At 42.2% G+C, this 144,179-nt stretch overlaps 2 protein-coding genes and 2 long non-coding RNA genes across 5 annotated transcripts; 2 read left to right on the forward strand and 2 right to left on the reverse strand.

Annotated features, from left to right (window-relative positions):
- Positions 1-1,308: 1,308 nt before the first annotated feature.
- On the reverse strand, positions 1,309-28,079 carry DHX36 (DEAH-box helicase 36). 2 transcript variants are annotated; one of them, XM_083739295.1, is made up of 25 exons: positions 27,536-28,079; positions 25,584-25,702; positions 24,464-24,680; positions 23,649-23,687; positions 23,197-23,367; positions 23,033-23,112; positions 21,995-22,069; positions 21,653-21,819; positions 20,647-20,728; positions 20,327-20,467; positions 19,784-19,886; positions 17,610-17,697; positions 16,339-16,394; positions 15,319-15,383; positions 13,627-13,770; positions 10,799-10,916; positions 10,578-10,676; positions 9,219-9,392; positions 8,897-8,983; positions 7,652-7,735; positions 7,450-7,549; positions 7,271-7,361; positions 4,189-4,309; positions 3,285-3,437; positions 1,309-2,013 (listed from the first exon to the last, which is right to left on the reverse strand). In XM_083739295.1, exons 1-25 carry the CDS (start codon positions 27,752-27,754, stop codon positions 1,828-1,830), a joined length of 2,979 nt encoding a protein of 992 aa, XP_083595421.1. In that variant the 5' UTR covers positions 27,755-28,079; the 3' UTR covers positions 1,309-1,827. The 2 variants fall into 2 exon arrangements, with proteins under 2 accessions (XP_083595421.1, XP_083595422.1); XM_083739296.1 differs by having other exon boundaries at positions 23,033-23,108; positions 23,193-23,367.
- Positions 28,080-28,191: 112 nt separating this feature from the next.
- LOC310845111 lies at positions 28,192-59,406 on the forward strand. The gene is made up of 2 exons (XR_014564467.1): positions 28,192-28,265; positions 58,768-59,406. It is a non-coding gene; the product is annotated as an uncharacterized lncRNA (long non-coding RNA).
- On the reverse strand, positions 53,135-88,406 carry GPR149 (G protein-coupled receptor 149). Its single transcript, XM_083739464.1, has 4 exons — positions 86,663-88,406; positions 81,298-81,490; positions 76,514-76,968; positions 53,135-54,562 (listed from the first exon to the last, which is right to left on the reverse strand). Exons 1-4 carry the CDS (start codon positions 87,620-87,622, stop codon positions 53,990-53,992), a joined length of 2,181 nt encoding a protein of 726 aa, XP_083595590.1. The 5' UTR covers positions 87,623-88,406; the 3' UTR covers positions 53,135-53,989.
- On the forward strand, positions 59,868-61,164 carry LOC310845121. The gene is made up of 3 exons (XR_014564481.1): positions 59,868-60,434; positions 60,474-60,744; positions 61,108-61,164. It is a non-coding gene; the product is annotated as an uncharacterized lncRNA (long non-coding RNA).
- Positions 88,407-144,179: the final 55,773 nt, after the last annotated feature.

The raw sequence follows: 144,179 nt of genomic DNA on the forward strand, positions 1-144,179 counted from the left end.
ACCACTTACGGACAGATAATATTTATTAAAGAAGTTCAAGCAACTGAGTGCAAGCATTACTTGCCCACAGAAACTGGCTAGTTCATGTACCTAAGTTAATTAGTGGCACTTCAGCAGCCTGTGGGGGAAACTACCAGCGATTTACAGAGGTTTCCATACATGCCCCTTGGAGACAAATAGTCCATTTGGCTAATTAGAAGCCTGCACAAGCTTTTGCATAATTGGTCTGAAGAAAAGCCTCACACTGTACTTTCTGATTATTGGCTCATTTCTCTTTCATTAGCAAGATCTTAACAAAAAAGATTTAATTACATTAGCTACACTTAATACTTATGTGTTCATTAATCAAGATACATCAATTTTATCAGAATTTTTAAACGGTAGAAAAATCAGTAATTGGGGGTGGGGACAAGCCAGCAGTTCCAGAGGAGAAACACATATACTATACAGAGAATAGTCCAAACTGGGTGAATGAACTGCAATGGGAGTTCTTAATCGCTCACTAAACGGATTTCTAAATTAGGGTATTTAGTAAAATGGGGTTCCCAAGATTTTGCCATTGCTTTTAAGGAAAATCAATTTGACAATTTGATGTAATTAGTCTATTCAAATCAAAATAGGAGATTTTTTGTGGGAAATCAGAGATATACATGTTCAGCAACAAAACCTGGTACACATCAACCCTGCAATCATTGGTTATATTTCTACAACTAAATTTAAAACTTCCATTGCAACCTATAGAAACATTTTGGGGTGGCAGTGACGTGTTGTGACAACCATTTTTGTAACTGGTTTAGGAAAGGTCCTGTGAGCGAGCCACATATTGTCTGCGTGAGTTTTACAAAATGCTCTGCATTTGCTTACGCTTTCTATTCAATATTAATTTGAAATCTTCCACTAGAAGCTGCCAGTTCCAGATCTTGCAGGAGGTTCCTGTGATTTTAAACAGCAATGCGGCGCACGCAGTAATAATGTGCATATGAAAATGACTAGCATATAGGCATTTAATAAAGACACATGGGTTGATAAAAGTATTCCAAAAGAAACTCAAAAAATCTTTGCATCACTGAAACAGCTACTCAGTGTACAGTTCATGTACACTTAAGCTCCACTGGAATGAAAGAGCCTATTGCAAGCCCCCGTCTCAAAACTACATTATTTGTCTAGGTTGGAGACTAAATCCTGCTCCCATTCCAAAGCTGATTGCTGGTATTTAGAGTATCTACCCAGGCATGTGCAGCTGTAGCTTCTGGAGCATCAAATACAATTTCCCACCCTATGGCCGATAGATGAATAGGAGTATGTATGTTTAGAAAGATCTAAACATCAAGCATTTATTTAAAATGTGACAATGCTTTTGACACAACAGCCCTCGTACATCTCTTTGGAGTGATGACTTTGGTTGTTTCACTCTCAGCAGCATGCCCTTACTAGTTACCCCAGAATGTAAATAAAAGGCTAATGGACAAAAAGGGGCTTCTAGCTACTAATGTGAATCACTTTTCTTAAAGTGACAATTCCACAGTTAGCAGAAAAATAGTGTAAACACCAGAAGAATGTAAAAATAAAAATAAAAAATCAGTTCGTGTTCAGTTTCATCCATCTTTTTACCTGACAATTACAGTCCTCAAGAAGCAGCGTCATACATGCAGAATACAACTATGCAGCACTGGCAACAAGATAAACAGCTACTTTATACAATGAACGCCATACACAGCCGTTATGAACTACCGATACTAAAAATGAAATTCCAAGATGCCCAAAGATAAAACTGTCAACAATGAACCGGTAGAGCTGCCATCTCTTCAGCGGCCAAAAGGAACAGTGTTAACTGTATTCTTCGCTCTGGAAACGGGGGGCAGAGTTTCTGGCAGTTTCATTCTCCTGTGTTGTGATTAAGTCTATAATGGCTGTCAGCAGTGCAGTGTCAGTTGATTTAGTATTGTTCCAGTCCACAGGGTGTGGGTTTTCTATTTTCTCTTGTAGAAGGTCATCCAATTCTTTTTTCAAATCCTGCGGATAAAAGGATGTTGGTTCAGAAAGAAACCCAAGAGCAGAAAGTTTCGAAAGTCATTCTATTTTTCTATAGTGTCAAAAACTTAATACATACTTGGAAATGAAATGTATTATTCTCTTTCATTATTCTGCATTTTGCTGTGTGTCAAACCTCTTGGAAATTTAACTAGCTCTTTTCTGTCCAGTTAAATGGAACTTATTAGGCACAGCTTTATCTGTTTCGAGTTATTCAAGAACTGTACTGTATAAAGCACTTTGAAACAAAGTAGGTTTCTCATAAGGATAAAAAAAGAATTGCCTAAGGAGTCAATGGGTTGTATCCAACTTAAGTTATAGGCAGAGGAAGCCCAATGAAATTAATGGAAGGAAGTTAGCATTGTCCCTTAATTTCAATGCATCTACTTTAATAATGAATTTGGATACAACCCAATGTCTTTAAAAGAATCCCATTTTCAAGCTGAAATAATAGTTGAAGTTGTGGTTTAGTTAAACTGCATATTTTCACATCTTGTTCAAATTTACAACTTCACTCTTGATAGCACTTTTTAACAGTAACAATAAAAATAGCTGATATTGGCCAAGAAAAGACTAATGTGAAAAAAATGAGGCAAAACACAATAAAAAGGCAATTATTTTTGAACATCAATCAGATAAGTTCAGTCTTAATTTAACATAAGGTGGTTGGTATTTGATAAATAAGTGAAATGTTTTAGTTTTTAAGATCCTATTGTACTTCTTCCCCAACCCCTTTCAGAAAAAAGCTATCCATCTGGCATTAAAATCTGGTGCTTGATTGTACTTCATCTATCTCAAGGCACAGGTGGGGGATTGAATGAACAGGGCTGTACACTGCTTATCTAAACATTGATTCTCTCTGATTACTCCACTTTAAGTGCCTTTTTCTGGAAACAGATCTGGTGGAGCAGGAAAATATCACATAGAAATAAATGCAGTATCTCCCTGTTGGTTGATTAATTCATCCCCATCCCCCCCCCCCCCCCCCCGCAGGAAGGAAGGAGAGAGCATTTCACGTGAAATCCTAAAATGACAGTTCTCTCCAAAATGAAATGCCTGAAAAGGACTGATGCCTGAAAAGATCTTTCAAGTTTATACTTTATAGGGAATTACAACACAGCAATCTAAGCAGATGTTAACATTTAGAAAAAAAGAAAATGTTTTCATAACACCATACTATATAAGCTGTTCCAGGAGTATGGCAGTTGTTTGTGTAGAAGAAAATCTGAAAATGAAATGTGCAGCCCACTCACCTTCACGAGCTGTGCTATTCTTGCTGGAGACTGAAAAACAATCCACTCATCCACAGCAATTGTATCCTGATCTTTGTCCTTCTGAATAGAAATATCTCCCCCAAAGAACAAAAGGCAATATGGAGAGACTTCTGTGCAGTCATACAGGTATATCTGTAACAAGGAATGCAGTCAGCACATATAAACTATGTTACCACGTTCAAAATAGGGCACGAGAATGTACCAGTGCATACTGAAAATGGGATCTCAAGTTACTTGGTTTTAAACTTGTGTGTAGTTCCTCTGAAGCGAAATATTAATAATGTGGCAATCACTGGAAAACACTTCAGGTTCAAGGTTTTCCGAAGCCAAGACAATTATTATTTTAATTGTGAAAGGTTTCACTCCAATAGTTAGCTGCATTACATGCAAAGAAGTGATGAGCAAAGATTTGCTGTTCTTCCTTGACTAGAAACAAGAGTAGTCATAAGGCATAGCTAAAATATGTGATATCAATAGGGCTGTAAAAAAAAACCAAACACTACACCCTTTTGTATTCCATGGGCTGTGCTTCTCAATGTGCTCTCCTCCCTTCTGGAATGACAGTCGTAAGATCACAAGAAGCATGGAGGACATGAGAATCTGAAGAATTCCACTGTGAGCAGCAGGTATCAGGAGGGAGAAGGGAGGGCACAGAACAGGAATGAAGCATTAAAAGCTACCGATATTGCCATCTCTCAACCAGGAGTTGTCATTTCGAGGTCCCTTGTAAAGTGCAGTGATAACTGCAGTGAGTGGAGCTGCGTACAGACCAGACTAGTTAAGCTAACTAAGACTGTAATTGCTTCAACAGAACAGACTGTGGAGAGACTTAAAACACACCCACATTTATCCTTAAAACAACACAAAATAAATTTTCACTTACACTGCTTGTCCTCATCTTCAAATGGTAAACAAGCCAGTTGTAATGGAATTCTGTCTCTTCAACATTGACAGACTTGGGATGGATGTAAACCGTTCCATCTGTTTTAGTGGAAACTTTAACCCTTAAGACACAGACAAATCACTTATAATTCAGCTACAAAGGAATAAAATGCACATATGTTCAAAGATTTAAGATAACCGCCCTTCAAAAGGAGACTTGTAATGTGCCATTAGGGCTACCAGCAATTTCTAAATTAGATACTGCTGCAAGATATTTAGGCAAGAACTGAAAGGAAAAACAAGAAGGATTTTAAGCACCTATACTTTAAAAAGTTCCACTTCAAAATCAGACTACAGTATCAGATTACAGTGGTGCCTCGCAAGACGAAATTAATTCGTTCCGCAAGTTTTTTCGTCTTGCGAGTTTTTCGTCTTGCGAAGCACGGTTTCCCATAGGAATGCATTGAAAATCAATTAATGCGTTCCTAGGGAGACCACCTTCAGACCTCTTCTGAAGGCTGGTGGGGGGGGGGAGGACTTTTCTCCCCACCGCCAGGCTTCAGAACAGCCTTCTGAAGGCTGGCGGTGGGAAGAAAAGCCCTTCTCCCGCCGCCAGCCTTCAGAAGAGTTCCTGCAGGGCTGCCTAGGCTGCGAATAGCAGCCTGCTGCCCCGCACGAGGGGCGCTCTTAAGCAGAGCGCCCCTCGGGTGGGGCAGACATCTGCAGCTTGGGGAGCCCTGCCGGACTTCCCCACAGGGCTCTCCAAGCTGCGGATAACAGCCTGCTGCCCCGCACGAGGGGCACTCTTAAGCAGAGCGCCCCTCGCGCGCGGCAGACATTCACAGCTTGGGGAGCCCTGCGGGGAACTCTTCTGAAGGCTGGAGGCGGGAGAAGGGCTTTTCTTCCCACCGCCAGCCTTCAGAACAGCCTTCTGAATGTTGGCGGTGGGGAGGAAAAACCCTCCTCCCACCACAAGCCCCGGGAAAGGAGAAGCTGTGCGCCTTCTCCTCTGTTCCCGGACCTCCCACCGCAAGCCTTCAGGACAGGTCCGGGAACAGAGGGGAAGGCGCGCAGCTTCTCCTCTCTTCCCGGGGCTTGCGGTGGGAGGAGGGTTCCCCGCTGTCCCGGAGATTTCCCTATGGGCTTTCATCTTGCGAAGCAAGCCCATAGGGAAATTCGTCTTGCGAAGCCGCTAAAAAATCGGAAAACCCTTTCGTCTTGCGGGTTTTTCATTTAGCGAGGCATTCGTCTTGCGGGGCACCACTGTACTTTAAAGATTTGTGTTATATTAATTAGAGAATAATAAGGTATCATTTGAACTTCATTGCAATTTGTGTGCTCTATTCCCTTTTTCATTCTGAGCAAGAAGATATTGCTTGCATAAAGGATAATCCCAGTGATGGGGAAAGGAAAATTATACTGTCCTGTCTATGATACTATCCTCATATCAATTTCTCTTTTGAAACCTAACACATTTTCAAAACAAGAGGAAAATAAGTGTTTGATATACGGAAAGCCATTTTCTATCATCATTATTAGTGACCTATCCAGTCCAGGGCTTAGCATCAAAGCAAAATATAATCAATTTATTTTTGCTAGCCAGCTACCAAATAAAACAGATTGTGGAGACGGGATCAAGAGAACTCTGCTTATTCAGTCTTAAATTTTTATTTGTGGCTCCACCTAGTGGCAAAACTATGCTATTACATTTTGCTCAATTCAAATACAGTGGTGCCCCGCAAGACGAACGCCTCGCAAGACGAAAAACCAGCTAGACGAAAGGGGTATCAGTTTTGGAGGCGCTTCGCAAAACGAATTTCCCTATGGGCTTGCTTCGCAAGAAGAAAGCCCATAGGGAAATCTCCAGGGACCTCTTTTAAATGCTAGCGGTGGGGAGCAAAGCCTTTCCCCCCCTCCGGCCTTCAGAAGAGGTCCAGGAAGGCCGGCGGGGGCCGAAAGGCTTTGCTCCCCACCGCCAGCATTTTAAAAGCAGTCCGGGATAGCAGGGAAGCGCTTCCCGCTATCCCTGATGGCTTTTGAAGGCAGGCGGGGGGGAGCAAAGACTTTTGCCCCCCGCCCGCCTTCAGAAGAGGTCCCTCTTCTGAAGGCCGGCGGGGGGCAAAAGTCTTTGCTCCCCCCCGCCTGCCTTCCCGGGAGAGCGGAGAAACGCAGCGCCCGCCTTCAGTCTTTGCTCCCCCCCGCCTGCCTTCAAAAGCCGTCCGGAGGCTTTTAAATCGCCCCGGGACAGTCCCGGGGTGATTTAAAAGCCCCCGGGAAGGCAGGCAGGCAGGGGGGACAAAGACTTTTGCCCCCCGCCCGCCTTCGGAAGAGGTCCTGGACCTCTTCTGAAGGCAGGCGGGGGGCAAAAGTCTTTGCTCCCCCCCGCCTGCCTTCAAAAGCCGTCCGGAGGCTTTTAAATCGCCCCGGGACAGCGCTGCGTTTCTCCGCTCTCCCGGGAAGGCAGGCGGGAGAAAGCAAAGACTTTCGCCCCCCGCCGGCCTTCAGAAGAGGTCGGGGGACAGACTGTCCCCGGACCTGGTCTGAAGGCGGTTTCCAGAGGAACGCATTAATTGATTTTTAATGCATTCCTATGGGAAACTGTGCTTCGCAAGACGAAAAACTCGCAAGACGAAAAGACTTGCGGAACGAATTAATTTCGTCTTGCGAGGCACCACTGTAGGAACGAGCAATCTGCATACCGGTTATTGTGCTAAGCATGCCTTACAGAAAGGACCACTATCTCAGACACAACGGACTCTTCTAGCCAAAAGAGCAGTGTAAAAAATTAATAAATAAATTTGTGGTTCTCACTTGGGATGATCTCCACAAAATTTCTGTTCATCTGGAGCTGCAGGATCCCAAAATTAACCCAAGTATCACCTGCCCAATCTGTTGTCTCACCTGAGTGTGCGGAGGGGGGAAATAATCACATGCTCCCCCAGAGCTCAAGTATTCCTAGACTACATAGTTAGCAACACAAGGAAAAATATATTCCAGCCTTCTTCCAACTACGTAGAAACCCTTGTTTAATATATTCACACACACATTCTTGGTAAAAGAGCATGGAAAAGAAAAAGCCTTACATTTTTCTCTTTTTGCTGAAGTTTGCTCGGATCTTTGCAACCTTTGGATATAAGCCAGCACAAATAACAGCTTTGAGTAGCTTCTCATTGTCTAGAAAAGAAAACAGCCAAGTGAATCAACAATTCACGAAGGGAGAATTGAAAGCGTATCTGGTGTACTGCTCCTCTTCAGAATTTACCTGAGTTCGTGTTGGATTTGGGATCTCTGGGGCTTCTACTATTCACAAACCCAGCTGCAAGGAGATGTTCAGCAAACTGCCCTTTCATGTTACGCAGCATCTAGAGAACAGCATGAATCGATCAATTTGTTCTTACAGATAATGTCAAACTAAATCTGTTTCAAAAGTGTATGTTTTCTCGCTAGAGACAAACAACTATTACCTGCAGAGTATTTGAAGAAAGAAAATACTCCCAACAATAATCCTTTTCACACCTGAAGCCACGTCGCTGGGCCTCTTCCCAACCCTGAAAGCACAATTATTATTAATTATTATTATTATTATTATTTAGTATAGGGCCCTTTAAAGGAAAACTGGAGCTGAACTGAATCTGATTTTTATATCTTCCTGATTTGAATGCCAGATGGAATAAGAAAGCATTTTATAGAGTAGTAAAGAAGTTAAATATGAAGTGTCACAATAAGAGTGACCTAAAAAAATAATATGGAGTGCATTTATTCCTTTCACAGAGCTGTATTAAGTCAACACATCCAGATTAGAACTAATTCAGCAGCTAAAAGGAAACTACCATTCATATCACTTCCTTATTCCACTATGCGTAAAGGGAAAAGATCTAGAACGGCAATAATTAATCCTGGTCTCTCCAAAACAAGAGGAAGAAACACTTCATGAACTGCAAGTTGGAGGAGATACAGGATTAAAATTAGACCCATATATTAAAATTGTTTAGAGCAAATCATAGCAGAAAACAATGAAACTTGGAATAAAAAGCTAACCTACTAGTAATACCCTCCTAGTGGTGCATCAGTTAAACTGCTAGCACATTTGCAAAGCTAAGCAGGGTCCAGAATTCTAGTTACAGGGTCCAGAATGGCTTCAAATTGGATGGGGGGGGGGGAGTGTTGAGATTCCTGAATTGCAGGAGGTTGCACTTAGATGACGCTCAGGGTCCTTTCCAACCATACAATTCCATTATTCTATAATCTCCATACTAAATGCATACTTGGGTTTAATACTAGTTTGTCACCACTACTAGTGAATCAAGCATGGACCATGAAGATTTCTTCTCTGTGCAATGTGAGCTGTTCATGCTAATATTTGAATCCTCTTTATATTATTTATTTAATAAACGATGTTCGCCCTGTGAATCCACCACCTGTCAACTAGAACAGCGCTTCCCAAACTTCACCCCGTCGTGGACAAGTTGAAAATTGCTGAGGGTCTTGGCAGACCATTTAACGACGTCTCTGCCTGTTGCAACCATTGTAATTCCATAGAATTCAAATTGTAATGCAATAGTATAAAATATATTAATAAAAGCAGCAATGAAAATGACTATTCCATGCAATGGATGTGCTGTCTCACATCTTCGAACAAATACCCAGGAATGCCAGGGAACCACCATGAAACTTGCAGACCACTGTTGGTCAATGGATCACATATCTACCTTGAAAGCATTCACAATGGTGAGGTGATCACTTTTAGAACTCTTTGACAGTTCCTTTCTTCTTGCGTCTGCTACTTTTTCTTTACCCTTAAGAGAAAAAGACACAAAGTTGGACTAATCTGTGTATTAAAAAGAAGAAAGAAAGACAGACTCAGGAGATATAACCAAGAAAAACTAAGTGCAATTTGCTGTAAGACTAAAACATAGCACATTACAAGGGGGGGGGGGTGGAATCTTTCTGAAATTAAAGGCTTCATCTTCAAAGAACAAAAATTTAAATTAAAACAAAAATTACTTTTAATGCTCTCTATAAATACTTTACCAAGGGAATGACAAAAGGGTCCTTGAAGCTGAGGCTGGCAGCAATAGTGAGAACAGGATCTAAGCAACAGAATAAAGCTCCAAAGAGAATCATTTTTCCTATGTGTGGCTCCACTGGTAATCGCGCCAAATGAACTCCAAGGGGAGTCAATTCTTCTTGCCTATCCAAGGCATTCTGTTAAAGGGATGACACAAAAAAGGAAGAAGAACATAAACAATGAAAAAGAGTATCAGCATTTGGTTGAAATCCTTGTTAAAGAAGCCTAAATTCTGTCCCTTACGTTTTAAGGTACGCTGAAACTTAGTTTCACATTTATTTAGAATAGCACCACCTGTTTTCATAATTACAATTTTCACCAATAAGGTTGGGACAGCAGAGAAGAGTAGCAAATGTACTGGAATAAACATGGTTGAGGAAAACGGTGAGCAATAATCATGAAGACAACTCAGGTAGGTATCCAGGGTGAAGGTGCTGAAACCCCATCCACGGTTAGAATCTCCCTAAGTCTTTAGACTCATTGCCTCAGTTTTCTATCGCTCAGCAAGATGCCATGTACTACTCCAAATTAATGAACGTACACACAAATTAGCAAATCATCAAGACACAAAATTCTGAGCACCAGAATTTCTTGTTCCAACAGGCTTTTAGGAATTGACTGCTTTTAATTAAAGGGCTGGTGCCGTGATATTTTTAATGTAATTATTGGTATGTTTTAAACAGATTTTACATTTGTATATAGTTTTAATTATATTTGAATTATTGCTTTTCCTGTTTTAGCAGTTTTTCTTTTTATCTGTAAGCTGCCTTGAGTCCCATCAAGGAAGAAGACAGGGAATAATAATAATAATAATAATAATAATAATAATAGGTGATTTTTACTGTTGTTCTCAAAGCTTATTTGAATTTTAATAAAATACCAACTGAACAGCTGCGGCAAAATGAGCATTCACTGCCCATTGTGCTTTAACTAGTGTAAAAATTCATTATCTTATTCCATTTCAATGTCCTGATTTTTCTAGTTACATCCGTCATCAGAAAAATTATAAAAACAGTACTTTCCAAGTCAAAACTAGATATTATTTGATTTGGGTGAAGTTCAATTTTAAATTGCACTATGGTTTAAACTACACTTCTTAGTGCAAAAAGTTTATTATATTAAGACTTCAAGTGTTTTATGTAACAATATCTACAGTAAACATTTGTGATTGCTCAGTTTCATGAATGATTTCTAAGTACCATGAATGAACATTCTCAAGCCTAAACAAGTTGTGAACTGCCCTGAGTTCTATGGAAGAAGGGTGCTATACAAATTTGTTACATAAAATAAAATATTAGTACAGGAAATAAACAAAAAATTACCAGCTGCATGAGGTTTTTTATGGATAACAACACAGCATCACGTGATGGTGGATCCATCAGTTTGCTCAGAAAATGGGCAATTCCTCCAAGCTTTAAGATCTGAAAGAAAACAAAGTTCATCCTATCAATAATACTTGAACGAACTCCAAATCTTTATGCTTGATGCAAAATCCTTTACCGGAAAGGCTACCCTAACAGGGTATATATTATATATATATTACCTTGATTTGCAAACAAAGTTCTTCCAAAGGTGTCCTCAGGATTTCTGGCAACTGATAATCGTCTAACAAACTGGCACGCAGACCATTGTACAAGTGGTAGCAGTTACCAGGCTGGACTCTGCAGGAGGTTAAAATATTTTGACACTGTAGTAACATTGATGTGTTATAAGTAAAAGCGGCTTAGCAGTATACCTTTTATGCAAAACTTGCAATGAAAGAATGAGAAGCTCAGTGTACCATCAAGAAGCAATTATAAAGAGAAGCAATAATCTAGGACAGGGGTGGGGAACCCCAGGCACAGACACAAAATGAGACCCTCCAGACCTCTTAATATGGCCCTCAAGACTTTCCCCAAGCCACACCTCTCATCAGCACTACTCTGCCCCTTGAGTGCTTTTGCCTGGCTGGAATGCATCCCTTTAAGAGTTCTGTGCCTAGATATACACACACACACACACACACACACACACACACACACAAATATGTGTATGCATAAACCTCTGGCTCCTGCATAGTTGAAATGTAGCCTACTGTTCGAAGGTAAGAGTCATGGTTGTTGCTCCACCCTTTTTTGCTCTAGCCAATATTGCCACTGGCATGAAACCCTGGAAGGGAACACATCCCTTGAGCTAAAGAATGTTCGCCATATCTGATCAAGGACAGCAGCCTGGTGCAACAAAATGAAGAAAATGTTACCAAACCAACACCAGCTTCTTTTTATATATGGCACAGGGAATAATAAATGCAAATATGGTGCAGGCAGGGATGATCTACCTGACAGTCTGACATATGTCAACAGAAAACTAAGGACCACAATGCACTCCCCTTTGCTCAGTATGAGACAATAACTTTATAGGATGGGACTGCACCAAATCTGCAATGCGGTGAAAGGTTATGCCTGATTGGTCTCACAAAGAATAGAATGGCAACTGATGAGTGAAGCAACTTTGTGCAGCTAAACAGCTATGCACCTATTACACATTTTTCTATATTCACCAATGCTCTTGAATACCAGAGTTCTATGCAAATTCATTTCCAAGTGATTATGTGGGAAGATATTAAGTACTTCCACAGTTAGTGGGAGTAATTTTCAGGTAGCAATAATGTGAAGGAAAACTCTTCAAGGATAGTGATGCTGAACTCTCTTTTTCTTTATGTACAGTGGTGCCTCGCAAGACGAAATTAATTCGTTCCGCAAGTCTTTTCGTCTTGCGAGTTTTTCGTCTTGCGAAGCACGGTTTCCCATAGGAATGCATTGAAAATCAATCAATGCGTTCCTATGGAAACCGCCTTCAGACCAGGTCCGGGGACAGTCTGTGTCCCGACCTCTTCTGAAGGCCGGCGGGGGGCGAAAGTCTTTGCTCCCCCCTGCCTGCCTTCCCGGGAGAGCGGAGAAACGCAGCGCGTTTCTCCGCTGTCCCGGATGGCTTTTGAAGGCAGGCGGGGGGGAGCAAAGACTTTTTGCAGGCGGGGGGGGGGGGGGGAAAGGCTTTGCTCCCCACCGCTAGCATTTAAAAGTGGTTCCCGGAGATTTCCCTATGGGCTTTCTTCTTGCGAAGCAAGCCCATAGGGAAATTCGTTTTGCGGAGCGCCTCCAAAATGGAAAACCCTTTCGTCTAGCGGGGCACCACTGTACTATCGTACTATCTGGTAAGCAGATAATATCTAGAGAAACGCACTGAGTAAAAAATGCTGAGAGTAACCTACAGGACATGATTTATTTGTACTACATGTACATTAAAGGTAAAGGTACCTCTGAACGTTAGGTCCAATCGCAGACGACTCTGGGGTTGTGGCGCTCATCTCGCTCTATAGGCCGAGGGAGCCGATGTTTGTCCACAGACAGCTTCTGGGTCATGTGGCCAGCATAACTAAGCTGCTTCTGGCAAACCAGAGCAGTGCACAGAAACGTCGTTTACCTTCCCACCAGAGTGGTACCTATTTACCTACTTGCACTTTGATGTGCTTTCGAACTGCTAGGTGGCCAGGTGTTGGGACCAAACAACGTGAGCTCACCCCGTCGCAGGGATTCAAACCGCCGACCTTCTGATCAGCAAGCCCTAGGTTCTGTGGTTTAGACCACAGCGCCACCCATGTCCCTCCACATGTACATTAACTCACTACCAATTATTTGTGCTCAAGAGCCCAACCTCTGCTAACACAGCATCTCCACATAAGGAGAGAGGAAATCGGGCTAAAAGACCTATATGTATCAACTAGGCATATGTGCTGTGCCTATAGTCCTATGTCTTAAGGTTTTATTTGAAGGAGTTCAACAAATACAAACAATGCAAGTGTCAAGATAGTGAAGAATTTTTTTTCTATATGGTATTTTTAGACTGTAATAGAGAGATTGTGCTGCTGAACTACTTTAACCTGAAGAATAGTTGTGCTGGACTATGGAAGTAAAAAAAAGAACCCTAAGAAATTCATGTAACTGCTTAAAGGCTAACAGACGTATTCTGGTATAAGGTTTTGCAGGTTAGAGCCTCCTTTATCAAAGGTTTGATGATTTAAGAGGACGCTCCAATCTATTCATGCTCCAATCTAAAATGCATTGGGCTCCACCATACCACTTTGGGTATTCAGTTTATAAAAATTAAATATCAAAGGGGCAAAAAACAAAACAAAAAACTAAGCCAGCAAATAAAGTCACTAAAGGAAAAGCTTCAGATTAATCAATAAAGTCAGCAAAGTGAGGGGGAAAGTTAATGTCTTTAAAGTAAACTTTAAATAATTTTTTTTATTAAATATTTGAAAATGTTCATTATTGCAATAGCCAAGGTTTCCCTGCTTCTGTCCATTCTGTTACAATAGATTACTCTTACCTTCCTGCTCTACCTTTCCTCTGCTTAGCGTTTGCTTTGCTAACCCACTCTGCAGCCATCGTGCTAATGTTGTTCTGTGTATCAAAGTTAGTTTCCTTTATCTTTCCTCCATCTATAACGTATACCACATCGTCTATGGTGATGCTGCAGAAATGGGATTCAGGAAGAAATGGTTAGCTTTTGTACATCAAATAGAGACAATCTGCATTGATTACGTCAATCTGTAAAAGAAATTGCCCCTTACGAAACACACAAATTGTCCTGCAATCAATCGTAATGAACAGAGACTACCATTCACTACAGTTTTGCTATTTCTTACATAATAAGCACAGATCCACCAAGGAGTGAAGTCTGCAAGAAAACCAAAAAGCTAAAAATGCTCAGACTGAAGCAAGACAAACTGAACATGTCAGAAGCTAAGACTATCGCCAGACATGCTTATGTTATTATTATTATTATTTTACAGATTCATAAACCACTTCACAGCCACAAACTACTGAAGTAGTGTGCAAAAAGATAAAGGAGGTAAAATACACAAAAATAACTAACAATAAACCAATTTTTACATTGATACAATTAATAACCCCTAAGATGACTGGGTCATACTTAAGGGAAAGTTTTTACATCTAATCATCAAGACAGCAGGCACCTGTCTAACTTCAGTTTTAGTACCAGCTACAGAAAACAACATTAAGCATACTAATCTGGAAATAAGTTCTATTTTTAAGCAAGCGTGTTTTGGGTTGGAGCCTTAGCGTAATCAGCTGTAAGCATGCTTAATGGAAACTGTTAGCCCTTGGGGTTTTCTAACAAGCAAACCAGTCTAGGTAGCACTCCTATCTAATTCCCAAACTGTCAGTGTAATGGATATTGAGGAGGGAAGAGTCTGGGTTATAACTTCTTTTGCCTAGCTTCATGTGCACTGTTTAAGGGATGAGGGTCAGTTTCCACACCTAACCTATTCCACAGGCCAAGAGATATTGCTTAATGCTGAAGCCAATTTATAAAAACCGAAAAGGAACTGTTGATCATATTGCAAACAGTTTTTCTTAATGATTGCAGCTCCCCCTGCAGCTCCAAGTCAGGAAATGCCAAAGTTTCAAGGCAAGGCTTTGCTGTTGCTCCTCTCCTCTTGAGGCTCAGTCCGCTTCCTGTCTAAACTCTAAGCACATCTTCTCATGATCTCTTGCTCTGCACTAAGCCATTTTTTCCTAATTTTACCTCCCCTCCACTTTCCATACCTGCTTGCATTTTCTGTTATTCTTCCTCTCCAAAAAGGAAAATGCAAAAACATTGTTTACCTCGGCCTTTATTCTCCCCTCCCCCACTATTTATTGGGCTCCAGGAGGACTGAAAACTGTTTCCCTTTCAAAGAAAAAAAGGGGGAAAACATTGCAGGCATTGTGCTTAAAAGTGCCAGCATTCAAAAAGAAACTCCACGGATTAATTGGGCAGCACTCAAGAGAGAATGTGTTGCTTTCCCTTGTACAGTATATGCATTCTACATTAAATTTCCACATTAACTATCTGATGAATCCAAAGCAGCTTCACTGTACATGTTTTTAATTTATTTTATTGCTCATTCCACCACATAAAGGAATTAAACATTTTAATTTACACTTTTGATGAAAATACTCCTTTTGCCCAACAAGTTAATTTCAAGGATTGCTAGAAGCATAAACAAAGATTTACCTAGTCTCAGCGATGTTGGTAGCAATTACAATTTTACGGACTCCAGGGGGGGTCCTTTTAAAAACCTAAAGAAAAACAAAAACAAAATCAGAAAGAGAAAAAGTGTTTCTTCCAGAAATTTCTTTTTCATCCTAATATTTGTTTACTTAATTTAATTTTTTTCAGTCAAGACATGCACATGCATACACTCATCACTAAATTTAAACATCAGAGTAACTACACATTAATGGATAGTTGAAACATTTTATTAAGGTTTTATTACAACAGCAATCCAAGAAGAAAATAGTTATTTGGAATGAAGGATATGATCTCTTGAAAAGCAGGTGGATAGAAGCATCCCATGTTTTAACAGGCATGGCAGAGTCCAGTTGAGACATTGTGTTCTATATCATAGGGAGTGGTTGGGTAAACCCAGCCAGATGGTTGGGGTATAAATAATAAATTATTATTATTATTATTATTATTATTATTATTATTATTATTATTATTATTAGAGGCACATGAGCCCACACTCTGTTCCCAATTTCCAAGGGCATGGAGATTCCACAATATGAAAAATTGATTCCTTCCTTGCTGCTTAGTAAGACTGAAATGTTTAATGTTACTTAAAATAATAAATATGATTGGGCAAAAAATAAACATATGCACTTGAATTCAGAGAAACAACAGGGGAAAGGGGGAGGATGGAATATGACCTCCCTGCTTCCCTCATCTTAGTGGTAGTGACCCCAAATACCTCACTAAAGGGTTGTGAGACCCTGCTAAATAAGGTGGGTTATGGGGTGGGGACTGAAAATCAGAGGCATATTTGTTCCCAGAAGTTATCTTCTACCCAGTATTTCCACCAGCATTTCTCTGGATCCAACCAAGTAAGTTATGTGAAAGCACAGCTGTTGCAGTCATTCTACTTTAGTTTAAAAAACTGAAAACAGATTTAGAATACTCTATACCAAATGCATGCATTTTCTGTTGTGGGAAAGATGTATCAAAATAATGACCACTGCTATTTATAAAACTTACCTGGGTCTGGTTAACAGTAGGCATCAACGAATGCAGAGGTATAATAACGAACCTATCTGAAAAATAAAATCGGCATTATGGTACTACTCTAAGTAATTATCAGTTTGAAAGAAAAACTAAAAATCTAAGAAAATTTAAGAATATAAATGAGGTACAGTTGTAGGAAAAATGAACTATTGTCTTCAAGAAGCTACAGATTCTTGTTACGAATAATATTTTTGAAAGCACTAGTTAATTTATTCATTTTATTTTGCCAATAAGAAAGAAAATTCATAACCTTTCTTTCTTTTGCCTTAAATATTGCTTTGTAGCATTAAACTGAAAAAGTCTTTGAGGTCAGCAGCTTGTTAGGTAAAATTAAAATTAAACCTTTGAATATTTTAAATTTATTGCTAGAATCATTAACGGCTATCCATTTGATTCACCCAAATAAACTGATCTGCTCTCAAAGGAAATGCAAAGCTCAACATCCTTGAAACATTTGTTCTGCAGTGGGTTATGTTTGTGCAATGTCATCATGCGAAACCACATTAAGGATGGAGACTGCTATCCTTGACATTTAACAGTACCCAATTTATTCACGGGCATGGCCAAACTTGGCCCTCCAGCTGTTTTGTGACTACAACTCCCATCATCCCTAGCTAAGAGGACTAGTGGTCAGGGATGATAGGAATTATAGTCCCTAAACAGCTGGAGGGCCAAGTTTGGCCATGCCTGAGTTAGGGGGATTTACCAGCCAACACTGTAACTGACATGCCACCCCAGATGCTATCACTTACTGGTCCCCTGCAGTGGCTGTTGTGATGCCAGTTCAACCATTGAACTGCATTCAAATGCATTTTTAAGAAAGACAGTGGGAATTATGGTTCTGGCAGTCATGCAAAGGGGAACGATGCAGGGCAACAGGAAGAGGGGTAGAGGCTCAGAATGGCAGCTAGCAAAGTTCTGCAGGCTTTAGGGACAGAGAACCCTGCCCTTCAAGTGTTACTGAAGCATCTTGACGGGGCTAATTTAACTGCTCATCCTAATTTAAGACTATTTAATGTAGGCCAACATTCATTTGAAAAGGGTAGCTGAATTCTGAACTTGCCTGCCAGCTTGCATATGCTTAGGACGGTGAACATCAACAGCTATGTTGGCACAATTTACAATCTATGATGCTGTGTTGATAGTGGTGCCCAAAGGTGCTGGGAGGGTTTGGGTAACAGTTTATAAAGAAAACCCCTAGTTCGCAGCAGAATATTTTAAGAAAATCAAAGAAGATGATTTACCTGACTTAAACATAACTTGCGACATCAGAAGGTCATTTAGAGTGCTAATGTTGTCCCATCCAGGGAGAAATACAAGTATTGCACCATCCTGCATGAACACAGGTAAATGGAGAAATCGATTATCCAACATGCGATGCATAGTTCAACCCATAAAGCACACATCATGGCCAAGTTCAGACATGTTGTTAAGCCACAATTTAGGAAGTTTGGATCCCACTCACAAATTTAATTTGTTTCACCTAATGTTGATTTGTGCCCCCTGCACAGGGTCTCACCTCCTCTTTGAATAGTCAGCTTGTTTACAAAGTGAGTGGTGCAATCAGTCTGTTGCCTGGTAGGATGAGGAGGGTACAGAGGTCTGTGAAAAGGCCAGCAAGAAACTCTTAGCTGCCCAAGTACTGTATTTTTCGCTCCATAAGACGCACCAGACCACAAGACGCACCTAGTTTTTGGAGGAGCAAAAACAAGAAAAAAAAATATTCTGAATCTCAGAAGCCAGAACAGCAAGAGGGATCACTGCACAGTGAAAGCAGCAATCCCTCTTGCTGTTCTGGCTTCTGGGATAGCTGTGCAGCCTGCATTTGCTCCATAAGATGCACACACATTTCCCCTTACTTTTTAGGAGGGAAAAAGTGAGTCTTATAGAGCCAAAAATACGGTAATTTTGTTTGAGTCTTGCATCCGTGCACTCAGATCAGTGGCAGGGAAGGGGCAACACAACGAATTAGAATTAAACCAGGGTTCTGAACTTGGATGTAATGGCAGACTACAGATAACATACGCCAAGATTCATGCACCAATTTTAAACCATGGGGTTTCAGAACATGATTTGTTAGCCAAAAACAAGCCATGATTATCCCACTGGGGCAGATTCATATGTGCAAGCAAACCAGGGATTAAGTATTGCATCCAATTCAACCTGTAAACTTTATTTTTGGTATTTCTAAAACCTTGCAATCACATTCTTAATATTATTTGCAATTTGAAAATTATATGCAGCAGAAATACTTGATTCTGAGTAACTTTTGTCCCCCAGTACCACTACTGTCACTATCACAATTTTTCAGGGAATAGAGCAAAGCACCAAAATACCATTGAAAGCATTGGTAATCGTGAAGGCAGTATTATCTGCGTATGTTCAATTTTATTATGTGAACCAACATGAAAGACATTATTGCTCAAAAACTATCTTAAAATACTATTTTCTATTTTCAAAACTTATGGTGTTAAATAAAATGGGATTAAGCTAGAACTTAGTACAAAACAAACATTGTAGTCCCTGAAATGTTTGCTTGGGAGCAAGAGACATTGAAATATCCTGTTGAAGCCAAAGGGTGTGTGATTTGGGTCTGAAAAGCATATACTCAATTTTTTCTCTAAGATTAGTGCAGTATTGACTTTAACATACAAGCACAGAAAAACATTTGTAGCTGTTGTCTTTGCTTGTTTGTAAACAGAGTACAGTGGTACCTCAAGTTACAAAAGCCTCAGGTTACAAACGCTTCAGGTTACAAACTCTGCTAACCTGAAAGAGTTACCTTGAGTTGAGAACTTTGCCCCAGGATGAGAACGGAAATCATGTGGCAGCAAAAGCACGCCTCTAGCTAAGAACAGTTTCAGGTTAAAAACGGACCTCCGGAACGAATTTAAGTTCGCAACTAGAGGTATCACTGTAGTTAAGGTTCCAGTCTACTCTTGAATTTCTATTATGATGTAACTGGAATACAACAACGTTAGCATAGCCCCTGTTTGCAGTATTGTGGTGGTGCCTGGAAATCAGAATATTTCTTTACTAGAGCCAAAGATACAGGAACATGGCCAACAACAAACAATAGTTTAATAATTCTTCAATCATATAATCAATTCTTGTAACATATAAACAACATTTTTTTTAAAAAAAAAGTGAAAACAACTTTATGTATTAGTATTAACACATACAGGGAGAAGAACACCAACTTATATTGTTTTTTAATCATGATGAGCATGAGTCAAATTTAAGCCTTTTTAAGTTCCATTTATTTTAGTAAGGGTTAAGGTTAAGTTAGTGCTTAAGTCTCTTCTCTTGAAATCTAGCAGATTTAGAATTAATTAAGTTTAATTAGGTTGACCTAATCCAATTAAGAAGAGGAAATAATTTAAAAAGTGAAGTCCTATTTAGCCAAGTTGAAACTCACCTCTTCTTCAAGAGCAATGTATTTGATCAGTGCTGCAATCAAATCAAGGTCAACTTTCTCATCATCCATCATTCCCAATGCATCAATTGTACTTTCTGAATACCTAGAAATCATGTACAAATAAGCATTATTTAACCATATGTGCTACAGTTAAGTTTAGCACAAATACACAGGCTCTTGGTTTATACAAATAGCAAAAAAGGAGACTGGTTAAAATAAACACAGATCAACAGAAGAAACTGCTGAAAGAAGACAGCATAACAGAGTGGATCCTATTTGTTTTTAAGCAGAGAACAAATGTCAGTCTCTTTTAAACAGAGAAACTGCATGTTTATACAGAAATTCTACTGTGTTTAATAATGGTAATATATTTATATATCACCAATCTGGCTGGATTGCCCCAGCCACTCTGGGTGGCTTCCAGCAAATTAAAACATCAAATATGGTTTGCTCCCTAGAAAGTGCTAGGATTGCAGCCATAAAGTGTCTGTCACATTTGTAACAAAAATCTGAAAGTCGTATAAAAGTGAAAAATAACCCTACCGTCCTCTCAGCTGCTTCAAATAATCTGGCCACTGCTCATGATAAATTTCTTCTTTTTCTTCCTTTTCTGGCCTGCTTATGTGCCCCTGCATAAACCTCTTTTTCCAATGTGGTCTGCGATCCGTATTTTCTGGAATGTATCTTCAGAAATAAATATAGCATTCAGTAATAATGTTTGCATATTAAGTAAAAAAAAAAATTAAATCATTCTAAAAATCTCAATATAGTCTTCATATTGGGAGAAGTCAGGAATCATTATACGTCCAAATTCTGAGTTTTGATGCCATAATGTAAAAAGGAGGAATCATCTTCACACTAACCGTAGCTTCTCAATTACATCTTCCAAAAGGTACTCCTTGACAGGATAGGTGAATCCAGGAATATGGATCATAGGACAACTGTCTGTATAAAAAGGGGAAAATATATATTACATCACCTACATTTTAGCAAACTGCATCATGCTTGAAAACAAGATACAAGACACAACTTACAGAATAGCTAGAAGCATGAAGCTTATCCAAATAGAACATTTTTTTAAAATGCTATTGTTATAGTAATCAAAAAAGCTAGTTAGGTTGTTTTTATTCTCCTAGAAAGACCAAAGGGATTTAGAATGTTTAGGGAAGTTTTTAATGTTTGATTCTGTTTTTAAAATTCTGTTGGGAGCCACCAAGAGTGGCTGGGGAAACCCAGCCAGATGGGTGGAGTATAAATTATCCTTGGCATGAACTCAAGTGTTCAAAATGCTGCCAAAGATATTGTTCACTGAAGTAAAATGTTTACTGCACACAGAATATGATATTTCACCTGATAAACTGATTCTGACAAAGAATAGTTATACCACAATATGTGTGTGTCTCTTAAGGCGTTATAGAACTATTACATGAAAATGCCAAGTATTCAGCGTTTCATTTCATGCAGAGATAAACTAAAAAAAGAAACAGCATATATTTTGTCTATTTATTTTCAGAAATACAGGCAACTCCACACTTCTGCACAACTGTGCACATGTGCGATACCTGAAACCCAGAAGTGGTGGAAGCGAGCTTGAAAGTCCTCCTGGCTGGTGAGGAGACTCTCCCCAGGACATTCTCTTTGAGCTCCGGGGACAGTCTCCTCATGAGCTGGTGCTGCAGCGGGGTTTTATTGATGCTGCTCAGCCTCCCCGCCTAACAGCTGACAAATGAGAAAGCAGCGGCAGCCTGGATTGTAACCCCCACATAAGAAGGAAGACACCTGTATTTTTTTATACTATGATGCTTCCACCATTCATAGCAAAATACAGGGGATTATTACACTTGTAAAAATGTAGATAATTTCACGCACCAAAATAGTCTGAGAACTTCTCGGCATTCAGCGTAGCACTCATCAATATGACTTTCAAGTCGAGTCGTACACTTAGCAGATCTTTGATTATGGTCATTAAAACATCTGATTGGAGATTTCTCTCATGGATTTCATCAAGGATTACATGACTAACACTGGCCAACTCCCTACAACAAAAGAAGCACAGAACTGATAACCCCCCATGCTCATAAGAAACAAAATGTTAATCAGCAGATATGAAATAATTAGAAATGAGTACTGCAAATACAACTATTAGCAGCAGCTGATAAAGCTTTGAGGAAATGCATTCAAAATTTTCTTTTGAAACAGAGAAACACATACTTATCTGACTGGAGCCACTGTAGGACAATTCCTGTTGTGCAGTACAAAATTGAGCCTTGTTTCCTTGGCAACCGGCTGAAAGATAGCCATTAAAAACAATACTTCAGTTCCTCTTGATATTGCTTTTGAAAAAGCCAGAAGATACTTTTAAGTGTTATAATGACAGTCAGTACACCTTCAGCTGCACTCACTTACTAAGATTCAAGCATCCAATGTCTGGTTGTGCAATATGAAAATAAAGGCTGCAGTTCTATACACACTTATTTGGAAGTAAGCTTAGTTGAAGTCAACTGGACTTCTGAGAAAGCATGCATAGTTTGCCTTCATGGTATGCTCAGCATGCAGCCAACAAACAGAATGTCTCGAGTATGACACAACAATGCTTAATTAACCCATTTTACAAGTTGTTGCTAATCCAAACAACACACACAAATGCCACTGTTTCTTTTTTGGTTGCTCACCTGTTTTATATATACACATTACTTCTAAGGAACATAAGGTTTAACTTGACAGCAGCTTAGCAGAATAAAAGTTGCAGTGAAAAGTAAGTCTTGTGAGCACAGTCGATTCAAAGGCAAGTGGGTGGCCACTTACATCACAACTCTGATTGGTGCTCTACTTGATAATGTATTGTGTTTGTAGCAATTCCTCACAAATATTTGTGGTAAGGTGTTCCTATTTGTGGCAACACCCACAATTTGTGACAGCAAAAGTCCAGGTGGAATAATTAACACCTGAAAATACATGAAAATACAATTCCCCTGGTGCAGCTTATCAGATGGAGCTCTGTCTGCATGTCTGTATACACAAATACCTCATATAAAATCTTACAGCCCAGCCAATAAGCATTTGCGCTGAAACAATTATTCACAGGACAGGTTACTAATTTTGTCACCAAAAGTTACATCGCTGCATCTGTGGAAGGAGACCCCCCTTTGTAAGTAACAGCCACAGAAGGGATGCTAAAACATATGCCCACTCTAGTCTGTGCATAGATATTCTTCAAGTATAAAAACTAGCAAGAAAATACTCATGTACCTTTCAAGCCGAATTTGATATCCTGTACTCTTTCCATTACCACATACTTCAGCCCTTTCTGCCGCAACTCTCTCTGCTACCTTAACATTAAAGAAAATCTGTTAATGTTTTCTTCTTTGTAAATATGGTTACTTTATCCCAGAACAGACATAAATGTCACTTACAGAGATAGCACTGATCCTTCTAGGCTGAGTACATACAATCCTGCAGGAAGACCCCTTCCCTCGCTCAATGTAGTCATCCAAGATGAACTGAGTAACTTGAGTTGTCTTTCCGCAGCCAGTTTCCCCACTTATAACAGTTACTCGACTGCTATTTATGATGTTTACAAGCTCCTATTAAAAAAATTAAAAATGAAACACATAGTAATCACTCTGCTGTGTGGAGATATGCTTCCATGCTCTCGTTCAATTATGCACTGAACATTACCCACTCTATAAAAAATACACCAGGGACTGAAGTTGTTTAATGGTGTTTCTCAACACAGTAGAACACACAAACATTTTCCACTAAATTCTCATTGCCTTTTAACATTTCATCAAATATTTTTCTTTTCCAAATCTTAATGCTCATCTGAGTTAAGACAAAAAGGCTCATATTCAAGGTATGTATTTACCTTTCTCATTCCATAAGAAGGCAACTTCTCACGAAATCTCTGCAAAGTAAAGAAAAATTAAGTGAAAATAGAGTATATTTATAATAGATATTTATAAATTTAGTTAGCAAGTTGAATATGATTAATGATGATGTTAAGCTATGAACTGAAGCACCAACCTATTTTTTTAAAAAAGCATGTTAATGTTCCCTCTAAGATGCTGAGAATCATATATATTAATAATAAATGTATTCAGCTGCAACACAACATTAACGCTTGCCTTTTCCACTAAAGGAGAAGAGGAACTAGAACTATATCAACCTCTGACTGCGTTCCTAAGCAAGTTCCTTGAGGAAAGTCAAGTTTTTAAAGTTCCTGTGCCTCTCACTGCAGTAAGGATAAAAAAGTAATGAAAATATTATTTATTTTGAGGGGGAAATGATTAGCTGTCCTTCATCAGAAGATTCCAAGGCAGTGTACAAAAATATATCTGGTTCATCCTCATAACCTAAAGAGCAGAGCTCTTGACAGCAAGCCCACATGACTGGGCTGCCCATTATACTCAATAATTTAATTCAAATCACAACTGATTACACTATATTCATCATCTTGGCTACTAGATGAAATACAGCATAAAAAAACCAGCTCAGGGTTTCCACATATATTAATTCATAAATGATATCTATAATTTCTAGCCCAAAGCATTTATACAAACTTCTATTGAGATAGATAAAATTAGAGATCTAGCATAGTACAAATGGGAATACACTAGTGCAACAGAGCTTCAACTTCCCCTCCTGCCCTCAACATGCCCCAAAATCTTCTCCGGAGGCTACCTGCATTTCAATATATCTGGAATCAGTTTTTTTCTTTTTCAATTCTTCTTTAAGTTGCTCATCTAAATCAACATCAGGTTTATTTTCTTCTAAGAGATATTCTGAATCTTGATCAAGGAATGTTTTTTCCAATATTGGTCTAGTTCTTTTCGGCGCCCTCTCAACAACAGGTTTTTCCACAACAGGCTTTGGTTTTGGAGGGGTCTCCTTTGTGTACCTGGAAAAGGTGTGGTTAAGCATAAGTCTTCCAGCTCTAAGAAACACACATCAGTAGATACATTTGGTATTTATAGTTTTGATCTACAGTCCTCTGTCCAGCTATGAGTAAATAAGTGATCCCATCCTGTAAACAACTTAGATGGCAGCTGGCAAGCAGATAGCTCAGTCAGTAAAGCAGGAGACTCTTAATTTCAGGGCTGTGGGTTTGAGTCCCATGTTGAGCAAAAGATCCCCGCATTGCAGGAGGTTGGACTAAATGACCCTAGTGGTCTCTTCCAACTCTACAATTAGGACTCACTGCTCTGCTTGCCTGGATTTTCCTCCCTCCCACACCACTGATATTTTGCCACAGTACTATCCCAATTATACCCTGTGCTGTATAATCCCCAAGATGCCACAAAGTTGCAAGATAAAACAAACAAAAACCTGAGATGAAAGTAGCTCAATAAATGTCACTAGCTACAGGCAACCCCCGATTTGTGCAGGGGGTGCATTCCAGGTCATTGTGAAATTGTGTGCAACTGATCAGCCTGCAAACAACCCACCCTGACCCTGACCCACCTTTTAGTGATGTCTTTTATTACATTTCCGGGCTACTTCCAGATCTGGCGCTGTGCACATATTGGTTGCGCCTAAAATGGGGGTTGCCTGTATTTTAGTCATTATTATTCCAAATGGCCAATTATTTCCCAGTTTAGAAATACTGTTGTGAAGCGATGTTCCATAAGAATATTAAGCACAAAAACAAATGAAACTGAATACAAATTACTATAGTGTTTGATAGTAAAACAGAACATAGCATGGCATGTTTAACTATTTTATAATGCAAACTACCCTTCAGTTGGTTTGCATACTGCTAACATACTGCTAAGTTTTGACATGATACAAAAAATATTATTACCCTTCTTCATCAGACCACCAAGACATGGCTTCTTGTTCTTTTTCATTTTTGCTCTGGACAGTGTTCAGCAACTGTACAATCTGTTCTTCTCTGCGCTCATCCATACGCACCACAGCTCTCTATATATGGAAAGAACAATGGATTTTAACAAAATCTTAAAGTATAACATACTCCATGCTCAAAAATCTTGCTCCAATTATTTCAATGATGGACACTCCTCAATATTGTAAAAGGAGGACTACATATTCTAAATACTAAGGATATGTCAAGTTACTACTATACTTTAAATTTAATGTTTCTGTACAAAGCTGAGAAAGTCTTCATTATCTCTAACAGAAACACATAGTAAAATTCTCTGTCAGCATACACCATAGGACACCAGACTCAAATCTTCTCCATATGGAAGAACATTTCCTTTCATACATACATGTGAGGAAAATGAATGCTATTGTTTATTTTATACCCACCTGAGTGGCATATACATGGATACAACTACTCAATGCTCAAAGAGGTTCCTTTAAGCATCATGCAAATGAGAAAGGCATCAGCCACAACAAATGTACCTTGTGGGGCATATTTGAGGGACATTCTTCAAACCTATTTTAAAAGTCTGACCTGTCATCCCCTTCGTCTGAACTTGTAGCCAAACCCCCGATCCTCAAAATATGCCTTAAGAGATGAGAGGCTCACTGGAGCAGATTTGGGGCATACATGGGGAGAGGAAAGAAACAATAAGCCCTGTTGCAGAAGCAGGACGCCACTCAAGCAGCAATGGATACAACCCTTAGTAAGATTACTGCAATGCCCCCTATAGGGGGCTTCCCTTGCTCTTGACTCAGAAACTGCTACCAATGGGGGGGGGGGGTGCGTACATTTGGCAGATAGAATGGGAAATTGGATGTCCAACACCCCCAACCTCACAAAAAGTGGGTTGAGATTCGCAGCCTTGGGCCAGTAACTCCAACTGACAGAGGACAGGACTGGGCAGAAGAGTTGTCTTTCTATTTCTGCTGGGAGCCTGAAGGGCCCTGCCCTGCTTCTTTCCACCTGGCTTGGGGCGGGGCCTGACAGCTCCATAAAGGAGTGCTGCTGCTGCTGCTTTTATTTTTATCTATGTCATTTTAAACTGTGATTGATATTAATGCTGTAGTCTTAGTTTTCGATTTCATGAATTATGTGGAAACTGTTTTCTATTTGGCTGTGTACTTTCTGATGTGTTTTATTTACTGTTTATAACTTTTGTTATGTTGGTAATTACGGTATGTAAATTTTGTCATGCTGTCATGCCTTGAGCATTGTTTTAACTATGGAAAGGCAGCATACAAATAAAATGATGATGATGATATTGTTATTTCCCTAAATATACCTGAAGGAGTGTCTCCACCCCCATCGTTCTGCCCGGACACTGAGGTCCAGCGTCAAGGGCCTTCTGGCGGTTCCCTCACTGCGAGAAGTGAGGTTACAGGGAACCAGGCAGAGGGCCTTCTCGGTAGTGGCACCTGCCCTGTGGAACACCCTCCCTTCAGACGTGAAGGAAATAAGCAGCTATCCTATCTTTAAAAGACATCTGAAGGCAGCCCTGTTTAGGAAAGTTTTTAATATTTAATGCTGTATTGCTTTTAACACTTGATTGGGAGCTGCCCAGAGTGGCTGTGGAGACTCAGCCAGATGGGCGGGGTATAAATAATAAATTATTATTATTATTCCCCAGCGCGCTCAGGAAGAACGAGGTAGGCAGGCGCACCGCGCCAGCTTTCAAAGGGCCTCTTGGATGAGGGCACCTTCAAAAAGAGCGGGCCGACAGGTAAATTCCTCAGGAAAGAAGGGCTTCACCGGAGGCCTCTTCTCAAGCGCCACCCCCCTCAGGGGTCCCGCAACGACACATCCTGGGGCGCAAAGGGCGGGCAGGCAGCGCTCGGCCGGCCACCCTGAAGCCTCCCCCCCTCACCCACCTGCTGTCTCTCGGCCTCTTTGCTCTTCTCGCCCTGCCGCCGCGCGTACCACAGGCCAATCTCACGGCCCTTCAGGTGAGGAGGGGGTCGACCCCGGCCGCCGCCGCCGCCTCCACCACCTCTTCCGCCGCCTCCCGCTCCGCCGCGGCCAGACGACGACGACTGCGAAGCGCGGGGCCCGCCCCCGCGGCCCCGATCCCGGCGGTGCTCGTAGCTCATCTTGCTGCCGCCGCTGCCAGGTACTGAGAGTCTCCCGAGCCGGCAGACGCTAAAAGGGAACCGGAAGCGGAATCCTCGAGAGGCTCTCGAGCCGGCCGAATCGTAATCACTTCCGTTCTGGCTGACGCGCAGGCGCGGACGTGGATTGAGGCTCTTTCCCTTTCTATAAGTCTCTCTGTCTCTTTCCCCGCCCACTTCCCTTCCCCTCCTCTTACCGCTGGAAGAAGAGGGGAAGGGAAGTGGGGGGCGCTCAGGGCCGCGCTTCGCTTTCGGAGGAGGAGCGCGTGCGCGAAACGGCGGCCGCGGGGCCAACGGTCTCCTCGCGCGGCCAGCCAACGTTCTAGAACTGTGTTCCGCTTTGTGCGTCCCGCTCGTCGTCTGTTCCTTGGGTCCCACCCGGGGCTGCTGGCTTCGTCAGTGCACCGTGAAGCCTCACGGAGCGAACGTTTCAAGGCAGCAGCTGAAAACACAGCAAATAACAATGCAATTTTACTTCCAGCTCCTGACTGAGGTGGGCACTTCTTACTTGAGGGCTGCTGCAGTCAGGGCCGGATTTACGTATAAGCTAAACAAGCTACAGTGGTACCTCAGGTTAAGTACTTAATTCGTTCCGAAGGTCCGTACTTAACCTGAAACTGTTCTTAACCTGAAGCACCACTTTAGCTAATGGGGCCTCCTGCTGCCACTGCGTTGGGGGAGCACGATTTCTGTTCTCATCCTGAAGCAAAGTTCTTAAGCTGAAGCACTATTTCTGGGTTAGCGGAGTCTGTAACCCGAGGTACCACTGTATAACTTAAGGCCCCACTCCCTTGGGGGCCCCAAAAAAAGTTAAGGGAAAAAAAATCTGTATGTACATTTATAAAATATAAGATAAAAAACACTATTAATATACTTCTTCTTAATAGTATTTCACTATTAATATACTTCTTAATTGTATTTCAGTTCAGCCATTACAGTGGTACCTCAGGTTACATACGCTTCAGGTTACAGACTCTGCTAACCCAGAAATAGTACCTCGGGTTAAGAACTTTGGTTCAGGATGAGAACAGAAATTGTGCAGCAGCAGGAGGCCCCATAACTAAATTGGTGCTTCAGGTTAAGAACAGACCTCCGGAACGAATTTAAGTACTTACGAACGAAGGTACAACTGTACTTCAATAAAATACATATTTTGTTATGTGGAAATGGCTTTAGATACCTATTAGGTCCCTAAATTACCATATGGCATATATTCAATACAAAAAACAGCAAAAATTTGTTGTTGACAAAGGACAGCTGGACATAATAAAGGGCTCCATTACCGTCAGGAGCTTAGGGCCTCATCAAACCTAAATCCGGCCCTCGCTGCAGCCCAGGGATGTTGGGAAGCTGTGGCACCTCCAGGTTCCCAACAGCCGTAGCAAACGGTAGCCGTGCTGTATAATTCCTGACCCTGCCCTTTGGCACCTGAGATGTGGGTTTTCGGGACCCCACCATGTGTGGCTAATGGTTCCAAACTCTCTAAAATGATTTTCCATTCATTCTGGGACCTGCTAATACTTTAAGACCTTAGAATTCCTATACTGTAACAATACCCCCCCCCTCTGGTGCTATAGTTTTAACTAAAAAATTTGCCCCATAAATAACCTGGAATCCACCCTCCCAGATGCTGTAACTAGATGTCAAAATGCAAACCCATAAAAGAGATGTTTCTTCTTGGTTCTGGGTCTCTCTTGCCTCCTTGCAATGAGGGGAGGAAACTCTGTTGCAACAGAAAAATAAAGATCTTCCTTGCTTTCACTGCAGCCTCCATCCATTCATCTCTGACCGATCAGACTTAGGGGACTCAGTCCCTTGGGGGGTTGGGCAGCAAAAGCCAACCACCCCTATTTTTCTATAACACATTTAATAGTAATAGCAGCAATCATAATTCTGTGGTTCTAGGCTAGGATATTAAATGAAATTAAAGAGTGGCTATGTCAGACTGCAGTGGTGACCCTACTTATTTTGGAATAATCCACATTGTATTCAGTAGGACTTCAGCAAAACGTGGTTAGGATTGAGCTGTTAATCTGTTTCGTAGAATTGTAGAGTCAGGAAGGAGCGCAGAGGATCATCTAGTCCGACCCTCTGCAATGCAGCAGTCTCTGCATGGGCTCAAACCACCAACCTTCTGATTTAACAGCCAGACATGCTGAGCCATTGTTGCAGCAAAACTACACACACACACACACAGTGCATGACCTGTGGTTTTAGGCTAGGATCCAAGGCACAAGGAAGCTTTGTTTGTGGGTCTTATCCTGAGTAGTACTCAAGCATAGGATTGTGCTGTTAATGATCTCTGGGAGAATCTTCCATGTACCAGAGCCAAATCCAACAGGTCAAAAGTATTGCACCCAGTGGCACACATGATTAAAATGGGGGAGTGTACACATTTGGTTCTTTAAGACTACTAAATATACTGCTTATCTCTATACCCCATCTATGCAACAAAACTTAATGTGTCTGATAAAGTTCTCTCTCTTCTATGAAAGTACCTGCTATGGTAAACCCTTTAGTCTTTAATGTGCCCTAGAGGGGTTGACAATGTGGCACCCCAACCTGCATAGGCCGCCACATGGGGTGCATAATAATGCCATCCCCCATTCCGAAGATAGGTTATAGGATACCGCCCAAGGCCTAAAACTGCCAGACTTGTGACAATTGCTACGAGGAAGGCAAAACCGGCAGAGTAGGGAAAAATTCCTTCCCACCTCTGGGAAACAGCAACTACCATGCGACCGTAGCAATGTCCACGGACCTAGGAAGAAAGGTTAGCCTGCAAGAAAACACATTAAATTAGAGGGAGGGACGGGTGATGCTCCAGAGACCAACTGGGATGATGGCCGGCAGGAGCCTGCCCTACCTGGCTCTAGCCCCGCCCCCTGCCAGCCACCGATTGGCCAGCTGGAAGGGGGCGGGCAGACAATGGGGGGGTGTCACCCGGCCTTGGGAAGCCCACGCCCACTGCTGCAACAGGTGAGTGGTAAATACTGTAATTGGCTATTGCTATTTTGCAGTATTAAGAAGAAGTAAATATTTTGCAGTTATAATTTGCTGTATTAGTTTTTATACTTTATTGTTGTGATTATTATCAGCATATAAATTATGTAAATAATAAATACATAGATGAAAAAAATGTTTTAAGTCTGTACACTTCAGTCCATAAGGAAACAGCACTGAATCTAAATTTCAGCTTAATGTTGAATTAGAAATATTTCAAAGATACCTGGTGGAGAGTAAGAATATTTTTCCTATTTTCCTTTTATATATACATCTTTATGACTTTTATGCACTGCTTGAGTTGCTATCTCATCCAGCTTATTTCATTCCAGCTCTGTGAGATACCAAAAATGGTCTTGTTTTTCTTTCTGAAATCATTAGTGGAATTACTGGGCTTTAATGGCAATTAATGCTCCTTTTGTTGTGTTGGGGATTAATGTTGTGATGCTGGTAAGTGGCTGCTGAATAGCATTTATTGCACAAGGCTTCTTTTTATCATTCAATATTTGCATTTCTCTGAATATATTTTTCTACTGTTTTACTTCCCTACTTTCAAACCACTGATTGATGCCCCAGAGGAATTGGGGGGGGGGGGCTGAGAAGGGAGGCATGAAGAAAGAAGCTGGAAGTCTTTGTAGTAATATCCTGTTGTCTAGTATTCTGACTTCATCTCCTCATTCTCGACTTCAACTGAAAGAGTAAAAAAAAATAATTCTTTAAATAACAAAACAGATTAAGTTAATTATTTAATTATATATGTGTTCACTGCATCCCTGTATGCACATTTTAATCCACTTTGCAGTGTGTTCACACACATACATACATACATACATACATAACATACATTTAAAATACACACCCAGGAATCCTGGAAACTGTTGTCTATCCCTCACAGAGCTACAATTCCCAGCACCTCCAATTTTCACCATGCTGCTTTCATTGCAATAGAGCTTGTATAACATTTATTTAGGAAAGTGTGCCATTACAAATCTGTGGAATGCCATTGTCTCCTCACTAAAAATAATATTCTAAGCTGCCTGGACTTTGTTAGCTCAGAGATGGTAAAAAAGTACAGTCCCTACTAGGGAAGAATGGCAGTCTAAACTGATGTACTAAGCTGAAATGGCAAAATTGACCAGAAGAATTGGAATCAGGAAGACCAAAATGTTAATAAGGAATGGGGAAAATACAATAATTTTTTTAATAGACTATATAAACAAGTAAAATTATTAGTAGGGTTGATATGACACTTGTAGTTAAAAGTTGGACTTTGGATTAATTAAAGATTTGATAGAAACTGGACTAACAGATGAGACTTCCGGAGGCGGCGCGAACGGTAATGGCTGCCCTTTCCTAACCGGGAGAGGGAAGCTACGCTGGAAAAGGGTCGTCCGCTACGGCGAAGCGGAGACCCATTCTGGAAAACCGCAGGCAGCGGAAGCCTGCGGTCTCGGGACCCGGCGGGCGCCAGGAGCTACCCCCGAAACGTTGAGGGAACCCCGTAAGGGGCTCCGGATCGCAGAGGGGGTAGCGGCGCTGTGGGTCTATGCGCATTCAGCGGAGCGAAGCCGCGCTGCCGTTGCCGGTGAGCGCCGACCTTTCTTCCTTCAACACAAGATTCTAAAACGCAACAACCCGTGAGTAATTGAGGACTTTACTAAATTTCGGGACTAAAAATATTGAAAATAAGTTGAAAGCGGAGAGACGAGGAAAAGGAAGTCCGTCCTCCGCAGCCATTGACTTTTAAAGCAAAGAGCAGGAGGAGTGGAGGCATAGAGAGAACTTTTGACAGCTCAGATTGAGCACCCGCAGAAATTACTTTTCCCTTTAAAGACTGTAAGCAATTGATTTTTGGACTTTTATTAGGACTTATATACTCCTTTCTTTGTGGATTACAATTCTGTTTAAGAAGCCCAGGTGTCAGAACTGCCTGAGCAGCAGAACTGTCAGACTGCAAATTTGGATACATTCTATTTAAACTTTGAGACAGTCTGAGGGAGCTCAGAATGGTTACGTTCTTGCATTTTGGAACTCCAGTAAGCACAACTTGAAATATTGTGGCAAACCTAAAACCAACTCTGCTAAAACTACTCTTGTGAAGATCCCTAAGTATTGGTTCAGATTTCGTATGTGGAATGGACTCTTCTTCCTAGGACATTTTATGCTCCCCCTAGAGGATTGAGGATTTACAACAAAAACATTGTTTTACTTTCTATTTCCCGGCCCTCTGTTTGATTGCTACCACCTGGGCCGTAGCTTTCCCATGGGAACAACTCAGCTTGACCTTGACTGCTAGATAACTTTGGAATGAGTGGCGCAAAAAGAAAGGGATTAAGAACCAGACAAACAACTCTGACAACCGTAACTGCAGCCTCACAAGCACGCAGATCATCTGTGCCCACTTTGCCCTCGGAGGAAAAAGCTACCTCCCTGTCACAGGCAGGGGAGGAAGAAACTGAGGATTTACAACTAGAGGAGATGGCCTCAGGAGGATCTGGTTCTGTATTAGAGAGAATTCTTGAGAAATTGGAGTCTTTGGAGAGGAAAGTTGACCAACAAACTGCGAAAATTGACCTTAATACAGAAACTTTAAACAAATTATCTGGGCAAGTTGCACAGAATGCACAAGCAATCGGACAACTGAAGGAGGCTGCAGGTGAAAATCAGAAACTGGCCGAAGAGACCAGCCAAAGAGTGGGAGAGTTGGAAAAAGAAGTAAGGCCGCTCAGTAAGCAGGTTGGGGAACACCAGACCTATCTCTCCATGTTGGAACTTCGGAACAGGGAGATTAATTTAAGGATAAGATCGATACCAGAAGTGGAAGAAGGTAATCTAGCTGAGTTTCTGACCAAAGAATTCTCCAAGTTCTGGGGTCTAGAGGAGGAAGACTTTAAAATTGTGTCAGCCTTCAGACTTGGAAGACTTACAAAGAGAGAAAGGCCCAGAGACTGTTTGATTACGTTGAGATCAAAGGAGGAAAGGGACAAGATTTTGGGCCTGCACTACGGAAGCTCCTTGAACATTTCGGACAAAAGAATTGAGATTTTTAAGGACATTCCTAAACAGCTGTTGGATCTTAGATCTGAATATTTGGACTTAGTAAAACTGCTGAGAAGCAACTCAATCATCTTTAGGTGGGATTTTCCCCAAGGACTATCTTTTACCTTTAGAGGGAAGAAGATTAAAATTAGAACTTTGGAAGATAAGGACAAGTTTTTGACTGCCTACGGAGAGGACCTTCATAAAGGACTTGAACTACCCTCAGGGCCTGAACCACCACAGGTGCCTGTACCTCAGAACCCTGAAGACTCACAGAACAAAATACCATCCCAAGGAAACTAAACAGATCTATCCAGGATGTCTCTGCAACTTTTAAGTTGGAATATAAATGGCTGCAACAGTCCGGAAAAAAGGAAGAAAATCTTTCACTTATTAAAAAAGGAGCAACTAGACATTACTTGTTTACAAGAAACACATGTGACTAGGCTCCACAGAAAAATATTGGTAAATAAAAGGTTAGGCCAAGAATTTATATCTTCGGACTTAGTTAAGAAGAGAGGAGTGGTGATATATGCAAAGGAGAGCCTCTCACCAAAATTTCTATTTAAAGATGAACATGGAAGAATTTTGGCAATTGAAATACAGCACCAAGGAGAGAAAATTTTGATATTAGGAATCTACGCTCCAAATGAAGGGAAATCAGAATTCTACAAGAAGTTGCATGAGATTATGCTGGATTATCTGGACTATGATAACATCATTATGATGGGAGATATGAATGGGATCGTTTCTACAAACATGGATAGGTCACAAAGCCAAAAGGTTACTAAAGAAGGCAGACTACCAAAGACCTTTTTTGAAATGACAGACAACATGGACTGGATTGATATATGGAGGACAAAGAACCCCTTAGGGAAAGAAGGAACATTTTTCTCTGAAGCCCAACTGACTTGGACAAGAATTGACCAAATATGGATTTCTAGAGGTCTGGCTCCTAAGGTGAAGAAAGTGGAAATCTGCCCAAAGACCTGCTCCGATCATAACGCGTTGAAAATGGACATGACATTATTACCAACCGGCTCCTTTAGATGGAAGATGAATGACAACTTGTTTAGAGATCAGGAGATTATCAAGAAGGCCAAAAAAACAATAAAGGACTATTTTGAGATAAATTTGAACACTGCTGTGGAAAAAAGAACAATCTGGGACGCAAGCAAAGCTGTGATGAGAGGGTTCTTGATACAACAGAACGCCATAAAGAAAAGACTACAAAATGAGAAAAAGGACAAGATTTTGGGGAAAATTAAAGAGTTAGAGAAGAAACTAAGAGTAAACCCGAAGTCACAGCCGATTTTGAGAGAAATTAAACTTCATCAGGCACAATATTCCAAACTGATAAATCAGGAAATAGAATGGAAGATTAAATCAATGAAACAAAAAACATTTGAATCGGCTAATAAATGTGGGAAACTGCTGGCTTGGCAGTTGAAGAAGAGACAAAAGCTGAACATAGTAACAAATTTGGAAATAGAAGGAAGGAATATTCAGAACCCGGCGGAAATTAGAAAATGTTTCCAGAAATATTTTAAGAAATTATACACTCAAGGGCCACAAAAGGAGGAAGAGATTGTAAAATTTTTGGAGAAAAATGGACTTAAAAAACTATCACAAGAAAATAGATCACTCCTGAATAGTAAAATAACACGACTAGAGATAGAACAGGCCATTCAGAATATGAAGTTGGGCAAGTCTCCAGGGCCAGATGGCTTGACCTCCAAGTACTATAAGACATTAAGTGACTATTTGATTCAACCACTGATGGAGGTCAGCAATGAAATTATGGAGGGAAAGAAGGCGCCTGAATCGTGGAAGGAAGCTTTTATCACATTGATACCAAAGTCAGAAACTGAAAAGACACAACTTAAGAACTACCGTCCCATTTCCCTTTTAAATGTGGATTACAAAATATTTGCTGACGTTTTGGCAGGAAGACTCAAAAGAGTTTTAAACGAGATAATTCATAAAGACCAGGCAGGCTTTCTCCCAGGAAGACATTTATTTGCTAATACAAGGAACATTATTGACATTTTGGAACTTTTGCAAACAAATATTAACACTAAAGCAGTTCTAATTTTTATAGACGCGGAGAAGGCCTTCGATAATATTTCTTGGAAATTTATGAAGGGGAATTTAAAAGAAATGGGAGTGGGGCGGGGTTTTGAAAATGGGATTGACGCGATTTATTCAGAACAAAAGGCAAAACTGATAGTCAACAATGTGGTTACAGAAGAGTTTAAGATTGAAAAAGGGACACGACAAGGCTGCCCGATTTCCCCCTTGCTGTTTATTTCTGTCCTGGAGGTGCTCTTGAACTTGATTAGAGGGGACCGGTTGGTGCAAGGGATTCAGATCGGAGCGAAACAATATAAACTTAAAGCTTTTGCAGATGACCTTGTTTTGACATTGCAAGAGCCAGAATCTAGTACAAAAAGAGTGTTACAATTGATTCAGGACTTTGGTCGGGTAGCGGGCTTTAAACTAAACAAACAGAAAACTAAGGTGTTGGGAAAAAACTTGACAGATGCAGAGTCAGAACGGTTTCAGAGAGAAACAGAACTAACTGTGGTTAAAAAAGTAAAGTACCTAGGGGTAAACATAACAGCAAAAAATCTGAGTCTATTTAAGGATAATTATGAAAAATGTTGGTCTGAAATCAAGAGAGACTTGGACAGTTGGTCAAAATTGAAGCTTTCTTTGTTAGGCCGAATTGCTGCTATTAAGATGAATGTATTGCCTAAGATGTTGTTTTTGTTTCAAACATTGCAAATTGTGGATAAGACGGAGTGCTTCAGGAAGTGGCAGAGAGATATTTCTAAATTTGTCTGGCAGGGCAAAAAGCCCAGAATTAAGTTTAAGATATTAACTGATGCGAAAGAAAGAGGGGGCTTTGCCCTGCCAGACTTAAGGTTGTACTACGAAGCCGCAGCTTTCTGCTGGCTAAAAGACTGGCTACTTCTAGAGGACACTGACGTGTTAGATTTAGAAGGTTTTAACAATGCATTTGGCTGGCATGCATACTTATGGTATGACAAAGTTAAGATCAATAAGGCCTTTAAGAACCATATTGTCAGGAAAGCAGTGTTTAATGTCTGGACAAAATACAAAGACCTATTGGAAAATAAAACTCCAAGATGGCTATCACCTCTGGAGGCTAAGGCCCGAAAAAGACCCAATATGGAGGCCAAATGGCCGAAATATTGGGAAATAATAGAGAAAGAGGGCAACAATTGGAAATTGCAGAGTTTGGAAAAAATGAAAGACAAAGTGCGAGACTGGTTACATTACGCTCAGATTCAAGAAATTTTTAAAAAGGATAAAAAGTTAGGATTCCAGGTGGAGAAATCGAAGTTGGAAACAGAATTGTTAGAACCTAAGACTAAAGTACTCTCAAGAATGTATAACTTGCTGTTGAAATGGAATACACAAGATGAAATGGTTAAGTCGGCCATGATAAAGTGGGCACAGGATATTGGGCATAATATTATGTTTGAGGATTGGGAAAGGTTGTGGACCACGGGGATGAACTTCACGGCATGTAATGCTCTGAAGGAAAATGTAATGAAAATGATATATAGGTGGTACATGACCCCAGTTAAACTAGCCAAAATATGCCATGTGCCAGACAACAAATGTTGGAAATGTAAGGAAAATGAAGGAACATTCTTTCACCTCTGGTGGACTTGTCCCAGGGTGAAGGTCTTCTGGGAAATGATATATAATGAGCTGAAAAAGGTATTTAAGTATACCTTCCTTAAGAAACCAGAGGCCTTCCTTCTGGGCATTGTCGGCCAGATGGTGCCAAAGAAGGACCGAACATTCTTTTTGTACGCAACAGCAGCAGCAAGGATACTTATCGCCAAGAAGTGGAAAACTCAAGATCTACCAACTCTGGAAGAATGGCAGATGCAGCTGATGGACTATATGCAACTGGCTGAGATGACTGGCAGAATTCGAGACCTGGGAGAAGAGAGGGTTGAAGAAGATTGGAGGAAATTTAAGACTTATTTACAAAAATATTGTGACTTGGTGGAAAGTTAAGTAGGATGTTTGATCATAAATAATTGGCCACCACAAAATCGGATTGAAATGGGATGTAAAGTGAGATTAAGAGAAATTAATTTACAGAGGATTATATTTAAATAAGTGGTTATAAAATTTGCAAATTAGATGATAAATTGCTGGGAAAAATTTATGATGATGAAAATGGCAGCGGGAGATGTGAGGAAGTCCAAAGAAGTTATGAAACTCTGTTGAGATAAAAGAAAGGTTGTTTATCTTTGTACTTTATTTTGTAAAAACCCCTAATAAAAATTTATTAAAAAAAAAAAAAGAGATGCAGGAGAAAAGGTTGACATAAGGACCCACAAAAGGGGAGGAAGGAAGTCAAAAGGGATTTATTTACATCTTATTTGTTTCCTTTGTATTTTTTTAAACATAATTTTTATTAACAGGCCAATCATATCACATTATTTCAAATCACATTAATTCCAAATTATACAGCCAAATTTTTCAATTTTTGTTGGGGGTACCCATACATCAAGCTCCGGACGAGGATCCAAACATCACTTCTATTACTGCTTTAATTAAACAGTTCTATCCAGTTCTATCCAGATAGTCTCTTTATTACTTTCTTCATCTTCTTGTTGTTTTCATATATTCCTTTCTTTGCAATCTCTGATAATCTTCACAGGCAGGTTGAAAACAAACATCGTCTGTGTGGGTTTTACACACTCCAAAAGTCATATCTCATAGGGACAGCCGCCATTCCCCTCCTCCTCCAAAAGTTTATCTTCGGTCTGCCCTTTAGTTTTCCCAGGCTTGTAAAATATCTCATAGAGGGCTCTGCCAGGTTAAGATCAAATTCCAATCATCGTTCACTTTCAAATAGTCCTGGTTCTCCTCCCCCCGTCTTTCATAAACAAGCCTGTCTTGTGAGACGCCATTTTAAAACTGCGTCATTAAATTTATCCATTCTCCGATCTTTACCAATCCTCTCTTCATTCATCATTAATTCATCCCACACAGTTTTTAAATTCCTGCTTGTGTAATAAAATACGGCGGTTCTTTTTTCTTTGGGGTGGAGGGTTATTACTCACATAAGGCAAAGAAAAGAAAAGTTTTTTCCTCCACCCCCCTTCTTCGCTCCTGACATAAACTTCACTCCAGACATACCAATCTCTTAATGGCGCTTCATCGCTTGATTTATTTGTCCTCGCCCGCCGCTCCGATCCCAGAGATCCATTAACCAGCAGTCTTATCTCCCGACCTTTGCTTGACGTATGTGCTTTAACATCTTCCAATTATATATTTCCAATTGTATTTTCGAGTTAAAGCGAACCAGCACGTGCAGATTGGAGACGGCGGCCGGGAAGAGCCGACTTCACCGAGGGCTGGTGCCAAGTGACCGGGCACCCCCTTCTCTCGAATCCGGGGGTGCATTGTGGCCACCGCTAGCAAGGCAGTCCCCCCCATATCCTTGGGGGGGGGGAGACTGCATACTTCCCATAGCAGCCTCTTAATTACCTCGTGTGGGTCGGAGAGATGTTATTGTCAGCCATCTTCCAATGCTCAAACCTTTGCGATTGTTTGTAAGCCAGAAAACCCCAAAATAAACTAATAATAATAATATTCTATATACATCTGTGGACAAGAAAGAGCTTTCATGTAAGAGAACCCAAATATGATTTTCAGACAAGATTGAGTCCATACTTCTTATATAGAAATTAAACTGTACTACATGACCTAAGTTTTTACTTGGGAAATGGAAGCAGAGTGGTGGGTAGTGTCATTATGTACAGTGGTACCTCTGGTTACAAACGCTTCAGGTTACGAGCTCTGCTAACCCGGAAGTAGCTGCTCCTGGTTGCGAACTTTGCCCCAGGGTGCAAATGGAAATTGCACACCAGAGGCGCGCGCGCAGCGAGAAACCCCATTAGCGAAAGTGTGCCTCAGGATAAGAACGGTTTCAGCTTAAGAACGACCTCCAGAACAAATTAAGTTTGTAACCAGAGGTACCATTGTAGTTTAATCACTAGATGGAGCTCAATTTACCTGTATCTGGATGGAGTAAGGTGTTTCCTGTTGCTGTTCTAGTTACATCCACAGCATAGCACAGGGCTTCTTCCAAAAAATCCTGGAAACCATAGTTTATCCATCAGAGCTACAATTCTCAGCACCTTAATGAGCTACAGTTTCCAGGAGTCTTTGGAGAAAGTCACGTGCTTTAAATGTAGAGTGTGGTGATTGTAGAAGCAGCCCAAAAACCTTGCATTGGCAAGTAGATTGACAACCAGTTTAATTTAATGCTGAAAATGCCAATGAAGACTGTTGCTGGGACTGTAGCGCACACACATGCCGGTTAGAAACATGTAAATCCCAGAATGTGGAGTTCAATGTGTTCTTCACAAGTCTAGATGTAGGTGATCTGGTGTGTGTTTCGAATAAGCGATAGGGGAGTGTCCACAGAATTTGTGATATTGGAAATAATTCGATGTAGAACTCATTGTAAATTTCTGCCTTCTGGGGCTGTTCTTCCAAGTCCTTTTTCCATGCTGGTGAAGAACACAAGAGATGTTTTTGCTGCCTAGGTAACCATAACATATCTATCCAGCTTTAGTTATTTATGCCATCACTTCTGCTTATGTAAATTGAAGATGCTCTTCAGAAGATTTTCACAAATAGCTCTCAAAATTGCAGTGTCCTTTTCTCGAGACAATTTCCATGAAGGCAAAATGTCTCCCTTTCCCTCCATTGTTTAGCATCTGTCACCAAAGGTTGTTTTTGCTGCAAATGTTGGATTCAGTTCATGATTACACAGTGGTTAGAGGAACACAGTTACATTTCCATGGTAATGTTGTTCTTTCTTAGTCTCTTAAATTGATTAATAGCATAGTGGTTGCTGACTTTTCAGACGAGGCAGTTAGCAAAAGCTCTACGTTTAACAAATCTCCCTTTGAAACTACAAGGACCCATTGATGTAATTAAACATCTGGCTGTCAAGTGCTAAATGCAGCAAACTGAAATTTAATGACTGAATTTCAAATGTAATTGAATTTTAAACATTTCCTGATTATGTGCATTATCCGCATAGGTTTGCATCGGTAGGTCTGTAAAAAAGTGCTGTAAAAAAGGTCTGTAAAAAAAGTACTGAATATTTGGATAGGGAATTTTAAAAGTAAGAAGAAGAAGAAGAAGAAGAAGAAGAAGAAGAAGAAGAAGAGGAAGAGGAAGAAGAGGAGGAGGAGTTTCATGCTGGCTTGGCCTGACAGGAATTCCCTGACGGGAATTGCCAGGAGCCATGTGTGTAGTATTGTGGGCTCAATTTTATGGAAGTCCCTTACAGTTGAGATTAGTCCCTGTCCTTGTTGAATGTCCAGCATTTACTGAAGACTGTTTATAATTAATCAAGCAGGGTTTTTAATTGAATTCTGATTTAATAGCTCATTTTTAGCTTCATTGTATTCAGTTTCCTGCAAAAGGATTGTGGTTAAGCAGTATATGAATTGTTGAAATAAAAATTTATCAATACCAATTGTCTGTTGGATTGGGAAGGAAGGAAGGCAAGGTAGTGGTAGTGGTAGTCACTTGGGGTCAAGTGGAAGAAAAAATCTATTTACTACCAGGGGTTAAAAAACTGGATTTATTCCAATGTATACAAAGTGGTGCCTTATGCCTGTGCGAAATTGCTCACTTTTGTGATACACTCGAATAGGGAACAAATATGATGGCCATCTTTTCCTTACCACTTTGCTTCATTCACTGTTCAGAGCTATTAGTAGCCAAGTCAGTACACATTATGCTTCTTTTGTATGCATTTCTTTCTTTAAAAACTCTGAAGTAAAATAATAAGCTAGTTACATGATGGACTTTTGTGTAACAAGATGTTCTGAACAGATTATGAAAGATGAATGTGTTCCATTCACTAGCTTAAAGCAACAGAGAATCTCATCAAATAGAGAACAAATCTCAGTGAGTCCAATTACTAAGCGTTTACGATGTACATTTGTAGTAAGTAGTACACTGGCATGCTGCAATTTCAGAAATCATGGCTTCTCATACAGGTTCAGTGAAATTTGACTTCTTTTTCAGAGCTGCACTTCTTGCTTGAGCCCGCAAACAATTCAGTCGTGGTTCTTCAAAAATGCAAACTACTATAGTAGAACTTTGCTTTCATGATAAAAAACAATACAGGAACATATAAAAGACACTGGCTATAATGGGCTATATTGTCATTTTCCTACAATGATCCTATGATGCAATCATTTTCAGAACTGGGGGAGAGGAGGGCTTATTAGAGAGCCATATTATAGCCAGTTCAGCACTCATGTACATAATTTCATCTCAGTCTCTTGACTTACCATTTTTTGTATACCATATTGGACCCAATATAAGCCACACCATTAAAATTGGAATGGGGGGAGAGAGAAAGAAAAAATACCCGAATATAAGCCGCTCCATCCTTGCTGCTCCTGGCTGCATACTGGGGGGGGGGGGGGCTGCATTGTCAGCAGCCTTTCTCCTTCCTCCTTCTCTCCCTTTCCAGCCTTGGGGGAGAGGACAGGGGACTACGCATAGGGCGGGGGCTGCTTTGCCATGCACCTGGTCTCTTTGCCCCACGCTCCTGGCTGCATAGCATAAGGTCACGAATATAAGCCACACTTTAACTTTTCATGGTCGGAATTTGGAGAGAAAGTGAGGCTTATATTCAGGCCAATACAGTAATTGCTGCTATAGACATTTCTGAACATGAGAGTAATACCACATTTCTGTGCCTTTAGATCACACCACATAATTGTAGAGTTGTACAATTGTAGAGTTGTATAATTGTAGAGTTGGAAGGGACCACAAGGGTCCACTCATGCAATGCAGGAATCTTTTGCCCAATGTGAGGCTCAAACCCTGAGATTAAGAGTCTCATGCTCTACCAACTGGGGTGGTATTGTGGGTTCATTTCTAATTTTGCATCATATCCTGCTGTCAGCCCGACTCTCAGAGTGGTTTGCAGTTCCAAGGTTGTTCTAAAACAATTGTTGGGGACAGCATTCCATAGGTGAGGCAGGCACCACTAGAGAAAAGCCTATCTTTAAACAACATGGTCACTTCATGTGGGATTTACCATGTCAAAAACTAACATATGATATGCTAGACCTAAGCCAGGCATGGATCGATAACCTGTGTCCCTCCAGTTGTTGTTGGACTCTGACTCCCATACACCCAAGCCATTTGAGATGACTTCAAGTGATAGGAAAGTTAAGTCTCTGATGGCTTATTTGCACATGTGAAGAAGCCATTCCTATGATACCATTTATTTCCATTGACTCACAAAGCAGATAGAAGTCACAGAAATATTACATTGGTTGCATGCTTTGGGAATTGACGGATGAAGCATTGCTTATGGGTTTGGAAAAGAGATTGAAAAATATGATTAATGCATTTGGTTTTTTGGCCTGTGAGCATTGTCTAAAATTATAAGATGCAGTATGGCATGGAAACAAACATCTCAGAGCCTCTTATCAATCCATGGTAATCTTATATTCATTACTCTGCTAAATACTGCAAGGTGTTATGGAAATAACCCATTAGCATAACAACAAAACCTATTAGAGATTTATGAGGAATTTATAGTTCAGAATAAATGACCGATTTTAAAGGATGATGAAAATATGTTTTTATTTATTTATTTAATACCCTGCCTTTTACCCTGTATAGGATCAAATCGCAGCATGAATTTAAACAAATGTAGCTTAAAGCACAAGCTCAGTATAAATATTAAAAAAAAGAAACCCTATTAAAAATAGCACTGAGAACCCTAAACTCATTTGAAAGCACGCACAAAAGAGAAACAAGAATGTACAACACCTGTTCCCCAAAGACTCTCTGCCAATACAACCAGTTAGTGGCCAAAGGCCTGTCTGAACAAACAAAAAGTATTTGCTGGTGAAAGCAAAGCAAGGAGGGGGCCAGGCTAGCCTCTTGTTGAAGGGAGTCCCACAATCCAGGAACAGCTACTGAGAAGGCCCTCTCTTGTGTCCTTACGAAATGGGCCTGTGAAGGTAGCAGGACTAAGAGAAAAGCCTGCCCAGGCAGACTCACATGGGGAGGTACAGCCATTTAGGTAGTCTAGATCCAAGCCAGATTGGGCTTTGCAGGTCATAACCAGTCCTCTGAATTACGCCCAGAAACGGGCCATTGGAGCTGTTGGAACAAGGGGTTTCTGTTCTCCTTGAAACTAGCTTCAGTCAGCAATCTGGCAATAGCATCTTGGTCCTGCTGAAGTTTCTGAACGCTTTCCAAAGGCATTACAGTAATCCAAACAGGATGTAACTTTCAAAAATTATTCAAAATGAGAAGCAAAGAGATGTCATTCCACTTCACAGTCCACTGGCTCACAAACCACAATCCTGCATTTGGTTGGTGTTCTTGCAGCCTAAGCCTAAACATCTTTACATGGGAGTAATCATACACCCATCGGAACATAGGAAGCTGCCTTTTACTGAGACTATTGGTCCATTGAGCTTACTATTGTCTACACTGGCTGGCTGCAGCTCTCCCAGATCACAGGCATGGACACTTCTGAGTCTTACCTGGAACTCCTGCATGCCAAGCAGGTGCTCTGCATTGAGCTCTGCACCTTTCCTCGCAGAGGAATTCCTCGCAGTCCAATTGAACTGACTGAACTTCTGATTAGAAATTTCCCTGTTATGTCCCACTAAGTTGGGTAGAATTTGCCTTTTGCGTGAGCTAATTTAAATCACTAGAATCCTAGAATTGTAGAGTTGGAAAGGACCCTGAGAGTCATCTGGTCCAGCCCCCTGCAATGCAGAAATCCTGTCAACAGCTGTACCTGGGTAGTCTCAAACCACCAACCTGGTTAACAACCAGATGCACTGACACATTGTGCCACTGTATACTAGGGCTAATGAGATTTGGGATAATTTTAACTTGGTAGAATAGTTCATAATACCAGTGCTATTTTTCTAGAGAAAAAGGTGCCGGAACTCACTAATAATAATAATAATAATAATAATAATAATAATAATAATTCTACCCTGCCCGTCTGGATGGGTTTCCCCAACCACTCTGGTGGCTTACAGCATATAAAAAATTGTAAAAACATCAGACATTAAAAATTTCCTAATACAGGGCTGCCTTCAGATGTCTTCAAAAAGTCGGATAGTTGTTTGTTTCCTTGACATCTAATGGGAAGGCGTTCCACAGGGCGGGCGCCACTACCGAGAAGGCTCTCTGCCTCTGTTGTTCTCTTATAATGGCAATGGTGCCCACCTGAGAGGTGCCGGAACTGAGTTCCGGTGAGTTTCAGCAGAAAAAAGCCCTGCATAATACTTTATATGCTTATGGCAATATTGTTTCTCTAACTGTTGTCTGGGCCAGAGGAAGCCCCATATGTACTATACATTTCAAACAGTTGTGTGTTAAGGGTGCTGTTAAGGGAATAAGGTAAAAGGGTGCTGTTAAGGGAATAAGGTAAAAGGGACCCCTGACCATTAGGTCCAGTCGTGACCGACTCTGGGGTTGCGGTGCTCATCTTGCTTTATTGGCCAAGGGAGCCAGCGTACAGCTTCCAGGTCATGTGGCTAGCATGACTAAGCCACTTCTGGCGAACCAGAGCAGCGCACGGAAACGCTGTTTACCTTCCCGCCAGAGCGGTACCTATTTATCTACTTGCACTTGACATGCTTTTGAACTGCTAGGTTGGCAGGAGCAGGGACCTAGCAATGGGAGCTCACCCCGTTGTGGGGATTCGAACCACCGACCTTCTGATCAGCAAGTCCTAGGCTCTGTGGTTTAACCCACAGCGCCACCCGTGTCCCACTGTTAAGGGAATAGAAGACCCCTATTCCTCTCACAGAGCTACAGTTTTTGGACTGGTTTAACAATCCGTCTACCCGTGGAACTCTGGGAATTGTGAGGGGAATAGGGGTCTGCTAACAACTGCCAGCATCCTAAACGAACTGCAGCCCCCAGGATTCTTTGGGGGAAGCCATGACTGTTTAAAGTGATAGGATCTGCTTTAAATGTATAGTGCAGAGGGGCCTGAGAGGTGCAAGCAGTTACAAGCAAGCAGGTTACAGTGGTGTAGAGGAACAGTTCCAAGGGCACGTACCATTGGCCCTTCTGTTGGGGTATGAACCCTTGGCAGATGCTCAGCCATGCTGACCTTTGACCCTAACCCTGAAACTCACATCCATCAATGAGTTGTCAGCCTCTACCAGCAGTGGAGTTCAGCTTTCCAAAGGAAGTTCAGTTTCCTAATGCTCAGAGCAGCAGAGAGTTGATGTTCTGCTAAGGTCCGCTTTCCAACTAAATAGGAATTGATCTCTGGGGTGATGGCAGAAATCTGACTAATTTAGCCTGGAATGTTCTCACTACTGAGCTTCCCAGTTTTCGGTGTGATGTGAAATGCATTATTCAGTAGTCTGAAGCCACCCGGTAAGCTTGGGTGTAAGTTGCATCTGCTTTCCATATATTCCCAAGCTTTTTCTGCTTCCCTGCAAAGGGCTGGCTGGAGCACATCTCTTTGAAGTCACCTTCAAAAAAAGGTCACTTTGACAACACATCCTTTTGCCTGCAAATGCCAAGCCTGTGTTCTGATGTACATTAAAGGTCACAGGAAAAGAAAAGGCAGTGGGGGGATTCAAAGAGGGAAAGGATGAAATCGCTTCTCATTAGATATTTAAAAGGGTTTTAAAAATTTAAATCCAAGAGGGCTTCTAAAAATGATAAGCAATGCCCCATTTCCAGTGTTCACTAATGCATGAACCAGAGGAAGGAAGAGGAACTGTGTCTCCTTACGCACAGAGCAAGTAGCTCTTGACTGACAAATAAATGGGATGTGGTTGTTTACACTTAGGGATGCCTGAAAAATTCAGTTTCCATGGGTTCTGAGCCAAACTGATTTGATCTGCACCTCCTGGGCTAGTGTGCAGGTCTAAACTTAATTGTTTGGATTTTACGCTTCTTCAGTTTTTGCGACACAGTTCTTTGTTCCAAGAATATACCAAAATTTGTTTAAAATGTGTCTTTTATGAGGAAAAAAATGGGTTTAGAAATGGGTGAATTGAGATAAAATTCATATATATATATATATATATATATAGTAAGTTTTTTAATAGATATTTAAATGCACACACAGTTTATCGCAAAATGCATAGGGCAATAGCCAAATTTCATCATATTCCAAGTAGACTCATTGTACCCAATGTATTTGAGTCCCATGGGTTGTATTCAAAGAATCCCTGCTCAGAGTATACCCAGTGAAATGAATCAACCTTAGTTATGTTCATTAACAACAGTGAGTCCACTCAGAGTAGGACTAGAATGAATACCAGCCACATATTACCTTGAGTAAGACTTACTTGAATATCGCCCCTGTTTAAATCAGCAGGAAAATTTGTATTTTGATGCAAATTTTCATATGAATTTGGGTTTGTTTTAATTCACATATTAATGTGGACATGGGATGGAACTGCGTTATGAATGAACACATGCAAAATATTACCATGAATTCAGAAAAAAACACAGATCAGACACCAAACAGAGCTCAGTTTATGGAATTGCTGTACAAGGAAATTTATTCACTTTCTATCATACAACAGCAGTACATTACTTTACAATCAGGTTGAGCTGAGGACCACTTTATGCTAAATTTTAATGCATCTAAAGTCTAACCCAAGATAAACACAACTAACCAGCGTCAAAGTATCATCTGTAAAATTGTTTCCTACACAAGATATTGAACTCTGTTAAAATAAAAGACACCCAGTTGAACAGGATTCTAAAAGCCAGGATGGTTTTTACTATTTCTAACAACTTTGGCCTATAATATTCCCTTCACAGTCTTGTTGCTAGTTCACAGTTCCAAAATATTTTTGCTTAGTTACAATTTGTAATTCAAATTAGGAGCTCCCTCCTTGGGAACAAAAACACTGACAAAAGCAAAGTAACAAAATACCTTATTTCTAGCAGTAACTTCTCTGGGCAGATCTGCACCCCACCACATACAGATTCCAGCTATAAAAATGTTTTCTTTGGTACATCCACAGGTGTCCTGTGCGAGAATCTCTTGCTTTGTACCATTGCCTCTAAAAAGTACTCGCAGCTTATTTCATTAAGGAATTCTCCATGACCCTTGGAGAAGTTGGAGTGAGGAAGTGTAACAAGCCCATCACAAGCATTTTGAGAGCTCTAAGTCAACTTCTGCAAGTTGCATTTCACTTCTGGGCTGCACTTACTCACCTCTGTTCTAGCAATTTAAAAAGAGGGATCCCCCTCACTTCCACCCTGTTCTCCATACACCATAAGAATACAATCTGCATTCATGGACTTCCAAGTTGCAACAACACATGACGAACCGAGATTGGAGTTCCGAATTAATAATTTGAAAGGTTGAAAATCCCCTTTTGTATTGATGAAACTCAGTAGAGTCTGAAATATAAATTAATCACCGCCCTTGGCAGACTGATGGCTTCAACAGAGATTAAAAGCAGAGCACCAGTGAATCTCAGGCACCCATTCTGTTGCCTTTGTAAGAGCATGACCAGAGTAAGAAGTAGTTGATTCAATCAATGAAATGTGGTTTTTTGGGCCAATCACTGCCCTTGTGGGATTCTTGTGGAAACAGGTTACCTGAAGTAGTCAAAAATCTTAAATCACAAGAAGATGTGTGGGGTAATGCTTAGAGTGGCAGACTAGGACTGAATAAAAATAATAAAAAATAAAAAATTGTCCAGGTCTGGTGACTTCTACTTCAGTGTATCTGAAGAAGTGTGCATGCACACGAAAGCTTATACCAGAACAAACTTAGTCGATCTATAAGGTGCTACTGGACAATTTTTTATTATTATTTCAACAGCATCAGACCAACCTACCTACCTGAATCTAGGACTGAAGAGACCCAGGTTCAAATCCCCACTCAGCCATGAAGCTTACTGGGCGACCTTGGACCAGTAACCAAACCTCAGCTGAAACCTACCTCACAGGGCTGTTGTGAGGTTAAAATGTGAGGTATATTATTTATACCCCGCCCTCTCCAGCCAAGACCAGGCTCAGGGCAGCTAACAACCAATAATAAAAACAAGTTGATTAAAATACAATTTAAAAGATTAAGATACAACATTAAAACATTAGGATGCAGTCTCTTCATAGGAGGAGAAAGGAAAAAGAAAGAGGGGGAGGGAATCAAACTATCAAACTGATTCTAAGCCGAAGGGCAGGTGGAACAACTCTGTCTTACAGGCCCTGCGGAAAGAAATCAGGTCCTGTAGGGCCCTGGTCTCATGAGACGGAGTAGTCCACCAGGCCGGAGCCAGTGTTGAAAAGTCCCTGGCTCTGGTTGAGGCTAATCTAACTTCCTTAGGGCCCGGGACCTCTAGGGTGTTGCTATATATGGACCTTAAGATATTGGGAGCTCAGAGCTGCAGCGTATGAACGCGCCACCATCTTGGAACGGAATCCAACTCTAAAAGAACTTTAAATGAAATAAATAAGAGTTGGTAAATTTCAAGACTTGTTATACTAGTTATTCCCATATATGAGCCAGGGCCTAATATTAGTTAGCCAGTTTCCCATTGGTATGTGACTACAGTAATGCAGCACAGGCATAATGAAGAATTGACTTCCTCATATGAGATCTAAAACATGGTGTGCCCATAACTACAGGAAGAATCATTTGGCATCCCTGTCTACAAAATATTTAAGGCTACATTACTTTCCAACTTCATATATTTGGCCTGCGATCATAGAAATTGTAACTCGTAAGAAGAGTTTTGCAGTACCGACATGGTGTTGAATTTGTCATCGCTGGAGAGCCCAATCTGTGATTCAGGTAAGCGACAGTGTTTGTACTGAATCGTCAAAACCAAAAGTTGCAACACAGGGTCTCAGCTTTTTGGATAGCTTGTGCGATACGATACAAAGCAATTATGTCAAAATACATGTTTCCATATTTACAAGATGTAAATACTTAAATTTTAATAAACAGTTTAGAAGTAAAAAAAACAAATGATGCAAAAAAACCTCACGTAATTTGTTGTTGTTTATATATGCAAATGTTTCGTAACTGATCTAAAATGTGAAACATTTTAAAATTCACCGTGTTAATGAAATGATTGCAAATGTGTGTTTTAAATGTTTAATGCTCTTTAACATTTTAATTTGTGAGTAATGACAAGCTGAGCAGTATGTTGCATCATATTGTTTCTGACTTTTGTTCTTTGGTACTGATTAGTCAGGGATTATCTTCCTTTCTAATTTTGGTTACCCAGGTTTAATGACAGTTTGATGTCATGCTAGAGTTGAACATTCATTAAAACTGGACAATCTATATGTGGTTTTTTCAAGCAGCTTAAACTGAACATATAAATTTGCTTCCTTTACATCCTATACTATAGCTATCATCAGAGGTGCAACCCCTTCCCCATGTGATTAGTATTGGGTGTAGGGTAGAGTTAGGACAAGGCCATGGACCCTGTCATGTTCATTTCTCAACTCTGCAGCCATCCGTGCAATGGGGATTAAACTTCTACAGAACATAAGGAGAGACTTACTGGATCAGGCCAAATTCCCATGTAGTCCAGCATCCCATTCTCACAGTGGCCAACCAGATGCCAATGGGAAACCCACAAGAAGGACCTGAGTGCAAAGCACTCTTCCAGCTAGAGATTCCCAGCAGCTGGGATTCAGGAGCATGCTTGCTCCAACATTGGAGGTAGTACACAGCCATTATGGTTAGCATCCTTATTTGTCATATTGTTTTTTCTAATCCCCCTTTAAAGCTATCCAATTTGGTGATCACCACTAGGGATGGAAAAATTGGCCCGTTTTGGTTCTTTCAATTTCTCATTTTTCCCAGTCTTAAATTCAGCTCTTCACATTTCTGCTGCAGTTTGCAGGTCCATATATATGATTTTATATATATATATATATATATATATATATATATATATATATATATATATATGCTTTCGTAGATTTTCACGGGTACAGGAATGCAGGTTTTGGTGTCCTCGGGTGTCTTCCCGTGTAAAAGTTGGGGTGTCTAGGCGACGTTTCGACGAGGTCTCACTCGTCATCTTCAGGCTGGTGCTTTCGGCTTCTTGTTACTGGAACAGAGCGGGATCTCAATGTTTGAGTTCCTATAAATACTGTAGAGGGGGTGTGGTGTCTAGCCTCCAATGTTCTGGGCAGAGAGGAAGTTCCCAGGCTAGTGTGCCTTTTCTTCTTTTGTTCCTTAATTACTTGAGAGATACCTTGAGTGATTTCTTGAGTGATATCCTGAGTACCACTTAGGTGGGTCATTAGGTGTGGATTAGTTGCTAAAGTCTTTGTGTCTTGACCTCTTGAACTTTGTGAAGAGTTTTCCTGAGAAGATGGCTGTATTGCACTTAGTTGTGCTTTGGCTTGGCTTCGTGTATAGGGGCGAGCTGTGGTTTTGTGGCTTGTGTCAGCCAGATCTGTGTAGGGATTGCAGGGGGGTGCAGCATCCGGAGGTGCCACCATGGATTGGCTACTGGATGGTGTCAGTAATTCATCTGTGGAGAGGGTCTGGGTTTGGGTCTGGTGTGGTTGATTGGTGTTGGCGTTCTGTGTGCCTCTGGATCTGGTGTCAGTTTTTGTGGGGAGGGCTAATTTCCAGATGTCTGGCAAGCGGGATGTGTCGTCACGCTTGTTCATGTTGTGAGGGTGTTTCTCTATCTCGATGGCTTCCATGATTATTCTCTTGTGGTGATGTTCCGTGTTAAAGAGCAATTTGGAATCTGCAAAATTAATTTCGTGTCCTGTTTCTTTCATGTGTTGGAAAAGAGAGGAAGTTTTTTCTTCTTTTTTGACGGCATTCTTGTGTTCTGCGATACGTGCATTTATTCGTCTGTTTGTTTGTCCAATGTACGTGGCTGGGCAGACTTTGCAGGGTATTTCATAGATCCCTTGGTTTTCCAACTGGATTTTATCCTTGGGGTTTCTGAGGATATTGGCTATTTTTTGGTTGGTGCAAAAGGCTGTTTTGATATTGTGTTTATGGAGGATTTTGCTAATTTTATCTGTAGTGCCCTTGATATAAGGAAGGAGGGCCATGCCATTGTTTTCTTCTGTGTCTTGGTTTTTGGGGGGTGTTTCCTTTTGGATTAGCTTCGTAATCCTGTTTTGCTGGTATCCATTGGCAATTAACACATTTGAGAGCAAATGTGTTAATTGCAAAATCCTCCATAAACACAATATCAAAACAGCCTTTTGCACCAACCAAAAAATAGCCAATATCCTCAGAAACCCCAAGGATAAAATCCAGTTGGAAAACCAAGGGATCTATGAAATACCCTGCAAAGTCTGCCCAGCCACGTACATTGGACAAACAAACAGACGAATAAATGCACGTATCGCAGAACACAAGAATGCCGTCAAAAAAAAGAAGAAAAAACTTCCTCTCTTTTCCAACACATGAAAGAAACAGGACACGAAATTAATTTTGCAGATTCCAAATTGCTCTTTAACACGGAACATCACCACAAGAGAATAATCATGGAAGCCATCGAGATAGAGAAACACCCTCACAACATGAACAAGCGTGACGACACATCCCGCTTGCCAGACATCTGGAAATTAGCCCTCCCCACAAAAACTGACACCAGATCCAGAGGCACACAGAACGCCAACACCAATCAACCACACCAGACCCAAACCCAGACCCTCTCCACAGATGAATTACTGACACCATCCAGTAGCCAATCCATGGTGGCACCTCCGGATGCTGCACCCCCCTGCAATCCCTACACAGATCTGGCTGACACAAGCCACAAAACCACAGCTCGCCCCTATACACGAAGCCAAGCCAAAGCACAACTAAGTGCAATACAGCCATCTTCTCAGGAAAACTCTTCACAAAGTTCAAGAGGTCAAGACACAAAGACTTTAGCAACTAATCCACACCTAATGACCCACCTAAGTGGTACTCAGGATATCACTCAAGAAATCACTCAAGGTATCTCTCAAGTAATTAAGGAACAAAAGAAGAAAAGGCACACTAGCCTGGGAACTTCCTCTCTGCCCAGAACATTGGAGGCTAGACACCACACCCCCTCTACAGTATTTATAGGAACTCAAACATTGAGATCCCGCTCTGTTCCAGTAACAAGAAGCCGAAAGCACCAGCCTGAAGATGACGAGTGAGACCTCGTCGAAACGTCGCCTAGACACCCCAACTTTTACACGGGAAGACACCCGAGGACACCAAAACATATATATATATATATATATATATATATATATATATATATATGAATGATTTTTTTCAGCATTTCAGTGCAAATTTCTCATAATGTTTTTGCGTGCAGTTTTGACTAATGTACACATTTTTGGAAGCAATTTCTTATAATGCAATTTTGTAGATTATTTTCACCAATGTATTGTTTTATGCACATTTCCCTCTTAATATGTGCATTTTTGTCAACATTCTTGGGTGGGAGAACTGCATTGCAAAATTCAAATTAGAGTGAATTTTGGAGGATGGCTGTGTTTCAGTGCTCATTTTGTTCTGAAAAGTGCAAATCTGATAGATTTGCCTTTAAATGCATACTAAATTTAATTTCTCCCCATCCCCAATCATCACTGCTGAATTCCATGGTTTATGCGCTGTGTTTGTCCTCAATCTTCCAACATTCAGCATCACTGGATTTAGAACCCTGGAGGAGCTTATTCTGAAACATTTTATTATAATAAAAAAGTTTTGAAGTAAATGATTAAAAACTCTGGTTGGAAGCAGCTCTTCAAGCAGATCCTGTATATTTCCAAAGGTAGGTAGCTCGTTACTGAAAACCAAAACAAATGCAATAAAGTATTAATTTAGAAAAAAACATTATCTCCTCCCTTCCCTGGTAGCCTATTAGAGCTGCTTTAAAAGCTTTGACTACAATTCTGCACACAATTAGGCTGCTTAAATCCTGCTTAAATGATATGCAGGATTGTGACCCTTGCTGCATTATATCTTGATTTCTATCTTAAATGTGCTGACGTTTTCCATCGCCGCAGCAATATTCTTAACTCTGATTTCATGTCCAAGCAAAAAACAAAAAACAAAAAAAAACAGAACAGAATGTATTGATTCAGAAAACCCAGATTATTCAGGTCTGAAGTAAACTGTTTATTTTAGTTGCTGGCACCGCTTTCTTCTCTTTTTCTGTATGCTTTGTTTAACATTTGTATCTCCTCTTGATAACCTTCTTTCTCCATGTGTTGCTTTTTACTATTCTGCCTGTGGGCTTCCACAGTGTCCGGGATTGATATGTTAATATCGTTGTTGGGATTGTTTGACGGTATGAAGAGCGAATAGGAAGCCGTTTCCCCTAAATCGCATGAGACAAATCTGTTCTCTTTCCGAGAATAGCGCAAGGATGGAGACCGGACTTGGGTTGATGACTGGCTGATGTTGCTGATGATTGACACTGTATCCATAGCTTCTTCGTTGTCACAAATTTCAAGCACTTCTAAATGGATCTTGACGCTTGTGTCAGCAAATGTGGTTGGAGAATCCTCAGGGTTTGGCTCATGACCCACGCTCTTGGAGCGATACACTTCAATTTTCTTCGATGTGGGCGTTATTTTCTGTCCCTCCGTGCTTACCTCATATGTAGATAAAGAGAGGGTTTTTCCTGTAGGCGCATGGAGAGATACGGTCCCTTGAAATGCACACAAAGGAATTGCTAAGGAGCCACCTGAACGCTGGAAAGAAACAAAATTGTTAATATTTCTTCATGTCACTTCCACAAGTCAACAAGCCATTGTTAACAAACTAATTGTGCTTCACTTATTATATTCATTGCTGAAAACACAGCAAACCAATTATCCCTCGCTTATTTGCATTGCTGAAAATGTACTCTTCGCTTTCTTAGATGCCATGAATTTAATCAACAGTATGAAAACATGTCCCCTTTCTTAAATTTCACGGTTCTTTATTGAGTTATAATACTACAATGCAAGTTCTACAAAAATGGTCTGTGATGTATTTAATAGGGATGTGCATAGATTTAAACTTCCATTCTGTTACTGATTTGCTCTGTGCTTCCTCCTCTACAACCTATACCTCATGTTCTGAGTCACTCTATAAAATGATGTTCTGTGTTCCCCTTTCACTATAATGGGGAATCTTAAAGCTGCTATAACTTTTTTGCCTTTTGGTCAAAGTGGGTGAAATTTGCAGGCACGAGAGTGCCTTTAGAATGGATTAAGCCTGCCAAATTGTATACAGATAGGTCCAGGAACTTTTTATGGGGGAAGTAAAAAGGATTCACTTTCCTCCATGATCCCAAAGGAGGGCAAGTGGAGTGTATTCTGATGTCTACATTTTTTAAACTTCACAGTTTCACACTGGCTTTTCCAGTACTTGCTCATTTCTTCTGACAGCCTCAAGCTATATGTCCTATCTAGAATGCTACCTGTAGAATTCTAAATAGTTCTGGGTTGGTTGGTTTTCTTAAATTAAAGCAGAGCCATGTAGGAATTGGGGTTGGGTGTTTTGTTTTTAACTCTTTAAATAGAGCATTTAACTTTTTTAAAAATAATCTGCTACTGTGGTTTAAATACAGAGCTCTTCATTGTTGTGCTGGAAACATTTTGGACACCCTCGCTTGTTTCAAATCACACAGACCTAGAGAAACATAGATATATAGCGGGGCAATGAGCTATAAGACATAGAAAAGAAAAGGAAGTTCTAATCCAACTTTGATTGGTATTCATATCTCTCTTTGACGTGGGAGGGGGGAAGACTCTTAAATCAACAGATCTGCTGCATTATTTGGCTGAAGCCCCAATATTTAACTCTTCTACAACTGACTTAACCCATCCTCATAAAACTGCCTCCCTCCTATGTGACCTTCCATCTTCATAACATCCCAACCCCAGAAAGCGCAAGCCATGTAAGATGCAATTAACAAAATTTGTAAAGAAATGAAAGCGAGGGGAGTACAAGAGAAATAGTGAATGGCAGTTAATAAAATCAAATTAAATCAAGTAAGCATATTAAACATGAAAAGGCTACCTAAATAGACAGACTTTTAAAGCATCCTTGGTTGCTATGGGTGACTCAAAGAGGTGGGTTACTTACGCAGTGAATGTTGGCTGTGGTTGTGAAAATGACATCTGTATTTTGGGTGGGGCAGTACTCTGGGAATGGGGGAATTGTGTGAAGAGCCTGTTTGCATGCTATTGGTCCCTTGGCCCATCACTCAAGCTTGATATCACCTCCTCTAGTTCCTTGCAAGTATTTATGGTGGGGCAGCCAGAGGCAGAACCCCTGCAACACCCATAGTTCAGTGCTAAATGAAGGATGTGCCAGAAGACTTAGGACAGCCTTTGGACAACCTAACACTGAAGTAGCCAAGTGGAATGCAATTTGCTGCTTCCAATGTACACAACATCAAATGATAAACATTTTTAGTTGGATTCTGTTCTGAAGTACAATCTATTATATTGTCCTTTGATTGTATATTTCTCTTTTCATATGTATTGATGTTCTTCATGGCTCTGGGGTCCTTTGGACCAAAGAGCAGTACGTATATAAATAAACCACACCATACTACACCACACCCCAGGGTACTGGAAGCTGGAGTCAGAATCTCAGTTGTGGCTCAACAGGGCTACATTAGTTACTATTCATATTACAAAACTGGGAAGTAACCAAAACTCCATCAGTAAACAATTGGACTCTCAATATGCTGACTTTGATGGCACATGAAAAAAATATTTGATTACATGGACTTACAAAAAGAGGCCAATTCACAGCAGTGTGACAAGAATTTCACATTCTTCCGAGGTGGATGTGAAAATGAAGGTGCTTTTTCTAAAGGCATATTGCAGGAACCTATACATTAAGCATCAACATTAAAACAAGGGGAAGTGATAGAACATATGGTTCGACTTAATGCAGGGATGGTGGACTTTCTCAGCCGGGATTTCTCGCATTGCATTCTGGGAAACTTTCCAGCAGTCACATGTCAGTGGTGGGCACTGGTGAGGGCTGTTGGCCTGAGGAGAGGAACAGTGGTCTTGGGAGTGACAAGAAACGGAGAGAAATGCCCAAGAGTCCACATTTGGCTCCAGGCCTGATTTTCCTTATTCCTGTCTCAATAGATTATTCTTTTTTTTATGTATATATTTTATTTTATAACACAAATAAACAACACAAACAGAAAAACAAACAATACAAACAAAGTCTTGTCTTATCCTTATTTTTTCTAAACATTGTTAGGTGGGCTTCCCCAAGTCCCCCCTATCTGATTTTCATTTTACCTCATCTTTAACAGTTTACATATATCATAATTTCTAACCATTTCTTTTATCACGCTTACTTTAACCATAAAAATCTTCACATTTTGTCAGTTACAAATAATACTATTTTAAAATACACTATCTTCTACTTCTAACCCTACAGCCTATATCCACTTCCAAAACTATTCTAAGATTTAAATATTAACATATTTTTTTCAAATATTCCTTAAACCACTTCCAATCTTCTTCCACCGTCTCCTCTCTGGTCTCGGAGTCTCCCAGTCAAGGACATTCCCTAACATACCTTTATCATGCTAGCCTATATCCCAAGACTGGCCCCTGCTCCCTACCCCCACTTTCAATAAGTGTGGGAAAGCTTGGAAAATGGATTTGCCTGTAAAAGTCAGGAAAGGGTGTCTCATTTCACAATGCAGATTGTCAAGCCAGGTGGTGAAGGAGTTTCACAATTTACTTCCAAATCATCTGTATGAGGCTCATGTACACTGCAATGCTCTAGGCAGCTGCCTAGTGTTACCTAGTGGCTGCTTTGCGCAGCTGTCAGAGCTCTGGCTGTAAACATCTGGGGGATGCTTTGCGCTCAAGGCTCAGACTGCATTAATGTGCACAGCCTGGAGTTTCAGTCTGAAATCTACTTAGTATATCTGAAGCATCCAGAAAACTGAGATGAATGAAGGCTGATTGTTCTAACACCGATCAAGTCCAAAAAGTGATTATGGTTTGAGGCGTGTCTAATTAAATTTCTGGAAGACAGGACTGTATCTCACAGGCCATGCAAGAATTCTTGGTATTGTTCCAGGAGAATGAATTCTTGCTGAATAGAATGGGAACTTGTAATCACTATGGATCTGTTTTTTCTCTTGTACATTTCAAAAAATAAGAGATGCAGGATATCTTTGAAAGTACTACCTTGTCTCTTTCCATTGCTTTGCTTCCCTCTTCCTTCCTCCCCTCTTTCCATGGTTTCCCAAAATGTAAAATTTATCAAGAAAGCCAGGGGTAGGCAATATGGTGCCTTCCAGATGTTATTACAGAATCACAGAGTTGGGAGGGGCCTCCAGGGTCATCTACCCTCTGCAATGCAGGACTCTCCACTAAAGCATCCATGAGAGATGACCATCCAACCTAAGAACCTAAAGTAAAACTTAAGTCTTCAAAAGTATACAGTTTCTTTAGAATATAATTTTTACACCACGTTTGCACTGATTTTAGCTCAAGGTAGTACGAGACCAACTTGATGATGACCGCTAACTTAGATGGCATTCAAAGATGATTTGTTTGTGAGGATGAGGCTACTAGCCATGATGGCTATTCTCTGCTTCCACAATGAGAGGTATTAATGTTTCTGAATACCAGTTGCTGTAAAGTGCAGGAGTAGAGAGTGCTCTTGTTCTCAGGTCCTGCAGGTTGGCCGTTGTGAGAACAGGCTACTGGTTTAGATGATCCAGAAAGTTTCCAGGTGGAAACTTACATTAATAATATCCACTTAATGAACATAGAATCATAGAATTGTAGGGCTAGAAGAGACCCCAAGGGTCCTCTGCTCTAACCGCTGTGGCCTTGTTCCTTGAGGCTAGGGCTCACTCAGGAAGAAAGGCATACAGGCAGATGTAAAAAGCTTCCTTGCCTTTTCTCTTTTTCAGAATTTGATGAGATATTGATGTGAGGGATGGCTTGCTTCTCAACAGAACGCTCTTACTGAACCGACTCTGGCTAGGTTTCCCCAGCCTCTTGGGACAACTGAGAATCTCCACACATTGCTTTAGGAAGCTTTGCTGTATTTTCTCTCGACTTGCCACCTCTTCTTCTGACTGCTGCGAGTGACTTATTTCAAGAGGCTCTGCTACGCACATCAAACTCATTTAGGTATACAACAATTTGAAGGAAACAAGATCGACTGTGCATTGTGCCCCCTTAGATGAGCTTTGCTGCCGCTGCTGATAAATACCGGTTGAGACAAATAAGCCACAGTGCAGCTTACCAGATTGCCGGCAAAGACGTCAGAAAATGACACACTCTCAGTTGATGTATAGACCTAGAGACTGAAGTCGTTCGCTCCTCGCACTGTATTGGTGTGCTATATTCATTTGCTCAGACATAGCAACATTTGCTGCAAATACTCTTCCGGTGTGAAGATTGCCTTCTATAATAAGGTTCCTACATTTCCTGGGAGGATAGGGAACTGCTGTGCCTTTAAGAACTGCACTGAAAGGAAAATTCCATCAGGCACAGCTTTTCTCTCCTATAATAAACTTTATCTGTCTGCCCTAAAGCTACCTACATTTAGTTTCCTGCAATTCTTAGAGGTTCGTCTTCCAGGATCATTTTCAATACACTTGTAAAAGGGGACACTACGAGAAGCATTTTCAAGGGTGACATAGCACACCAATAACAGGATAGGCATTATGCAAACAAATTATCCATTTCCATAGCTGAAAACCCCATGCAAAGGTCAAAGGATGTAAATTTAGCTTTTATGTCTTGTCTTGGAATGTTTCTGGTTTTCCTTTTAATATGAAAACAAAAAAAAATTCCTTCCAGTAGCACCTTAAAGACCAACTAAGTCAGTTCTTGGTATGAGTTTTCGTGTGCATGCACACTTCTTCAGATATCTGAAGAAGTGTGCATGCACACGAAAGCTCATACCAAGAACTGACTTAGTTGGTCTTTAAGGTGCTACTGGAAGGAATTTTTTTTCTTTTGACTATGGCAGACCAACACGGCTACCTATCTGTAACTTTTAATGTGAATTTGCTTCCAGATGTAAATGTGGACATTGTTCTGCCCGATCACTGGTTTCCATACAATCTGGGGCAGCCTCTTGTATTCCTGCTCCTCCAGAAGGAGATCCAGATTTATTATAGGCTTTTTAGAAAAGAAAGCAATTATGCTCTGTGTGCCTCTGTGTGTACGCACTGGCGCTTTTTAGAGACTTGGAATACTATTTATTGCAAAGGAGGAGAGGGAACAGGAAGCATTTTGCATGCATTCTAAAAATAACGTTGTAGCTTACATTCCTTTGAAATTATTTGGAGGACAAACACGATGCAGTTTATAACTGGTTTTGTCTTAGTATTTCCCTTGTGGAAATAGGCTTGTTAGATTTTTAGTAAGCTAATTGTTAATAATCCATAAACATCTCTTATATCGATCCACAATCCCTCAGTTCCTCCCAGATTGACATCTTGTTATCTACTTTTAGTTACTTCTCCTACTCTGCATACTCTTATCTCAGTAGTCCTTCTCACATGATAGAGCCACATTTAGTGTGTGCATGGTCCTTTCCCACATCCCACATATTCAGTATAAAGTCTGAATATAAATACAGAAAATACAGAACCTGTATGAGTACAACTGCATAGACAATCAAGGATCTTCAAGATATTTCTCAAAAGCCACTGCTTTCAAGACAGGGCCACAAAACATCAAAGGAATCACCTGGGATAAATCTCAGGTGATTCTTTGGACATGCATACATACACACGTACACAAACATATAAAACTGCCCTCTTTCTGGGAGAGATTTATTAATATCTTGAGTGAGATAAGAATGTTTGTAAACCTTGAAGGGTTTCACTGCTGAAATTCCATGGGCTCTCTCCAACCAAGTTATACTCAGAGTAAGGTAAAGGTAAAGGGACCCCTGCCCATTAGGTCCAGCTGCGGACTCTGGGGTTGCGGCGCTCATCTCGCTTTATTGGCTGAGGGAGCTGGCTTACAGCTTCCGGGTCATGTGGCCAGCATAACTAAGCTGCTTCTGGTGAACCAGAGCAGCGCATGGAAATGCCGTTTCCCTTTCCACAGGAGCAGTACCTATTTATCTACTTGCACTTTGACGTGCTTTTGAACTGCTAGGTTGGCAGGAGCTGGGACCGAGCAACGGGAGCTTACCCCGTCACAGGGATTCGAACCGCCAACCTTCTGAATGGCAAGTCCTAGGCTCTGTGGTTTAACCCACAGCGCACCTGCGACCCTATACTCAGAGTAGACCTACTGAAATGTATGTACCTAAATTAGCCATGTCCATGCATTTCACTGGGACGCAGGTGGCGCTGTGGGTTAAAGCCTCAGCTCCTAGGACTTGCCGATCGAAAGGTCGGCGGTTCGAATCCCTGCGGCGGGGTGCGCTCCTGCTGCTTGGTCCCAGCGCCTGCCAACCTAGCAGTTCGAAAGCACCTCCGGGTGCAAGTAGATAAATAGGGACCGCTTACCAGCGGGAAGGTAAACGGCGTTTCCGTGTGTGGCTCTGGCTCGCCAGAGCAGCGATGTCACGCTGGCCACGTGACCCGGAAGTGTCTCCGGACAGCGCTGGCCCCTGGCCTCTTAAGTGAGATGGGCGCACAACCCCAGAGTCTGTCAAGACTGGCCCGTACGAGCAGGGGTACCTTTACCTTTTATGCATTTCACTGGCTCTACTTTGAATCTGAAGTGGTTGCATACAACCCCATGTTCTCAATACTTGTGCAGAAAAAACAATAACCTCTGGTGCCTGCTGCTGTCGCAGCAGCAGTAGCAGCAGCTGGGTAGACCTACAAGCCTCCTCTTGTCACATACCCATCCCTCCAGCAGCCATTTCAATTCAAGTGATTCTCTGTTTCAGACAAGAACATGTATTCTAGCCACAAAAACTGCTCTAGTAGGCAAATAACGTCTTCTTAAGCCACGGCACATGTGAAAGTTACAGTTATCAGGTGAGGAGGATAGCACACCAGGCTGCTATAGAATACCTGAGATGAAAACCAAGAGACTCAACATGACATCCACCCATTAGTAAAGACATCAGGAAAACTCCACAAGTTGCATTGTTTTGTAATAAGATTTGGAATAGATAGCCATTGTAAGTTTATGACTGCATGAAAACCTGACCTGATAAGAACATAAGAGCCCAAGGAGGCATCTAGCATCCTTTTCTCACAGTGGCCAACCAGGTGCCTATGGAAGCCTGCAGGCTGAATCTGAGTGCAACATCATCCTGTCTACCTGATATCCCCAGCAACCAGCATTCAGAAGCATACTGAGTGGCAGTGGAGCTAGAACGTAGCCATTGTGGCTGGTAGTCATTGATAGCCTAATATCATCCATGAATTTGTCTAACCCTCTTTTAAAACCATCCAATCTGGTGGCCATCAAAACATCATGTGGGAGTGAGTTCCATAGTTCAACTATAATATGGACATGAGAAACCTTTCCTATTTGCTCTGGCTCTTTGAAAATGTAGATATTTTATCCTGCTCTTAGTTTGCTGGCTGTTTATTTTGCCTTGTTGTATTTTGTTATGTTTCTTTCTTCTGAGAGTTGTATACTGCCCTAGGATCTTTTGTTGAAGGTGGTTCAGAGGTATTCTAAACAGAAATTAGAAAAACTGATGAGTACAGTTTTATGTCTCAGTTTAATCTTTGAGCTGAATGCATTTGCAAAGATATATTTTAAATTAAAATGGAATTTTGTCCCTGAAAATGTTGAGATTATAACTTGTGTATTCCCCCCCCCAACCCTTCATGCAAAGTATTTATTTCTAACCTCGAAATACTGAACTCAACTGATTGAGGGCCAGTTCACTTAATCTGTTATGATGACCTTTGAAACATCAACGCCTACCCATGCTGTGCTTTCTGAGTTAATGGAGGATTATCTTGACTGTCTGAAACTCATATTGCTTCCCTGTCATTGTTTCCCAGCACTATTCTACTTTTCCTGCTTTCGCTTTTAGAACGCTTATGTATTCCGTACTGAGAACAAGGTCAGACAACAGGCCGTAACATTCATCCTTCAACATCAAGTGAAATAAGCAATTTAAATGGTGACAACGATAAGTGTTTTGTTATGGATTGTACCACAAAGGAAAATTTATAATGGGTGCTACTAAACTGCTTTGCTTAGGCTCCTATTTGTCATAGAAAATAGGGAGCAGGAATTACGGATTTTCTGTAATTGGCTTAGAGGAAAACCATTTGCATGAAAACTCAGCAGTCTGTCTCTTGAGTTCAGTTGGGTTTGCTCCCAAGTAAGTATGTATAGCAGTGGTTTTCAACCAGTGTGTGTGGCACCCTGGGGTGCCTTGAATGATGGTCAGGGGTGCTGCGGGCAACACTGGCCTCTGTCCCTCTTTCCTTTCCTCCCTCCTCTGATGCCCCTCTCTTGTCTCTGCCTCCCGAAGGCTTGCGTAGCTATTTATTGCAGCAGTCCCGGCTATAAGCTCTGCAGGCGAATGGGGCCTCTGAAAGGCAGGGCAGCTCAGAGACCAGGGACAGCAGCAGCTGCTGCCCAGAGGACTCCCAAGGGGAGGGGAGGGGAGAGGAGGCTGAGGGAACCCTCCACAAAGGAGGGTGTTTGAAAAAGGGTGAGAGGCTGCCAGCTCTGCAGCCCCACAGGGTTCCTGAGCCCCACAGGGGTGACACAGAAAGAATGTAGTTGGTCAAGGAAGCTGTGGACTCTAAAAAGGTCCCAAACTTCTCATGTATAAGATTGCTTTTGAGAAGAAAGTGGTCTATGGCTACAGTCCTATATACTCTTACCTAGGAGTTAGTTCCATGGATCTCAGGAGAATTTATTTATGAGAAGACATGTGTAGAATTTCATTGTAGCAGTGAGCATAGCAGGGGACTGGTTGTTCTTGATTAAAATAGAATGAAATATATGGCCTGCAGCCAATTTTTTTTCCAACCCTCAGGTTCCCCTTCCACCCATTAGCCATTCAGTGAGAGGGAAAGGGGTTTTAGTATCATGGAAAGCATGCAATGGCAGCTATGTGCTCTGCAAAAATGAATAAATAATTTTTAAAATAATAATAATAAGCAATGTGGAAAATGTCTCAGCAGAGAAGTAGATATGTGTTTCTTGAAAAAAAATCAAAAAGTGTCCATACATTTTTCTGGCAATTCAGTTGTACAGTGGTACCTCGGGTTACAAACACCTCGGGTTACAAACACTTTGGGTTACAGACTCCACTAACCCAGAAGTAGTACCTCGAGTTAAGAACTTTGCCAAAGGATGAGAACAGAAATTGTGCGGCGGCGGCAGCAGGAGGCCCTATTAGCTAAAGTGGTACCTCAGGTTAAGAACGGTTTCAGGTTAAGAACGGACCTCTGGAACGAATTACTAAGTTTGTAACCAGAGGTACCACTGTACATGCTTCTAGGATTACTGAGGGTTTGAGCATTTAGAAAAGATAAAGGTGTTGAAGAGCTTTTTAAAAACTGAGTTTATAGATAATATAAACAGTCTATAGAGAAAAGTGAAGACAAGGCTGTAGCTTTAGCTTGTACACACAGTACACACAGGTGCACATACAACTTTGCATGGCTCACTAAATCACATAGCTCTTTTGTTTGCTCCTTTGAACATACCCGGGTGCCAGAATGATCCTAAGTTTGCCTACAATTGATAGAGGAAACTCAGAGAAAAACTAGCTAGGAGTATGTGCTGATCCATGTCTGCTCCAATGGATTTAATGAAAATCGAAGATGGAAAGAAAATCAGAGTTTGTGTGTGTGTGTATGTGTGTGTGTGTGTGTTTGTGTGTCAGTTTGTCACTGGTGCTCATTACAGTACTGTGACCCCCAAACAACTTTCTACTGGTGTAATGTGGCACTCAGCCTGAAAAAGGTTCTTTGCCTCTGCTACAACTATTTAAGGTATGTTCTTGTGTAACTTTGATCACACAAAGGGCCTAAGCAAGATTAGAGCCATGGTCCTTCAAGGCCAGATACCACAATCGATTGATCAGCCTTAGAGGTCTAATGTCACTCATCTCTCTTAGTTAGTTACATGCTGCCTCTAGATCCCAGTGGGATCTCACTGCCTGAGACAGTCGCCTCAGGCTGCCTGGCTTCACCTGCCTTCAATTCCTGCATCATCCTGTACATTCTTTCCCATGGTGTTGATCTGACTCCCCAAACAAATCCATTTCAGTAGCCACAAACAGCCTTGATATGAAAACAGCTAAACCCACGGGGGCCAGCCTTTGACTCCTTGGAGACACTCCTGTCATAAACATCCTGTGAATATTGGGAACAATTGGATAGGTGCTTTCTGTTTCCAGATGACTGCCTCACTCAACAATGGATATAGCTAAAAATCTCACACAGCCCCTTGAGGACACTTTGGATAAATGAGGCTATATTCATGTTTTGAGTGCAGCTTGAGAATGGTCCAACGGCTTCCGGTGCAATGCCATTGCTGAAGCTAAACTGCTATAGTCAGTGCCTGTGTGACAGAACTTTTTGGAATCATGTGCACTCTGTCAGGGATCTCTTTTTTGTACTCCACAAAAGTTTATGCCATTATACATGTGTTAGTCATTAGGATACCACAATACTTTTTTTGTGCTACCTAATTTCATGAGTTCCTTTTTGGTGGAAGAAGGCGGGAATCTTTTAAGAACTGCACCAGGTCCCCCGATCTCCTTGCCCCTCTGTGTTAGAAGACCAGAGTGCTTGCAGCAGATAAGGAATCAACAAACTCATTTCAAACAATGGTTCCTTCATATAGGCTTGTATCTTCACCTTGCAAAAGCTCTTCGTCTCCCCACCACGAGCTGCATTTGCAGCCTGGAGAAGATTCTCTCTCCCTTTTCACCTCGCTCAGATGTCTGGATTTTCATTTCAGAAAAATCAGTTCAGTGATTTACATGTGCCTGCAGTGATACACCCCCCTCAAGGCTTGCTCTCTGTTTTCTTTTGCATTCCAATAAGTGTCTGTCTCTGTGTGTTTTGCAGAAGTGGAACTAATCACTGATTCTCACTGTGAAGTCATTAAGGCTTTGAAAGCTGAGACGGGAGGTCTCATTAATTTTCTAGGATTCAACACCGGATAGCTCTATGTCATTGTAAGAGGACATCCTGGAGTGAAAAGGAATTCCAAGTCTGTAGTTTTGTTGCTGCAGTGTGGGCAGTTCACGTAACATGCCCATGATGCTGTTTATTAAAAAGATTTTCATTTCAGTAACCCACTTGGCACAGACACCATTTGGCACAGATATCGCATAGCAGTTCTATTGTTTGGGTGCTGCTGTTGATCAGAGCAAAAGACTACAAGGAAGCAAGATACAAGATGTGTGCTTGTTGAGGGGGTTTGCAAAGATCCAGTGCTCTTGCTCAGAAACAACTAAGTAACTTCTTATTTCTTGGAGTCTTCTTTACTCTCCAGGCTAGTCTAGAGATTAGAATAACCGGACAGCCTAGCTTCACAGCATGCACATCACATGTATAGACAATATTCATCCAAATGTTAGAAGATAATTAAGAAATTATCTTAAGGGCAAAGGAAGCCACCTTCTATTGAAAAAGACTAATGGTCCATCTAGCTCAGTATCTATAGAATCATAGAACTGTATAGTTGGAAGGGACCCCTGAGGAATCGCAACTAGATCATATATGACTGATTGCCACCCAACCTCTGCTTAGAAACATCAAAGGAAGGAGAGTCCACCACCTCTCATGGGAGTCTGTTCCACTGTCAGAAAGTTCTTCCTGGTGTTTAGAGAATCTCCCTTATGGATAAGGCCTTTCCTATTCCGGAATGTATGTGAACTATCAGTCTATACAGTAACGTGTCTGAAATTAGAACCCTGACACTAGTGATTCTACTGGACCTCTCAGCAGCTTTACATTCTGTCAGCATTGTTGATATTCTGGAGCACTTCACCAGAATGGCCTGGGAGGAATGTTCTACATTTAAGCATATCTAGTTGTTCTGGAAGGCTGCCCCACCCCAGTGTCCTACGAGGTCCCACAATGATCCATCTTGTCTCCCAGATGGGCAGCTGCACAGTTTTTAAAAACATGCTTTTGTGTTGTAATGCTACTTATCGTTTGAGTTTTTCCATGAAAACTTATTGATTTATATGTTTAACAAGACATTTTTAATCATCTGTGCTTGGTTTTCTCGGGATCCCATTGGGATAGAAATGGCAGGTTATTAAGTTCTATAATTTGCAATGGCCTGTGGTTACAAGCAATAAATATTTATGGGGGGGGTGGATTAAGCCCTCTAAAACCAACAGATAAATTACATTCAGAAATGATCTGAAACACGCTTTGTTTGCTTTTCCTTACAGATTAAACTGTGAGTACAATGTGATAGGACTGTGAAGCTGCAAACGTATATGCATTTACCTATAAGTAAGTCCCACAGATGTTAGTGGAGCTTACTTCTGAGTAGAGATATATAGGATTGTGCTGAGCCATTTTAATAACAAACTAGTTACAATGCAAGTAGAGATGAAAATTATTAAACCATGAGCATGTTTTTTGCTCTTTTATTCATGTGTGACAACCGGAGTTGTGCTGAAATCTCTCCTCCAGTTTCTTGAAAGTTTGCTTCCTCTGAGAATTGAGGATTCTATTTTTCATCTGCAGGGAACTTTAGAATTTCTGGGGGAGCAGGGTTTTGAACTTGCCTTATCATGGCAAGGTCGTGAGAGGGAAAGTGTGTTTCTTTTCATTAAACATTTCTCTAGTGCTCTGCAGTAACGCTTCCTGACTGAAAAAAAGTCCTATGGGAGGAATTGCCTCGTGACAGCTTCTCCTGGGCTTTGACTGAAGTGTGGGCACTAGGAAAGGTTGCAAAGTGTAGACCCCTGGAGATATGAGGCAGCACTCACATTCTTCCAAAATCTGCTCCAGAGAATCAGGATAAGTATGTGCCTCAAATACTTTTGTGTATGTACTTCCTTGCCTTGTAGGGGGTGGACACATTACTCTTGCTGGACTGTGAGCGTTAAAAGAGAACCATAGGGTTGCCTCCAATTCCAGTGCCAGCACAGACCCATTGGAAATAATGGCCACAGCTAACTTAGGTCCATTCATTCCAGTGAGTCTGCTCTGAGTAAAACTAGCACTGGCTAAAACCCATAGTGCTGGAGTTATCTAAGAGTGCCCACCATCACCATTGTCAAAGCAATGATTCTTCAACATCAACTTCATTGGACTGGTCATGTTGTTTGGCTGTGTGATGGCCTGGGAATCTGATTCAGAGGCTGAACCGGAGGAATCCCAGCCTGCACAGGAGTCCCCGCCTCCAGGGCCAGCTGAACTGGGGCAGGGCCTTGATTCTGAAGCACCTGCACCTGTGCCAGATCCTCAGGAGCAGGCACCAGGTGAATCCACTCTGGATCCGGAGGTGGTTGAGGACTCAGTGCCTACAGGTGAGTCTCCCCCTGGGTCCAGTAACCCTTCAGCCTCTCCTGAACTGCAGAGGCTCAGGGCAGAGAGGCGAAGGGAACTGGTTTCTCCCAGGAGGAGTGCTCGCCTTAAGGCCAGGAGAGGCGGGTCTCCTGGGGGCCGGGACAGCCCCTGGCCTCAGAGAAGATAAAGGCCAGTCAGCCCGGTCCCAGGTTGCAGGAGCAATGTCGTTGAAGAGCTGTTTTGGCCAGCATCCAGTCCTGTTCCCCCAGAGTTCCTGTCCTTGCTCGGCTGCTCGCTATGGACCCCGCTTCGCCCGAGGAGGACTGTCTGCCGACCCTCAACTCAGGTCCTGGACCTCGCCCCACGGTAACCTCCCCCCTGGACCAGCACAGGCTGCCTGATTATTGTCTTCCAAAGCAACCACTTTATTCCAAACTTGAAAATGGAAAGCATCATGCCAGTGGTCAACAAAAGAGCTTTAAAGTCTTTCTCAAGGCAAATCTAAAAAAATGTAGTATAAACACCGACAACTGGGAAACACTGGCCTGCGAGTGCTACAATTCAAGAACAAAGGTGTTATGGGCTTTGAAGACGCTTGAACTCAGGATGAAAGGGAGAAACGTGCTAAGAGGAAGGCACATTTGGCAAACCCTCACCATGATCAACTCCCACCCAGAAACCTACAGTATGTCCCCACTGTGGAAGGACGTGTGCATCCAAATTGGGCTCCGCAGTCCCTTCTGGACCCACTGTTAAAACCGTGTTTATGGAAGACAATCTTACTCGTCTACAAGTGATCACCAAAGAAGAACAACCCATAGTGCTGGAGTTATCTAAGAATGCCCACCATCAACACTGCACAGTCAGCAGGTGGGAGAGCCACAAAACAGGTGGCTGGCATGAAAACACAGCCTTCACTCTTAATCGACATCTGGCCGGTCAGAACTCTCTTTCTAGGTAGAGGGAACAGAGATAGCCGCTGGGCCAACACAGGTAGAAGTACCCTGACAACAGCAACATTGATGGGGAAACCATTAAAAAAAAAGAATTTGTGTTTGTGTATGGCAAGGTTCAGTTACTATTTCCATGCATAGGGAGGATTTAGGCTATTTGTGAGTCTGTGGCTGTTTCTGTTGTCTGTTTCCAGTAAAATGATCAGGTTCGAGCATTTTGAAACTGCGCCCCTATCCTTGATTTGTGCATGGGAAAGGTGTTATTAGCTTAGCTGTGGAGAACAGAGAAGGATGGGTAGGGGCAATCAAGGTGTCATGGGCGAGGGGGGGGAGGATATGGCATTTGGGAAGCATGCCAAGTATAAGGTTACCAGATTTTTTTTCAACGAATCCGGGGACACTTTTCAACTTCAATGGATTTTGTATGGGGACTGATTTGTAAATCTGGGGACTGTCCCCGGGAAACGGGGACGTCTGGTAACCTTAGCCAAGTAAGGGGAAAGGTGGCTATACTGATCTCCCCCACCCACTAGCCACTGGATCTGCTAGTGCTGCTTTTAAACACCAGATCAGTTTGCAATAAGATCTTCCTCATCTACAATTTGATAATGGATGAGGAAGTTGACTTGCCATGTATGTTTGAGACCTGGATAGAAATACTCTCTCCTAGCTGTACCCACTTGAGTACTCAGATCAGAACCAGAGTAGGCTCACTGGCTATGAATGGAGTTTGCTGTACTCTCTACAGACCACCTGTCTGAGTGAGTAGAAATGTGGAGTGTTTGTATAGTGTGTGTAGGGACAGATTTGGAATTCTGCTGGTGGAGAAGATCCACTGTCCAGCAGTTCCTCTACTTGAGCTGACAAAGAGTTGGCACGAGAGTTGGTTTTGAGGACCGCCCAGGATGCTAATTCTCTGGGATATCTATGCTGAGAATCTGGGGCAGCTCAGGACTTCGTGACTGTCCTGACAAACATGGGGCTGTCACAACAAGGCTGTCCCAACAACACACACTGGATTTGGGTTTCTCTCCTAGGCAGGAAGAAGGTGATCTGAAGGCAGAATATGTTACAAGTATTCTCTTGTCGTGTTTAGAGTGCTGTTGAGATTGAGACTTACACTAGCCTTTTCCCTTTGCAAGGCCTCCTATTAAAATGGACTGCCCCCCCCAGCCTCCTACGAATGCTGATGGATTTTAGAAGAAGATTTTATCACTCATATGACTGGTGCTCCTGCTGAAGCCCTGTTTGATTTGAGGAATGCAGATGTGGCCTGGATAGCTGACAAAATTGCCCCCAAGCATCGTATCCCAATTTGGAGAGCCCCAGGGGCCCCATGATACACTCTAGAACTCAAAACTGACATTTTCATTTGTCATCATTTCATATCTGCGTTGTAAAAAAAAAAGCTGAGCCAACATTATAAGGAGATACTTATCAGAACAGTGTCAAAACCAATTCATTGCATAAAGAAAGCTAGTGCAACATAGTGGTTGAAGGCAATATACTTCTGAATGCCAACTGCTGGAAAGTGTGGGTTAAAAAAAATGTGGGAGGGGATGCTGGAATAGGGAGAGCTATTTGGACTATTGATCCCATAACAATTTATAAATCTGGCTGGCTTGAACAGTCCTGTTACCAAGTGAGGCTATAGTGCAACCTTTTGCTGCAAGTCTTACTTATGGAGATATAAATACTGACCTACCTTATAGGCTCGTTGTAAGGATAACAACAATACCAAGTCATGTGGTATTTGAAGGCTTAGCCAAGTGTTATTATGAAATCAGTCCAAGGCTCTCTTTCACATGCAGACTGGAAAAGGAACCCTCCTTTGGACACAGCAGGGCATTCTTAATTTCTGTGCTGCATTGAAAATAACTATTTAAAACCGCCCCTAATATGTGCTATCAATGCACTTTTGACTCTAGCATTTAGAAGCAGAGCAGCTTTTGTGCATGTCACTGAAGAACAAGTCTCTCGCTTCGCTCCATATCACTAACAAGCGTTTGCTCAAAAGTTGGAAACAGAAAGCTCTTAGGAATTGGCAGTAAGGGAAACATCATATTCTTGGGAATTTACTGCAGTAATAAAACAGTGATTAATAATACTGAAATACTTGGTTCATCCGTCTTGCCATAGCCCTAGGGTACAGCAGTCAGTTCTGCTTTTGGCACTTGCAAGATTCCCACCCTCCCCCCATCTCCCCAGTTTGTTCAAAAGATCAAATGTCATACTTGTGGCAGGCAGTCTGGCAGCTACTACTGGATGCAGGAAGCAAATGGACCTTGTGGATAGAAGCCCTGAACTTTAGAACTTGCTGAGCATGAGGGCATGACAACAGGGCTCTGGGCGACAGTTTGGAAAATGTCAAGTGTTCATGCCAGGGGAATAGGGAAGGCTGGTAAGCAGGCAGAAAAAAAACTTTGTCTAGGAAAGGATAACCCTCACTTCTAGGGCAGAAGAGGCTAGCCACACACACCAGTTTGTGTTGTTGTTTATTGCATTTATATACCATCTTTTCTTACAAGAAGCTCAAGGTGTGGCATGCATGGTCCTTCCCCTCATTTAATCCCCACAATGACCCTGTGAGGTAGGTTAGGCTGAGAGGCAGTAAGTGGCCCAAAGGTCACCCAGTGAGCTCCATGGTCAAGTGGGGATTTGAGCCCTGGGCTCTCAGGTCCTAGTCCAACATCCTAACCACTACATGTGCTCTCAGACCTATCTTGGCACCAACTGGTTGTAGAAGCCAAGGAGCTAAGGTTAACAACAACAACAACAACAACAACAACAACAACAACAACAACAACAATAATTTATTCATACCCTGCCATCTGGGTGGTTCCCAACAGAATATTAAAAACATGATAGAACATCAAACATTAAAAACTTCCCTAAACAGGGTTGCCTTCAGATGCCTTCTAAAAATCAGATAGTTGCTTATTTCCTTCATATTTGATGGGAGGGTGTTCCACAGGGTGGGCGCCACTACCGAGAAGGCCCTCTGTCTGGTTCCCTGTAATCTCACTTCGCACAGTGAGGGAACTGCCCGAAGGCCCTCCGCACTGGACCTCAGTGTCCAAGCTGAACGATGGGGGTGGAGGCGCACCTTTAGGTACACTGGGCCGAGGCCGTTGGGCATTCTTGCTGCTGCTAATTTATATCCCTCCCTTCTTCCCAATGAAACAATAAACACATGATTGAAACTATTCTAATACAGCTGCAGACTGGGAAAGATCTCAAGTTAAAAGGCTTGTTGTTGCAAAACATCTGGTGACTCCTATTGATATAGTCACACAGGGGTATTAAACCCCAAACACCACAACCTGCCTTCTAGTTTTGACATCACACATTGGGCATAAAGACCTAAGAGAGCAGGCCAAAGGCACAGCTCATCCAGCAGCCTTTTCTCACAATGGCCAACAAGATGTACAAGTATAACCCAAGAACATCAACAATCTTCCCACTGATGCGTCCCAGTCATTTATTCATATGAAGCTGTCATAGGCCATATTCACCCCATACATTTAAAGCACTATGGTGCCACTTTAAGCAGTCAGGGCTTCCCCCAAAGAATTCTGGGAGCTGTAGTTCCCTAAGGGTGCTGAGAGTCACAGGAGGCGCCATTCCCCTCAAATAAGTAGTTTTGATCTCAATTTTCTAGATGAAATGTGAGGGGAATGGGGGTCCAAGGTACATTAAGAATTGCTGAAACCTTTACATCCCAGTTTAATCACTGAGGTGATCTGCAGGAGCATCGTTCTTTGTCCCCTGAGTTGATGAGGCTCACCTGACAACAAGAAAAAACCAAGCCTTTAAGGTCATCAGCCCAGCCCAGAGATTCAGAAGGTACCTTTTGTTTCAACCTTTAAATGCCTGCTGAAAAAATTATACACTGCCAGGCTTATTCAGGCAATTAAAGAGAACATTTCCCCCATCATGGTTAGTTGATGGTCTTTGATTTTAAAGGCTTGTGTGTTTTAATTCCACGCACGTATTTCTGTAAATCACCTTGACATTTTTTTATGATATAGTAGTATACAAATATTTTTATAAACAAACAAAAAAACAAAAAAACAAATTGACCTGAAGGTAATTGTGGTGGGGTGAGGTGAGTCTGGCTCAATTTCTCAGTACCAGGAATTCATGAGAATACATATGGAGAGGTTCATAAAAAGCTAAGATGAATAGACATGAGATGAAGCCCTCACTTTGAATATCTGCCCTGGCTTGCCCTTTCACAGCTTGAGGAATGCAAACACCATTTCTGAGGATAGATGTGCAGGGGCAGCAAGAACAGCAAGTATTGGGCTTTCTTTGCAAAGATGGTTCTTGGGTCCAATATGTATTCTCAGAAAGTGCTTTAGTCTTTAGGTCTAAATCATTAATTTTTAGTTACCAGAGTATCCGTGAATAGGAGTGCATTGCAGAGAATATTTCTGTCCAGGGTGCTGAACTCTGGGTGAAAACCAGTGCTTTCTTTTCAGGAGGTACGCAAGAGTACACAAGTCGTTTTTTGGTTGTTAAAAAGTGTGGCACTTACTGTAACAACTTCATGGTGAGTACCAGCACCTATTCTTCTAGGAAAAAAAGCAATGGTGAAAACCATTTTTAAAAACTTACACTACTTCTTTGAATATTTAACCCCCTTAAATAGCAACGATCTTGCATAATCTGGTTGGTACATGAATGTCCTTCCTTGCTTCCATGCCTGCTTCAAATAGGGAACAAATGTGGTGTAGTGGTTAGAGTGGTAGACTCGTAATCTGGTGAACCAGGTTCGATTCCCTGCTCCTCCACCTGCAGCTGCTGGGTGACCTTGGGCTAGTCACACTTCTTTGAAGTCTCTCAGCCCCACTCACCTCACAGAGTGTTTGTTGTGGGGGAAGAAGGGAAAGGAGAATGTTAGCCACTTTGAGACTCCTTAGGGTAGTGATAAAGCAGGATATCAATTCCAAAATCCAAATCCAAATAAATGAAAGCTGAATGGGTTCTTCACAGACAGAGGCACCTTTCCCACTTCCTCTTAAAACTGCATAGAAGCTGCATAGGTTTCAAACGGAAGTGATCAAAGGGAAAGGGAAATTACTGAAGGCCGCATACAGCATACTATTAGAATGGGAGATGGAAGATGAAGAGGTAAAATCAGTTGTGATTAAATGGGCACAAGATGTAGGTCAAAACATTATGATGGAAGATTGGGAAAAATTACGGAAAACTGATTTAAAATTTACAGATTGTTCCCTATTGAAGGAGAATTACATGAAGATGATGTACAGATGGTACACTACACCAGTGCAGTTAGGGAAAAGGTAAAAAACTAGTTCAAATATATGTTGGAAGTGTAAGGAAAAGGAAGGGACATTTTATCATATGTGGTGGGATTGTAATGTAATTTTAAAAAATTGGGAAATGATATACAATGAATTGAAGAAAATGTTCCATTTAACATTTGTTAAAAAACCTGAAGCATTTTTGTTAGGGATTGTAGGGAAAGATCTGCCAAAGAAGCTGAAAAAGATCTTCATGTATGCAACAACAGCCACGAGAGTTCTAATAGCACAAGGATGCAAGACTGAAGAAACCCCAACTAAAGAATCATGGCAAGAAAAATCAGCTAAATAGTTTGAGGATCTATACAACTGTGTAACATGCAGAAAACAGCATTCTTAGAGAAATCAAAGACTGGAACTGAGGGAAGCTGGGGGTGGGGGGAGGGAGGGAAAATGAGGGGGAAATAAGGATGATATGTTTCTAAATATGTTTTGTTTTAATTTTGAATAAAAAAAACTTTAAAAAAACTGCATAGAAGCTACTTTTCTGTGATGTGATCCAGAGAGAGGGTGGTGTGGGGTGGGGTGGTGAATGAGCAGGGAGTGCAACCCGAAGGCTTTTTTTCACAGCAGGAAGGATGACATCATCCACCAGAGTGTCAGGGCAAATGATGAGACTTTCAAGTTTGTTTGTGACAGGTTAGCATATCAGAAGTCAGTCGATGAGGAAAAGAATCAAGCAGAGTCTGGATATTCCTTCCCTTTGATGGAGTTCCTAATTCATCGTAGCTCATGGATCCACACTTCTTTGCGAAATTGTCTGCATTTCTAATTGCAAGCTACAAGTTGTGTTGCAGCTCCATGTGGTTTATAAGTTGAACCAATGCACTCAGAACAAAGCCCCACTGAGTGCAATGCAGTTTCTAATAAATTGGGTGTGTCTAATAGTGGAGGAACCCAGATGACTGCTATGGGGACTGTAATGATGAGCTCCTGCACTTACCACTACACCCTGATCACGAGGAAATATGATTATTTCAATTAGAAGATGGTGGTTTGTAGCAATTGGTGAACAGTAAATAAGGGTTGCCATACGTCCAGGAAAACCTGGACATGTCCTCTTTTTGGAGGCCAACATGCCCATCTGGGTTTTGTTTTGTTTTTCAACATTTTAAAGGAAATGTCCGGGTTTTCTGGGCTTTTTAATTTTAGGGTTTTTTTTGGGGGGGGGAGCGGGCATGTGCATGCTCAGGAGAACACTGTGCCCTGGAAGCAGAAGCACTGTGGTGGCGTGATAAGGTAGGAGCTGGGGTCCTGCCTCGGCTCGGGCTGGCAGCAGCTTGAGCCTGGCGGATTAGGCTTGGGCAGTTTGGACGTGGGCTGCTTTCCACGCCATGGCCACTGCCAGTCTGAGCCAGGGAAAGAGGAGCGCTGTAGTGACCCCGTGTGCCCATGCCCACATGCTTCTTTTCCCAGCTCGAGCTGTCCTCTTTTTTGCTCTACGAGATATGGCAACCCCACAGTAAATGGAAGTAAGGAGACTCTGGCAGGACTTGTGTACGCTCAAGGACTGCATGGCCTAAAAGCACAGTGGGCACATCTTAAGGTGATGGTGATGCGTTGCAAAGAAGGAAGCAGAACTCCTTGCTATCTTCTAAGCATTTATCCACTCCACCTGTCAAGGAACCAGATTTGGTACCAGCAAAATCCCTTGCTTTTGATCATATGATCAAACAAACAAACAAATGGAAAAAAAAAACAGCATGGAAGAAAGTCATAGCTCTACCCCACCTGCAATGCTGGTAAACCAAAGTCTTTGGGCTTTATTTATTGCCAGTGAAATAAATAGGAATACATTCCATGAAGCTGATGTACACTGGCTCAACTGTGGCTCTTTTTCACATAAATCTGAGTCATATAGATGCTCAAGTTTCAAAACATAGAAGTAAAGCACAGACCACCAAGCCTGCAAGTTATTCATCACATACTGCACATATAAGAAGACACTTTTAGAAGATTTCAAACAAGGAAAGACTCTACCTGCCGTGGGGTCCTTTCCGACTTACTTCTGCACCACTCCCAGTCAGAGAGTTCTGGTTTTCGGCACTCCTCATGAGAAAGCCTTCTTTCCTTCTCTTCAAAGAAAGCACACTTCTCAATATTCCTCACCTCTTCTTTTTTATACGTTCCCGTTTTGTCAGAAAGCAGACAATCCATAAACTTATCTTTGTTAAGGTCTTGTTTGGTGTCTGTACCAACAGTTTTTTTGCACTTGGTGCTCTCTTTAAGCAGGGAGCTGTCCTCCAGGGAGATGGTGCTGAACTCAATTTTGTTGCAGTCCTTTTGAGTCTCTCTTATATTCTCGCAGTCATAGTTGAGCAAGCTGTGGTATGATATAGAGTTGCCATCGTCGCTGTGATAGTTGTCATGAGATATCTTATAGATTCCATAACCTTGTTGGAATGACAGATTGAATTCAAAGCCTCTTCTTTTGGCTAAAGAAAGGAAAGAAGTGTTTGCATTAAAAATAGCTGGTAGGAAGTGCAAATGGCAGATACTGGCATTAAAAACAACAACCATAAAATGGGATAAATTTGGATTGCATTGCACACTTTAACACAATATTTTTAAAAACCAACCAATGTTCCAAGTGCTTAAACACCAATGCTAAATGAAGACAGACATATGCTCTAAGGGTGAAGACATTATTTGCCCTGAATACATATACCTTGGAATGGATTTAATGTGTCTTCCAGCTACTTCCACCACACCTGGAACTTATATCTGACATTACCCAATATTAGCTGACTCATTTTCTCAGGAAGAGAACAGAGTGATTTCCCAGATATTAGAAGTAGTTTTGATCTCTGTTTTCTGGAGGACCCAGCATGTGAAAGCTGATAACATGCAAAACAGAAAACAAACTTTCTGGCTCATCATGATAGGATAGTCAGCAGAGTGTAGTTTGAACTGGTTGGCGTGGAGTTGGTAGGCATAAGACTACTAAAAGGCAAGTCACATGTCCTGTTGATTTCAGTGGGAACTAAATTCAGTTATGTGGATCTAACACCTTGGATCAAGGGCTAGTGTAGCATGCTACTTAACAGAATGAACTGTGAAAACAGGTAAAATTATACACATTAGGTTGGAACTAGACAGGCATGACTTAAAACCCACTGATTTCAGTGGGAACACTGCAGCTAACTTACTCTGGATCCCATCCATTGTTTGCCATTTCAATCTTATCTTGCCTGGTTTTTTGGAGGTGTGTGTGGCTTAAGTCAGCAGATGGTTTCACATTTAGCATCTGTTGCATCTGAACGGCTTTAATCTAATTTTAATCGGATCCTTTACATCTGCTTTGTGGCATTGATTCAGAAAGGGCAACAGGCACATGGAAGCATCTCTTCAGAATTAAGAAAAGCATGCAGAAAATTGGAGTTGCATTCACAGTCATTTCGCAGGCTGGATCCAACACTGTTTCTGATGTAGGGTTGGGAACTGTGGAAGTTGCTTATGATATTGCTAGTCAGAGGCATCATCTCCCCACCCCATTTGTCCTCAAAGGAAAAGAGAAGTGGAAGGAATGAACCCCAGACCTCCACATATCCAAGCAAGTGAGTGCTGTTCTCAAAGTCAACAGCACCATCTACCTGTTTGGAGGCTAGATGTGCAAGGGATTATATGGATAGCCCTATGCTGCATGCAGAAAATCTCTGGATCAAAGCTTTAAACCAGGGATGGGAACCCTGTGGCTCGCCAGCTGTTATTGGACTACAGCTTCCACCAGTCACAGCCAGCGTGACCATTGTTCAGGGATGGTGTAAGTTGTAGTTCAGCAACATCTAGAGAACCGCAGGTTCCCCATCCCCATTGTTTATCATTCCCAGTCTTTGGAACAGATGGGATAGAAATAGAAGCAAGCTAAAAGGGGATTTTCCAAAGAGTCCACTTAAAGAAATATAGTGTGGGCTTTTTGCTTTTATAAGGTCCTTCTTACTGCTAGTGGCTAGTTAGATGGGGGCTAACCCCCAGATCAAGGACACGGGTGGTGCTGTGGGTTAAACCACAGAGCCTAGGACTTGCCGATCAGAGGGTCGGCGGTTCGAATCCCCGCGATGGGGTGACCTTCTGTTACTTGGTCCCTGCTCCTGCCAACCTAACAGTTCGAAAGCACCTCAAATGCAAGTAGATAAATAGGTACCACTCCGGCGGGAAGGTAAACGGTGTTTCCGTGTGCTGCTCTGGTTCGCCAGAAGCGGCTTAGTCATGCTGGCCACATGACCCAGAAGCTGTACGCCGGCTCCCTTGGCCAATAAAGCGAGATGAGCGCCGCAACCCCAGAGTCGGTCACGACTGGACCTAATGGTCAGGGGTCCCTTTACCCTTTACCTTTAACCCCCAGATCACTGACCCGATCTGGGCTCCCTTGCAATTATTTTGCTCACCCAAGAAACTACATATTGGGTAGCTGCTGCAGCAGCAGAAAGAACAAGAAACTGAGCAGGCACATCACTGGAATGCAGAGAGATTAGTGCACTTGTGAGGATACAAATCTGATACAGCAGATCAGTCATTTTTATGAACAGAGAGGGACTGATACCTGGCCCCTGCCCACAGATCTGCATGGATCAGCCAATAAGTGGTGTGTATGTGTGTTTCTGTGTCTGCATGCATGCAATGTCACACCCAGCTTTTGCCACACCCACTCCTGGCATGTGATCCCCCTGGGAATTGGACAAGGGTTTGGCGCTTGGGCTACCCCTGCCTTAGCAGTATGCATGGCATCTTTACCAAGTATCAAGCAGAAAACCTATTTGCTTTGCCCAAACATTTGGAGAACATTAGCTGTTTAGTTCTTACAACTCACTTGTGTTGTTAAGAATCTGCACCTTGAGGATTTTAATCTATTTCTTTTATCTGCTTTAGTTATTAAATTGTTTTCTTATTGTTCTTGTTCAGTCTGGATGAGTTTTAATTGTACTGCATGTACCATGCTCAGAGTTTGGTTATGTTGGGGCGGTGGTGGGGCTGGTTTATAATTATTCTAAATAAATATATTAAGGTCATTCTGGCACTGGGCACATGAGCTATATTTTAAGTTGCTTAATTCTGCATGGTAAATATTTTGCATGGGGTCCTGGAGAGATAGAATAGCTCTTGGCAAAAAATAAAACAAAAGGAAAATTCAGTTTCGAAACAATTAGGTAATCATTGCTTTGCCATCTGTCACATATTTCACTTTGTAAATATTGTATCGGAGCCAGAGCCAGTTTGTTACAAAGCACTATCAGGAACAAATTGCTTCTTGACACACAGCAAACACTGTAGTTGGGGAAACAGGTTCTGAAAGATCCAGAGAAAGAATCAATTTAGAGCAAAAGTCATCTCCGTCATAAGCATAGATCCATTTTCAAGAAGATTTTTGTAACAACCCTGGTCAAACTACTGAAAAATGTTCTGTTCTGCGCTGTCTATAAAGACTGCAGGTGGGAGTTCATGTTGAGAGATTCAGGACCAACAAGAGGAGGTAATTCTTCACACAGAACATATCTAGACTATAGAATCTGCACCCGAAAGATGGGAGTGATGGCCATCAGTTTGGATAGCTTCAGAGGGGAATTAGAGGAATTTGTGGAGGATAAGGTTATCAATGGCTATTGAAGCACCATGCCTCTGAAGACCAGTTGCTGGAGAACAACAACAGGAGAGTCCCTGTGGGCTTCTCCAAAGCATCTTCTTGTCCCCTGTGGGAATGCTGGATTAGATAGGTCTTCGGTTTCATCCAGCAGAGCTCTGCACTGTGCACATTTAGATATCAGATATCCTCCTTAAATGTAGATAGCCATGATTCTGAGGTTACATACATAGAATCAAGGCACATGGAGCTGGGACACTGAAGCATCAATCTAGTCACCTTGTCCAGAAGAGAGGCTCTCTTTTGGAGGAAGAAAGATCACACACTGGACTTTGGGAGGGATATAAATTTAATAAAGTAAACAAACTGCTGCTCTCTCATCTACACCTTAAAAAAAAAGCCAGTGTAGATAGTGTTACTCGGATCAGTGAGACCAATGTTTAAATCCCAGCACAGTCATTAAGTTCACTGGGTGACCTTCACTATAGCTCTATCTTGTCGATTTCCTCATGTGCTTAACCATTGCATGCAGGGGAGAGTGGGGTCATGCTTGCTAGCCCTGCCCCTTCATCACATCCTCACCAGCCTTGCCCTTCCACCAGCCACACACTGGGGCTGAAGGTCCAAAATACTTGACGACCTCTCCCCCTTGTAGCCATATGCTGTTAAAAACCAGGTTTATCAGTGAGGAGGCATTATCCAATATTGTTGATGGGCTGTGCTTGACTTGGTTGGTTACAAGTTGTTCAGAACTGGACAGCTCAGGGATTTCAAACGAAGCAGCACAGGAAAGCATCTTGTGCTAAGTCAGACCACTGGGTCTATCTAACGTATTCTTTGCACTATCTGGAGGCAGCTTTCCAGGGCTTCAGAGACTGGGCATTCTTAGCCTTCGTTGGAGATTGAACTTGAGATCTGCTGCATGCAAAACAAATGCTCTACCACAGATCCAGAGGGATCAAGGAAGTTACCATGGGTGAAAACCACATATTCCTAGCTTGGTGGTGTTCATGTTGAACAGCAATTCACATAATATAAGAAAGGGACATGAAAGCACCATGTGGACCAGATTTTGATGAAACAAGCTGTAACTGCGCAGTTTTCCCTGGGAAGGGGAAGTTGTTCAGGGCCAGGCAGAATCAGAAGCTTAGCCTCCAGTCCCTTCCCATCATCCTTCTGTACTTACTTTTGCCTTCCTCTGAGGATACAGTGTAGACATTCCTTCTGCAGTTGATGATGCAGCCGCAAGGCAGGTGACTCCAGTGTTCTGACAAGACAAATACTGGGGTGACAGTAACGGCTAGCAGCGTTAGCAGAAAGCTGAATATCTCAAAGGAAAGGCTTTGAAACCCAACAGTGTGTTGAACAACCATTTGAATCTGAAAGAGAGAGGCATTTCAAAGAAATTAGAAAAACTCTAGTTGTCTGTTACTATGAGTAAAAGGAATAAAAACAAACCATACAAGGGTAAATGGAAAACTGTGCGCGCCATCTCTCAGTTGCTCACAGAGGGTTGTAGATAGTGCTGCTCCAGCAAAGTTCCACTGTTGCAATGGGACTTCCGTCTCATCTCTTATATACACACAAATCTGCTCCCAACAGTCCCCCAACACTCTGGAGCTGATTTTGGAGGTGCACAGGAGACTGGAAGAGACTGGCAAGAGAGATAAAGCTCCATTGCATGCACAGAAGAGCTGCAGGGCTGGATATGACCCATCATCTGCAAAAAAAAGTCCTATTGAACCTAATAGAACTTACAAAATACATATGATTGCAGTATATTAAGCTTTTATAAATCATGTTCATTTAAGCATGGGCTTAACACTCCTACTGAAATCAACCAGGCATTTAAATGTTTTTGCTGGATTGTGTCCAACCTGTTGCGGGGTGAGTTTTGTGAGGAGGGAGCAGCTGCTTTAATGTGAGACTCTAGCCCTATTCAGGTGATGCATGAGTGTGTGAATTCATTAAAATAAACAAATTAAAAATGAGCTCAATTTGTTTTATTCACATAGAGAGTCAAACAAATGAATTCTGAGTGCACAGCGTATTCATTTCTCATTTGTTTTGTTCATTTTCATATTTGTTTTTATTGACATAGAGAAATAACCAACTTTCTGCACAGGTTACAGGAAGGAGGGAAGAGAAATAAGAAATAGAATAAAATGAGGAGCCTTTTCTTTGTGTCTTTGAAATTTGGTAAGTCTGGTTCCTTGGAGGAATAGAATAAGTCTTGCCTGAAAGTATCATACCAGTGGAATGTGGAATACAGATGTTACAAGCAGCTGACTCTTGGTGGCTCTAATTAGGCCCCTGGGATGGAGGTTCTTCACCTCTGCAATATAGCCTATGCTTAGGTCCAATATTCTTAAATTGTGGTGCCCAGAACTGGACACAGTATTCCAGGTGTTGTCTGACCAAGGCAGAATGGAGTGGTATTATGACTTCCCTTTATCGGGACACTATACTTCTGTTGATACAACCTAGAATAGCATTAGCTTATTTTGCTTTTGCATCACCCTGTTGACTCATGTTAAGCTTCTGGTCTACCAAGACCCCTAGATCCATTTTACACGTTCTACTAGTAAGCCGACACGGGTGGCGCTGTGGGTTAAGCTACACAGTCTAGGACTTGCCGATCAGAAGGTCCGCGGTTTGAATCCCCGCGTCGGGGTGAGCTCCCGTTGCTCGGTCCCTGCTCCTGCCAACCTAGCAATTCGAAAGCACATCAAAGTGCAAGTAGATAAATAGGTACTGCTCCGGCGGGAAGGAAAACGGCGTTTCCGTGCGCTGCTCTGGTTCGCCAGCAGTGGCTTAGTCATGCTGGCCACATGACCCAGAAGCTGTATGCCGGCTCCCTCGGCCAATAAAGCAAGATGAGCACCGCAACCCCAGAGTCGGCCACGACTGGACCTAATGGTCAGGGGTCCCTTTAACTTTACTAGTAAGCCAGGTGTCCCCCACCCTCTTACATTTGTGTAGCTGGTGGTTCCTGCCTAAGTGCAGAACTTTACATTTCTCCTATTGAAATTCATTTTCTTAGATTTGGCCCACTTGTCCAATGTGTTAATGTCATCCTGAATCCCAATTCTGCCTTCTGCAACATTAGCTACCCATCCCAGCTTGGTGTCAGCTACAAATTTGATGGGCATCCCCTCAATTTCTTCATCCATGTCATTTATAAAGATGTTGAACAACAATGGGACAAGGACAGAACACTGTGGCAGTGGGGCACCCCACTTTTTTCCCTGGATGATGAGGAACCATTGGTGAACACTCTTTGGTTTCGGTTACTCCACCAGCTACAAATCTACTTAACAGTAACCACATCCAGCCTACATTTTACCAACTTCTCCACAAGAACAAGAAGTGTTTAAAATGGAGAGGCTCTCATGAATGAGACGATAGCAAGCCCGTTGGACACGTTCCCCAGCCAACATGCAATCAACATCAGTTTGTAAATGGCTCTATGCATGTGTGTGTGGATATACCGTATGTGTATAGAGAACCATGATTCTTCAGGGTTCATGTCTCTGAAGACTCAGGACAGGTTAAAAAAAGTACTGCATTATGCAGCAGCAGTGCATAGTTAAACTATAGAACTCGCTCCCTTGGGAGGCAATGATGGCCACCAACCTAGATGGCTTTGAAAGAAGATTAGGTGGATTCATGAAGGAGAGGGCTATTGATAGCTACAAGCCATGATGGCTATCCCCTGCCTCCCTAGTTGGAAGTAGCAATGCTTATCCATATCAGTTTCTGGAAACCACAGGAGGGGATAGTGTTCTTGTCCTTGGGCTCTGTTTCTGGATTTCCTATAGGCATCCAGTTGGACTAGGATGCTGGACTAGATGGGTCACTGGCCTGTTTCATCAGGCTCTTCTTATGTTCTCCTGTTCATAACTGGCTTGTCTTGGCAGCTAGTTTGTTTGATGAACCTACATTTAACTCTACCATCCCTGTGGCACTATTTGTCACAGCTGTGATTTTACCATACAGATGCAAATGCGTTAGGCAGGAATTTTGGTCCAGAGGAACTTGAGGAGGGCTCCATGATCTCTCACACTGGGAAACCCACATCTTAAGGGGCTATGGGGCATAGAGCAGCCCATCTTTGTTTCTGAATATCACCATTACTGCACCCGTTGGGAAGAGCTACAGTCACAGGAATAGCATTGGTGGTTGGTAGAGTTGGCTTCCTGCCCATCTCCCATCATGATGTATTAGTTTGGTGTGGTCAAGGCTTTCGGGCAGCATTTTGCATCTGGAACAAGATCGCCAGAATCCCATGCCTTTCCTCAGTCAAGCTGTACTAGATACAGTGTGTGGCTGATCTTCTCCCATGGTTCTGTGTCATGAGTATTATTTCCTCTCATCTCTCCCCTGCTCCTGGTACACACCCATTTGCCATAGGCACACTTAAACCACCTTGAATCATACATGTGTACACCAAAGGTAATGTGTGAAGTCGCCTTTTATTTTAAAGAATCCACGAGGAATAATTGAATTCAGAACAGAATTTATCCACATATTTGCTTGTGTCTTTTGGGGTTTGAATTGAGGATTATGTGGGCTGTTCCATTATGTATATTTACAATCTCTAATTTCTCACTGCATTGTATTCATGCTCTAGAATCCCATGACTTCTGTATGCTCATTATCTTTTTTTGTTGTTGTTAAAACCTTGGTTCTTAGGAATGCACCTGCTGTAGTACAGTTTTTGATAGCCCACTGTTTCTTGAAAGCCTGTGCATAACCTTAACCTTTAATTTCAATAACTCCCGGTACACTCTAAATATGTAACAGTGTAATATTTGTGGCATTTTAAAACAGGGATGGACACCACAGTGCCCTCCAAATAATTTGGATTCCCAACTCCCATCAGCCCAGGCCAACATTGCCAGTAGACCAGCTACATCTATAGGGCACCATAGTGGTTAACCCTATTTTAAAAGAATGCAGGTCTCAATAGGCATTGGCTCTGAAGCCCAGATACACAATGAGGTTGCCATCTACAAAAAGATACATGGTTGTAAGCCAGTTAGGCTTACCTGGGCGTATGCCCCACGGAACCCATCAGGGCTTGCTTCTGGTCTCTTGCACTGCTGGTCTCTAAAGTGTTGGTGCAGCTTGAAACCAGCATTCCTGTTCCTCTGGAATCTGTCGAAGGCGAGCTCTGTGACTTTGAATCCTGACAGATGCTGAGAAGCAAATGTTCCAGTGCAACTCCCATCTGTGTCAGTTGCTTCAAGTGAAACAATAAATATTGATGCCTTTGCTCTGGCAGAGAAGTAGCTTTGACCCTGAGGCTATTAATAAAAGTCCACTTGAGGTAATGCTGGGAGACAGAAACACACCTCTCAGATGATGGCACTGATAATGATGATAGATGACTTATACAGTACCATCAATGAGTGTCGTTTCGCAAGGAAAAGAGAAGGTACCTACTGCCACAAACCTTACAGTCTAAATCTCACTGGTGAGGAGGCCACAGAGGGAGGGGGGAACCACATTCAATGGTGCTGACTCCCAGGAAAGTATGCTTAGAAATTCAACCATAATCACAGTTGATTTGAAGGTCAACTCAAAGGCTTCAGGGTCAAGGTGAATTTGGGGAAAGGAACTGGAGAAGAAGAGAAAACTTAAAGCAGAGGATTCTTAGTCCAAGGCATTCGCATGTGCTTTGTGTGGCCCTGAGTGAGTTTCACAGGTGTCACACAGCACTTATCTGCACCCTGAAGCAAAGCAGTTTTCAGCAGCTCTCATTATTTACAAAACCATAAGCAAACACACAAACCTTTGCTTCTGAGACACATTTCCATTTTACAGCCTCTGGCAACCCACCACCAAAGGGTGTGCCTCGGAGCCAGGAAAGGAGGATTCTGCAGATGCTCCGATTAATTTCATGCAGTCAACCCGCGGCCTGTCCAGTTGCTTGAAAAAGTAGCCCTTGGCCTGCCCTTCCAAGTAGTTTTCTTGTTTGACTCACTCTGCAATGCTTATTCGTAGAATGCTTACCCTAGCATAAAACTAGAGTCAATTAAGTAATTAGCTGGAGCCTTGGTTTGGCATGATCCTTTGTCGATGCCCATGAAAACATATGTTCAATACAAATCTATTCACCCAAATCTAGATAATCAGAACGTGTAATTAAAAGCCCAGCCCTTTCCATAAGAAGACACTGATATGCATGGAGGGGGCTCTTGCACACTCAGCGAACTCAAATGTTGCTGATACAGGATTTGCCAGCATACTAACAGCACAGGGTTTGATTGAAATGACAATAATATATGCAATGAATCTCTGGTGGGCGATCCGTTTAACTCTTAGTAGCTGATTTGATGGTCTTACAGGATAAAATGATTAAAAAGCAAACAAGCCAGTAACTTTTAACTGGACTATCTGGTGTTGAAGATGTCCAGTGCAAGTTACATGGGAAAGTTGCCTCATTTGCTCTGTGTTCAATGGCATGTTTTAAATTTCATCCAAAACTCCCCCCCCCCAGCCCCCAGAACATTACAAATAGAGAAAGAAACTTGGTTTGATTTTACCATCATTGGGAGCCAAAGTGTGACTTTGGTCAGCGCCAGAATCAGGGAAAAGCGCTTCTGAGCAAATTCCACAGTGAGGGTTCGGCTGTTGTAGGGCCCCTCTTGCATGCCGTAGCGATCCAGTCCATAATGGTCCACTGGGCTTTGCCTAACTTTGAGGTCAGCATTTGGAGAAGCGCCTTGGAAATGCTTCAAGGTTTTGCTCACAGTGTCTTCCGGAGAGAGGGAAGGGGTGTGACGGCTGCCAGTCGGAGGCGACCCAGGGGAGAAATAGCCTCTGGCAATTTGGTGATAATCGTCGTACAGATGCTGCTGCTCATCTGAACACAGCAGCTGATAAATTAAAGGGATGGAGAGCACGAGGAGGAGGCAGAAGCACAGCGAGTAGACGATAAAGAGAAATAAAATGTAAGAGCTTGTGCAGTCTGTCAGGCACCCCCAAGGGGTGGAGGCATAGCTACCCCAGCCGCAAAGAGGCAAAATACAGATTAGTAGGCTGACCATCCAGATAGTGAGAACGGCCCAGACCATGCTGACCGGCCTCTTGGTGGCCCCTTGGCCGGTTCCCATCTTGCTTAAGCTGTAGAAGTTATAAGAAACTATGAGCGACCCCATCAGATTGCTGGAAAAGCCCTGGAATAAGTACAGCAACGCCGAAGCCGTGCACAAGGTCTGGGGGAGCATCTCATCTGACCAATGCTTGAGCATGAAGATGGTTGCTGGCACCACACTGATCAGATCGTCCACTGTCAAAGAAGTCACCAGCATGGATACAGTACTTTTGCTCTGCATCCTCAGCAGAGACACCAGCGAATAGATGCTGCCCAAGAGGGCGGTGAACGTGATGATAAAAGTCAAGGAGAAAAGGAAGAGATTCAAAGGCTTCTGCCCTTTGGGTATATCCATAATCCCGTGGTGGCTCGTCCCGTTTGATGAGACATTGCTCAGAGTGACCGACATGGTTCTTGGGATGGGTGGGGTGTTATTTTGCCTTCCCACCAATTCTGGGAGTTGTCATCTGAGGACACAAAAACTGTTGGCTTCACTGTGAATTTCTGATCTTCTCCGCCAAGTTTGTTGGACTGCATAGATAGATCCCTTGTCCAGCACCCTTTTTCCTGGAGACCTGCTTAGGATGCAGTCAAGCAAGCCCAGCCAAGCTGTCACTTGAGAGAGAGAGAGAAAAAGAGCACATGGTTTGAAAAAGGAGCATTAAGTGCCAGGGAGGAAAAGATGCAAGAAAATAAGGCAACGTGATTTCTCTGTTTTTGAATGGGTCCCGGATCCTCTCGATCAAGTTTAGCTCTGCAAGTCAGACGCGTCCAGCAGGTACCAGAAAACGTGCCGTAGTGGAAAGAAAGGAAAATCTCGGTCTCACGCTGCCGGCTGAGAAGGAACTATAGCAGCGGGGGGAGAAAAGGAGAAGCTCGTTGGCTCGCTCTGCACTATTCAGAGCTGCAGGAGGGAGGAGTCAGATAGAAGCCGGGTAGCAGAAGAGAGGAAAGTGTCTTTCTCAACGGAGCTGGCTCTCCGAGCAGGAGCCAAGGAAGAGGGGCGCGCCCTCGCCAAGCCACGCCCTCGACGCTGACACTTCCATCCAGCGCAAAAAAAAGGAGAGACCTGCTGCGAGCCAGAAATGTCACCTCTCCCAAGTCCGGGAGAGGCTCCAGGCAGCTGCAACCTTCAGCAGTGCCATTGCTATCGCTTAAACCGTACTTTTGGCTCACCACGGAGAAGGGCGCGCGGGGATGCCATTTAGCCAAAAGGATGTACTCTCGATCACACCAAAATGCTGCGTTTGAGATACATTTAGGGCACGTTAGATGCACTTCTCTCTCCCCGCCCTCGCCCCAGCTAGCCATTCAAAATCCACACAGAGCAATGCTTTCATGAAGCCACCCAAACGTCACGAAATAGTGAGCAAGCTTTTGAGGTCTCCAGAACTCTTCATCAGGGAGGGTATTAAGCAAAGGGTGGCGGGAAGCAGCTTGGTGTTAAAGCCACAAAGGCTGTATTGTTAGAGTAGTTAGGGAGGCAAGGAAGTACTGGTGCACAGTTAGACTATGGAACTCACTCCCACAAGAGGGAGTGATTATGACCACCAGCTCGGATGCCTTTAAAAAGAACACTAGGCAAATTCACGAAGGAGAAAGCTATCAGTGGTTACTAGCCATGGGCAGAGGCATTAATGCTTCTGAATACCAATTGCTAGAAGCCATGGCAGCGGGGGGGGGGGGGAGAGAGCTCTAGGGCCAAATGCCGCAAGCTTTCCTCATATGGCAGTGGCTCCACCCCCTTGATCTTTTTGGTATCCCTTTTCTGAACCTTTTCCAACTTGTTCAATACCCTTTTTGAGGTAAGATGACCAGAACCGTGCAGTATTCCAAATGGGTTTGCAGCATAGATTTATGCAATGGTATGATGTTCGCAGTTTTATTTTCAATTCTTTTCCTAATTACCACTAGCATGAAATTAGCTTTTTTCCACAACAGTGCACAGGGTCAACACCTTCATTGAGCTACCAACTACTATGACCCCAAAGTCTCGTGCCTGGTGAGTCACCACCAGCTCAGAGCATATATTTCTGAAATTATGATTATTATTATTTTTGCTCCATTACTGTACACTTCTTTACGTTGAATTGCATTTGCCATTCACTCCTTTTGGAGAAGCCCTTTCGGAGCTCTTCACAATCTTCTCGTTCTTAATAACCCTGAACAATTTAGTACCATCAGCAAAAATTGGCCACCTCGTTACTTACCCCTCAGTAGTTAATAAAATAAATTTAATTTGGATATGGATGACTTGTGCGGCTCCAAAATGCAAAGCCTGATGGAACGTCCAAAACTCCTGAGCTCTAAGTACAAGCTAGAACTGAAAATTGATGGACCACGTGACTAGCCCGCTGAAAAATTTGCAGAGTGGGGGGGGGGGCTGTGATTTTTCTCGCTGATTGGGAGAGGGTGCTGCGCTGACAAATGGTAACCTAACTGACAATTTGCATGGGTCTTACACAAAAACCATTATCTGAATTTTTATTGGGCATTTGTTCCTGTGGAGAGTTCTGACTTAGATCCAGCCTCTTCTTCTCCCAGGTTCCCATTTTTCTGACAAATGGTTCATTCCATGATATTAGAAGTACCCTGTCTGTCAAGGATGCTTTAGCTGAGATTCCTGCATTGCAGGGGGTTGGACTAGATGACCCATGGGGTCCCATCCGACTCTACAATTCTACAGTTGTATGAGTCTATGCTTTGCAGAGTGGGATGCACAGAGTGGGACGGCTGAGGGCAATTGCTCACCACGTGTGTTGGGTTTGTACAGTCCTGCTTCTCTTTGCTATCTCTTTGCCTGAAGGAGCATCTCCACCCCTCTCATTCTGCCTGGACACTGAGGTCCAGCTCCGAGGGTCTTCTGGCGGTTCCCTCACTGCAAGAAGTGAGGTTACAGGGAACCAGGCAGAGAGCCTTCTCCATAGTGGTGCCCACCCTGTGGAATGCCCTCCCACCAGATGTCAGGGAAATAAACAACTATTTGACCTTTAGAAGACCTCTGAAGGCAGCCCTGTTTAGCGAAGTTTTTAACGTCTGATGTTTCATCGTGTTTTTAATATTCTGTTGGGAGCCACCCAGAGTGGCTGGGGAAACCCAGCCAGATGGGCGGGGAATAATTATTATTATGCTATCTGACATTCATCCTGATAACTTGTGCAAAGATTACAGATCAGATGGGAAGGAAGATGCACCAGACGTTTCTCCCTTCACCCCTATTATGCTGCGCTGCAACAACGTGTTACATGGAGCGAAATCCTACCATGAATTCAACAAGCCTCTTAGGTAATTCTGTGCACACTCCCACTGGGGCTGCAAACATTTCTTTCTGGAAACAATTAGCACAGAAATGAGTGATAAACATCCACTAGATTTCCAGAAGTGGCTTTTACATCATGTGAAATACACATAAAATATGAAAATTAACAGGTAAGGAAGCATTGAGAAGATGGAGTGAAGTGGCATCTGAATGCAGTTAGAGAGAGATGCAGAGAGAAAGGGGGGGGGGGGAGAAAAACCTTCCTTTCAGCTTTTGCCACCAAGAAGGGGAACAGGAAGGGGAATAAGCAGACAAGGAATAGCATTGTGGGGACACATAACTCCTGCAGTAGAGCATTTAGAGGGTCAGACTAAGGTGCTGCTATTCCAAGGGAGCAGAAAAGACTTTTTATGTACGCGACAACAGCAGCATGGATGCCACTAGCCCAGAGATGGAAAGAAGACAAAGTCCCTACCAGAGAAGAATGGCAAATTAAACTGTTGGATTATGCCAAAATGGCAAAACTGACCGGAAAGCTCAGGAACCAAGAAGACCAAAATTTTAACATAGAATGGAAGGGGGGGATTTTAATTTATCTTGGAGATCACTGTAAGCAGATGAAAACATTAGCAGGATTTCAGTAACCTTTGTTATGTAGCAAATATTATGGAGACAATGGAGTGATTTAAGATATGGACTACAGTATTGAAAAATATGCAGTAGAAAAGGTTAACAGTAGGACCCATGGAAGAGAAGGTGGGAAGTCCAGAGATTCGGAGGAATTTTAAAATATGGATGTGTATGGTTGTATTGTTATAATTTTATACTTATAAAACCAAATAAAAATTATTCCAAAAATAAAATAGAGTGTCCAATAAAACCTGGGAGATCAGGGTTCAATTCCCCATACGGCCCATGAAGCTCACTGGGTGAGGTTGGATCAGTCACTCACCCTCAACCTAACCTACCTCACAGGATTGCTGTGGAGATTAAATGAGGAAGGGGAGAACCATGTACGCCATCTTGAGTTCCTTGGAGGAAAAGATGTGATAGAAATGGAATAAACAAATAGAGATGAGGGAGTAATTTGGTTTGATTTGTAGAGAAAGGCCAACTGACCTAACTCATGATGCCTGAAACATTGCCATCCTTCAAAATGTGTACAAAACTCCATATAGTAGGGTAAAGTGTACACAAAAATACATGTATTTATGAAGATACATAGAAAATGCATTTCATAAGGGAGTTTTGCTGACAAAAATATGTTTGCTAGGCAAAATTGCAATTAAAAATGTGTATATGAAGAGAAATTCATGCTAAAATGCTAATGAGAACTATTTTTAAAAGCACACACACACAAAAGCTGAAGTGGAAATGTGAAGAACTGGACAGAAGATGGGGAAAATGAGAAACTGGAATCAACAGATTTGCCTATCCCTAGTCATGAGTACCTGATTTTTTATCTTATCAGAAAGGGAGTTTGGGGATCAGGAAGCTCCCACACCACCTTCAAATTGCACTTTCCAAGTGGAAAAGTTCCCACAAGGTAACTTACCTGTCTCAGTGTTCGAAAAGTCACATTGCTTTCTCTCAGGGATGTTGCAGAAGACATTTTATTGTGCATTCACTATGATTTGTGTTCATGATACTATTGGGCCACTCAGACACAGTCCTGCTTTTGAGGCTATTTGCACCTGCAAACATTGGGGGGGGGGGGGCAGTCCTAACTGCTTTGTTTCCAAGGCACATCCTGTAACGTCTCGCTGAAATCTCGTAACTTTTCATTCCACAAATGCCCTGGGGTCCCGAGTTACAACGGATAGTCTCCCATCGACTGACACCTTCATCAAGTCCAGAAGCCACCTGCTTCTGTGGCCATTTCACCTTGCCACTTCTGCCTGAAAGCTGGAAAGTCAGGCAGCAGATAAGTGAGTTGGCATCTTCAGTTTAGCTCCAGTACATGACAGCATCAGACTCTGCTTCCCTGCTACAGTCACCTGACAAAATGCAGACATCTCCACACAGAGCATGTCTTTTGAGAGGAATAAATGTGTATATTTAGTGAATGTCTGGGTGATCAAAGGGATAAGCTGACAGCACAGGCTAAAGGCAGAACAGCAGGCAGGTACACAATGCTATCTTTCTGCAGATAGCTCTCTCTCTCTCTGCCTCTCCACACCACCAGCAATTCAATTATAGGCTTTGGGAGTATCCTTTGTACGGCAGGATCTGCTTCTGCTCATTGCGAGCAGTTTTCAGGCCTCCGTAGTCATGCCTGACAAAGTGGATCAATACTTCAAAATAAATAATAATTATTATTATTGGCTTATTATTGGCCGTGTCACATTTGGCCAGCATTTCACAGAACTGAAAAGGATTCACGCGCTGACATGTCCAGCCCCTGCCTCAAGGTAACAGTCTGCAAATTAACTCTGTATTGTCCAGGCTTATAAGTAGAGAGCGAGAAAAAGCAAAATGGTCCAAAACCAAGGGGCCAGAAGAGTCTGCCTCATCCCATCGTCTGCTTCGGGAACTGCTGGACCTGTGTGCTACTGCCCCCATATGGTGAACCTTTGAATTGTAAGTGTCAGCAAATTAAAGACCTTCAGGCCCTGAATTGACTCCGCCCAGTAAGGCTGGCAACAGGAAGGGGTTTAATAAAGTTTCCTGTTTCCACTGAGCCTTGATTGAGCAACAAGGTGCTCCAGAGCTCTGGCATGTCCCAGTATTCTTGATTAGTTTTCAGCCTTATCCCTTGGCTGTTCTTCACCAGGGGTAATGCTAAGATATTTATTACATATGCAATGGAAATGTAAGCTGCAGACATTTGGCTTCGCTCACAAGCCTCATGGGGGAGGGGGGAATAATCAAGTTATTTGAAAGTATGTTTGCATTTTATAAAGAATAAATGATGCAAGTTAGGATAATATTTAGTACATTTATATCTTGGAACTTGGACGCAGGTGGCACTGTGGGTTAAACTACAGAGCCTAGGACTTGCTGATCAGAAGGTTGGCAGTTCGAATCCCCACGACGGGGTGAGCTCCCGTTGCCCGGTCCCTGCTCCTGCCAACCTAGTAGTTCGAAAGCACGCCAACGTGCAAGTAGATAAATAGGTACCACTCTGGCAGGAAGGTAAACAGCATTTCTGTGTGCTGCTCTGGTTCACCAGAAGCGGCTTAGTCATGCTGGCCACATGACCCGGAAGCTGTATGCCGGCTCCCTCGGCCAATAAAGCGAGATGAGCGCCGCAACCCCAGAGTTGGCCACGACTGGACCTAATGGTCAGGGGTCCCTTTACCTTTACCTATCTCGGAACTCGGGGCATTGAGCAGAGAAGTGCCATGTGATTCCTCCCCAGGCATGGACTGCAGTCTAACCTGCTTAGCTTCAGCAAGTGCAATGTCCTGTGCTGGCCTCAGACCATAACCTGGGATGTTTAGGTGCATATGAGATCTCCCTGATCCTGTTATCCTAGCCATGGGGACACAGCCCTCATAGGTGGGCAGGGGAGGAGCAGGAAGAGGGTGCACTTTCAAAGTTCTGGTGCTCATCTATAAAAAGATCTCCGTGATTTAGAACCTTAGTCCCTAAAGGAGAGGTAGCCATGCAGTGGCTTCAACAGAGTGATGTCACATAGCTCTATTTCACTTTTGCATCTCAAGCAGGTGTGACAGAGGATGTGGCTGAACTGGTGCCTGACGGTAGTAATGGACTAGATGGAAGCCAATAAATGGAAGTTCAATCCATTGGCACTCGAGGAATACTCTTAGGAAAGTTTGCACGGTTCCAACATTGCCATAGCTGTCAATCTTCCCTTTTTTTGCGGGAAATTTCCTTATTCCAGCACCATTTCCTGCTGCTTCCTGCTGCTATCCCAGATTGTTAGCTATCCCGTAGACGGTCCCCAGAACAGGTGAGGCTGCTGATCCCTTATTTTCAAATCTGAACGTTGACAGCTGTGAACATTGCCATCTTTTTGATGCTGGGTGAAGACCTTTTTATTCTCCTAAGCATTAACCGTGTTCTCTTTTTTTGGTGACCCTTTTGACAGCATCCTAGCATTCATCCTGGTGATGGGTGTGGAAGGATATTTTGGTTTTGCAATGGATTTTTGTGGGTGAACTTTTTTAGTGGGTAGTCAGCTAACTAGTGGTGGGTTGATCTGCTTTAGGTCCTATGAGATGTTCTAAAGCACTTCCTAGGTGTTAAACATTTCACAGTTATGGTCAGTGTTTCCCTCTAATATGCCAGTTTGCCATTTTTGTTGCATTTTGAATCTCGTTATATATTTTTTACGTATTGTACATCACCTAGACAAGTTATTTCAAGAAGGGGCTAACTGATAATAAATAAAATGAGTCAGAGACTCTCTCCGTCTGATCTTAAACTTTTAGTAGGGACAGTCACCAGCACTTCTTGTTCCCCTTTTCCAACCTGTAAATGCAAATATTAAGCATTCATGATCATCAAAGACATTGTAGGAATTAACCAGAGTAATGCACAACAATAGTACTACAGAACTCAGCCTCCATCCCATATGTGTAGCTGCTGGCTTCTAACACAGGGGATTTTGAGTGAAGTAATTCCCCCCATTTGTAATTGCTCTGCTGTATTATTGAGTTTCACAAACACAGGAACTTTGTAAAAACAGCGCAAACCTCTTTGAATGCTTTTAGCTTATTTAGGAGTGGGAGGGGAATCCAGCATGACACATGCTACAACCTACATTTAAAAAATTTATGCCGCTTGCCTGGAATAAATAAGCCCAGGATCACCCACCTTGGAGAAGGATGAAAGCAACAATCTACCATATTCAAGGCAGCCAACACTCCAGGCCTTCACCCAGTGATATTAATACGTGCTCTTCGGAGCCATTCAAGCTGTTGTCATCACCACAGGATCTGTGCCAAGCAACGAACAGTACATGGACATTTAATTTATAGCTTGATTTCCATCTGCACTGCAGAAAACTGTCTCTTTGAGGGAGCCAGCTGCATTCTCCTGCCATTTCACAGAAGGGTATCTGTCACGTAGAGAGTCTGCTTCCATTTAAGAGTGCATGTGAAGGATCAGAATGTTCAGCAGCCATTAATTACTTGCAATCAGCAAATGCAATTTGCATTTATCACTTCCATTCCTATGTGTGTTTGCTGGGAACAATGAGGCTTACTTACAAGTAAACGTGCACACCGATTTACAGCCTTCATTTTCGTCTGTTGTCTTGCATTGGTCTTCTGTCGTCCCCCCCCCCTTCTCTCCTGCTCAGCAGAGATAGCGGGGAAAGTGAATATATTTTAAGCCTCCCCACTTGCCAGATCACACACTAAATGAATTAAATGGTTGGATCTGAAGCTTTGGGGGCCTTGTCAGATGAGCTGCTGCATAAATAAAGCAGCTTGTGCAGGAAGAATTTCAGAAAAGCTTTGCTGGATCAGACTAGTGGCCCATCTAGTTTAGCCTTTTGCTTTCTACAATGGCCGGCTAGATGCCTCAAAGCAAGGCACAGAGACAACAGCTGCCTCTATTGCTTCTTCACATTGCTTACTCACTTAGCATTTAGCATCAGCTTGGGCCAAACATCATTCTAGCATTAACACTGGTGCTGAAACAAGTCTTGATTCTCTTCCTCTGCTCCCTGTTTCTTGCCCATGCTCAGAATGGTTGGCTCATGCAGGGGCAAATATGCCATTTTAATGAGGGTGCTGATGTCTTGTACCATCTTTGTGGCTGCTCAGCTCCAGGTACTCTCATTCAACCAATTATCTACCTGCTCTAGCCTTGAGTGAAGGAGCTGCTCTGGGGTTGATTGGCTGTTAGCAGTAGGGAGGATTAGCTGTGGGACTGAATTTCCCATGGGGAGCTCCATCACACAGCCAATCCCCAGGAAAAGCAGGGCTGGAGTCAATAGCCATCAGCTGATGGATGGTGAGTTCCAAGATTGCTGGATCAGCTGCACAACTGAGTTCCCTTGGGGGCGGGGAACTCAAGCAAGGCAGCCGATCCCTGCAGAGAACAGCCTTGCCAAGCCCTATGCTTGGTGTTTTGCTGAGCAGAGGGTTCGAAAAGCCTGACCTCCAGACAGCTGCCGGGCACTGGGGAAAACACTGTGCCCTGTGGAGACTTTGGATTATTGAAGGGCGGTTGTCTACCCACGTACCAATGTCACATTAGATATTTGGCAGGTGGGTTATCCCACCCAGCTGTTAAAGTACATAATGACACAAGGCAAATAAGAATAGTAATAGTAATAATAATAATAATAATAATAATAATAATAATAATAATAATAATATATTTATACCCCACCTATCTGGCCAGGCCTCCCCAGCCACTCTGGGTGGCTTCCAACAAAATATTAAAATACAGTAATGCATCAAACATGAAAAGCTTCCCTAAACAGGGCTGCCTTCAGATGTCTTCTAAAAGTCTGGTAGTTGTTCTTCTCTTTGACATCTGGTGGGAGGGCATTCCACAGGGCGGGTGCCACTACCTAGAAGGCCCTCTGGCTGGTTCCCTGTAACCTCACTTCTCGCAGTGAGGGAACCGCCAGAAGACCTCAGTGTCCAGGTAGAACGATGGGGGTGGAGACGCTCCTTCAGATAATAAATAATAATAATAATAATAATAATAATAATAATAATTTTATTATTTATACCCCACCCATCTGGTGTAGACAATACTGAGCTAGATGAGCCATCAGCCAATCTTGGTGAAGGCAGTTTCCTATATGAAGTTAACTGCAAGCTGGTTCAAAAATCGCAGCAGTACAATAAATGAGCAAGTCCATTGTTGCAAGTTAAAATAGCAGAGCTCTTATTCCTATGATGCATTCACCTCACTTTCATCTCCTGTCAGCCTCTGAAGTTTAACCTTTGCTCCCGTAAACATGCTAAAGATTTAAAATGAATGGAGATGCTGCATCCTCACAGAAAACAAGAATGCCTTGCAACTTTAGGCAAGGGGAGGGAGGGAACCCATCCTAGACAATCTTGCAAAAGCTGAGCACAGGAATACCTCTACAATACAATGTTCAGAGGCTGCTGAGCCTATCAAATCTAATTATTCTTTTCTCCGAAGATTTAAAATCAAGGGCAACTTCAATATACAAAGAGAGCCTCTATTAAATTTAATTACTTTCCTCTGTGGCTCATGTGGCAACGTTGCCTATGAAAAAAAAAACTTGCAGCAAGGGAGAGAGTGGTTATTGCTAGTGAAGAATAGCTTCTCAAACAAAGGCAGAGAAATCTTTACTTCCACTTTCATTTTAGTCAAGCTGAAAATCAGATGCGCCCAACTCTCCTGAGGGTTTCAGAACAGCAGACTTTGTTTGTGGAAGACTTTTGAGTTAAACTTCATGAAGCACTGGGCTTGGGGCTGCCATCCATCATTGCACCTCCTTAACATCCCCACAAACTTCACTCCTTAAGTGAAGGCACAGAGAAAGGGGGAGGCTGTGGGTTGTAGTACTGTAACTGACAGCTGTAGAGTCCAATCAAAGGATGACTTTACTCTCACTTCCAATCAAGTGCTTTTGGGGGTGGGGTGTAGAACAAGTGTATCAGAAAATGGTTCCATGTGCTGAGTGTTCTTCATTTCTTAACTGCCTGTCTGTTGAGAGCTGCTGATGCAGCATCTTAGACTTTTGAAGATTGCATAGCTGTCAAGTGTCCCTTATTTGAAGGGACAGTCCCTTATTCCAGCGCCATGTCCCGCTGCTGTCCCTTATTGATAGATGTCCCTTAAATGATGTCCCTTAAATTCCAAAGGAAGCAGCTCCTCTCCCTCCCTCCCTGCCGGACAGGGAGGAGGGAGGCTCCAACTGTGTTGCTTGGCTCTGTTGCTCACCCAATAAGAAGTCTGAGAACGACTGGGGTGGGGGGTGGAGCTAGCATGCCTTGTGTGTGGCTAGTTAATGCAAGCTGAGGGGGGTTTTGGATGCTGGATGCCATTTTGTTGCACGTGCTGCTGCAAACTTTGCAGTGCAAAGCCAGACCGGGGAGCCATCTTAAGTTGAGGCTGCATAGGCCTTGTGGTGCATGTGATTCAGATTCTATTCAGTTGAACCTCTGGTTACAAAGTTGGTCGGACAGTGTTCTCGAAGCTACCAGCATGAGTTTGACCAGACTGCAGGAGGACAGGAAGACTGGAGTGCCTGGAACAGGTGAGGCTGCAGGTCCCTTATTTTGGCTGCTGGTCCCTTATTTTCAAGGCTGCTGGTCCCTTATTTTCAAATCTGTAAGTTGACAGCTATGAGATTGTACTTGTTGTTTTCTGTGGTTTCCCTTTAGAACCTTGCCTTCTGCTCTTTCTTTTCTTATTCCTCACCAATCCTTTCGTAAATCTCAGCCCCCTTGTATCCTGATCTTGGTTTTTTTACCGTTGCGTTCGTCTTGAGTCTAATCTGCATTGTTAGTAAGTAGGTTAAGTCAGTTGTTTCCTGCACTCCCATTCCGGCCCTAGAAGTTTTGATTTAATTTCAGGGTGTTTGTTGTTGGTTTTGATAGATTTGTGTGCGACTGTGAAGATAGTATCTGAAGTGTAGGTGGGTTCCCATGAAGCAACACACGGTGATAACAGCAAGAACCTTTATTGAATTAACAGAACTGGACAACAGGGGCAAAGCAACTGCTTATATGCATTTCTGAAGGCCTGGGCCACTCCCACTCCCAACGTGATTGGCTGTTTCAACTTCCAAGCTGCGAATCATGACTCAGAGTTTAATGGCCAATGGCAGAGGCCCAAATCCTGAAATGTTCTGCGATTGGATATCATGTATCGAATCAGAACGCAGGGGCTCAGAATCCTTAGTCCAGATTCAGGCTCATAACAGTATCTGCCTGGTTGAACAGCCGTCATTGACTGTGCACAACCATCAAAAACATAACCCAGCAACACCCAAAACTCAAATCCAACCTTAATATTGGAAGGGATGAGGATTAATTGGATTGCCAGACCTCTCAACTGCAACAGCATTCCCTTTAATTTCATAGGAGTTTCATATAATCCTTGTCTTCTTTCTTTCCCCACTAACTTCAGAATCTTTGGAAACTAAAATGAGGGATGAGGCAAGGCCAGGGATTTCCATTAGTTCACATCAAGTGTTGTTTTCATTTTATTTTATATAACAGCTCCCTCTCAGCAGGTACTTACTATACAAGGAAAATCCCAGTTTTAAGAACATTGTGTGGGAAGATGCATGGGGGTGTGCGATCAGACCACTGGGAACTGAATATTTACAATAAAAAAACTTTCATTGATTTAAGTGCATGACGTGGAGCCTTCCTAAAATGACAATAACAAAAGAAAACCCTTTTATGCATTTACAAAGTTTTTTCCCCTCAGTGAAAGCAGTTTTGTAGGAGAAATTCTGCTAATTAATTTTGATTGACAAGAACAAGGCAATAATAACTCTGCTGACATAAAGGGTGGCTGGGCCTGAAAGGCTGAGAAAGGCATCAAAGAATAACTGAAGGATATCAACCCATTAAAAATGGGCATAAGAGATTTTCATGCAACCGTTTAAGGTACATGTAGCAATATCTCCTATGTATGAATAGCAAACTGAGGCTGTGTATGCAACATACATTTAAAGCACATCACCCCAACAAATAGCTAGAGTCCTGGGTACTGTACTGTTGTTTACCCCTTGCAATTAATACAATTCCCAGCACCCTTAAAAAACTGCAATTCCCAGCATTTGGGGCGGGAGGCGGGAGTCATCCGCTTTAACTGTGTGGTGTCCACACAACCTGATTCCTTGAATGTGGATTCTTATGTGGCAAAAATGGCCTCACCTATGAGAAGTCGGGGGGAGGAAAAGCAGATTGTGGGGAATAGAATTGACAGGCCTGGAAATTGGCTTATCTGGCTGGCTGGAACCCTGAACAGAAGCACTCTGTCCCAGCTCGCTCTCTCCATGTGTGATGGCTGGATTGGTTAGATGCAGAGTAATGGTGAGAGGAGCCAGCTGGGAAACCATCAAGAGAAGAAGGCCCAGAGCCCAGGGAGTGGTGGTGGAATGACGTTGAGCATTCAGAGGCGGAAGAGGGAAAAGACGGGGGACAGGGAGGTGTCAGAAGCTGAAGAGGTAACAGGGCTTAGTGAGCTGGGAGAGTTTGTGGCAGAAAAGTCCAGAATCGGAGGCAGAAGCTGAAGCAGGAGAGTCGGGGGAGGGAGGTCAGGAGGCAGAGATGAGTCAGGCTGCTAAAGACTCATAAGTGTCTCCCCCTCCTCCTGGGACAATCTCTCTCTCCCCCCCCCACCCCGGACTCCCAGATCCAGAAGAGGCATGAAATGGGAGGAGCAAAGACAGACGCACATACGTAGTCTCTGATTGCTCAGAAAAAGCCCTGGAGCGGGGGAGACATATACAGCTGTGGGCAGGGGCAGAGGAAGGGGGCCGCCCTGGGTGCCACCACTGAGGGGGGTGACAAAATGCTGGGCAGCACTCACCGTGGGGCCTGCAATGCGCCTGAGCCACACGTCTCTCAAACAAGCCACTCGCTGCCTCCCCCTCCAGCTGTAGGGCAGCTGAGTGGGAGGAGGCAGGCAGACTCCAGTGGCCCCACAGTGCGCCCCGCCCTTGCCCTGCCCCAGATATGCCACCCCAGGTACCCAAGCGGCTTCCTCCACTGCTGGTTGTGGGGAGGTGGGGGCCTTTAGACTCAGCAACTGATTTCATGAAGTAAAATCTGCAGGGCATGAGCTGCTGTGCTCATTAGACCTGACACTTGTCAAGTCTGTAAAGATAGTTTTTCTCTTGATAAAGAGTTAACTCCAAGTTTAATCCATGTGATTTACTGGCCAGCTCGTTCTGTGACTCTATCATCTATCTATCTATCTATCTATCTATCTATCTATCTATCTATCTATCTATCTATCAGGAGTGCTCTGATGGTGTTTCCTGCTTGGCAGGGAATTGGACTCGATGGCCCTTGTGGTCTCTTCCAACTCTATGATATATCTATCTATCATCTATCTATCTATCTATCTATCATCTATCTATCTATCTATCTATCTATCATCTATCTATCATCTATCTATCATCTATCTATCTATCATCTATCTATCTATCTATCTATCTATCTATCTATCTATCTATCTATCATCTATCATCTATCTATCATCTATCTATCTATCTATCATCTATCTATCTATCTATCTATCTATCTATCTATCTATCTATCATCTATCTATCTATCATCTATCTATCTATCTATCATCTATCTATCTATCTATCTATCTATCTATCTATCTATCTATCTATCATCTATCATCTATCTATCATCTCTCTTTCTCTCTCTCTCATCTATCTATCTATCATCTATATCTATCTATCATCTATCTATCTATCTATCATCTATCATCTATCTATCATCTCTCTTTCTCTCTCTCTCATCTATCTATCTATCATCTATATCTATCTCTCATCTATCTATCTATCTATCTATCTATCTATCTATCTATCTATCTATCATCTATCATCTATCTATCTATCTATCTATCATCTATCTATCATCTATCTATCTATCTATCTATCTATCTATCTATCTATCTATCATCTATCTATCTATCTATCTATCTATCTATCTATCATCTATCATCTATCATCTATCATCTATCTATCTATCTATCTATCTATCATCTATCTATCTATCTATCTATCTATCTATCTATCTATCTATCATCATCCATCCAGCCACACAACAATTTTCTGAGTGGCACTTAGCAAAGTTTGGATTCCTAGAGAGATCTGGAAAGCAACATTTCTCAAATGAGAGAATGGGAGAATACTTCTAATCACAGCACTTCCAAAGGGTACCTGTCACAGGAAGCAATTGGCTAATTATTTTGTCCCCATGGCAACATATCATCTGTACTTGCCTGTTTTACCTAACAAAGGATGTGCTTAGTGGAAGTTTCATTCCCGTTAGCTGTCTGCTGTCCAGTCCCCCACGTTCACAATACATGTGTGCAGGTTAAAGAAGCCACTCTGCTGGCCTACTGGCAGCGTATTTTCCCACCTCGCTAAATTATTAGTGCCAGGTACCCAGGTCTCCACTCACTGGAAAGCAGACTGCAGGAAGAGGAGGTAGGCAGGGAAAGCAGCAGCGATGAAAACATCTGCTCCCACTCAGGCATTCTGCATGCAATGCCACCTTGCATTGCATTTACAAAGAAGCAGCTGACAGCATCTGAAATGGGAGCTGATTTGGGGTGGCAGAATGGCCAAGGAACAGCGAGCCTCTTGGTAAGACCACTAAGTCTAGAATCTACTACACCACTGCTACGATGAAACAAATTTTTACCCTTCAATGGATCATATACTCGCAGTGTACCTGTTTGACTTGTAGGATATATTTATTGCTTTGTTACCGGCTGCCTCTAAAATAGTTATTCTCAGAAGGAACAGTGTGGAGCCGAAACATGATCTCATTTTTTATTTATTTTTTGGAAGACCAAGGTCATATATCAAGCATGAAATAATTGTCTTATGGAGAGCAAATAAGGAAGGTGGATGTAAATATTGAGTACTCCATCTGTTAAGCTGTCAGACAAATAAATCAGGCACACTAAGCAGGAAAGTTATCCAGTTACTGGTGTACAGGCCGTTTCCTTCTCACAGTGCAGCCAAAATTAACACATTTCTAATATATCAGTCAAAACAACGACATAAAAGTTCGACAGCTCAATCACTGGGGAAATTAAGACTGCTTGCTTGGCCTGTTTTATGCAATACGTTTTGTTTTTGTTTTTAACAATGGGCTGTTTACAGTGCAATCCTATGCAGGTCCATGGAGAAATAAGCCCTACTGTGTTCAATTGGACTTATCTCCAGGTAAATGGGCAAAGGAACAAAGCCATATTCATTGGGGGGGGGGCAGCAACATTACTGTAAGAACCATTATGAGAAGTTCATCTATGCAAGCAAATAGGGGGCTCTATAGCAATGCAACATTCCCTTCTGACGTTTACTGTAAATCCAGAAAACAAAACAATGGAAAAATGTATACAAGATCACCCAGCTCTCAGGTACTTGGTAGTAATGGTAGGTAAAGGTAAAGGACCCCTGGATGGTTACGTCCAGTCGAATTCGACCATGGGGTGCGGCATCCATCTCTGCTTTCAGGCCGAGGGAGCCGGCGTTTGTCTGCAGACAGCTTTCTGGGTCATGTGGCCAGCATGACTAAACCACTTCTGGCGGAATGGGACACCGTGACAGAAGCCAGAGTGCACAGAAATGCTGTTTACGTTCCTACCACAGCAGTACCCCTTTATCTACTCACTCTGGTATGCTTTCAAGCTGCTAGGTTGGCAGGAGCTGGGACAGAGCAATGGGAGCTCACCCCATCACACTGATTCGAACTGTCAACCTTATGATTAGCAAGCCCCAAAGGCTCAGTGGTTTAGACGACAGCGCCACCGCGTCCCTTGGTAGTATTGGCAACCAGAAGGACTGCTTGTTTCAATTTTTTTCTAGAATAACAGAAGCAGTATTTCGGCACTTACCTGAAATATGACAGAGGTCAATGGTTAATTGGAATTCTAATTTTCGCTTAGATAAAAATATGAAAGGGAGTTTTTATACCTGTGCTTGGCATGAAGGAAATAGATAAAAGGAAGTTTGTTTTCTCTTTCTATCTCATAATACTAGAACCAGGTGTCTTTTAATGAAGCTGAACTGTGGGAGATTCTGTTGGATCAATCCATCAACCTCTGATGGATGATTTAGATGGATAGAAGAAGAAAAGTTTGGATTTGATATCCCGCTTTATCACTATCTGAAGGAGTCTCAAAGCGGCTAACATTCTCCTTTCCCTTCCTTCCCCACAACAAACACTCTGTGAGGTGAGTGGGGCTGAGAGACTTCAGAGAAGCGTGACTAGCTCAAGGTCACCCAGCAGCTGCATGTGGAGAAGCGGAGACGCGAACCTGGTTCCCCAGATTACGAATCTACCGCTCTTAACCACTACACCACACTGGCTCTCAGGGTTCAGCATCACTTTTGCTGTGTGTGTGTGTGCCAGTATCCATACTCAGCAGAGTTACATCTCAATGAAGTGCCTTCCTTTGAAGTGTCTTCGGGGTTGAAGGTACACACAGTAGGCAATTAACACTCATGGATGCCATAAAGATCCAGTCAAGTGTAGAGGTTTACCTGACAGCCATAAAAGCATATTGGTAGCAAATATATACAGACTTTCACCACTGCCTTGGTCAAGATGTGCTCAGAGTCCAGCAAGAGTCCCAGACTCTCTCTCTCTGCTTCTCTCACTGCAAGGTGCAAGCAAGAAACTCACAAGTTACACAGAACCATTGCTATCAGTACTTCCTGTCACACTGCGAATGTCCAAAAAATAGTTCCCACAGAAAACATCCTTACATAGACAAAACCTTCACCTAGAAGAAGCAGAAGTAGCACAAAAAATAGAAAAAGCATTCAGAGTCAAATCTAATGTAGCAAAAGCAAACCTGGCCGGCTGATTGTTTAGTCTCTTTTAACTCTATGGATTTCAGAAATAGAATTTTACAAGCTAGTAACAAGAAGAAATTTCAATCGGAAGGAAATGAAATTATCGTCCACAAGATCATTCCAAATCGGTTGATAAAAAAGAGAGAAGCTTATAGACCTCTGGCCGAGGCACTAAAGGCAAAGGCAGTGGACTATAGGTGGGAGTACCCAGAAGGCATCTCTTTTTTCTTTAAAGGGAAACGTAGAAAGTGCTTGTCGGCATTAGATGTGGACAAGTTCTGGAGAAAGTACCGGAAAGACCTCGGAGGAAAAAGGCAATTGTTGGGAGAATCAGAGGATATTGAACAAACAGTTGAGAGTTAGGAGACAGATCTAAGAAGGGAACTTATTAAATGTATACTGAGACCTTGAATGTGTAATTAAAAAAAAAAAAAATTTTAACCCGTTGACGTATCATAAGAAATAAAGTATGGATTATAAATTTATTACTTGGAATGTAAATGGTTTAAATGAAAAATCAAAAAGGAACAAGGTGGAACATATTCTGGTTAAGCAAAAATATGATCTAATCTGTCTGCAAGAAACTCATGTAGCGGAAAAACATAAAAGAGTATTAATAAATAAGAGATTGGGGCTTGAGTTTATTGCATCAAGTAAAGAAAAAAAGAGAGGGGTGGTAATTTATGCAAAACCTCAGCTGGAGCCAAAACTGCTTTACAATGATGAAAAAGGTCGAACAGTGATTATAGAGGTTAAGATCAATAATGAAAAAGTGATAGTTATTGGAATCTATGCACCAAATGAAAGAAAATCCGAATTCTATCAATTCCTGGAAGAAAAAGCCATAGAATATTTAGGGGGGAAAATTATATTATTAGGAGATTTTAATGGAGTAGTCAATCCAAACATGGACAGGACAATAAAGAAGAAAGAAAAGAGGCAGAACAAACTCCCAACTACATTTTTCCAATTAATAGAACTCCTGAATTTGTTTGACGCTTGGAGGTTTAAGAATCCAACAGAGAAAGAATTTACACATTACTCAGAGCCACATAAATCGGTGGGACGAATCGATGCGATCTGGACAACAAAGGATTTATTAAATAATATTACAAAAGCAAAAATCCATCCAAGGACAATTTCTGATCACAGCGCAGTCTGGGTTAACTTTAAAGGAAAAGAAGAAAAGGTTAAAAGGTGGCAACTTAATGAGAGTATGCTAAATGATGAAAAAAATGTACAGAAGGCCAAGCAAATCTTAGAAGAATATTTTAAGTTTAATTTAAACCAAGGAGTAGATCTAGAGATGGTTTGGGATGCGGGTAAAGCCGTCATAAGAGGCTTCTTTATACAACAAAACGCATTCCAAAGGAAAATAAAGGAGAAGAAGAAAATGGAGATCTGGGAGGAAATTAGAAAAAAGGAAAGGATCCTTTTCCAAAAACCAGATGATGAACTAATTAAGCAAAGTATAAAAATTTTACAGACGCAATTCTCCATGATAATAAATGAAGAGATAGAATGGAAGATAAAATGGTTGAGACATAGAAATTTTGAGTTTGCAAATAAACCTGGTAAACTTCTGGCCTGGCAATTAAAGAAGAAAAAGGAAGATAGAATTATCAATAAAATTAAAATTGAAGACAAATGGATTCAAGAACCGAAGGAAATTAGTAAAAACTTTGCTAGTTTTTTCGGAAAATTATATAAAGAAGGTCCAGAGACTCTAGAAAAAATAATTGATTATTTGGGCAAAAATAAACTACCAATAATACCTAAGGAAAAAACTGAAATCTTGAACTCACCAATAACAGCTATGGAGGTGCAACAAGCTATACAGAGATCAAAATTAGGAAAGACACCGGGCCCAGATGGTCTTCCAGCTAATTACTATAAAAAGTTAGAACAAGCATTATTTCTTCCCATGAAAGACCTAATGAATAATATTCTGGCAAATGGAAAACTTCCGAAAACCTGGAAGGACAGCTTCATCACTCTTATCCATAAGCAGGAAACAGATGCCTCAAACATGGCCAATTACAGACCCATTGCACTGCTAAATAACGATTACAAGATATTCGCAGACATTCTTGCAAATAGATTAAAAATGGTGCTGAAAGAGATAATTCATAAAGATCAAACCGGATTTCTTCCCGGACGATTTATGCAATCCAATATTAGATGTGTGATTATTAGAATATTTGGATATTAAGATTGATAAACCAGCAGCTATTATGTTGGTAGACGCTGAAAAAGCTTTTGATAATGTGTCCTGGAAGTTTATGAAAAAATTAATGGAAGAAATCGGACTGGGAGAAAATATTTGTAAAGGAATAAATGCCATCTATTCGGAACAATATGCAAAATTGATCATCAACGGAAGAATTACTGAGGAGTGCAAAATAAACAAGGGAACCAGACAGGGCTGCCCACTGTCTCCACTGATATTTATCTTGGTGATGGAAGTCTTGAACAATCAGATAAGAAGGGATCAGCTTGTTAAAGGCATCACTCTGGGAAACAAAACATATAAAATTAAAGCTTTCGCGGACGATCTACTTGTTATGACTGAAAACCCTAAAGAAAGTCTGAAAAGAGTGCTGGAACTGATTAAAGAATTTGGAGAAGTGGCAGGCTTTAAGCTGAACATAACAAAAACAAAAATGCTTGTTAAAAATGTAACTACAGAAGAAAAGGACGACTTAGAAAAAATATTGGGCCTGAAAATCTCTTCAAAAGCGAAATACTTGGGTATTTGGATCACCCCCAAGAACATTAACTTATTTCAGGATAATTACACCAAAACTTGGCTAGAGATTAGAAAAAACTTGGTAACCTGGAGTAAACTAAAATTAACATTTCTGGGTAGGATTTCCATTATAAAGATGAATGTGCTTCCAAAATTAATCTTTTTATTTCAAATGATTCCGATACTGGGTGAAGCAGGTTGTCTCAAGATATGGCAAAGAGAAATTTCCAAATTTCTGTGGGAAGGGAAGAAACCTAGGATTAAACACCTGGTCTTAATAGACATAAAAGAGAGAGGAGGTTTTTCCCTACCCGATCTAAAACTTTACTACGAGGCAGCCTGTTTCACCTGGCTAAAAGATTGGTGCACATTGCAGGATCCGGACCTCCTGGACCTGGAAGGTTTTGACAACGGTTGGGGATGGCACGCCTACCTAATATATGGAAAAGCGAAAATTCATAAAAAATTTACCAACCATATAATAAGAAAGTCACTCTTTGCTGTATGGGAAAAATATAAAGACCTGATGGAGCCTAAAGTCCCGTGGTGGACTCCTCCAGTAGAAGCCATAGCAGTAAAACGGAAAAATACTCAGGAAAGCTGGCCAACATATAAAATACTTCTAAAAAATGAAGATAACCAAATAAAATTTAAAAAAAAATGAGGAAATAAGAGAACACATTTCAGACTGGTTCCAATACCATCAGTTATTTGAAAAATTTAAATCTGACAAACAAAAGGGGTTCTCAGTAGATATTTCCCGATTTGAATCTGATCTTGTAAATTCTAAAAGAAAAACTCTTTCCAAAACTTACCGACTCCTCCTTGACTGGACAGTCAAGGAGGAGGAGGTAACAGTGGCAATGGTGAGGTGGTCCCAGGATTTTGGCCATTCAATAACCATGGCCCAATGGGAAAATTTATGGAAGATCAATTGGAAATTCACAAACTGTTACACGATTAGAGAGAACTTTCAAAAAATGCAACATTGATGGTATCTAACACCATGGAAACTTTCGAAAATGTATAAAAATGTGTCAAGTAATTGTTGGAGATGCGGAGACTCAGGAACATTCTATCATATGTGGTGGACATGTAGGAAAATACAGGTATTCTGGGAGAGTATACATGCAGAATTGCAAAAAATGCTAAAGATCTCTTTCAATAAAAAACCAGAGGCCTACCTCCTGGGAATAACAGATTTGGATATTCCACAAAAGAGGAAGGGTATCTTTTTATATGCGACGGCAGCAGCAAGAGTTTTGATCGCAGCAAAATGGAAGAGTAATGAAATCCCCTCTATACAAGATTGGATCCAAAAGCTGACAGAATATGCCGAATGAGATGGTTTATCAGAAAAAATAAAGAATAAATCAAAACAGGAATTTGTTTCTAAATGGGAGGTTTTCAAAGAATATCTGAAAAATAAATATAGTAGTTTAAATTCAGTTGCAGCATTCGAGGAACTTCAGTAATAGTTGCTAGGTAGATAGAAGAAATTAGATTTATTGAAAATAAGTTTAATTATGGAAAAAACGTGTATTGGCAATAAGTAATATGAATTTGAAATATGGAACAGACGGGAAGTTGGGTCTTTAGTGTTAAGACCAATAGATGTTTTATTGTTTGCCAAGAAAATTATGTGTCTATGGTTATTTTTGTAATTTGTGTGTAATTTGGTATTTGTGTTTTTTTGTGTGTGTTTTTTCCGTGTTGTATAAATAAATAATTTTTTTTAAAAAAGAGAGAGAGACAAAACCTTCTGCTGCTTCTTGAAATTTCTTCTCTGTTCTTCTCTGTTTCTGGAACAAATTATTCCCTCTCACACACAGAGAATATCCAACAGATTCAAGGGAGACAAAAAAACCCAACAACCGTGTTGTTATGAGCTTTGTGGGGATGTTGCAGAGTGGAAGGTTGGGTGTGGATCCAGCAGCTAGACCATCTGGGTGAAGGTCCGAGCAGGATGAGGGAGGCACAATCAGGACATCAATAATTTTCTGAGCTTTAGGAGAGGGGCAGTATCTCTGGTAGGGGACATGTCATGCTCCTTCTGGGGTAGTTTGTTCACCTTTGGTCCTCACCCTGCACTCAGTTTTCACCAGTGGCTCCTAGAAGCTGTCAGAATGCAACAGCAGCCACACCCTGAGAATGGCTTTGACTGGCCATCTAAATCAGATGAGAGTAGTTTTTACCTTCTACTCCTCTTTTGTTATTGTTACTGTTGTTGTCGTTCCTTTGTAAGCCTGTGAGCAGAGGCAGTCCTGTTTTGCTTTTAACTTATGTGAACCACTTTGAGAGGCAATATCTGTCTGAAAGGTGGAATAGAAATTGGATTGACTGATAGAAAGACAGACCTAAATACAGTATGGAATATCGCTGTCTTATCTATCTATCATCTATCTATCTATCTATCTATCTATCTATCTATCTATCATCTATCTATCTATCTATCTATCTATCTATCTATATCTATCTATCTATCTATCTATCTATATCTATCTATCTATCTATCATCTATCTATCATCTATCTATCTATCTATCTATCTATCTATCTATCTATATCTATCTATCTATCTATATCTATCTATCTATCTATCATCTATCTATCTATATCTATCTATCTATCTATCATCTATCTATCTATCTATCTATCATCTATCTATCTATCATCTATCTATCTATCTATCTATCTATCTATCTATCTATCTATCTATCTATCTCTATCTATCTATCTATCTATCTATCTATCTATCTATCATCTATCTATCATCTATCTATCTATCTATCTATCTATCTATCTATCATCTATCTATATCTATCTATCTATCTATCTATCTATCTATCTATCTATCTATCTATCTATCTATCATCTATCTATCTATCTATCATCTATCTATCTATCTATCTATCTATCTATCTATCATCTATCATCTATCTATCTATCTATCTATCTATCATCTATCTATCTATCTATCTATCTATCTATCTATCTATCTATCTATCATCTATCATCTATCTATCTATCTATATCTATCTATCTATCTATATCTATCTATCTATCTATCTATCTATCTAATCTATCATCTATCTATCTATCTATCTAATCTATCATCTATCTATCTATCTATCTATCAATCAATCAATCTATATCTATCTATCTATCATCTATCTATCTATATCTATCTATCTATCTATCTATCTATCTATCTATCTATCTATCATATATATCTATCTATCATCTATCTATTATCTATCTATATCTATCTATCTATCATCTATCTATCTATCTATCTCTATCTATCTATCTATCTATCTATCTATCTATCTATCTATATCTATCTATCATCTATCTATCTATCTATCTATCTATCTATCTATCTATCTAATCTATCTATCTGTCATCTATCTATCTATCTATCTATCTCTATCTATCTGTCTATCTATCTATCTATCATCTATCTATCATCTATCTATCATCTATCTATCATCTATCTATCATCTATCTAGCTATCATCATCTATCTATCTATCATCTATCATCTATCATCTTATTTCTATCTTTCTAACTGTCTCATAATAATACTAGAGTCTGGGATCATCTGATGCAGTTTTTTGCAGGAGAATCAATATATAGACACAGCACTTCATCATAAAGCACATAATTCAGCTATAGAGTTGCCAGGTCAAGCGTATTCCAGACCCTGAGATTTTAGGGCCCAAACTTGAGACCAATGTGATGCCAGGGGAGAGTCCTGGGGACGGAAGTTAAAAGGGCAGACCCCACCAGAGCACCTATGCTATAATTTGCAGGCAACTCCTGTTGGACTGAAGCTTGCACACTGCATACAGTCTTCTCAACAATTTGCTCTTGTTTTTATAAGGCACTCTTGCCAACCTGGAGATTCAAACCTTTCAGCTTTCAGGTGAAGCTGGAGACTTTGGTAACCTGGTAACCTGGAGGTCTGGTAATCCTATTAAACTATGCAATTTGCTGCCACAACATGTGATGGTGCACATTATCTTAGATGGTTTAAAAGGTGGGAGGGTGTTTACAAATTCATGGCGGGTAGGGCAACTAGCCATGGTAGATGCCTTCTGGTTCCCGGGCAAGATACACCTGACTACCAGTTGCTGAGGTGCAATGAGAGGGGAATATTGCCAGGATGCTGACCTAGATCTCCTTCTTTTTAATCAAGCAAGGCTTTGTTTACATTCTTAAGTGGCATGAAAAAGATGCAACAACAAACTAAGGACAGGCAACAGCAGAGTAACATTTAGAGCTGGAATACTCCCAGAGCTATCTGCAAGGATGTGAAAACTTCTAGAAGAGGAAATGAACAAAACCATGAGGAGTATGATGCACTTGGGAACGAATGACCCAGCATGGGAGAAGAGATTTCTCATTAAATAGAAATCATATAGTGTTATGTAGCTGGCACTCTTAATTAACCTAACAACTTCTCCCTGATCATGGTGGGTTCACCCCCCGCCCCGCCCCAAGGCCTCTGGAAACTGCTCATTTCATACTGTCTCAATGTACTGTTTCTATTTAATTAAAACTAGTTAGCAAAGCATTGTTTCTAAATCAACTGATTTGAAGGGTCTGGAAAACTTTGTTTTTCTGCTTTGATAATCGGCCTAGCTGAAATATAATCAGAATTCTATATGCTTATAGCACAAGAGGGAATTATCAGCAGACTTAAGGGAACAAAACATTGTTAGGGGGAAAAGGGGGGGGGTTGAGCATATAGTGCCAATCCTGGCCCAACTGCACCTGCTGCCAATTAGTTTCTGGGCCCATTTGAAAGTGCTGGTTTTGACCTATAAAGTCTTAAATGGCTCAGGACCACAATACCTGACGGATTACCTCTCTTCATAGGAACTGCCCTGGACCCTGCAATAATCATCTGAGGCCCTTCTTCATGTGCCTCGTCCATTTGAAGTCTGGAGGGAGGCAACAAGAGAAAGAGCCTTTTCTGTGGTGGCTCCCCATTTGTGGAATGCTCTCCCCAAGGGGTTTGCCTGGTGCAGGTGTGCTGAGTTGGGCCTCACACGGGGAGAGGGGTTGTCGTGCGTGCATGATGTCACACACATGATGCCCCCCCCATTGGGCCAAACCTGCCGGGATACATGTTGTAACACTCTGGTGATTGCAGTGGGGGCGTGGTGGTTGACAATCACCCTCCAAGCCTCCTGCCCCTGCCCGGTGTGCTGGGGATCATCCAGGGGCACCAGGGGATGGTGGCCCCCTCAATATTGGAGGGGCTCAGCCCCCTGCCTCATAATATTGAGGGGGCTGAAGCCTCATGCACCCCTTATACCCCGGTGCCTTCATTGCATATCTTGATGTGCCAACAGTCCTCTTCTCTCAGGTTTTGCCTAATTAAACAATCTATGCCCCACCCCTCTCTCTCTGTTGTTTTCATTTTTTACTATGTTATGTATTTTTGTGTTTTAAACTTGTAAACCACCCTGCGATCCTTAGATGATGGGTGGTATAGAAATTAAATAACTAAATGGAGAAATAAATACTGGTAGTCTAATCTTGAAATCTCTCCCCCAAACAGCCAAATGGGGGCAGAGCATGCTCAGTGGGGATGGAATGCTGAATAAAATGGAAGGCTAGTGATAGGGGAAATGGAATGGTGTATTCAGGAAAAGGGCATGGCTGGCTGGAATCCTGAGCAGGAGTATTCCAAACTGCAACATTTTATTGCAGGTCTCACTTGTATACTTTTAAGCTGCTGCTGTTTATTTTTCTTAAAGCAAGACATGAACTTTAAATGCAAAGAGATGTTTAACCTTACTTGTAATGCCTTTAATTTTAAGCCACTCTGTAATTTTTCGTGCCCTTTGATGGCGTTGTATTAAAACTTTCACTTCGGAGTCGCAATGAAGTTAGCGGGAAGCCGTGGTTTTCTCCGAGTCAACCACTGGAGCAAGCCGAACCCTGTGTACATTTAAACAACTTACATGCAAGCAAACTGTTTTCCATTCCCCGCTTTCATCTAGGAATCATTTCTGCCTTAAGTGGAGCTCGGTAGTAGGCTAAGATCATCTCAGTGTGCTGCTCCGAAGAAAGCAAATGGGAGAGGATTTAGACGCTGAGCCCCCGCAGCCCATGCTCCTGTTGCCAGATCCAATATTGCTGCAGGGAGTGGGGTCTTTGAGGTTCTCTAAAACTACCTGGCAAAGCTCTCCATGGGGTTCGGGCAGACTTCAAGTTCTTCGTAATCCCCCCCCCCTCCTCCCCGATGCTAAAAGATAAGACTCTGAACCTTCCTCATGCATGGAGCGGGGCTCTTTGGAGTGCAAACCTCCGTCAACACACGTTAAGCCTTGTTCCTTTGCGTCCTTATGCATGCAGGGACATGAAAGACAAGATTGTTCAGGCACCACGTTCCCCACAGTGTTCTCTCGCCTACATAAATTAGAGCGGATTCTTCCACCCATGACTGGCATCTTTTCAGACCAGAAGAACTCAAACTAATGCAGATTTCTGTGACAACATCAAAACCCAAGGAGAAAGTGGAGAAGCTCAGGGCACCCAATTAGAGAGGTATAGCTTTCCCTCGGTTTCCTTGGCCATGAAGGATACTGCTGTTAAGCGGTAATGTTCTCTCATTAAAAACAGGAACATTAATGCTCATTTGTCATTTTCATCTGAATCACCTACGAAACCTGTTGGAAAATTTCTAGCTAACAGTTTTATGAAGCTGACTGCTACCGAAGTCTTTTTTTTTTTTTAAAAAATAATAATTTTATTGAGGTTTATAGAGAAAAATGCAAAATGTAATCTCTTCCCCCTTTTAAAAACTAAACCAGTAATTTTACGTACCTACAATAAAAAGTGCAAAGGGGTGGGGGAAGAAGAAACAGAAAAAGAAAAAGAAAGGAAGGAAGGAAGGTTAGAAAAGAGGTTAAAAGAGAAAGATAGAAGAATAAGATTCAGAAAGTAAAGAACTTTTGATTCTTCATCTGTCCCGCTATATAAAAACACTATTCACTTCATCCGATCCAATATAACACCCAACAAAGCGACTTTATATAAACACATTATCTTCAATCCTCAAACCCAGATATCATTTTCTTTTTCATGCAAAAAGTCTATGAGAGGTTTCCAATCTTTAACAAATGTTAACAATGACTTTTCTCTTATTGAACATGCCGATTTCACCTTCTCAACTAATTCCATTAGTATTAAGAGCCCTTCTCCCATTGCTGGCAATAATGGGTCCTTCCATCTTTGTGCCTATAAAAGGCTGCTGCCGAAGTCTAACAGTAGGAGCACCACCTCCCATTTGAGTCTGCCTAGGTGCAGAGATTATCTGGAGAGCGCCCCCCCCCTTTCCGTGTTGGCAGTAATTCTTAGTAATGCTCAGGGATGTGCAGCACATTTGGATGAACACTGAATCCCAAACTGATGCTGGGTACTTCAGAGGGATTCTAGTCAGGTGAAGCAGGATCTGTATGAGACACCCCGAACGGATGCAGGAACACCACCAGCACCCCAAGAAATGCCTTGTGGCACCTCAGTGATTCAGATGTCAAAGAAAGCACAGCAGACAACTTGCCTACTAAAAAAACAATACTCATGACTCTAAGCTGGATGACAAAGAGCAAACAGCACACTGGAGAGAAAGGGAAGGGAGAGGTCCATTGTAACTGTAATCAGGGGAATAATTTTACCTGGGCTATCCAATCCTTGTGCTTTGGGGGCGGCATGCTGGTGTAAATAACCACTGTCACTTTGGTTTCATGTGCTTTTAGCTCTTCTGCTAGTTTCCTATTCTATTTACAGATTTGTTTATTTATTAATTTTCTATCCATCCCTTTCCCCCAAAGGAGCAGAAGGCTACAGAACAGGAATATTAGTAAGGTGAAAGGTAAAGGACCCCTGGATGGTTAAGTCCAGCCAAAGGCAACTGGGTTTCCGGTGCTCATCTTGCTTTCAGACCGAGGGAGCTGGCACTTGACCACAGACAGCTTTCCAGGTCATGTGGCCAGCATGACTAAACTGCTTCTGACACACTGGAACACCATGACGGAAACCACAGCGCACGGAAACGCTGTTTACCCTCCCACCACAGTCCTACCTATTTATCTACTTGCACTGGCGTGCTTTCAAACTGCTTGGTTGGCAGGAACTGGGACAGAGCAACAGAAGCTTACCACATTGTGGGGATTCAAACCTCCGACCTTCTGATCATAAAAGGTGGAGCAGTTGGAGTGAGACTTTGCTTTTCTTTGCTTCAGTCCAACCAGATCCTTCCTGTTACTCACCCTTTCCTTTCAATTCCTACAGGTCCTCTTAAAAACAATGCATTCCTTTTGATTTTATCTTGCTGGGTTTTTCTTTTTCTTTTTTGCAGTTAAGGTTTGTGCTGCTTGCTTATCAGAGCCAGCAGCTTCCCCACTCCCCCGTCAAAAAGTTCTCTTCTGGTTCATTCATTTACTGCCTCAAGTGATTTTTGTTCAGCCACCACCTGCCTTATTTTATTAAATTATGTGCACGACCTTTTCACCCACACACCTGTCCCAAGTATTTATTTATTTCATTGGCAAGCCAGCCTGCCTTATTAAGTTGCCACTGCTGCTATTCTAGTGCTGCCCTCTTCCCAACACTGAGTGTTTGGGATTGTGTGTCTACAGTGGTTTAGGCTACCAAACATGGGCAGCTTCCATCTGCTAAGCACAGTTATGGTTGTCTGAAAACACAGACTGCCCATCCTGGTTACAGGTAGGTAGCCGTGTTGGTCTGCTGCAGTCGAAACGAAATAAAAAAATTCCTTCCAGTAGCACCTTAAGGTAAAGGTAAAGGGACCCCTGACCATTAGGTCCAGTCGTGGCCAACTCTGGGGTTGCGGCACTCATCTCGCTTTATTGGCCGAGGGAGCCAGCGTACAGCTTCCGGGTCATGTGGCCAGCATGACTAAGCCGCTTCCGGCGAACCAGAGCAGTGCACGGAAACGCCATTTACCTTCCTGCTGGAGTGGTACCTATTTATCTACTTGCACTTTGATGTGCTTTCGAACTGCTAGGTTGGCAAGAGCAGGGACTGAGCAACGGGAGCTCACCCCGTTGTGGGGTTTCAAACTGCCGACCTTCTGATCGGCAACTTCTAGGCTCGGTGGTTTAACCCACAGTGCCACCTGCGTCCCAGTAGCACCTTAGAGACAAACTAAGTTTGTTATTGGCATGAGCTTTCCTAGTAACTTCCTAACGGCTTTTGATGTAAGAATTGTGAGCCATTTGCATTGCCATTCTCAAGCCATTTATCCAATTAATTCGATGGAATTACTCTCTGCATTGGCTGGAGGATGGCAGCCCCACTCACCTTATTTTAGCTCAGTAATTATGACTTCCTCCTTCAGATTAGATTAGCTGAAACAATGCCAATATGTGAACCACAATGATCTAATCAGTCTGTTTCACTGACCGGCTTAACAAGCTTTTAACTGGCATTTGCCAAGGCACTTCCTTGCTCTAGCCTACCAGCAAAGCAGGTCTGTAGCATTTATGTATTGTAGAGATTTCGCAGCTAAGACACTAGTCTCTGCACTCATGGCAAACAGACTGATCTTTTCAAGACGATTCTCTGGGAGTTTATTTACATGCCATTTCTAGATCGTCCATCAATCCAAGTCTTCTGCATGGTTCACAAAAATTAAAATTCGCAAATATAATACAATCAATAAAAACAGAGAACCAGCTTGAAAACAAACCAGCCTGAAATTAATGGAAACAACAGCAATAAACCAGCAAAGAGAAAGCAATTTGTACCAAAATCTAAACACACTAAAACATATAATAGAATATTAAACAAGTAGGTCTTCTCCTGGTGCCACAAAGATCATAATGTAGGTGCCAGGCAAGCCTCTCTGGGGATGAGTGGAGTGCCATCATCCAAAAGGCTTTCTTTAATCAATAGAGGACCAGTTTTAATTGGACATGGCAAATTTTGCTGGGAATCTGAGATGAGATACCTATGTATCGGAAGCTGTCCCCTATTCCAGTCACCACACAGAAGCAGCTTAAGGTCCAAAATAGTTTGCAGCTGTAGAAGATTAGGCTTTAGTAATACAGTTCTGGACATTGATATATACATACAGCTTGTAGGCTTTGCAGATACAGCTACAGATATATACAAGCACAAAGTATGGTATCTTTGCTGCTCCAGCTTCAAGTCGTAACACAGACTCCGACTCATGGACAACACTCAGTGACTGACACTCAGCAAAAGACTCCAGAGCTGCCATGCATTCATCACTTATATAGATGGCACTAGGCCATTGCTATAGCAATTGTCTTGGTTGACCAAGCACCTGTTGGCTTATCTCAGACATGGGACGATTTGTGCCCATAAAGGAAATTAACCCTTTCCTCTCACAAATTTTTTTCCTCTCACAATTTTTTTGGGGACATGGGTGGCGCTGTGGGTTAAACAACAGAACCTAGGACTTGCCAGTCAGAAGACCGGTGGTTCGAATCCCTGCGACAGGGTGAGCTCCCATTGCTCGGTCCCTGCTCCTGCCAACCTAGCAGTTCGAAAGAACGTCAAAGTGCAAGTAGATAAATAGGTACCGCTCCGGCGGGAAGGTAAACGGCGTTTCTGTGCGCTGCTCTGGTTCGCCAGAAGCGGCTTAGTCATGCTTGCCACATGACCCGGAAGCTGTACGCTGGCTCCCTTGGCCAATAAAGCGAGATGAGCGGCACAACCCCAGAGTCGGCCACGACTGGACCTAATGGTCAGGGGTCCCTTTACCTTTACCTCACAAATTTTACGTGGTGAAGCTGCAAATTCAGGACACATTTGTAAAGTTTATCAATGTGAGTTGAGCAACATCATGCCAAGTGAGGACAAATGAATAAATATTTTTTCACAAAGAAAGTTGGGGTGCGGATTTCTGAGCAGTTATTAAGAGCTCAACTCTTCAGCCTGAACAGGAGTTACTATCTAAATGTCAAAGACCCCCCCCCCTTTATACATGAATGGTAAGTTTGGGCCGCATGGTTGAAGATCCTCCTCTACATTGGCAGCGCAATGTGGGGAAAGAATTGTCTTAAATTAGGGATGGGGAACCTGTGGTCCTCCAGATGTGGCAGGATCAGTGCCCATCCTTCCTGACCATGGGCCATGGCAGGGGCTGATGGGAGTTGCAGCCTTACAACATCAGGTGGGGTACAGTTTCCCCCATTCTGGGCTTAAACAGCGACATGAGCAAAAGTTGTTGGATGAATGAAACAGGAATTAAAGTAAGATTACATAGCATTCTGACAGACCTACCATTAAGGATGCATTAATATATTTTCATGGTAGTGAAAGGTTGTTAAGAGCAACACGCTTAGGCCTATGATCAGACAGGAGACGGTTCATCAGATGGAAGCAGTAATGACATTCATGCAGGACTTTCATGGCTTACTTCTTTCTAATTCCAAAGAAAAACTGCTTTAATTCCCCAGGAATGATTTCCCCGTCAATCACATTGACGTTAATTGACACTGGAGATTCAACACCCACCCCCCACCCCACCGCTCCATATGAATTCAGCTTCTCTTCCATGTGTGGCTCCTCATTTCTCTCCCACTGTGTATTGTGCATCACTGCTTTCATCTGTGTCAGGTCCCGAGTGAATTCTCAGTTCCTTCTGATACTGCTATACATCCCTTCGTTCTTTATTTGTGTCATCTGTTTGATGTTTGCAGATAACTGAGATGTTGGGGTTTTGTTTTTCTTTTTGACAAATCTAAAAACATCAAGAGCTTTGGGCCTCTTGCCTTGTTTCTGGGAGAGAAAAGTATATTTCTGTTGGCTTTATGCTATCAGCACTTTTTATCATTGTTTAGAAACCAGTCACATAATGATTAAAAATATTTTTCAATCAGCAAGTAGAACCATTAAAAACCCCCACTCTAACCCACTGAAAGCTGTGCCAAATATATTTTATCATGTGAAGGTTAATGGCTGCCATGCAGTTTGTTTTTTAAAAAATCACCATCATCATCATCATTATTAAAAAAACCCCAACAGCGTTACTTCTGTTTCATGAAGTGTAAATCAATTACCCGAGGGGAAAGAATAAAGTTATAGATCTTTCTTTTCAGGCATATTTAGACCACAGTGCACAGCCTTCTGGGTTAACTTCATAACCAGTTCCATAGATTTGTTATTCCATAGAATAACAAAGGATTCATCCGCATTGTCCCATGGTGAGGTAAGACAGCAAACATTGTCAGGAACTATTCATTCAAAGGGAGTCTACTGAGAAAATCAAAGGATAAGGCACAGTTAGCTAACTGCATGCAAATGTTGTCAGGATTGCACACAACAAGTTTGTGCATCCCTTCACAAAGCTACAGTTCCCAGAGTGGTATGACAATCAATCTCTCTTCCCACTCTGGGAACTGTAGTTTTGTGAGGGGAAAAGAGGTCTCCTAACAACCCTTAGCACCCTTAACAAACTACAGTTCCCAATATACTTTTTCTTTGGGGGAGGAGCCATGACTGCATAAAGTGGTATGATAAAGCTTTAAATGGATTGCCTTGATGGGTCCCTAGTCCTGTGGTGGTGTTTTATCCAGCTAGGAACATCCAGGGCTCCCCCCCCAGCTGGAATTCACTGGAACTCAGTTTCTGCACCTCTCAGGTGGGCACCATTGCCATTATAAGAGAACAAGGTGAGTTCATGGTGAGTTCCGGCACCTCTTTTTTCTAGAAAAATAGCACTGTGCAGGACTATATCGTTAAACTACCTTGGGTACAGTGAAAGCAATATCAAAGAGAACGGCAGGGGAACCTTTGCTCATAAATGGCTGAGGCCATTTATCATAAAACGGACCTAGTCTGAAACTACCCTTGAAATATAGGCTGCCAGCTGTGAACAGTAAACACTGTAAAATATCATAACTTGCTCTCTGTTCCACTTACCAGGGTATTTTATTATTTGGATGGGATGGCTGAAATAATTGGGAAGGGAATCAAAGGCTTCTACTTCAATTGACTCATCAACAGATGTGGCGCCACAAAGTGCAAGAGCGGGCAGCACAAGATAAATAATGAAGAATCTGATTGGAAGTGCACTCTGGCAGCGCACAGTCATTTTAAACTGAAGAAGAAACAAACCCTAATTTACATAAGGATTAACGGAGGACCCAATCTCTTGCTTGTTGAAAGCAGAATTCACTTTCCATTTAAGTCATAAAAGGAGGCATAACCCTTAAGATATAGTAGATATCACGGCCTAAGACCCTCGTACTTATGGGACCGCCTCTCCTGGTATGCCCCACGGAGAACCTCAAAGTCCATAAATAGCAACACCCTAGTGGTCCCAGGATCTAAGGAAGTCAGATTAGCTTCAACCAGAACCAGGGCCTTTTCAACACTGGCTCCAGCCTCGTGGAACGCTCTGTCTCATGGGACCAGGGCCCTGCAGGATCTGATTTCTTTCTGCAGGGCCTGTAAGACAGAGTTGTTCCGCCTGGCCTTTGGCTTGGAATCAACTTGATCCCCTCCCCCTCTTTCCTTTTTCCTTTCTCCTTCTGTGATGGAGCTCCTATTTGGGGATTTCCCTGGCTTTTTTCTGGTCCACGTAAGACCAGTCTGGATAGTTGGCCTTGGTGAAGATTTGACGTTTTCATCCCCCAAAAGGTTTTGATTTGAGTTTCTACTGAAATGAGGCTGCATTTTAATGTTGTACTTAATCTTATTTTAAAGTTGTATTTTAATCAATTGTTTTTATTCCTGGTGTTAGCCGCCCTGAGCCCGGTCTTGGCTGGGAGGGCAGGGTATAAATAAAAATTATTATTATTATTATTATTATTATTATTATTATTATTATTATTATTATTATTATATTAGATAGTGCCATTAGATGGTTGACAATCTAATGTCGGGGAGTCCTGTACAGTACATGTTTTGTCCAACAATTCAATAAACAATTGTGTGTTCCACCTCAGCAAGGTTCGGAAGTGTTCCAGACCAGGACTTCCACACCAGCTCAAGCAAGACCAGGACCCAAGGCAGCTGAGGACACAGATTTCTGCTGGACTTTTTCTCATGTCTAGTGTTCATTGGAGTTTGTTATAAATAAAGCACTTGGTGAAGTGAAGGTGGGTTCAGGCATGACCCAAGACTGAGATTCACTTCAGATTTATTGGAACATCAGGAACAAGAAGAACAAGAATGACAAACAGGGGCACTCGGCCCAGTAAAAAAGGCAAAAGTAAAGGACCCCTGGATGGCTAAGTCCAGTCAAATGAGTCTATGGGGTTGCGCCACTCAACTTGTTTTCAGGCTGAGGGAGCAGGTGTTTGTCCACAGACGGCTTTCCGGATCATGTGGCCAGCATGACTAAACTGCTTCTGGTGCAATGGTACACCATGATAGAAGCCAGAGCACATGGAAATGCTGTTTACCTTCCCACCACAGCGGTACCTATTTATCTACTTGCACTGGCATGTTTTCAAACTGCTAGATTGGCAGGAGCTGGGACAGAGCAATGGGAGCTTACTCTGTTGTGGGGATTCGAACCGCTGACCTTCTGATGGGCAAGCCCAAGAGACTCAGTGGTTTGGACCACAGCGCCAACCACGTCCCACCTTAAGCCGACCCAGGCAACACACACACACCATCTGTGATAGGTCGCCTTAATGCTACAATTAGTGAATCACAACACTGGCCCTATCTCAGCAGGGTTTGGCAGCCTGCCAGCTAGTAACAATGTCATTGGAAGGTTCTCTCTGTCTTTTGTTATGCAGATGAACCTCCTGAGCTCCAGGAGGCCTGAAGATCTAGCCCTGTATTGCATGCATACAACCTTGCTGCAGCCTACAATGCCTGCATACATAACACTTGGGTCACTAACCTTCGTGCCTAGAGTACCTCTTACAACATTGACAAAAGACTTATGAACTCACGCTGAGCACTGCATGGCCTTTTGGAGGCTAGCTGAGGTCTACTTCACAGACAAAAGCCTCTGCCTACCTGCTGATGAGATAATAAGTGTGTGAGTGTTTTTACGTAGTCTTCCAGCTTTGTTTAAGACTGATAATGGGAAATTAGACCCGCAGTAGCTACTCTCCCTGCCACCCCCACATACAATGCTCATGTTTTCCACACAAAACTTGAGGGCCCCATTGGGATAAATAGATCCAGTAACTAGAAATGTTGTTCTGTACTATGGAGATAGGCTGCAATTCTAGAAAATGTGCTCTCTTCAGCACTTCACTGGAGCATAAGTGTGTGACATCTTTACCACCCTACCAGATGCAGGAGGTGAGACTGCAAATGAAAGCAAAGGTACCAGTGTTGTGCAGTCAGTGGACTAAGGGGACTAGGCTAGTCCCCTAAATGTTCCCCCTGGTGCCTCCTGCCCAAAGACTGTGAAGCTTCTGCCAGGGTTAGGGAGGGAGGCGCGATGGTCAGACAGGTCCAAGAGCCCTCCTGCTACCTTCCCAAAGCCCGCCCGGCTTTGGGAAAGAAGCAGGCGAGTTCTAGCATCCTGTCAGAGCCATGGTGCACCCTTCCCAAAGCTCAGGAAGCACCTGCCCAACTTAGGGAGGGAGTCACGCATGCAACATCACACTCACAATGTTGTCCCCCCCCCCCACCACAATTTCCCTTGCAAGTTAGCGCCTCTGGGTGTAACTGTTCCCCTATGAAAAATCTCACCACACATCACTGCAAAGTACTTTTCTCCAGAGGAAAAAAACACATTGATTTTGTATTGTTTTATTTATACCCTGCCTTTCCCCCTGATGGGAATCAAGATGTATAAGTTCTTCCAAGTTCTGCCAAGCCAGCCAGAAGCAAGGAGAATGCATGGATGAGTTTCATGCACATTTGAGAAAATCTAGTTTCTTCTGGGAATTGATCAATATTGATGCGAGGTGCAAGCTCAGATATTTGAAGGATACCTTTGCCCGTGCCTCAGGAAGGTAATTTTGAGGGTTAATGTTTGCCACTCCCTAAACATTTGGACACTGTTTGCACTTATGAGGTGGCAGTGATATTCTCAACAAAAGGATGCCTGCACTGCTGTCAGCACAGAGGCCTCAGCAATGATGATTACACCTATAATGGGGAGAGTCCCACACACACCAGTCACCCAGTATCAGGATTCCTCATGCTATCATCGTGGAGCATAATATTCTCATGAGCACATTTGTCCAGCAATATCTCTCGTAAATGTGGCAAGGTGAACCATTTTGCCGCAGTCTGCAGATCGCAACGATCATCTGAAAAAGTGCATCAGGCCATCTCGCTACAGGAATCCAAAAGGCTGTTTTAATGCAACCGATTCTCTCTCTGAGGATGATGCTGGGTCATTGTCAGAGGGAGCTGATCTCAGTGACCCAAATGCTTTTACCATATCCCCAGCACACCAGGCACAAACTGGGCACGGTGCTTCACCGTGGTGTAAAAGTCTCATGCCAAGACAAGAAGTAGAAATTCTCATTGTTACAGAGGCCTCATAAAATGTTATATGTTATGCCACAACAAACTTATAGCCTATTCATTAACAAACCTACTTTAACTGGAAAAAACAAATCTCTATCCATATGGATCACAACAGTCATTATCAATACATGGTCAGTTCCCAACCACAGGTGTAATTCTGGGATACCCAGACAATAGCTATTTTTTACATGGCATGTGATAGCTTTGAAATCCTTCTCAGCTAAGAAGCAGCTGTCTGCAGAATTCTTCTGATCTGTCTGCTGGTGTAGTCAAGTCTTCGGACTATCAAGTCAAGCTCCACATTGGTGGCAGTGTCAAGCCTGCAGCTTTATCACATAGACCCATTCCATTTCATGGGCAGGAGCAGTCAATGTATACATGCCAGCTACCTAAAATCCAGAGGTTTCTCCACATGCACACAAGTACTATTCTCCAGACTCCGTCAAGGCAAGCAAGAGGCATTAGATTTAGATTTAGATTTAGATTTAGATAAATTTATTGTCATTGTCCGTATATACACAGTATACACAACAACGAAAATCAAACACCCGAGACCGGATTCACATACACATTCGCACGTATCTCCAACACTCTCATCCTATTCAAACATAATCTATTAGAACATAACATAATCCAGAATATAACATAACCTATTTGAAGCATAGCATAACCTAAAAACCTATCTCATTCCTTACTACTCACTGCTTGCTATTTCTTACAACTGGCCCTGAGATCATTATTTAGTGCAATCAGAGCTCTTGGATAGAAACTATTCAGAAGGCGTGTGGTTCGTGTTTTCATTGTCCTGTATCTTCTGCCCGAAGGCAACAGTTCAAAGAGGTTGTGAGCAGGGTGGGTGGGATCTCTCAGGATATTGTATGACTTCTTCAAGCTGCGAGACGTGAAGATCTCATCCAGGGTTGGTAGTTGGAGCCCAATAACATTCTGGGCAATTTTAATTATTCTCTGTAAAGCTTTTTTATCCATTTCAGAGCTGCTCCCATACCACGATAATATACTATAGGTTAAGACACTCTCAATGGTACTGTGATAATAGGACAGAAGTAGGTGCTGAGATAGATTCAATCCCCTGAGCATTCTCAGGAAATACAACCTCCCCTGCACCTTCCTCACAACCATATTAATATTTGCAGTCCATGAGAGGTCCTCAGAGATGTAAATGCCCAGGTATTACCATAGTTCTAGCCAGGGAAGTGCACTCGTGGAGAGTGTGGAGCAGGGCCAGTGAGAGTTGTGGCCTGGGGAGAGCCCTGAGGGCCAGACAGAGAGGTTTGGAGGTCTGCATTCAGTCCACAAACATGAGGTTCCTCATGCCTGTTCTGAAGTGAGGTACAGTGGAGCCGGTGTGGTGTAGTGGTTAAGAGTGGTAGTCTCGTTATCTGGGGAACCGGGTTCGTGTCTCCGCTCCTCCACATGCAGCTGCTGGGTGACCTTGGGCCTGTCACACTTCTCTGAAGTCTCTCAGCCCCACTCACCTCACAGAGTGTTTGTTGTGGGGGAGGAAGGGAAAGGAGAATGTTAGCCACTTTGAGACTCCTTAAGGTAGTGATAAAGCGGGATATCAAATCCAAACTCTTCTTCTTCTTGGTAGTCAAACTTAATCCATTCCAGAAGTCTGCTCCAAAACCAAAGCATTCCAAAACCAAGGCGTGCTTTCCCATAGAAAGTAATGCAAAATGAATTAATCCGTTCCAGACTTTTAAAAACAACCCCTAAAACAGCAATTTAACATGAATTTTACTATTTAACGAGACCATTGATCCACAAAATGAAAGCAATAATCAATGTACTGTACTATAAAATAAATAAGACAGTATTGTAGATGGTAAAAATAAAAATTGAATTTTTTTCTTACCAGCACTGATGTTAGTCATTGTTTTGATGGGGGGCTTTTATCCATATCTGTAGTCACACAATCAATCAATCAATCAATCAATCAGTAGCTGAACTGGGTTTCACACAGTCACAAAAACAAATTAATCAAAAACAAAAACACAAAATAAATAGCAAAAACAAAAGCACCAAACTTAATCAGTTCTGGAAGTCCATTTGACTTCCAAAATGTTCAAAAACTAAGGCACAGCTTCTGATTGGTGCAGGTGCCCCAGAAAAAATAGCCAACAGCCGCATCGGATGTTTGGCTTCCAAAAAACATTTGAAACCCGGAACACTTACTTCCGGGTTTTCGGAGTTTGAGAACCAAGGTTACACTGTATAGAGATTCTGCATTGAAGAAGTATGAATCTGCTATGGTGCATCACAGCATCCATGTATCTCTCTTTACCTCTCTCTGTCTCATAATATCGGTATGGATGTAGCGATCTGACCATACTTTCATTTATATGCAAAAGATGTTCAAGTAAGCAGCCATTGCCTGAATAACTAGAATGAACGGTTCTTAATTTTTTAATGAGCCCTTTTTGTACCTTCTTCCCCATCTGGCCAATCTGTGCAGGGAGGAAGATATTCCTGTTCTTGTGATGCCCTACTGGTTCAGTCATCAGCCTCTCTATATAATGTCTAAAGGGGCCATATGCATATACTTACCACTTTTAGACCTTAGTGCACAATTCTGCGCTCTCTTCCTGGTGTAGAGTGAATGCGTAGAGAAGACAGCAAAGGGGCTGTGGAAGACTTCTACAGGAACATAGGATGCTGCCTTATATAAACTTCAAGCTTGGGGAGAAGATTATAGGCATGGGAAAATATTAAAGATTTTGTGACAAGCTGTCATAATTATCAACACTATGTAGGAGCCAGTGAGCATGTTGCAAACAAACTTTTCCAAAGTGGATTTTTGCTGTTGCAATGGAAATTGGAACTCTAAGTATCCTTAAACTGTCAAGCTGAATTATAATGATTTTGAAACATAATTGATTTTGTGTGTATGCGTGTGCTCTCAAGTACCCTCAAACAAAAAGACCTATTGATTTGAATGTGGGAACCTGCCGGTTCTCAGCTGAAGGATACAAATTCATTTTTGCCACCTGATTTGAGAACCGATTTGTGTGTATGAAGGACTGGACCCATCCGGTTTGTCGGCCATGCACAGTGAACTTGCATCTACGAAGCATAGCATAAACTTACATTAGATGGCCTTTCTGTTTAATCTGCATTGCATTGCATATTCAATTCCGGTACCCTAATTTGCTAGGAAGCTCAATGTGTTGCATTCTCTGTGCCGCCATGTTGCATATGGCTATCCCAGTGAGACACATTGGAGACGGTGGGTGGATCTGTATCCCAAGAGCCAATAGGAAGCAGTGTTTGGATCTCCAGGAATGGGGCCCAGGAGCAGAGCACACTCCACATGGTCTAATCCACTCCTAGGACATAAAAGAAGGGCCAGCCTACTGCAGTTTGGCAATGATTTTGAGGGATCATCCTCATGATATGGAGCCCCAAAGCTGTCACGGAAGAGGTTTGAAGACACCAGTGGCATAGAATTTATTTATGTATGCTACAACAGCAGCAAGAGTCTTGATAGCATAGGGATGGAAGAATGAGGAAACCCTGACAAAAGAACAGTGGCAAGAGAAATTGATGAACTATGCAGAACTGGCTAAACTGACAAACAAACTGAGGGATAAGGACAACTGTGACTTCAAAGAAGAATGGGGACTTTTTACAAATTACTTAACAAGACAACAAAATGAATTGGAGTCCTTGGCAGGTTTTGAATAAACATACACAAATTTATTGATTGTTAACATAGTAGACAGATAATACAAGGATATATACAACTTTACAGTATGCAGAGAATAATATGTGTTGAGAAACCAGAGAGAGGAGCTGAGGGATGTCTCGGGGGGGGGGGGGTTCGATGGGGAGGTGGGGGAAAAGGGGGAAAATAATGAATATGATACGTTTTGATATTTTGTTATGTTGAAATTGTTAATATATTTTTTTTTAAAATGAAGACACCAGTGGCATGGGCAAAGCCCAGCAATGGGATGTGTGCACACCAAGCATCAGCAGCTGATGAGGGACTCAAGAGAGCAGCACATTAAAATCAAAACAAAGTGAGAACAGATAGCAAATGTCACAGAACGAAGGCAAACTTGAAAATCACAACAACAGTTTTTAAACACTTGGGAAACTAAAAAGGTTTTTGCACAGTGCCAAAAGCAATGTGTGTGTCGATTGTTAAATGTGTAAAGTGCTTTAAGAGAGAACTGGAAGACCAGACCTCCCAGAGCAACATAATGGGGAATGGTGCGATGCATGACACAAGGGTGATCTCCCTGGCCACCCATGGGGAAATTGTTCCCTGGGTCTCATAAGGAAAGGGTCTGGGCACATTTAGAGGTAGAACTCAATCTAAACAAACAAACAAATAAACCATAATCATTTGTCATTGCTGGTTCCATAAAGCACTTCATACAAACAGATCTTTCCCCATATTGACCATAAGATATAAGAAAAGTTATATGCTTCTTCAGAAAATCATCTGCAAATCTAAAACTGTGTATGCATCTTTTAAAGGGAGGTGTGTGTGTGTATCCAAAAGTGAACTATTGCTAGATAGTTCCCTACAGTGACTTTTAAACACCACCCCCGTTTTTATTTTAAAGAGAGCAACAATTAAAGGAGATCATGCAGCACTTCTTCACAATTCATAACATATTATCGGAGAACTATTTAGGAGTTATATTCCAAGTACCTGATTTGTATCTGGAAAAATGCAGGAATATAAGTTTGTATTCAGTGCTGCTGTTCCACTTGTGCAACAGACTTTTCCTTGTGTAACGGAATTCTCCCTTCCATCCCTGTCCCTGGGTACCCCTAAGTCGGCTCCAGAGGGTTGGAGGACCCTACAGAGTAGATTAGGGCATTGTAAGGGGTGTTGGATATATTACTCCTATTAGATTTCCAGTTCATGAGTTTCTCCATATCTCACAATTGCTTTAGATTTCACAAAGAGCAAGTGAGTATATCCTTTCCCCTAACAATTACTGTAGGGCCTTAAAAAAATGTGTACTGGTTTTTGGGTGGTAGTGGTGGTACAGAGCAGTGTTCAACCAGTAGGCATGCATATTCATTTCAGAAAAACTGAACCACTGGGACCCATTCAGTTCAATTGTCATTCATTCCAATAAAATGCAGAGGGACAAATGGATACTAATAGTGTTCTTGTTTGTAACTCTCAGTCTAGGGGTAGGTGGGTGGATTTATTTCTCCAGTGCTGATCATTCTTGGTTTTTCTGGGCAATCTTGACAGCTGCCTTGTTATTTATTCACAATGCTTCTAATATTTCTTTCTTTGAGGGTAAAAATGACAACCACCACAGAATGCGAAGACAACCATTTTTCTTGTTGCAGACATGATCCTTCCCCCCACCCTCCAACACACAGCATTGTGACCACTCTGATGGGGAAGGAGATCGTATATTTTACTATACAGACCAAAATATAATTCTGCTGGAGAACGTGCTGTATACACCCCCCAAAATATAAGTTGAAAGTATTTTAATTGTGCTCATTTTCTCCATCGGTACTTATGAGAGCCGGTGCTGCATTGACAACATTTCTTGCAGTGGAAAATGGTTTTCGTTTTCATAAAGAGGCAAAGCGGGGAGGAAAATGTATAATGTAGTACCACACAGCATTTTTATTTTTTTTACATTGTGTTTGCTATGCATCCAAGAGCTCTCATGAATTACTCATAGGATCAGATTTGATTAGGATGTCGTTTCTTCCTGATTTTCATTTAAACTGCTGCATGCCTCTCCTTTATTGTTCCCCTAGGAACCTGCTTAATGTGTGGGATCAAGACTGGATTGAATGGCAAGGTTGTTGTTTATTTTCAACTTCTTTAATTTCCCCCACTCAGAATTCTATTTTTCCTAGCTGCTTTTTTTCATATAAGATTTTATTGAGGCTTTTTATATTGCAGTACAATTTTTTTTAAAGCAAACTAATCTAAAGAAAAAGAGAAAGAAAAATACAACCAATTAAAAAAATAAAAATAAAATGAAAACAGTGTCCCAAAGTGGTATCCAATATGGTTCCTGAGACAACTCATCCTTCTGGAAAAACCTGTAAATGTTAGAAAGTTGTTGGCAGCCAATGAAAGGTGGATTGTAATGTCAGAGCCTAGTTTCAATGGGCAGTGTGTTCCACAAGGCAGGTGCCACTGTGCTGAGGACTTTGGCCAGCATCTGCAAGGGAGACCACCTGGGAATTAAATATATGCTATCTTGGGCTCCATGATGGAAGAAAGCTAGGAAAGAAATGTAAGAACTAAAATAAAATAATAATGAGAGCATCAAATGAATTTGATGGGCAGCAGTCTCAGGACCAAGAAGAAATAATTATTCAGATGGCTTGGCCTGAGCTGAAGTATCCCATCATTAAAATAATGTGAAGCTGTGTGTGTCATTTTGGGTATTTTAGAGAGGCATGACATGGCAACACACTGGTGCAACATCTTGGCATTTAGCAGACATCTCCCCACCATGACCATGATTCTCAGAGTGAGGGGAAGAAGCCCACTCTCATTCTGGTTGGCCTCTAGACACTGATACATGATGACATAATGTCACTCTGACACCACTCAGAGCAAGAGCAGTGCTTCCATTCCTCCCACTGGAAATACTAGAAAATAAACAAAAATAACAGCCACACTGCCCACTGAGATATCGGAGAGTACTGCTGTCAAGACTATGAGACAGGCAGCAGCCAGACAAGGCAATTCAGGTGGGGTGGGGTGGAAGCAGTCTATTAATTTCAATGGGTCTCCTCTGCATAGAGTATAGTAGGATAACATCAAAAGTCATGAGTGGCATTTCCTGGTTGAAGTGACCCTAAAAGATTTGACCCATGCTTATGAAGTAATTATTTGTATTTATAGTATACCTCAGGCTGCAATCCTATGCACACTGAAAATGGGGCTTGCTTCTGAGTAGTTGCATAAAGAATCAGACATGCATAGGATTGAACTGCCCGTGGCACACACAGAGCTGCCTAAGGAAGAGAAAATCAAAAGGCTCCCAGAAAAGAATATCAAACACCATGATCAGCCAGATTCTCTGATCAAAGTCTAGTTTATGTTAGCAATTTATAAATATTCTTCTGGCAGATGGACTGCAGCTATCAAAGTCTTCTAGGATTGCAAACACTTATATTTTGTAGTGTGCTATAAAATGAGTGCTTGGCTGTTCTCTCATGTTCAAGCTACATATCTGCAAATACAGTGGTACCTCGGGTTACATACGCTTCAGGTTACATATGCTGCAGGTTGCAGACTCCGCTAACCCAGAAATATTGCTTCAGATTAAGAACTTTGTTTCAGGATGAGAACAGAAATTGTGCTCTGGTGGTTCGGCAGCAGCAGCAGGAGGCCCCATTAGCTAAAGTGGTGCTTCAGATTAAGAACAGTTTCAGGTTAAGTACAGACCTCCGGAACGAATTAAGTACTTAACCCGAGGTACCACTGTATACAGAGATTGCAAAGATGCCAGGAGCCTACTGTATTCTCTGCTGACCATTTCCAGAGGGAGAGGCATGTGGCAGCAAAAACAACATCACAAGGAAGTTGAACTTGCAAAAGGCTACTCCTAGACCTTCACATGACCAGGGTGGGGGGTGGGGAGGGAGTACACTGCACATGTATTCTGAGAGCCAACAGGATGTGCTGCTAGGAAAAAGATAAGCCAGTTTCAAAGTGAGGAAGGGTCATAGCCCAGCAGTGGAGCATGCAGAAAGTCCCATGTTCCATTCCCAGCATTGCCAGATGGAGCTGGGAGAGCCTCTGGTCTGAAACACTGGAAGGCTGCTGTCAGTGCAGACAGTGCTAACATAGATGGACCAATAGTCTGACTAAATCTCTGCTCAGCAGTGAAGCTCACTGGATGACTTTGGGCAGCCATTCTCTCTCAGCCTAATGTACCTCACTGGGTTCTTGTGTGAGAGAAGGATGGGGTAGAACCAAGTGTCCAAGCCTAAGTTCCTCAGAATAAGTACAGGACATGAGTGCAATATAATACACGTCCAAAGCAATTTTCATTGTATTTACAAGTCTGGGATGGTGGCACAGCAGGACCAAAATATCTCTCTGATCCAGAATGCCTTTTATCAGCTTTGGCAAGTTTCCTTTCCTGGGCAAACAGCAGCCATTTGTGGTGCAGTATGTTGGACTAGGACCTGCCATAAAGATCCCTGAGTGATCATGGCCAGTCACTCACTCTCAGGCTATCCTATTGTTGTGAGGATAAAATGGGAAGGAGGAGAACTATGTCCGCCACCTTCAGTTCCTTGAAGAGAGCTGCGATAAAGGTGCAATAGCATAATACTAATAATCAATCAATCAATCAATCAATCAATCAATCAATAAATGGGAGGATGGGCTACGTGGATTGGGACTATTTGTTGTTGAGTTGTTTAGTCATGTCTGACTCTTTGTGACCCCATGGACCAGAGCACGCCAGGCACTCCTGTCTTCCACTGCCTCCCGCAGTTTGGTCACACTCATGCTGGTAGCTTCGAGAACACTGTCCAACCATCTCGTCCTCTGTCGTCTATAGCTGAGGCAAATCTCCTCTTCCCTCCCATACAATGGTCCTAAACCAAATTGCCCATGAGGAAAAACAAACACAAAGGGGCAGTTTCACGATTAGCATCACGTCTAGCTTGGCCTGGACTGATGGCATAGAAGAAGCTCCAGGCAGACCTGGGCAGAGGAAAGGCCAAAGGCTTAGTGGCAGAGGAACCATTTTGCATGCTGAAGGTGCCAAGTTCAATCCCCAACATCTCTGGATAGGGCTATGATTCACCTCTCTGAATCCCTAGAGAAATGCAGCCAGTCTACATAGACAATACTGAGCTAGAGGGAGCATTGATCTAACTTGGTATAAGGAAGCTGCCTATGTCCCTAAGGTTGCCTGAGACTCTGCAGATTTTACCTTTGCCTTCCCAGTCTCATCATCTGGGTGCTATAAACTTTAATTTGAAACACAAATAATTTCCCCTCTTAGGATACTCATTACTCTGCTCAGCTTCCACCATGCCGTTTTATAAGTTAACTAAATATTTCATTTTCTGTTTCTCAGCTCGTTGATACTAATGTTTCTTTCCTCTTTTACTCCCCTCCCTGAACAAAACCCCTATAAGGAATATTAAGGCAATAATATGCTTTCATCTTATGAGTTTAAGCAATCTATACAGAGCTAATCCTTAAATATGAGACCTGAGCAAATTTAAGAACTAATCTTGTTTTACTTCACAGCACACTGAAAATTTAATTTACAGTTGCAAGAAACATAAATATATGAGAACACATATTCCCAGCTGGTCGTAACCTGTCATTTTTAGTTTCATGATGTGACACTGTATAACTCATTAGACATTTGCAAGAAATTGGTTCCTAATAATTTGTGCTGCATTGGCTTACCTATATCACATCGGTATAAGAAATGGAACAACTCATCAGTCATAAATGCAATACTATTCTCTTGCAAGATACTACGTGAACAGAATTTAAACAGAGGTCCTTCATATCAACTTAGTACTAAGCAAAGCAAAATAAAAAAAAATTCCTTCCAGTAGCACCTTAGAGACCAACTAAGTTTGTTATTGGTATGAGCTTTCGTGTGCATGCACACTTCTTCAGATGCACACGAAAGCTCATACCAATAAGAAACTTATCTGGTCTCTAAGGTGCTACTGGGAGGAATTTTTTTATTTTGTTTTGACTACAGCAGACCAACATGGCTACCTACCTGTCATTAGTACTAAGCAATTCAGTTTATGAATATGCTTGTGCACGGCTATGTTTCCAAATACCTTGTCCCTTTTCACAATTTATTTGTCTTGAGAATTAGCAGCAAGCCTGTGCCTAGGCTGCAAAAATTCCATTGTCTTCCATGGAATTTATGTAACCAAATTGTGGCACTATGCACAGAATTGATACCACAGCAGAGCTGCTGCAAAGTAAATTTTACATCCAGAAGCAGAGGACAGGGTTGATTTGAAGCTGCAAGGAATACATACCACAGAATCATAAAATAATATGGTTGGAAGGAATTCCAGAGCCTAGGCTGGTTCACACATGCATTTAGACCACTTGACTTCTCAACACTCAATTGATTTCATGGGCCAACACTGAATGTGAAGTGATTGCCTTGAAAATTACTATATTTGAGTTGATGCGAGGGAAGCAGAAAACTCTGTCTATGATGTTTGATCATTGGTGGGGCATTCACACACAGGCCCCGTCTGAATCATACATTTAAAGCAGTATTATACCACAGTTTAGTCATGGCTTGCTATGAGAAATAACGGGGATTGTCACTTGCTAAGGGAAGAGTTGTTAGGAGACCCCTATTCCCATCACAGTGTTGCAGTTCCCAAAGCTCTATAGGAATAAGTTTTGATGGTTTAAGCACTCTTGGAATTGTAGTTCTGTGAGAGGTAGAGGGGCCTCCTAACAACTTTCAGCACTCTTGGAGTGATGGATATGCCCATTTGCACTAGCCCTTGGCTTTCACTAAGGTGGCCAAGTAAAAAAGAGGAGTAGGCTGCTATGCCTTTATTAGTTGTGCATGACAAGCCACCCTTGCTAAAATTGTTAGGGGACATTTGGCACAGAAACATGTGTGTATACCTTTAAGAAGTTTCTGGGATTAATTGGCTGCAGCTGGCCGTGGCTATAAAGGGGAAAAGCTGAGTTTTGTAGTCTGCCTGCAGGAATAACACCCACCAGAGTTTGAGTTTATTGTTTTGTAATAAAGTCTTCGTTTTAGTTTGGGTTTTTACACCTATGTCTCCTGGAGTCACTCTGTCCTCTGCCACCGGCTGGAAATCTCCCTCCAACAAAAATTCCCTCTTCTACATATCAATTAAAGATACAGGATCCCAGTCCTCTTTTGCATCAGCCAACCTTAGTTCCCTAAGCGTTTCATTATCTAAGATTCAGGAAGATCAGAATTTGTGCCTATAACTGTCCTCTTCTGTGAGGATACTACAGTACTACAAACCATCTTCAGGACCTTGGAGAGTTCCATTGGTCCTGCCGAGCCAACTAAACAAGCTGTTATTTCTGTGAGTACTTCATTCCAACTGAAACCTCATTTTATGTTGACTGAATCTAAGATGTAGGAAGCTCTGCCTCCCCAAAGGAGTGGCTGTTAAAGCTCCCCATTATTATTACTTGCCATCTTTGGTGCCTGTGAGGCTAAGGATGCAGGAATACTCCTCCTCTGCTAATGGAAGCTGGGCTGTGTCCTTTGGCTGGGAGGGTCCCAAAGAATGACTTGGAAGTTCTTTGCCCAAGGTAGAGTCAAGCCCTTATCTTCTTTTGAGTTATGACAACACCAAGGCACACCAGTCATCCATAGGAGATGGTTATTTTGAAGACAGAATGCTTCAAAGTTATTGACAGAATTTTGTTACCTGGCTTAGTGAAATTGTTTTCTACTGAAACATCAGTCATTTTCCTCAGAGTGCCACTTTACTCATCATCCAGTTTGAAGGAGTGAAAAATACACCTTCTTACGATCAACTACTTTTTAAAATTTAAGCTTAAAATGGGTGCTTTTCCTGTGAAGTAAGAACGACAACAACTACTACTATGATAATGCTGTGCATCCATCTGTTCTCTTGTGGTGATGGTGGTGGAGGTTCTGATGTTTGATGGTAATTAGACTAAGAATGAACTTGGCTCTGGTGAAAAGCACATACGGGTGCCAGAAAAATATATAATAAATTATGTTTCATTTCAAATCTTCTAGTACACCATGGAACAGTTTTGTAAAATAGTTTTCTAACAGGTCACAGTTTGCTGAGTCTTACAATACAAAGAAGTGATCAGAATTCTCTGTTTCCAATATATATATTCAGATTAAAATTTTACAGTCACATATCCAACATACAACATAGAAACAAGATTCCAAAGAATCTCCTGGACTTCCCTCCTCCCCTTTGTGGGTCCTGTTGTTAATCATTTCCTACTGCATCTTTTACAATAATCCAAATATTTTACCTCTCTGTTTCTAATATTCCCAATGCCCACCTGCTCAGGGTTCTCCAGGTTTAAGGACCGATGACCAGAGAGCCAGTTCACATAATCCTGGATGTGCAAAAATTCAGGTATGCTGTGGAGCAAATGAATAGAGAGACTCCTTCCCTTTTTCTCATAATACTAGAATATGAGAACACCCACTAATGTTGGGGAGACTCAGCATAAACAAAACAAAGCACTTCTTCACACAGCACGTTTGCTAATGCAAGATGTGGTGAGGGGTTGGGGACAGCTCATCCCTCTTAGGTTCTCTCTCCTTTTGGATTGCTGTGTCTGCAAGTGTCAGTGATTTTGTTTCAGCCTCAATAGACACAAAGAATTTTGTTATAAACCCTTCATTCACAAAAAAATCCCCCAATCATTCAATTTGGAGGCACTCCATAAAAAACAACGACTCATTTCCATCCTGTACTCTACTGACAGATTGACTGCAGAAATGTTTCAGTTGGCCATTTGGTAAAGTGGGATTGGACAAGAAACAGTTGCTTTGCTTGGCATAGGAAATGTTATGGCTGCTGCTCACATAGCAGAATGAAAAGGGTTGTAGGTTTAGAAAAATATGCAGATTCTTTCACTGAGAATGTGGCTCACCAGTTGGACCATCTTTAAGGAGTCCCGATTGTCCTAATTATCTCCTGTCCAGCTCAAATTCCTAGTTCACAACAATATTTAAAAGTAGTTCACTAGTGAGCATTACCAATTGAGAAAAAGTTGTGAAGTTCCTGTTACAGAGAAAATTAGATCACTCTTAACTGTACTAGAAGATACTTACTAATTCCATTGTAAAATAAATGGCTATAGCCTACTGCCTGAAGGCTTTATTGCAATTTTTACAGTGGTACCTCGGGTTAAGAACTTAATTCGTTCTGGAGGTCTGTTCTTAACCTGACTCTGTTCTTAACCTGAGGTACCACTTTCGCTAATGAGGCCTCCCACTGCTGCCATGCAATTTCTGTTCTCATCTTGAGGCAAAGTTCTTAACCCAGGATACTATTTCTGGGTTAGTGGAGTCTGTAACCTGAAGCGTCTGTAACCTGAAGTGTCTGTAACCCAAGGTACCACTGTATTTCCTGTTTTTAGAGTCGCTTTCTAGAGAGGCGCTGGATGCAGCGGCGGAGCATATGCCCGCGCTGCCAAGGGTGGGCACGCTGCTGTAGGGGGCTGGGTACACGCTCCTGAGGCGGATGGGGCATGGAGGGTGCCCTCCCAGGAGTGGGATAACTGCTTGGGTGCACTGAGAGGTGCACGCGCCCTGCAGCAAGGGGCAGAGCGAGCCGCCAATGTGGGTGGAGTGAGCCTCCAATGGCAAACATTTGGCGTGCCACCCACCTGTGACTCCTAAGCCTTCCCCCAGCTGTCAAAATGAAGGGGTAAGGGGGGAATGCTGCCGGCAAAGCAGTGCAGCTTCCCCCTTCCCTCGATGGCTCAGGGTAGGCTTGGGAGTCACGGGTGGGCAGTGCACCAAATGTCACCCCCCTCATCAAAGACACCCAGGGTGGTCCACCCCCACTGCACCCCTCTTCCTCCGCCCTTCCTGGATGTTGCAGTTAGTGGTGGATTAATGAAGTTAATGGAGATGGTGATATGAAGTTGACTCCTCAAAGCTCATGCCTGATACCAGGACATGACATATACCTTCGGGCACACCTTCTGATTTGTGCGCAAGCATATTTAGTTATCATATATACTGATAGAAATCTCAGGGCCACTCGTAAGTAGCAAAAAATGAATGACTCTTAAGTAGCAAAAATGGAATGACACACATAAGTGGGAGGTTTCAACACGATCAACAGAGCATCAGTGTTTGCAGAAGTATCCTCCCACCAAAAAGTATTTTTTGGGGGTGTGTGTGGAACAGGTAGCCCAAAAGAGTCCAGTTAATGAGTGTACTCAGTTGCCATGGAATGCCGATTGGCTTATTTAGGGATGGAGAAATGGAAAACTGGTAAATGGAATGGAAAACTGGAGCAGAGTATTGTGAACAGGAGAACCACGCACCACACACTGAAACATTTTGTTGCAGGTTGTTTTGATTTAGGTTTTCTGATTGCCCCCATTCCAAAGTCTCTGGATTGTAAGGAGAAACACCCGAAGAAAGAAGCCCAGGGTATCCATGTTGTTTCAGATGCCAGAATGCAACAGAGATCTATCAGTATGATAGAGACATCAGAGAAATGAACATTTAGCAGAACAAAGCTGAGGGAAAAGTGTGGATGATAACAGGTGGAGAAGCCACATCACCAAGGCACCTTCCCCCTGGAATGGAGCCCCAGGGACTGATTTGATATCTAAAGTATGAGAACAGAAGTTCATAGGAGACTCGAGGTGCTTTTTGAACATTCTGCAATCAACTATCATTAAAGTATGTTCCTGACAGAACAAACAATTTCAAGTCACTGGTGATCCGTGGGTGGGGAAGTGGGAAGCAGTCATTGCCCTAGTGTATTTCCCTGACAAAAAGAAGCATCGGATCAACATTCTGCTTCAATTACATTGATGCTGAACGGAAGCCTAGAGAAGAGGTTTAATTGCGTTTGCCATAACAGCAGATTGATTGACCGTTTAATTTCTATACCATTTAATATATTAAAATTAACTCTAAGCAGTGTACAGAAAACTGAAGCAACAACAGACCACGCAAACAAAATATCGCAAAAATACACAGTTACACGAATCAGTGTCAATTCGTTTTCCTTCTGACATGCCCTCCCTCTCAGTCTCTCGGTTCTTATCTAAGGTCTGAACAAAGTCTCAGCTTACTGACAAAAATCCTCACAAGAGAAGTTCCTGGAAACAGTGGGCGACACCTTAGTTGCTTACTCTAGACTTGCTTTTCATGGAAGGTACTTCCTTGGGACGCAGGTGGCGCTGTGGGTTAAAGCCTCAGCGCCTAGGACTTGCCGATTGAAAGGTCGGCGGTTCGAATCCCTGCGGCGGGGTGCGCTCCCGCTGCTCGGTCCCAGCGCCTGCCAACCTAGCAGTTCGAAAGCACCTCCGGGTGCAAGTAGATAAATAGGGACCGCTTACCAGCGGGAAGGTAAACGGCGTTTCCGTGTGCGGCTCTGGCTCGCCAGAGCAGCGATGTCACGCTGGCCACGTGACCCAGAAGTGTCTCCGGACAGCGCTGGCCCCTGGCCTCTTGAGTGAGATGGGCGCACAACCCCAGAGTCTGTCAAGACTGGCCCGTACGGGCAGGGGTACCTTTACCTTTACCTTTACTTCCTTAGGCTGCCCATAGCTGTGTCCCATTCAGCTGCACTCTCCACACCCAATTCCAGGTGCAGCAGGTTTATTTAGTTTCTCAGGGGGTCCAGAGGATTGGAAAAGGCCCCCCTCCACTCACAGCTCTTTCTTCACCCTCTGTCTCCTCCTCCAGCTCTATATTACTTCAATAACTGCCTTATTGATGAGCTCTGAGTATTTTGGATTACAGAGAACATTCCGTGTTGAAGACACTACTTATGCTACAGTCAATTCTAGCCACCTCAGAACTTCGATACAAAACATCAGATTTTTACCTTGCAACTGAAAGCTGATCTAACATTTATTGCTTGGAAAGGGTCCCAGTTAGCTATGGTGAAGAAATTCAGTTTGCATTTAAAGGCAAACCTACCTAATCCGCAATTTCTGAAACAATATGCAAACTGAAATGCATTCGGCTTTCAAAGTTCACACTTTGGGGCTAAGAGGATAAGACGAGCCTGCTGGGTTAGGCAGTGCTTGGATGGGGAGGTTTGCTAATTCCCTTGGCAGTCATGATCCAGGCAAGAAACACCCCTCCCTTCCATGGGTGCCAATAGGAACAGCCCCCCCCCAAAAAAACCCTCTTTCAGCCATTAGTAGAATGGAATGACTCTCTTATGAGGAAAGCTTGTGGGGACAAGGCAGCCTGATGTTCCAATCAATAATTATATTTGTTTTATGAATGTAATTTTATTATTGATTTTGTGCTGTTCGCTGCTGTGATTGTCTTAATGTTGGCAGTATATAAATGTCTGAGGTATATCTTGCAGGGGAACAGTTCAGTGAGAGGAAACAGAGGCTGCTTTTTTCCTGAAAGATAGAACAGGGCTTGACAACCTTTTGTGGGGGGTGTGAGAGCACATTTGCAAACTGCTGTAGACATCGCATGCAGTGGCAGAGCATATTCCCACACTGCTTGGGGTGGGTGCACCCACCTGTGCACCACAGTTCAGGGTAGGAGAGGGGTGGGGAAGCTGCTGCCCACTCTCTTCCTGGTCTTTGCCGCCGGGTTCGGCCAGACCACACCAAGGAGTGTTTGTGCCCCGTCTCAAAATTGTGCCCGGGGCCATGGCGCCCACAGCACCCCCCCCCCACCACCACACTGATCACAATACCACACCACCACCAAGTCATTACACTCTGCAACCTATTCCATTGACTACAACAGAATGTTTCTTTCCTGTCCAATTTCATCAAGCAGAGAGAGGGGACCCTCTGGGTGCCAGGGAAATCCTCTAGGTGCCACATGGGAGACCCCTGAATAAAACACCGAATCTTCAGATTGCCACAACTGAAAATAAAAACCAAAAAAGATCCCCAATTAATGTCAGACGTGCAATTTGGAATAGGATATCATCATAATGAAAGATCTCCTCAAGATCTTTGCTTCTGAAATAGCTCTTTCTGTAGTCCTTCTGGATGGAGGGCAAGGATTTCATGTGGGAGGAAACATCACCCTTGCCAACTGATCAGAAAATGCTGATAAACACAAAGATGGGTTTTCCTTGAACAAGGAACATCAGTGTCCTCTGGTTGTCATTCCCTCCCGCCCCCAAAGCAGCTGGTGAACCCTTTAGGTGTGAATTAATAAGACTGAAAAGGTCACTATACTAATGAAAAGTACAGAGTGTTTAATCAAGAAATGTATTTTAAACCTGAGGGGAATCCACTTCTGCCCTGGCACCATAAATAATTCTATTTCAAACACACACACACACACACACACACACACAGAGAGAGAGAGAGAGAGAGAGAGAGAGAGAGAGAGAGAGAGAGAGATCTTATCCACTTTTAGCAAGCCTTTTGCTTGGGTAAAGAGATCAGTATCTGAAGTGCTGTACTTGGAGGGCAATCCTGCAGCTGTGAAAATGAATTGACTTTAAATCAAAAATAATGATGATTGATGGGCCCGTCCAGGAAAAAGACTTTGTCAGCCAATGGTTGGGAATTTTCTTTTTTTAAAAAAGGCCTTGGGCATTCACAATGCTTCTCCATGGAGTTGATCCTGAAGTTCTTTCCTGTTTTAGTTATGGCTTGCTTTGCAGTGGGTGTGCATTTCTTTTGCAGTAGCTCCCCCACATATGCAGAGCCACAAATGTCCACATAACATCACAGAAGATCAGCACCACAACAGCGGTCTAATGGTGTTTCTGAGACAAATGATGGTTAAATGCAACCCAGATACAAATCCCAACTCAGCCATGAAGACTACTGCTGATGAAAGATTGGCCTAACCTCCCTCAGCCAAACACAGTTGGGTTTATATAAATTGTACATTGCCCAGACAGCATCTTAAAAAGCAGAGACATCACCTTGCCAACAAAGGTCCATATAGTTAAAGCTATGGTTTTCCCAGTAGTGATGTATGGAAGTGAGAGCTGGACCATAAAAAAGGCTGATCACCGAAGAATTGATGCTTTTGAATTATGGTGCTGGAGGAGACTCTTGAGAGTCCCATGGACTGCAAGAACATCAGACCTATCCATTCTTAAGGAAATCAGCCCTGACTGCTCACTGGAAGGACAGATCCTGAAGCTGAGGCTCCAATACTTTGGCCACCTCATGAGAAGAGAAGACTCCCTGGAAAAGACCTTGATGTTGGGAAAGATGGAGGGCACAAGGAGAAGGGGACGACAGAGGACGAGATGGTTGGACAGTGTTCTCGAAGCTACCAGCATGAGTTTGACCAAACTGCGGGAGGCAGTGGAAGACAGGAGTGCCTGGCGTGCTCTGGTCCATGGGGTCACGAAGAGTTGGACATGACTAAACGACTAAACAACAACAACAATATTGCTCAGAACTGGGCTAAGACATTTTGCTGACTGAGGCAAAGGTCAAGATGGCACCTTTCCCCACTTCCGAAATTGCCTTATCCCAAGTCAGGCCATTGGTTCATCTAGCTCAATACTGTCTACTCTGACTGGCAGTGGCTACCTAGAGTTTCACATGGTGGTCTCTCCCCATCCTACCTGGGGACAGGGAGACATTTTAGTGTGGATTTATCAAAGTTGCATTCCCTAAACTAACACATGACCCCCCCCAAAAAAATTATTCTTCAAAATTCTCACTTCTCTGAATTTTGTCATGCAGTTCTCCAACCAAAGAATACCTAAAAAAAATGTGACTATTAATGAGGCATAATGTACAAAAATTGATTTTGTTATGGGAAAATGGGTTGCCACAATGCATGTGCTTGGGCAAAATGTACACACTAAGAGAAATACACACCAAAATACATGAATTTTCATGTGGTATGTGTGTGTGTGTGTGTGTGTGTGTGTGTGTGTGTGTGTATATATATATATATATGCTTTCGTAGATTTTCACGGGTACAGGAATGCAGGTTTTGGTGTCCTCGGGTGTCTTCCCGTGTAAAAGTTGGGGTGTCTAGGCGACGTTTCGATGAGGTCTCACTCGTCATCTTCAGGCTGGTGCTTTCGGCTTCTTGTTACTGGAACAGAGCGGGATCTCAATGTTTGAGTTCCTATAAATACTGTAGAGGGGGTGTGGTGTCTAGCCTCCAATGTTCTGGGCAGAGAGGAAGTTCCCAGGCTAGTGTGCCTTTTCTTCTTTTGTTCCTTAATTACTTGAGAGATACCTTGAGTGATTTCTTGAGTGATATCCTGAGTACCACTTAGGTGGGTCATTAGGTGTGGATTAGTTGCTAAAGTCTTTGTGTCTTGACCTCTTGAACTTTGTGAAGAGTTTTCCTGAGAAGATGGCTGTATTGCACTTAGTTGTGCTTTGGCTTGGCTTCGTGTATAGGGGCGAGCTGTGGTTTTGTGGCTTGTGTCAGCCAGATCTGTGTAGGGATTGCAGGGGGGTGCAGCATCCGGAGGTGCCACCATGGATTGGCTACTGGATGGTGTCAGTAATTCATCTGTGGAGAGGGTCTGGGTTTGGGTCTGGTGTGGTTGATTGGTGTTGGCGTTCTGTGTGCCTCTGGATCTGGTGTCAGTTTTTGTGGGGAGGGCTAATTTCCAGATGTCTGGCAAGCGGGATGTGTCGTCACGCTTGTTCATGTTGTGAGGGTGTTTCTCTATCTCGATGGCTTCCATGATTATTCTCTTGTGGTGATGTTCCGTGTTAAAGAGCAATTTGGAATCTGCAAAATTAATTTCGTGTCCTGTTTCTTTCATGTGTTGGAAAAGAGAGGAAGTTTTTTCTTCTTTTTTGACGGCATTCTTGTGTTCTGCGATACGTGCATTTATTCGTCTGTTTGTTTGTCCAATGTACGTGGCTGGGCAGACTTTGCAGGGTATTTCATAGATCCCTTGGTTTTCCAACTGGATTTTATCCTTGGGGTTTCTGAGGATATTGGCTATTTTTTGGTTGGTGCAAAAGGCTGTTTTGATATTGTGTTTATGGAGGATTTTGCTAATTTTATCTGTAGTGCCCTTGATATAAGGAAGGAGGGCCATGCCATTGTTTTCTTCTGTGTCTTGGTTTTTGGGGGGTGTTTCCTTTTGGATTAGCTTCGTAATCCTGTTTTGCTGGTATCCATTGGCAATTAACACATTTGAGAGATTCTGTAACTCAGTTGTCAAGTGGTCTTTGTCAGCCAGGCGTTTGGTTCTGGAGATGAGAGTCTTGGCTACGGAGTTTATTTGTGCAGGGTGGTGGTGTGATTGTGCATGTAAGTAGCGGTTGGTGTGTGTTTTTTTCTGGTAGATAGTGTGTCCTAGGGAGCCATCAGGTTTTTTGTAGATTAGGACGTCAAGGAAGGGAAGTTGGTTG

The sequence above is a fragment of the Podarcis gaigeae genome (assembly GCF_964106915.1).
Source record: "Podarcis gaigeae genome assembly, chromosome: 5".
Lineage (NCBI taxonomy): Eukaryota > Metazoa > Chordata > Lepidosauria > Squamata > Lacertidae > Podarcis > Podarcis gaigeae.

Coding starts and splice junctions, on each gene's coding strand:
- DHX36 (XM_083739295.1), bottom strand. CDS start 27,754: ATGAGCTACGAGCACCGCCGGGATCGGGGCCGCGGGGGCGGGCCCCGC. Junction 10,917..13,626: donor AGGAAAGGTAGAGCAGGAAG/GTAAGAGTAATC, acceptor AACCTCCTGCAG/AGTCCAGCCTGGTAACTGCT. Junction 10,677..10,798: donor AACTTTGTTTGCAAATCAAG/GTAATATATATA, acceptor GTTTTCTTTCAG/ATCTTAAAGCTTGGAGGAAT.
- GPR149 (XM_083739464.1), bottom strand. CDS start 87,622: ATGTCGGTCACTCTGAGCAATGTCTCATCAAACGGGACGAGCCACCAC. Junction 81,491..86,662: donor CACTTTGGCTCCCAATGATG/GTAAAATCAAAC, acceptor TCTCTCTTTCAG/ATTCAAATGGTTGTTCAACA. Junction 76,969..81,297: donor ATCCTCAGAGGAAGGCAAAA/GTAAGTACAGAA, acceptor TCCTTTCTTTAG/CCAAAAGAAGAGGCTTTGAA.